Source organism: Pinus tabuliformis, chromosome 5_1, assembly GCF_031772625.1.
Source record: "Pinus tabuliformis cultivar Carrire ecotype Pingquan chromosome 5_1, CPIR1, whole genome shotgun sequence".
Taxonomy (NCBI): Eukaryota; Viridiplantae; Streptophyta; class Pinopsida; order Pinales; family Pinaceae; genus Pinus; species Pinus tabuliformis.
The window spans coordinates 291,815,497-291,937,392 of NC_142305.1; the positions used below are offsets into that span (position 1 = coordinate 291,815,497).

At 39.1% G+C, this 121,896-nt stretch overlaps 1 protein-coding gene and 1 pseudogene across 1 annotated transcript; both read left to right on the forward strand.

Annotated features, from left to right (window-relative positions):
* Positions 1-57,048: 57,048 nt before the first annotated feature.
* Positions 57,049-60,908, forward strand: LOC149164493 (kinesin-like protein KIN-14R; annotated as a pseudogene).
* A 443-nt stretch (positions 60,909-61,351) lies between these two features.
* LOC149164494 (pentatricopeptide repeat-containing protein At1g11290, chloroplastic-like) lies at positions 61,352-119,128 on the forward strand. Its single transcript, XM_089429496.1, has 2 exons — positions 61,352-61,594; positions 117,926-119,128. The coding sequence occupies exons 1-2, from the start codon at positions 61,352-61,354 to the stop codon at positions 119,126-119,128; spliced, it is 1,446 nt and encodes a 481-aa protein (XP_089285622.1).
* The last annotated feature ends 2,768 nt before the right edge of the window (positions 119,129-121,896 follow it).

The window sequence follows — 121,896 nt, forward strand, 5'->3', positions numbered from 1 at the left end:
CACGGGGTTTGACATTTTTGTCAAATTGCGCTTTGAATCGTTTCTTATGAGCTTCGTTAGCCAAAGCGGCGTCATGACAGGTTTCATCCAATTGGATTAGTTCTAAGAAACGAGCCTCTTCTTCCGAAGTTTCGGGAAGTAGATCGATTGCGAGCTTGAGAGATGAAATTTCACACTGAATCGGTAAGACCGCTTCCAGGCCATACACTAGCTGAAAGGGTGTAAACCCGGTCACATTACTCATTGATGTCATATATGCCCATAAAGCTGAGTACAGGATTAAGTGCCAATTCCGTTTGTGGACTCCAATCATCCTTTGCAGCATGCACTTCAAGACTTGTTGATGGCCTCAACTTTTCCGTTAGCTTGCGGATAATACGGAGTAGAACTATCGTGGGATAGTCCTAATTTGGCAGCCAATTCAACCATCATGTGATTGTGAAAATGCGATCCATGATCTGTGACTATAGCTTATGGAACACCAAATCTAGAGACTACATGATTGAAAAAGAAAAGAGCAGTTGTTTCACCACTGTTGTTTAATGTAGGCATCGCCTCGGCCCATTTTGTAAAATAGTCGACTGCGACTATGATATACCCATGCCCCCTGGCCGAGGTGGGGTTACATGTCATGAAATCTATGCCCCATCTAGTGAATGGCCCAACAGCAGCTACTGGATGTAGCAGTGCGGGCGGTAGTCTGGTTTTGCAGTCGAAGATCTGACAAGCATGGAAACTTCTGACCACGATTATGCAATCTTTGAATATAGTAGGCTAGAAGTAACCTGCTCGTAAGATCTTTTGTGCCGTAGCGTAACCAGATTGATGCCCCCCACACGCACCTGAATGACAATCATTTAGGACTTTTTCGGCCTCCTCATGCGTGAGGCACCTTTGCAAAACTGTATCGACACCACGACGGTAAAGGGTATCACCGATGATCATGTAGTCTTTGGCTTGGTATCGAGTATGTCGTTGTTCGGAGCGAGAGGTGTTAGGCCTAAAGGTTTGGGTTTGGAGATAGATCAGTATATCTCCATACCACGGATCACTTGACGATATCAGAAACAGAGATTCATCCACGATTGATGCTTTAGATGTTGAATCGTTGGATGACGATGGGAGGTCGCATAGTAACTCCGTGAAAACTAGAGATTTCTTTGATTTGGATTTTGTGAATTCCATATCAAACTCTTGCAAAATGGCTATCCATTTTGAATATTTTCCCCCTAGTAATTGACGCGACAAAATGTAGGTCATAGGGTTGCAATCTGACAGAATGGTAGTTTTGCAAAAGAGGATGTAGTGTTGAAATCTCTGTACTGCTTGAACAGCTGCTAAAGCCAGCTTTTCAACATAGGAGTACTTTCTTTCTGTATCATTTAAGTTTTGGCTTAAATAATACACTCGATGTTCAATTCTGTCGTCTTCTTGTACTAAAAGCATTGTGATGGTTATATCTGCTGTAACAAGATACACGTTAAAGTCCTTTTGATAGTCATGAGCGTACATTAATGATGCTTTTATTAGGGAATCCTTTAAAGTGTCAAAAGAAGCTTGCACAACCTGATCCCAGTTGAAGGGCACTTCTTTTTCCAAAAGATGTGTATAACCTTTAGCAAGTTCGGCGTAATTTGGAATGAACCTCCTTAGGAAGTTTGCTTTCACTTGGAGTTTCTGAATCTGAAGCAAATTTGAAGGTGGAGGCATGTCAATGATTTCTTGAACCTTAATGGGTCTAGTCGAATCCCGTCCTTAGGAACTACGAAACCAAGTAAACGACCAGAACCAACACAAAACACACACTTGTGTGGATTGAGTTGTATCTTGTAGTGTCGGCAACGTAGAAATATAGCTCTCAAATGCTGCGGATGATCATTTCGGTTTCGCGAATGAGCCAGTAGATCGTCGAGATATGTTTGAACGATGTGCTTAATGTCATGGAAGGCGTAGTTCATTTCCCTTTGAAAGGTTGCCCCTGCATTGTTTAAACTGAAAGTTAGTTTATGGTACGCGAATGTGCCCCACGGACATATAAATTCAGTCTTCGACTGGTCTTGTGGGTGGATGTTTATTTGATTGTGTCCGGAAAATCCATCCATGAATGAAAATATTTCGCATCTGGCGCATTCATCAATTATCTGGTCGATGAAGGGTGTAGGGTAGTTTTCCTTTGGACAAGCTTGATTTACATCCCTGTAATCGACGCACACTCTAATCGTTCCTTGATTTTTCATGACCGGAACAATATTCGATACCCAATCAGTTAGGGGAACAGGGTAAATGAAACCAACATGTAAAAGTTTTTCAACTTCCGCCTTGATGGTAGCGACTTTCTTCGGGTGAACCTGTCGAAGCCGTTGTCGTATTGGTTTGACATCTGGATACATCTTGATTTCGTGTTCAACGATGCTCGAGTCAATGCCTGGCATTTCTTCATATGACCATGCAAAGACATCTCTGAATTCGTGAAAGAGAGCGGAGTATATTTCCAGTTCTGAAGAAGAGCAAGATTTGTTGACATGAATATTCTCTACAACATTAGGTTTGGTCGAGATATTTATGGCGATAGTTTCTTCAATATTGGACAGATTTCGCTCGGAATCCACCATATTTACAGTATTTGATAGAAAATCAAAAACTAAAGGATGATCAAGGTCACTGGAATAATCTTCATCATTATATTGAAGATGGGAACGATGGTGGTAATCTTCCCATGGTGCCTCTCCTATCATCATTGACTGAATGATTCCTTCATCTGTATAATGTACACGTGACCAAGGATTTGAAGAGGTGTCATATTCTTGAGACCTATCTATCGAAACACTTGATGAGTGTTGATTTGGGTTTGCCACCCAGGCCAAGAAAATTGATTGCTACAAAATTTCTATGGGGCTTGGAGGCAATACTTGGCGATGATCCATGCTAACAAAATTTTCAAAAATCTTCTTAATCTTTGCTGATGTAGAAGATACCATATTACAGGTTTCCACCATGGCCACTTCCGCCAGATTACTCGAAGGCGGTAGGGAAAAAGTACCCATTAAGGCAGGGTCTTTTAGGAGGCCTACTCTGACATTTTGAAGCGATTGAGAGCTTCCATGGATCATTGGAATGCTTCCCGTAGCTTGTGAACCGTTGGGGAGAAAGGTTAGTTGGTCAACGATTGTAATTTCGCCTTGGAAGGGAAATGCAATCTTTCTAAAATATGTTGACACAACAGCAACCATAGCATAAATCCAGGGCCTTCCCAGTAGGATATTGTAATCAAGGTTTCCATCAATAACTTCGACTTCAATTTCTACTGTCTTTCCCCCCAGTTCAGCTTGAAAATTACTTAATATCCCATACGGCGCGTATGTTCTTCCATCGAACACTTTTAGTGTCGTTGATGATCACGACAAGGGTGGTGAGCCTAAATTTTTCCAGCAACTCATTGACATTATACAGGTGGATGCGCCCTCGTCAATGATTGTTCGATGAACAGTTTTGTTGAGGGCTTTTACCTGTATAAGGAAATAAAGTTGGGCCGGTAACTGAGGTTCATAACCTTTATGGTTAAAGGCCACAAGATTGGAATCTGTTGGGTCAATCCCACCTATTGTTGATAATAAAGCTTGCTTTTGTGAGGGGCAATTCTGTAGTACTTCAACTGTCGACATAGCAGATGGCGATTGAGCCAGATCTTCTACTATATTATAATTCTATGTTGCTCGAGCATGAGGATTAAATTTCGATTTATGTACTACTCCCTTTGGCGGCTTTGTTGTTAGTTCAAGAATGATGGGTCGAACAACTTCCGATGAAGTTGTTGTCGAACTACTGGGTTGATCTGTAGCCTTGTTGTTCGACATTTGTGGATTCTCGTAATCTTTATTCCTTGTCGATATCAAAGCATCATTTTGCTGCTTCAATATGGATAACATAAGCACTTGGGATGGGGAAGCATTATCAATAGCAACCAGATTAGTTTCTGGGTTTGGAAACGGATCAGTCAATACTGCTGAGGTGCTTGAAGTTTTTAAAAATTTCTTGACCTCAGCTCGATGTAGACAATCTCTTGTATAATGGTCCTCATTGCATATGAAACATGGCTGATTAGGTTTCTTTTGCCCAATAGGGTTTTTAGAAGATTTTTCAAGAGGTGAATCTTCCTATTTCTTCTTTTTGTTTTTCCCTTTCTTCTTGCCCCCTGGTTGCTTTAGTTCTTTGCGTTTGTTAGATGACATGGCATTGATCTCCGAGGCAGGAAGTTTGTCATTTTCTTTTTGACTGGAAACTGCAAGGGATTTACCAGATGGAGCCTTTGCAGTTTGCATACTTGTGGTACCAATCACGCCATCACCGACATCAGAGTCCCTATTTGATTTAGGAGGGGGAGGAATGGAAAATTCCAGTCTAGGAGTGTCAGGAATTTTGTCATATAGTGTGCCAGACTGAGTATAGATCATGTCTAAATATTATGCATGAGAAATGACTTGCTCTTCAGTAACAACTCCTCCTTTCGCCACATCTTCTGTAATATAAGGTAATAATGACTTAATAAACCACTCAGCTAGAAGCTGATCAGGAACATAGGTCTTTACCATTCGACGACGACGTCGCCACTCATGAATATGATCAGATATGTGAGTGGTTGTTGTCTGCTTAAAATTGGTAAGGAGTTCTGTTCCCATTTTGTACCTTATGGGTAATTGAAAGTGGGTTAAAAAGGTAGTGGCAAGGGCGAAGCTCTAGGCAATTCGATGTACCATTTCTCTGCCAAACCAGTTAGCGTTCGCTGAAAAAGGTGAAGCCTAATCAAATCATCATTAAGGGTGTTGGATGAACACCACAAATGAAAGGTCATTACGTGATTCGATGGATCTTCACCTAGATTTCCATTGAATTTAGGAATATCTGAGGGAAGTTTATGAGGAATCGCTGGCCACCAAGGGGCGTAAGCAATTGGATCATTCGTTAACCGGTTCAAATCTGGTAATTCTAGAGTTGCTACAAAGGGCAACTGTTGATTCAGGTTTGGTGAAGCATACCCAGGATAAGATGGGATTGCTTGAACAGTAGGTCTTTGCATACCGGCATAATGTATCTGATGCTGATAACTTTGATAAGGTTGATGGGCATAACCATTATAGTATGGTTGTTGATAACTGCTTTGAAAATGTGATTGTCCATTACCTAAAGCACCTTGCTGCTCAAGTCCTCGGTAAACTTGCTGGAATTAGGGTTGTTGATATTGCACCAGCCATGGTTGTTGAACCATTTGCTGTTTCCCAATACTGGATGATTGACCAAGATGTGGAGTGATAACCCTTGTTTGAGCCTGAGTCGTTCCGGTTAAGGAAGCACTAATCTAAGATTGTGGCGGAGTCGTAGAGAAAAGAGGCTATTGTACTGTAACCTGAGAAATTTGAGGTTGACATACATCAGGTTGTGCTTGTACTTGCGATACAGTCACAATAGTAGGCGTAGTGGTAATATTCAACATAGGGTGTGTTGGTTGCATTGAATATACAACCCTTGGTTGTTGAGGCAGTATTGGTATCCAACCACCGGATGTAATTCCAGTTTGACTTGAATTTTGTCGTGAGCTCTCATACAGTTGTTCTCCAGGAGGGAATAATGAAAAAGCATACTGCCCTCTGTATGGTGGCAATCCAATGCTCAAAGGATAGATGGGTCTTTGAAGACTGGGTTGCCCAAATTGAAACTAGTATGCAGGATCAATTTGCTGAGCTTCAACATAAGAAATGCCAGATAGGATCCTGGAGGAACCAATGGGAACAGACCATGTCGTCGAAACATTCCCTAGGTGGACTCCATCTATTGATTGACAATTAGCTGGGACAAATGGTATACCAGTAAACATCGTAGGAGTAGTAGCAGGAGGTTCTGCTGCGGCTGTATCAGATGACACAGTCCTAGATGTCGACGATTGTTTAGATATATTTAGTCTATCCAAAAGATTTCCTAGCAATTCGACAGGAACTTGCGATGAAGTATGATTGAAAGAACTAACTTCAGGAATAGAAGGATATAAGTGGATCCCAGCTCCAAAATGTAATGGAGTACTAGATGGAAGATCCTCTACAACTTCTTCTATAGAAATCAGTCAAGGTGGAAGAGGTAGACCATCAGGTCCGTAAAATATTTCTAGGGTCGAAGAAGGTATAGTTTCTGCAGTGACAGATACTGGAGGGGTGACACCTTCTGAATTCTGGAACTCAACTCCCAGATGTTCAGGTGAGTGAACTTCAGTTTCTAGATCAGCTCTAGATGGAGCTGTTTCAGGTATTGAGGCATCTATCATTACACTAGGATCAGTTCTAATGTCCTCTTGTAACTGCGGAACTTCTTCTGTAAAGGCAGATGTACCAGAAGTGATCGGAGTAACTGTAGTCTCTGATGATGTTGAAACACAAGCTTCAAATAAAGCAGGAGAGGTGGACTTAGTTAAACAACACCGTTTTGCTCGGAATGGTTTCGTTTCTAGAGTCAAAGATGGTTGACTCACTAGCCTCCGCAAACGACGGGGTTTTGATTGACTTTCTTCCACAATTGCGGAGTAGTTGATCAACTCAAAATTAAAAAGGGGAAAATGTTACTCCGAATTAAATGAATTTTATGACGCTTTGACACAACTTGCTTTTTCAATTTTTAAGAGTTGAGAAAAAGCTAAAGGTCACTCTAGTCGCCTTCGATTTTTAATGAGCCTGAAGTGACAAGTGCTCAGATGGACCTTTTCTTTTAAGGAGTCGAAATGAATGAAAGTGATTACTCTGGAAATCTAGACAGAGGGATTACCAAACCAATCGCAAAACTGCAATATACACCTTGGTGGTAAATTAAAAAGAAATTACCAAGGATTTTACGTACAACAATCAATCTTCTCGAATGTTGTGTTCAATGCATTGCGATCAGTAGGGCGGCAGGCACAACTTCCTAAGGATAAAGGATATCGGCCTCTTGTGGTCTCCCAATATATACTCGATGGTACGGGGAGCACAAGTCCGTACTGGCACTTGTTGTATCAAAGAGGAGGAATCACCCAACCTTCGATGAAAACGATAGTTACCAGGTTTTACGACGCCAGAATACGTTTCTAGCCTAGACTTCATGTTGTGCGTTAGATTCCAAAGTGTTTTTATGTTAATTGAGGTTTATTTTAGAGTTGATATTTTTTAAGAAGTTTTCCTTTCAAGGTTCACCACGTGATGTAGATGTAAAATTCCTAAATATGCAATCTAAATTGATAAACAGTCGTTTGTTTTCTTTTAGCAATGAAAATCCTAGCTACTAAGGAAAGAAAAGTACGATTCTTTCAACAGAGAGCAGAGAGCACACACTAAATGCACTTTTCCTAAATCATTTTTTGCATGCAATCTAAATGCAAATGCACATGCATGTATTTTATTTTCTGTTTCCTTAATGTGAAAATGCCAAAAAGAAAACTAAGCACAGATCTGAACTATTTTCTTCAAAGCGACACTTCAACAATTTCTTTTCAAAGCGAAAGGAAGACTAAGACAACACTTTCAATTTTGAATGGAAAACTGCTTTCGACACTTCAAATACTGACAAGTCAAATCAAATACAATGGAAAAAGTACAATCGACTATCTAGAAGAGGAAGACTTTACGACACTCTTCTTTTCGACTCACAATGACAGTTGCGACACTTTTGAATCAAAAGATGACAGTTCGATTAAGCTACTATTTGCAAAGGAGGACTGTAAATGATGAAAAATACATAAAAAAAAATTCACAATTCCTGATCAATGGAGGCTGAATAATGTAAAGGAAGAAGGCTTCAACAATGATATACTGATCATAAGCAGCAAAACTACTGAATAGAGCTGAAAACAATGAAGAAAAAACCAAATTCCAGAGAAGGAAACAGTCTCATTCAGTCATCGCACCTGTCCTTAAGGGAAACAGGGATGCATCTCACCTGCAACACACGGGAGGTGCGATGCATCTAGACTACTAGTTAGAGACAGTGCGATGGACCAGGGAACGAAACTGAGCTTGGTTTTTTCTCAAAATTTGTAACTAAGTTGAGTGATTTAGGCTGAGTTATGATGGACAATAGCAACAAAGTATAGGGGTATGATCTTATGAGGTTAATGAGCTACCACCAAGGCACTTAGGATGCTTGCAAGTCAGATGTTCAGTTCATAAACCAACCTGGAGATTGACTGAAGCAGCATTGATCTACTTTGCACTTGCGTAGCAAGTGCAGTTCGAAGGCTAGATGGCTTAACTTCAGGCTTCGTATGTAGTTTATAAAGCAAAAAATAGTAACGAACAAATAAACTATTCGATCCCTAGTGGAGACGCCATTTTGTTTCCGAGAAAACTAGTTTCTATTTGATCTGCTAATCCCACTAAGACGGGTAGCTATCTTAGAAACAAACAATTCAAAGTAACTTTTGTTTTCCTTTATGTATGATAGATAAGAGAGAAGCAGAGAGCACCAACCTTTATCTTTCGGTTGACTCCTTGCTTGTTTCCCCTCTCCTTTGATAGAGCTTGCCACTCCTTTCTCACTTGTCTTGCTTTAAAGAACACCTGTAGAGACAAAGCAACAAAACACCATCAAAGCATAGAGATCTATTATACCATAAACAATGCAGAATCAGAAGTACATTAACCATACAATTGCATTCACAAATACGAGATTCACAAGTACACAAGTATATGGAGTAAAACTCAAATAACTTTATTGATAATAGAAGTAGAAGAGAGGATTACAACCCAGCTGTCTGATCCAGCATCATCCTCCCAGCATGAAAGCCCTCTTCACCTCATGAAAAGCAAGATCACCCAACAATACAATGTCTCAAAGAGAACCAACAACACTTACTTACAAATTACAAAATTCCAGCCTTTGGATCTCTGAAATGAGGGATCCGTTTATAGATATTTGCAGAGGGGTGAGTCAGCTTCTGGGTTTTTGATTAGTGTCATTTCTCTGATAGTTCTTGGTTCCACTTGGAGATTTCATGATCTCTTACTCATCCCTGGGCGAATTCAGAGAGGCAAGTGTCATATGAGAAGTTTCTAGAAGATTCTCTGGGTTTCCACTTAGCAAATTGTCTCTGCCATTTGTCTACTCTCGCCCATCGCACCCTACAGAAGGCTCTTTCAGTATGCATCGCACCTGGCCAGTGTAACAACCAGTATGCATCGCACCCTTAGCATTGAGCAGTTTGTATGGTCTAGTTTTGACCAGTTCTGAGTGGTTTTTCAGGGAAAACTTATGGGAAATGATGTAATCAGTTGACCTTGATTTTTTAGGGTTTGAAACAACACTTTTAGGGGTTTAAGAGCCCTTTGTTTATCAACATATGTGATTGGGGTTGCAGTGCCCAAATATGTCTATAACAACTTTCCTTTCAGTATGGGTTTGCCATTTGGAGGTTTGAAACGTGGTTTCTTGGAATGATCATCTCTTTCATTTTTGCCCCTGTTCTCGAGATGAATAGCCTTTACACTGGCCGAGTCAATAGTAATTGGTTCAAACAATAATAATGAATGTCTAATGTAACTATGTAATGATCCAATATACTTAGTTACTACTTCAAGTGAGTCAAGTGCATGCCGAAATTAAGTGCTTATTTTCTAAACTCCTCCGTAAAGCTTTGAACATCCTAACCTCTGCCTTGCCTTAAGTATTGCCAATCCATTAAGGCTTTTTTCTTATAACCCAAGGGATAAAATTGTTCCTTTAATGCAAAAATAAAACTAGGCCATGAGGAAAGAAGATTACCCACACTCTTACTGCTTCACAATTTTCTCTCCCACTAGACGAGAGCGGTGCCACTCAGCCGAAGAGAGGCCAGCTGAATCTTTGCCTCGTCCTCTTTGATCTATTGAATCCTACAGTAGATTTCAATCTGCCTAATCCAGTTATTAAGCTTTTCTGCATTACTTTCACTGTTATACATGGGAAGATCAAATTTGACATCTAATTTAAAGAAAGGTTTCTTAGATGCATCCCTTGAATTTATATGATGATGGTGATGAGAGGAAGAAGAACTTTCACTCGTGGAAGGAGAAGGAGAGGGTTCTTCTCCACCATTTCAATACACTGAACCTTGTTCTTTTGGATTTCTCTCTTCTGCTTTCTTCAGCCTTGAAAGCAACTAATCGACCTTTTCTGCCATTGTATAGAAGGTTTTGCGGTAGTTGCGCTCCTCTTCATAATGAGCCTCTTCATCTGCCATGTTTCTCCTTCGATGTGCACGCCCCGCTTTGGGATCGAAAGACTTTAGTTTCCCTTTGCCTCTTCGAAGCCTATTTCTTGTTAGCATACAAACATGCAATTCACATCTACAAAGACCTGCTTTGATACCACTTGATCCAAGATCTTTTGCTTATAGATGTATTAAAGAATTACATGGATAAATTGCAGCTTAACCATAGAAATTTAATGTGCACATGAGAGAAGAGGAGAAACACATAAAAGCATGAAGGACGACAAGAGACTTGATAATAGAGTTCGTCTAATTTGGACTACGTCTCGGGGTCCTGCTCAATCAATGGGGAGGTCTTCATTCATTAAGTGGCATGAGAAAGAAGAGTACAATCAACATTTACAAAAAAGAGTCTTATACCTCCATTATGGAAAATGGCCGAAAAATGGAGAGATCTATTGTAGAAACTGACATCACCATTGAGTTCCTATTGCCGAGAGGTACAAAATCGATATAAAACTTGCCCAATTCCGACACTAGACCAAAACTGAACCCTGGAAAATGTGCTCAGGGGCAAGGTTCCACCCCCTATCATAGGCCTGCTCACGGTTCCGCCACCTGCAATTCATCCACCTCGAAATACGTGCGAGCTCTCTCTCCCCCGCCCAACAGTGCATAAGTGTTTAGATATAAATTGGTGGGTAGATAAACTAAAGGAGGACCATTGGGCGTAATGGAAAACATGGAAATTTGTTGAGGACGGGTCAGGGGATAAAATCCTGCCCCTCCAAATTAAACATAACACAATTTTATTGTTTTTTAATTTTGGGTGGTGGATCCGCTATTTTGGTGGCCCACGCCCCCATCTTCCACCGGCTGTTAGCACATATAGTAAGGTGGAGGCTTTGGAGGGGGCGGCGAGGTTGACTGCTTGCTCCCCAAAGTTATATGGTTATGATGGTTACAGGGCTGGCGAGGTCATGGTCGCCCACACTTATCATTGTTTTAAGGTGGTTCTGGGGGCGACGGGGTCATGGTCACCTGCCCATTTTCTTAAATATAATTTGTTGTGGCAGTTCCGGGGCGGCGGGGTCATGACCACCCCCCCATATTTTTATATATTTTTTTATAGCCACCGCCCACTTCGAAATTTTCCAGAACCTTAGGCGATATTAGACAAATTAACGGACCCACAATTTCACTCGGAAAACTAGACGGATTCTTGCCAAATTACGCCCTCCTTAAGCCTGCCACATGGCTAAGTCAATCATGAACTTTGACTGCTTCTATCTTCTTCATACGAACTCAGATTGGAGTGTCATTCACACCGTTGGAATCAGGGCGACGAGCACTTCGATTTGATGTCAAGTTAATCGACTTTCTGCCACTTTGAATTTTGAGCCTTTTTCATGCCACTAGTGTCTGGAGATCCACTTGGATCAAGGATGCATGGAGGTATGGTTCACATATTGATTAGATAAAATCAACATAATATGTCCTCATATGGAATATGAGGTGGTTGATAATAAAGGAGGAACTAAGGATGAAAGTTCCTGGGGGTTAATATGTGAAGAAAGGAAGAAGAGATCGTGAAAAATGCAACTATGGCCACATGGAAAAGGAAATCAACATTTGATGACTAGAAGAATTGACCATGACATCTCCATGGAAAATATATGAAGAGTCTTATGAAGTCTGGAAAATAAGGAGATCCTTGACATTTAATATATTTTTGGAGACGTGTCAATATGTATGCAGGATGTTGATGCAAACAAGTAGATGTCATGATGAAAATACCATCACAAAGGTAATGTTAATTTGATTTTCATTTTTGAAAAATATCTGGATAGGTTAATACAGGGCTACCAAAGGACGAGGTGTGGATGTTACCTACAACTAGTACTCACGTGATGGATGAAATATCTTGAAGGAAACATGATGTGAAGAAGGTAGCAAGGTATGAAGGAAGGCCATATATGAACTAGTGGATCACTTTCCGATGAAAGAAAGGATGGCATTACTGACATGGTTCATGAATGAAAGTGATGGATGGTTTATGCCCTATAAAGAAGTACTAAAAATGAAGGCTCCATATCAAGCAAGATGAAATTAATGACCATGACCTCCACCTAAAGAGTTGCTTTAAGAAAGTCCCTAGTTAAGAGGGATCTTGGGTACATTCCTTTATAGGAATGGGTACATTCCTTCATTGGAATGGGTATATCCTCAATGGTTGAGAGGGAGAGATAGACACATCATTCTTGTCCTCACTTGGGAAGAAAGAAAGGAGGATTGGGTAAGCATATGGCATCTAATACTCTTTGAGGATGTGGTAGGGAATCAAAGATAAGAGTAGTCATAAATGACTAATATTCTTTGAGGACTAGGAATCCAAGACAAGAATAGTCCTAGAGGAACATACTCTGAGAGAACCAAAGTGGGGTATGTTCTGAGAGAGACAATGATGATGGTGTCTATTAATCATTGGTCTCGCCAATATTGTGCTATGATCTTGTGGAAAGATAGAATTGTTAGTCAAGGCCTTGCTATGTGACAATGTTGGAGGATATGATTCTAAACAGATGGGTTACCAATTAGACTCTTCTTATGAGAATTCTTCAGATTAAGAATGTCCAAGTACCTTGTATGGATTATGAATACCTCCCTAGTTAAGAGGTAGTGTTGAAATATGTAACTAGGTTCGGTCTTCATAATGACATATGTAATAATGTTTTTATGTATTCGATGTAAAAAGAAAAATAAATTTGTTATTGTTTTCTTGAGGCATGGGTTTCATGCTGAAGAGGAATTTATTTTATAGGTCAACCTCCCATTGAGAGATTCTAGGGTTTATGAGTCATTGTCATGTATAAATGACCCATTTGGGCATGCTACATATTGTAAGAAAATTATTTGAGTCTAAAGATTGTCAAGGAAACCCCTCCAAGACCAAATATACAAGCGACAAGTCAAGTTGGCATATATTATCAAGTCATCCTTCCAGTGAATTCAACCTATTTTGGAGCCAAACAACACCTATATAAAGGAGGACTCAACCTCTCTAAAAAGGACTCACTCAAGCATCACAGAAGTTTGATCTAGAGACAAGGAGGAGCCTAATACCCAACAAAGGAGGAATAAGGAAGAGCAAAGAGTTTTTTTATCAGTTTTAGGGAAAAATTCCTTCACACGTGCGAAGATTAGGGCATCTCTCTACAACAAGAAGACCAAAAAATCACACACTCTAAGAGGACTGAATTTGGGTGACAAAGAGTTCATATTGTAGGTTGAATTGTTGAATAAGAAGTATCCCACCAAACGAAGAATAAAAGAGGACAATTTCTCCATATTCTCACTCACACGTGTGGCCTAGGGTTTTTGCAATAAGACTGAGGTGTAGTTAAGAAGTTGCAAGGCCAAGAAAGAGGTTGAAGGAGCAACTACTTCCATTATAAAGTGAGTTTGACTAAAGTTGACTTTGTGAAAGGGAAGCACATCAAGGAGAAGGCTTTGACTTTGTCTTGGAGGGGATATTGGTCAAGGATCTAGGTCTTGGAATTCATCAATTGAAGATTCTATAAGAAGAAGAATTCTTGTGGGTTTTTGTATCAAGTTGGAGAGGTGTTGCAATTAGAGGCCTGAAATATGGAGTTGCAACTAGAGGCCCCTCACTACACAATTTTTGGTATCAATGCCATATTAACAATTGTTATAATTACTTGTGAAAAAGGTGTTTCTTGTTGAGTTGAGGCTTAGGTGTGTGAGTCACTCAATATTCTCATTGAGTTGGAGCCCTTCACAAATAGCATTATTGGTTTCTTATTGTTTACATTGGTTGGGACAAAAATCATCCCTATAATGTGATACACTTGTGCTATGATTAAAGCTTAAGACTAATCTATACCAATTGGTTTGACATCATTAAAAAAAGAATTAATTTGACATCATTAAAAAATAGTTTTGTTTTTCTTTTGTTTAATGTAAATTGTTTACTTTAATAATATTTGTAAAAAAAATAGTTATTAAAATTGTATATTGAATTGAGAGTGAGAAATACTTTGAGTAACAATCTTGCTTTTAGGAACATATTTATATTAATGTTATTTTCATATTATATATATATATATATATATCTAAAATGACTACTAAAATTTTATAGAAATATTTTATATTTCTTTTCTCCTTTAGTTTAAAAATGAAACTAATGCTCACATTTACAAATTGTATAAATTTTTTAAGAGAAATGTGTTTTAATTATAATTTATTAGTCCCTGCCAGTAGGCGGCTGGGACTATAGTAATCGAAGATGTTCCGTTAATGTGCTGTTAGCATTAATCTAAGCTAATCCATATGGCAAATAACCTAAGTTTTTAGCTACTGAAATTTTTATGGTTTATGAAATTTGTTTTACAGTTTTATTTGGCTTCTTCCCGAGCCAGGGAGGCTCAAGCATATGTTATATTGATGTGTTCCCATCACATTTAGAGAAAATGTAAACTAATGCTAGCATTAGTCGAAGAAATTAAATGTTATGCCACTGATCTTGGAGGCGATATCACTTAGCTAGGCTGGTATTTGCATGTTGACCACTCGTCACTAGCTGCTTGATTATATCACATCATATCTGCATGTTGACCACTCGTTACCAGCTGTCTTTACCACCAAAGGTTATGGTAAAGCTTATATCATAGCATGCCCTGGGTTATCTTACCACCCAAGCATGCCATGGGTTAGATAAATAGACGATTTCACCCACCTATGGTTGGTATTTCTATAGTCACGTGTTGGTCAGGTAAATAGCTCGTTTGTTGCACGATATAGTTTCAACCATTGTATGATATAGTTTCAACCTGGATTAAGAGGAAGAGCTCGTATGGAGCAAACTCTGAGTTTCTATAGACCGTGCAGCTAGAGGCTCCAGACCGTGCATCTAGAGGCTCCACAATATCATATAGGGAGCATCTAACAAAGGCAGAACACCGATCAGAGGCATGTGAATCAAACACAACTTTGATCCAGGACCAGGTATGCATAGTGCTAACGGACGGAACGACCTCTAGAGAATCAGTTAGCCTATTCTACTAGAAAAATGAGTCTGTTAACTGGGTATTTATCATCTTTGCATGAAATGAGATATGTGAACCTGAAGCAGCAGCGAGCCTGGGAGTTTTAGCTGAACAGGAGCAGAGCCTCGTATTTCTCAGCCTCTACACCTTCTCAGCAACTATTGCTTTCAGAACCTCTTGTACGTACTTTGGTTCCATTCCTGAGATCATGCTTTGAGATGAAAACCCAACTCCGAATTGTGCTTCGAGTTTGGTGATCTGGAATTCGTGAAAAACCCCCAGTTAGAACTTTATAGCCATCGTGCTGTCGTTCCAAATGAGGTCACGAACCCAAGGATAATGCCCTATTACTTGAAATTAGAACTGTGAAACCGAGAGGATCTCCTCTTATCTAGGCTCTTTCATCTGTCTATAAATGGTTTTAAGCCCCATCCAATCCTCTACTTATCTACTTGCTCTTTTGTTTGCTATGCGCTATTAGATCTATAGCCAACCCATAGCTCATATTTTCCTTAGCGCTCCTCTCCTTTAGCGGAACCTTTGCTTATTCCTCTTGGACCTGTCAAAAAGTCGATATTGGTAAATGAAACCATTAAATGGGACCTTTTTCTGTGATAAATTCAAAGTGAAATTATAGCTTGCCGTGAACTTGGTCGACCATTGAAAAAAAGATATCTGAGAATGTGTCTAAGCTTGAGTATTATTATATACGTAATTAACCACTATTTGAGATTAGCTCCTATAAGCAACATTGACCAGAGCTTCTAAGAATGAGTATCCCGGCCCAGCTGCCTCCTCCCCATCAAACCTGGGCTGCTACACTCGCAAGAGCCAAAATAGGAGTAAAAAGGTTTCCTGGCCTGTTCATTCTGTTGGTTCAGTCGATGAAGCAGGAAGTTGGTGATTCAGTAGTTCCAGAAGGGGCAGAAGCAACAATTGCAGTCCCAGATGCAGATATATAAGATCGAGATGGAGATCCAATATTTTCAGCCTTGTTTAAGTAGCAGGTACAGTAGCATATCCTCTGGTCTATCTACGATCTATACACCTTAGTTCAGGGTCACGAATGATTGACCAGTCAATTCAACCTGGCTATGACATCAGTTGGTCTATTGTGATTGAAGTCTTGTATATAACTGCACGTAGGTGAGGCAGAGACCACTCAAACACAACCAGCAATCGACCAACTCGATCCCACAAACCAATCATCAAGTCAACGAGTAGTCGGTTATACCGAAGAATAAAAACAACTGGGCTCAACATCACATTTTGGGCTCACTCTCGCTGCTGCAATTTGTTTCAGTGCCGATAGTAACACCGCGGGCTATAACTACTACCATCAACCGGCTACCGGCGGGTACCATACAGTGTCTGTTGGTCGATATGTTTACTATGTGTACCAGTTGAAGGATCGGTAGAATCGTAAGGTTCAGGGTCAAAAAGTTCTCGAAGTCTGAAACGAACAAGACCAGCTGCTATAACTCTCGCTCTACTACCAACAAGCACATCCTAGGTCTCTAGGGAATCATGGGTCTATACCATCCACACCAGTACCTAGTCCGCTATGCAATGCCAAATTGAGACATTCATTCGCAATTACCCTTTGTAGTACCAACAAACGTACAAATCGGAAACCCTACCTTTATAAGCCTTTACATGTTCCTTTGTGGCCTTGTGAATCTTTATCTATTTCTTTTCTGGATAATAGTTTGTGTTCCAGGCTTTGAACCTATCTGCTTTGTTGCTGGGGTGGCGTTATAACAATGAGACGGTCCTCAAGGGAGGGGTGATTCCATTTAAGTTTTTCAAGGCCATCTATTTTACTAGGATAATGACATGTACATGTCTCATTTCATAATCTTATTGCAACGTGGGCTAGTTTCATAATCTTATTTGCAACGTGGGTTGCATGCAATCAAGGCATGAGCACCCACGAGTCTGAAGTTGGTACACATGTTTCTTTTTTTGGTTTTCTTGTAGCATTCATTCTGATATTTTATGATTAGGCAGAAAATATATTATGCATTCGCATTGATACCAATGTTATGCTCATATTTTGATCAAGGAGTTGCGTTTCTCTTTATTAATGTGTTTGGAAGTTTTCAGGACATAGGCTTATGGTTGTTGTTCTATATGTATTTTTAGTTGGTATTTTAATTTTGATAGCTTCATTTTTCGTTGTAAAGTGCTGACCCATCTAACATAATCTATCTTTTTCATTGTAAAGTTCTGACCCATCTAACATAATCTATCTGTTCTACTTTCGTTTAGTCTTTATTCTGTTGTTTATTCTGCAAATAAAGTTCACTTTTGCATTGGTACCAAGGTTAGTTTAATTTATTTATCTGGAGTTAAGCTTTTTTATGTTTGCTTGTAAGAAATATTTCATGAATTGGCATTATGGTTTATGTTTTGTGTGTGTGTTACTCATTTTATTCTTATTATTTTATATTTTTCCTCTTTCAATATATTTATTTCTCTCAATTTATTCTTAGTTGTAGATAAATTACAGGTTTGAATTGAATTGATATCACGGTTGGTTCATTTGTTAATCATGGAATTGGGTTTCTCCTTGTTCATAAAGTTTTCGGAAATTGGGCTTATGGTCTTTTTTCTGTAAAGTGTTCATCCAACTAATATTTGCATTGATGAAGGACCATCTTGTTATCGTGCAATGTATACAGAAATGTTCGCTTCAGGTGGAAGAAGAAACCACAAGAGGTGTGGCATATCTCAGAGCTCTATTAGTTGTGATTAGTATAATAATGGTTGTGATTCGCATAATAATGTTTGGCATATTCCCAAAGTTTCATACCAGGTAAGAAAACTTAACAATAACTGCTACAAAATTTTCTCTATAGTTGTTACTTCTGATTGTCTGTCAGAGTTGAATTATTCTGGATAATTTAAGGCTAGAAAACAATCTCATTGTTTTTTACCATAATCAATCCAAGAAGTCTGAGAAATGTAAATTCAAGAAAGATATCTCTCAGAAATGATGCCAAGATTCCACTGAGAACCAAAATGGAACTCAAGTCTATGGGCTCTCTTCTCATTCAATTTCAATTGTAGGCAAGCATTTTCAAACTTCAGATGAGGTTGTATAATAGATTTTCAAGCTTATGCTGTCTTCTCATTCAATTTCAGTCGTAGGCAAGCATCTTCAGACTTCAGCTGAGGTTGTATAATAGCTTTTCAAGCTTACGGTATTGTTTTCTTTTTCTTAGTATTTTTCCCACCAAATTTATCCATTGCATATTGTTTCTAATATATGAGTCCTGTGCCTGACACTATTTCAAAATCTGACTGATAAAACCAATCTTGAAGTTGTTTGGAAGGCCATTAAGGCTTCTTCTCATTCTAGTTTTGTAACAAGAACAATAGAGAGCGAGGTAGAGTTCGAGGTTCAAAGCTCTAGTCTATTTATTAGAAGTGGGGTTGATTTCAAGGGTAACTAATTAGTAGCAGGATCGGTAGTAAGGAGTTGGGTTGTTCAGTAGCACTTCTTAGTAGCAGGCTCGGTAGTAAGGAGATGGGTTGTCCCGTAGCACTTCTTTCTATATATCCCACCACTAACTAACATATCGCGAAGACTTATATGTTGCATTCCACAATGACTTATATATCGCTCAAGGCAGAGAGCTCTCCGTAATCGTTGAAGTAAATGTACTACTGCTCCTATATTTTGAGTTGAAGTAACTATACTGTTGCTCTTGAATTTCTTCAAAATGGGTGTCTTTAGGTATAATAAGCAAGTTGAAAGCACCAGTTCAAACTCATTATTTATAGCTTAGACTCTTCTATATTTCTACCTTCACTACTTTATTAAGTTCGGTGCCTGTAGCTACATTCCACTTAGCCACCCCTAGCTGACTTTGAACGATTTATTGGTGATGCAGATCCTAATCCAGTTGTTCACTTTTCAGTTGAATCGCAACCTATTTTTCACAAGTGCAAAGGGTCAGAGTAAATGAAATAAGTGAATGTGGTGCTAGTTGGAATCCAAACATTCGAGCCAGTTGTTGTAGCATCCTTACTTGTGTCCCTCCATGTTCTTATATTTCTAGGTTTTCCCCTCAGTGATGATGTTACAGGATTTTCTTATGTTCAAAGATAGAGTCCTAACATTAGGATCTTGACTATAGTGGTCTCTTATCTTGTTCCTACAAGTGGTGCAGTGAAGCCATTTGTACTAGTTCCTCGGACTTCTCAAAGTCTTATAAGGCTTTGTAGTGTTGTTCCTAGACTTTGTACCGGCAATTGCTAGTGTTCCCACTTGTGGTGCTCTATTATTCCCTGATGCCCGACTTGTGCTGTTATGGCATTCACTAGTGTTCCAAGATCTGGTGTTCTAATATAAGCATATGTTGCTGTAAGCATCTCTACTTGTTTCTACAAGTGTTGTTTAGCCATTAGCTAGTGTTCCTAGTAGGTGCATTGTTGTTCGTATAATCTATGATGTTCATCGAAGTCTTGTCGTGCTCTCTATGTGGATCTGGAACTGGATTCACTGATACTGAATCTTCTGTTTCAACAACGGGGTCTGCTACTGCGGTTCCAAAAGCCGTTGATGAATGGGAACCAGTAAATGATTCCGCAGAGGAAGGAGTTTCATCCTCAGTGTTGTTTGGAAGGCCATTAAGGCTCCTTCTCATTCTAGTTCTGTAACAAGGAGTTATAATTGCAGTAAGTGTAATTTCACCTAAGAAAGCAGGTACAACACAAAGAAACTTGGACAACGATTTGAAGGACGGTAAGGCAAATTTAGGTAAGGCATACTCAGCAGGTGAGATAGGTAAGGCAGGTAGACTCAGGGTAGGCACAAAGAAGCCTGCATTTGTGTTCTCGCCTGCATTTGTGTTCTCATTAGCACTAGGGAAGCCTGCACTGGCCTACATGTGTCAGAAAGCTTGTCAAACACTTTCATAGTCTATCGAACACTTTCATTAACCTTTGGATTTTTTGAACATAGCATTTTGGCAGGGACTTGCTGCTTAGCAGCCTCTCTTGTTAAATGGATCAAACACAATGAATTGAGGGTCAAGAGAAAACCCTGCAGGCTAAGGTAAATGTTAGAGACAGTTCAGAAGAAATAGGAGTGAGAGTAGATTAGTTGAGCTTTGAACAAAGTGTGGTTGTATGTTTTTCACTTACAGGGACAAGCCCAGCACTGCCACCATTTGCAGGTCATGGACGTTTTAGGGTCTCTGTCATGCCTCTAGATTTCTCTAGAAATTAAGGCACACGATCTAGAATTTACAACTGCATCTTCATCATCTCACGGATGCGCTGCTTCAGGAATGACATGGCTTCACAAAATTCTTAGCCTCCCACTTCCTCCATGTAATTATTTTTATAATTCTTATTTAAATTTTGGGAGGGGGATAAAGATTGGGTTTGGGTCTTTGAGCCTGAAGCTGAACAAGGAATTCATATATAACATGGATAAGTTCACCGGAGTTATGGCAGACGTTGGATGGAGTATGTTTAGTCCGAAATCCACCGATGAGATGTACTACATTTAAGGAAGGGTATATTTCAAGATTCGACTTCAGTGGGATGGTTTAAACCCTACACCTGCTCGTATGTTCAGATCCCAAAATCTACGGCTGCCAAGTTTGAATCTTCAATAGCATGTACTGAGGATTTCCTTCCTGTTTTACTCTGCTGTAGAGGTTATTTGAGCCTGACTTTGCTACCTTCTTCTGATCTACGCCTTTCATTTGTTGGAGATGATGGTGTTGTGGAGAGGTTCTCTGTTTTGAGTCCTGGTAATGAGAACTCAAGTGTTGTTATTGAAGGGATTTCATCAGATACTTCTGGAAGATCTTTTTTGTTAAGGTTACCTGGTGGCAAGCTCTGATATTTCTGGCAGTCAGAGAAGTCTAAGTTGGTTGGAGATGAGTTTCTCTCAAAGGTAGACTACTAACTGTAGTATACGAATATAATTAAACAATATTAGTAATTGAAATAAACTGCCATATAGGTAATTGAAATATGCTTAGAGTGTGATATTGATGATTTCGATGATATGTAGATATTTGTTGTAGCATATTTTTGTTGGGCCTTGGGACTTAACACTTGCTCAATTATTTATGAATTTGTATCTATATTCTAAATACTTTCAAATATATATATATATATATATATATATATATATATATATATATATATATATATATATATATATATATATATATCTATATATATATAGATATATATATTCCCCTGTTTCCTGATTTTTTAGGGGTCATGTTTCCAACAAGTTCTTGTTTCAGATGTATGCATTCCTATTTCACTATACCATGTAACTTAGACAACAAAACTTGTCCCAAAGTAAACTAGTGTTGTGCCTAACTCCATTGGCCATCAATGCTCCGCTCACATCTAATGGTAAGGATTTGTTTCTCCCAGGTATGTACATACTATCATTCTTATGCTATGAGGAAGGAGAATTAACTACTGAGAAAACAAGGTAAAAATGTGTAACACTACCTCTTTGTGAGAAGGTGTTCTCCACTAAGCCTAGTCTCTCCCTCAACATCTCAATCTTCCCCTCTGATAGGGGCTTAGTCAAAATGTGTAAAACCTGCAAATTCAAGGGAACATACTCAAGAACCACTACTCCCTTCTTGAAATTATCTTCCAGGAAATGGTACCAAATGTTGATATGCTCGGAGTGGTCGTGGAGTACTGGATTTGTAGAGAGTTGAGAAACTTTGATTGTCACAATACTTAAAACCATCGGCTCCAACACATGAATGCCACTGTTGCTTGCTTCCAACTGATCTAGGATATCATACTTGGGACCCCAAGTTGAAACAAAACCTTGAAGTGCTCTTCCTAGCCCTAGCATCACCTTGCTATTTTGAATCCACAAAGCTATGCAACATCAATTTTCCATCCTGAACATACCTTAACCGATAATGAAATGTGTCCTTCAAATAGTGAAGCAAATGCTTTGCGGTAGTTGAGTGAATTTGCCTTGAACTGGCTCAATGTATTTATACAAAGCAAAAAGCAAATATGAGGTTTGTTATTCACAAAATACTGCAGGTAACCTCTCTTTCTGAGAATCTTCAGCCAATGAATCTGGCATTGTACTTCTATCTGCTCTTTTTAGCCACATGCTTCATTTTATACAACCACCTGGGTTCAACCATTGTTTCCAAAGAAACCTCATGAGTATTTTTTTCTTAGGAGAACACCTCATGGAAAACCATTCAAGTACTTTTCCACGATCCATGGATGGTAAATTCGGTAAAGAAATGGCCCTAATTAGGGTACTTAACTGCTAGGGGATCAAGATAGTTGAATCTGTAACCTCCCTAACTTTGGGTGAGAGGTCTCACATTTGGCTCATGACAACTTTGCATACATGGCTTACATATCAGTGAGATAATTAAAACAAGAAAAAGTTGCTCCTTGAATTAAAAGGACATATATTAGACCTTCCAAAAGCAGGCTCTGAAAGCTGTCGACTATCACAGAACCTGTGAGTTATATCAACAAAAAAAATAGACTTCACATGGCTTTAAAAAACAAAAATACATCATTCTAGAAGTCGGAGTATTTCTTTGTAGAGAATTTTATAGCTAAGGTTCATTAATGCAATCATTTGTATGCCCATGTTGAGAAACTGAAATGGTCCAAACACCTTGCTCTAGTCCTGTTGTGGCCAGCAACAACCCCCCCCCCCCCCTTTTTTTTTCATTTAGTATCAAATCATGATACCGAATGAATGGGGACCCTTAGATAAATTTTTTAAGAAAAGCTAGACTTTCTTTTAGTTACAAATCATAATTTAGAAAAGGCATCTTAGATATTTTTCTATGGAAGGCGATAGGTCTTTTAAAGTCGCATATACAAAAAGATGGGAAACATCTTCGTTACTCTTCTAAAAATCAAAATACGCGCCACCCTCATGATTAATAACTACATCGCATCGCACCATACTGATGTCCATAACGAAAAGCCAAGAACTTCGCCGACCTGCGATATTGCGATCGCTAGATCGCATATCGCATAAACAAGCCAGACGAGATTTGGCAAGCACTAGGTTTTGCGATCTGCAATATTGCGATCGTGCGACATGTGAGGGTACATCAGAAAATCATAAAATCACCTTAGTACGAATCCTCCGGGCGTGCCTTTCAAAGGAAAAGCCACTTACCATTACCTGACCTGAAATCATGCGCTTTTAATATTAGTAAGTAAATTGGTCTTCAGTCATTAAGAGGATTAAAGATGCGTGCCTCGTTGGATATTTGCTTCACGTAAGGTGGCAAAATTGATTTATCTCTTGCATTTAAAACTCTCCCATCACCTTGCTGATCGGACATTCCATTTCACTTGTAATCTGCAGGAACAAAGTGCAAAGACAACTCAAAAAGAAACACAAAGTAAAAATGGGAAAGAAGAACAAGGCTCAGAGCTCCGAAGCAAGAGAGAAGACCAAGGAGATGCCACCCCTATACACAGATACAGCCTGCAACCGAGATGTAGGAATCTCCACATGGGAAGGCATGTACAGGCTATTGGAAGAGGAGAAACCGAGAATAATGAAAGTGACTGCCGTTGCAGGCACACCACGCTCCTCTAAAGCAACCCTAGAAGGCCTAGCATGTTCATTCCTTCATAGAATAGCGGCAAGGCCTAAGATTCTACCATACATAGATATGGTAAAGTGGATTCTGGATGATGCAGAATTAAGTAACAGACAATTCAATATTCAGGGACATGGGATCGTGGGATCTTTCGCCGCCCAAGATCTGAAGCTAATGTACCATCTGCCCGAACCGCAAGTGACCTATAATGCAGAATTTCTTAGGAAGTTCACAATGGAGAACCCAGATCTATCGGACACCACTAAAGAATGGTCTAGAAGAGACGAGCTGTTAAAGAAGGATAAGAAAGGTATGTACAACACTGGTTCCCTTACTTCTCCATATTGTTTTGCTGCAGCCATGCTGTGTAGATTGTTTGGTATGCTCGATATCAACAAGTTCTCATCTGAGTGGCTGCCATTAATCGATGCTGCCACAAATGCCGATTTAGTAGATTGGGCTAAAATTCTTTCCGATACTCTATATACGGCCGTGGTTAGTTACAGGTCCAAAAGATCCTTTTCTCAAAGGGTCTATCCTCCTTTCTATTTGGTTGCCTATGTTATGGATTCTATTTTCCTTGTATCTAATTTCCCCATCATGGGATGGAAATGGACTACCCAAGACCCGTTGCCTATTCACGTCTATCACAAAGTCTTGTGGGATTCCCAGTTTGCCCCTCATTTTTACCAGATTTGCCATGGGCTTATATTTCCCATGTATAGAATGATATATGGTAAGGACCCCCCAAGGTGCTCTCCCGAAGCCGTGACTGACATCATCTCCATCGCAAGATGGTTTGGGGAAGAATGGTTTACTTACATTCGAGTTTATGGAAGCACTGTTCCTCCACATTTCCTACCCTTGTATGTCCCAGACAAGCTTTTGGCTCGAGAAATCTCTTATCAAACCTGTTCTGAAGGCGGCTTAACCAAAGAATTAAAAGATAAGAAAAATGCCATTTGGCCTCAATTTCCCATCAATTGTGGGGCCTTCTCTTTATTCGACGCAGGACACGCTTTTGATGAGGTGGAAAACGTGACGTGCCTTCAATTATATAAGTTCCCAATGAGGCCATTCGACCCAAATAAAGTTGCCCAAGAGTTTACTATGAACGTCAAGATAAGAGTGTTCGTCGGACACAAAGATTTGTTTGACGATCTCTTTCAAGGCAAGAACTCACTCAAAGAGATTTTGTGAGAAGCTCAGTCAAGGTTATCTCCAGGTGAACTCCAGAAATTCACAACATATAGAGATAGAAGGCTGGCCAACATTCCACTAGAAAGGATACGAATACCTACTAGAGAGCCAACTCCGAGCATCAGCCTCAGCGAGAACTCCAGCACTTTCAAATCTAAGTCCAACGCCGCGCGAGAAGGTTCCGAACATCCTGAAGAGTCTGTGCATGACAAAAGAATTAACGAAGAAGCAGTCAAAGATACAACTCGGTCCAGTGTAATGTTTCAGCAACAAGTTATCACCTCGCCACCAAGAGATGTTCACCCTCCGGTTATCGAAGCTCCTCTTGTCACAGTAGATCAAGATAAAGAGTGGGAGTCCTTCAATGAATTAATCAACCTCGAAGGGCACGTCCCAAAGACACCCGCGAACGATACACAGGAGGTGCAAGAGGTTGTTCCAACCATAGTCAGCATTACCACAGAAGTAGAAGATCTCTCCATCACTCCATCCTCAGAAATTCTACTTAACGTAGAAGAAATTCCCCCGCTAGATGTGTTCTACAGTCCCCAGCACAAGGCAGTTGTGAGAAGACAAAGAAAGAAAAGAAAGCTCGAAAATGCACTGTCTCAAGACGCTGAACATTTAGACGTCTTGTGGAAAGACCCAAGTAATAATCCTACAGAAAATCTTACGAAGCTGTCTCAAATTGCAGGAGCGTATGCTTCTGCAACTATTGACAAGGCCTCTGAAGTTCAGCAGCTCTTAAAGGAACGAGAAAATCACATACAACTGCTACAACAACAGTTACAGCAAGCCAACGCAAACAATGAAGCCTCCAGACAGCTCGAAAAGCTCCAAGAAGACTTCCAACAGATGCAAATAGGCTACCAAAAGAGTCTTGAAGAAAAAGAAAAACAACTGCAGACGGAGCAAGAAATGCACAGAGATGAACCTAAGCTTGCAGAGTTTATTTCAGAGTCCATCGGCTTGAACGAGCAACTACTGCAGCAACAAGAAGAATTGGGGCGTAAAATATCACAGTGGAGGCACTTCTGTGAGCTAAGCGACAAAATCACCAGTCAGGTGGTGGAATTGCGAAGCGAATATGATCAGAACGACAAGAGAGTGACAGAGTATCTGACTTGGCAAGATGATGAGAAGGGAAAAAGAGCAGGAGCACCTAGAATTAATGAAAATCATAAAGAAATGCTTTTTAATAAATGGGACGAGCAGATCACGCAGGCAGAGCAAGCAGCAGAGGCAGCAGCGACACAGGCAAGTATTCTTATCGACTGTGTAAATGAAAATTTACACAGGGCCAATTTGATTTCAGAAACCACCCCGGGCTACCTACCAAACAAGTTGCAACTGGAGACAGAATGGAGGCAAAAGGCACAGGCAAAAGGGAAAGCTATCCAAGCACTGGCTGGACTGAATTGGGAAAGTTACTGGATGTACCTGGTTAAACCACATAGCCAATGGATGACGGTAAAGTGTATCATGAACGCAGCCGAGAAGGTAGCGCCAGCTCTTATAGATGTCGTTTTCGCAGCCCAGCTCAGAACGGAAATTAGCCAGCCGACTCTTCTCAAGCCTATGTTAGAAACATGCAACTTCAAAGACCAAGTCCACAAGTAGTTTTATTTAGAATGTTGTTTCTTTTTGTTTTAGTTATATTAGAAAAAGGACGGTCGTTTGAAAACCGAATCCTTAATTTTGTAATAATACTATTATTAGGATTAGGACATAGTATTTTAACCCTTCTCATTGCATTGGAGAAGGGTCCAGAAATTTGTCAAAAAACTTGTCCTCAGAACATGCACTTCTGCACCTCAGAGGGGGTTTTGATGAATGGAAGGATCGGATTTATTTATATTTGCATTTTAATGTCTGCTACTGATGTTGCATTTCTGTACTCTTAGTAGGTGTTAGAAGTAAGTAGAAGTAAATCATTATTGCTTGAAGTTTGTGAGTAAAAATCAGTCATAAATGGTACTTTTATCTCTTGATGAATTTCTACTTATTGCTTAGAGTGATATACAGCTGATGTTATTTATATGTTAATGTATAAATGTGTGGTTACCATTTGGCACTTTTGTACGATGGAGTCATTTGTTCATGCTTGACATATGAATGATTTATCATGCGATATGCAGTCCACAACTGTCCTGTTTAACTACTTATGCAGAATGGTTTATCTTAAATGGTTTATATTCTTATAGTAGCTGAATAATCTTCATTACCAGTTATTATATGAAATCTTTTTAGATCGCGTGATGGAAAAGATATATCCCGGGTTAGCGTAGATTGCATATGTTGTTTTCATTAGATTTCAGCAGCTTATAGTCAAATCATGAGTTAGATTTAAATTAGCTCTCAAAAGTTCTCAAAGAAACAGCATAATCAAACCCTACACACACACACACCCCTTAGATCGGGAAGCTGGTCCCGTTATCCCCAGTCGGACCCGCTACACCAAACGGGCAAGGAGCCGCCAACCAGGTTCCCGACCGGGTGGGTATCCCCCTTGTTGTTGACCCGATTTCAGGGCCCTCAACATATTTGGCGCTAGAAGGAGGGCCTGAGCATAATACCTGTTGGAATGTTTTGTTTTTGAATTATAAATCTTGAAACAGGATGACTACTCATGAAGTTCCTATTTGGAGTTGCATCTATGTTCATACCTCTTCCAACATTCCACCGAACGTGGTAAGGCTATTGTCTCAGGTAAAGTTCAATGGTAAGAAAAACTCTTCCGCATTCAATCACGCCCTTCAGTTCATACAAAAAGTTTCAACTTCTGATACTCAGAAGATTGATGAAGGCATTTTGTGCAGGATTTTTACTCTTACCTTCACAGCAGAAGCTACAAAATGGTGCAGAACCCTCCCAGTTGCATCAATTCACAGCTGGGACCAATTCGTTAAGATGTTCATCTTGGAATTTGATTGTTATGATTACGACCAGGTATATGATGAAATTGATTATCTTAGAGAACAAGATGAACCCGTAAGGGATTTCAATATGCGGTTTCATCTTAAATGCCTACAATATAATCTCGAGAATGAGCTCACAGACGAAGAATCTTCAGATTACGATGAGTATTTCCTACCTCCTGTGTCTGACCAATCAGAAATTAATTCTACCTTTGTTAGCTTTTCTTCTAATATGAATGATCATTCCAAGTTAAATACACAAAGCATCCATAATGAAGAAAATCTACAAAGCCTGGGAGTCATGCATGCTCTACTACCAGAAAAGAGAGATGAAGATGCTAAAAGCAAAATTACCTTGGAAACAGAAGATGACTCTGACAATATCATTTCAAGTCAACAAATGCAGATGCCAAGGTTAGATCAATCAAATGTTTCTCTTTCAAAAAGTATCAGCGCAAAAAGGTATGATCTAAAGCCCGACATTTGTGATGGATCTGATGAACAAAGTTTCTTTTATGATGTTTTTAAATGCATTGTTCCAGATTTACATTTTTCTCTTTATCCTGATGTTTTTAGTGATGACAACCTTTCCCCTCTTAATATTCAAGATATCTCAAAAACTACAGAGGGTTATTTAGATGACTCATCATTAGGTTTTCAAGTTAAAGAGATTGCATTAACACAGCTTTCGATCAAGGATAAAAAGGGATTGCCTGAACTCCCTTGTCAGAAAACATACAATGAAAAGGAGGAACCTAGGGAAATTTGTAGAGTCTTTTGTGATAATTACTTTGACGATGATAATGTTGTTGAGTTTTCTCAGATAACTCAACTAGGGTCAGAGGATAAAGGACATCTTAAAACAGAAATCATGTCAGTCCACCCTCATCTCGAAGTAGAAGATCACTTAAATGATTTTACTATCCCAGGTAATACCCCGATCTATGATTCGTATCATGAGGAAAGCTCCATCCCAGTTTGTAATCACGACCTAGTTCCCTATTCACAAAACCTGGCCAGTTTTTGTGAAAAACAAGATGTTACAAGTAAAGCCCAGTCGTGCTGTAACACTATTTGTATAAATTCCCAATCATTCCTTTCTCACTCAAACTCATTATGTACAAAATCGGATTTCTTTTCAAATCTTCAAACTTTGGATAGATTATGTTTTAGCGACTCACATATGAGAATTTTCTTCTCAAACAAAATCACAAAAAATTCGAAACTAACAGATAAAAGGTTACAAGTCATTGAAATCAAAAAATATTGTCCACAATTTGACTTGCTCTCTTTCCTATTGCGACATCATCAATTCACAACTGAGATTCATTCTGATTTTTATGATCCAATAGGTACCCAGTTGGAAACAACTTTGCATAAGAAAAGAAAATCAGCCAGAATTCCAATTGAGGTTCTGTGTTTTTATTTCTTAGCCAACAAGTACGATCCAAGAAAAATTCGATTCTTTTTATTAATGCTTGGAAGATTCATTCGGCTAGGGATAAAAATGAATAGATGGTTCCATTGGAAATATCATTTCACATAGTTATTTCCTGTATATGGTTAGAGTAGGAGTAGGAGTAGGAGTAGTTTAGTTAGGTTTTTGTTTTTAATAACTGATAGGCAAAGCTATACATATTCTCTTCATAACCTCAGAAAATATTTGCCTATCATTCCTTTTTAATTTCCTCCATAATAATGTTTGTTCTGGTTCAATGACATTTGACATTTACTGAAGATACCTTGTCTCTGTTTAAAATTTGGAACTTCTGCTACTATCAACAGCGAATCTTTTAAGAAAATTTGATCTTTATTATCATTAGAACTTCAACCCATATATGATGATAGTTTCAAACTCCAAAATTTTAAAGAAAGCTATCTCAGTATAGGATTTGTTTTAGGTCAGCACAATGAAAGGTATCAATCTTAAGATAAGTATTCTCTGTCAAAACAGCCTTTATCGCCCTATCATTGTCGTCCAGAACTTTCTTAAGGAAAAACAATGACTTCCTCCCTGCTAAAAGGAAATTACAACATTCAGAGAAACAACCCAAGAAAAACACTATATCTCAAAGAATAAGAGGTCTCATCACGAGCCGGCTTATCATGATCACAGATATTATAACTTGCTGACTTTGCCAATACTGTCTATCAAAACAGGGCAACGACTTAAGATTGTTGCAATCAAAAGACAAGAGGTCTCATCACGAGCCGGCTTGTTCAGCAAAAGTGTAAATCAAGTGAATGACTGTGTCATAATTTGGCCACCAAACCAAGACATTGTTCTTTAGAGAATTAAAAAAGGAAAAGTGTGTAAAAAGGATTTTTCTCTGGAATGTTGCGAATAACCTCAAGCAGGATAAAGGATCATTGCTGGTTAAAAGGTAACCCTGTCGAGGCTATGGACGCCTGCTGGCAGCAGAGGCTCTACCTGCGACTAAGGAGCATACTAAAGGACTGATAAACAGAGAAGACTTTATTTTATGTTTTACAAAGACCAAGTAACAGCTGATCTAGATGCAAAGACGAACTGGGTGTACAAATAATTGAAATGGAAAGAGTTTGAAACGAAACATCATAGGCAGTTTGAAGTCTCATTTGTCTTATCTTTTTATAATAAAGTTCAAAATTTTTAAATTTTTCAGAAGTTTTTAAAAAAAAGCGTCAATAGAAATAACAGAGATAACTGGTTCTCCCAGGTGAATCGCCAATTGTTGTGGCCAGCAACAACCCCCCCCCCCCCCTTTTTTTTCATTTAGTATCAAATCATGATACCAAATGAATGGGGACCCTTAGATAAATTTTTTAAGAAAAGCTAGACTTTCTTTTAGTTACAAATCATAATTTAGAAAAGGCATCTTAGATATTTTTCTATGGAAGACGATAGGTCTTTTAAAGTCGCATATACAAAAAGATGGGAAACATCTCCGTTACTCTTCTAAAAATCAAAATACGCGCCACCCTCATGATTAATAACTACATCGCATCGCACCATACTGATGTCCATAACGAAAAGCCAAGAACTTCGCCGACCTGCGATATTGCGATCGCTAGATCGCATATCGCATAAACAAGCCAGACGAGATTTGGCAAGCACTAGGTTTTGCGATCTGCGATATTGCGATCGTGCGACATGCGAGGGTACGTCAGCAAATCATAAAATCACCTTAGTACGAATCCTCCGGGCGCGCCTTTCAAAGGAAAAGCCACTTACCATTACCTGACCTGAAATCATGCGCTTTTAATATTAGTAAGTAAATTGGTTGTCAGTCATTAAGAGGATTAAAGACGCGTGCCTTGTTGGATATTTGCTTCACGTAAGGTGGCGTAATTGATTTATCTCTTGCATTTAAAACTCTCCCATCACCTTTCTGATCGGACATTCCATTTCACTTGTAATCTGCAGGAACAAAGTGCAAAGACGACTCAGAAAGAAACACAAAGTAAAAATGGGAAAGAAGAACAAGGCTCAGAGCTCCGAAGCAAGAGAGAAGACCAAGGAGATGTCGCCCCTATACACAGATACAGCCTGCAACCGAGATGCAGGAATCTCCACATGGGAAGGCATGTACAGGCTATTGGAAGAGGAGAAACCGAGAATAATGAAAGTGACTGTCGTTGCAGGCACACCACGCTCCTCTGAAGCAACCCTAGAAGACCTAGCATGTTCATTCCTTCACAGAATAGCGGCAAGGCCTAAGATTCTACCATACACAGATATGGTCAAGTGGATTCTGGATGATGCAGAATTAAGTAACATACAATTCAAGATTCAGGGACATGGGATTGTGGGATCTTTCGCCGCCCAAGATCTGAAGCTAATGTACCATCTGCCCAAACTGCAAGTGACCTATAATGCAGAATTTCTTAGGAAGTTCGCAATGGAGAACCCAGATCTATCGGACACCACTAAAGAATGGTCTAGAAGAGACGAGCCATTAAAGAAGGATAAGAAAGGTATGTACAACACTGGTTCCCTTACTTCTCCATATTGTTTTGCTGCAGCCATGTTGTGTAGATTGTTTGGTATGCCCGATATCAACAAGTTTTCATCTGAGTGGCTGCCATTAATCGACGCTGCCACAAATGCCGATTTAGTAGATTGGGCTAAAATTCTTTCTGATACTCTATATACGGCCGTGGTTAGTTACAGGTCCAAAAGATCCTTTTCTCAAAGGGTCTATCCTCCTTTCTATTTGGCTGCCTATGTTATGGATTCTGTTTGCCTTGTATCTAATTTCCCCATCATGGGATGGAAATGGACTACCCAAGACCCGTTTCCTATTCACGTCTATCACAAAGTCTTGTGGGATTCCCAGTTTGCCCCTAATTTTTACCAGATTTTCCATGGGCTTATATTGCCCATGTATAGAATGATATATGGTAAGGACCCCCCCAGGTGCTCTCCCGAAGCCGTGACCGACATCATCTCCATCGCAAGATGGTTTGGGGAAGAATGGTTTACTTACATTCGAGTTTATGGAAGCACTGTTCCTCCACATGTCCTACCCTTGTATGTCCCAGACAAGCTTTTGGCTCGAGAAATCGCTTATCAAACCTGTTCTGAAGGTGGCTTAACCAAAGAATTAAAAGATAAGAAAAAGGCCATTTGGCCTCAATTTCCCGTCAATTGTGGGGCCTTCTATTTATTCGATGTAGGACACGCTTTTGATGAGGTGGAAAACGTGACGTGCCTTCAATTATATAAGTTCCCAATGAGGCCATTCTACCCAAATAAAGTTTCCCAAGAGTTTACTACGAACGTCAAGATAAGAGTGTTTGTCGGACACAAAGATTTGTTTGACGATCTCTTTCAAGGCAAGAACTCACTCAAAGAGATTTTGCGAGAAGCTCAGTCAAGGTTATCTCCAGGTGAACTCCAGAAATTCACAACATATAGAGATAGAAGGCTGGCCAGCATTCCACTAGAAAGGCTACGAATACCTACTAGAGAGCCAACTCCGAGCATCAGCCTCAGTGAGAACTCCAGCACTTCCAAATCTAAGTCCAACGGCGCACGAGAAGGTTCCGAACATCCTAAAGAGTCTGTGCATGAAAAAGAATTAACGAAGAAGCAGTCAAAGATATAGCTCGGTCCAGTGTAATGTTTCAGCAACAAGTTATTACCTTGCCACCAAGAGATGTTCCCCCTCCGGTTATCGAAGCTCCTCTTGTCACAGTAGAGCTAGATAAAGAGTGGGAGTCCTCCAATGAATTAATCAACCTCGAAGGGAAAGTCCCAAAGACGCCCACGAATGATACACAGGAGGTGCAAGAGGTTGCTCCAACCATAGTCAGCATTACCACAGAAGCAGAAGATCTCTCCATCACTCCATCCTCAGAACTTCTACTTAACGTAGAAGAAATTCCCCCGCTAGATGTGTTCTACAGTCCCCAGCACAAGGCAGTTGTGAGAAGACAAAGAAAGAAAAGAAAGCTCGAAAATGCACTGTCTCAAGACGCTGAACATTTAGATGTCTTGTGGAAAGACCCAAGTAATAATCCTACAAAAAATCTTACGAAGCTGTCTCAAATTGCAGGAGCGTATGCTTCTGCAACTATTGACAAGGCCTCTGAGGTTCAGCAGCTCTTAAAGGAACGATAAAATCACATACAACTGCTACAACAACAGTTACAGCAAGCCAACGCAAACAATGAAGCCTCTAGACAGCTCGAAAAGCTCCAAGAAAACTTCCAACAGATGCAAATAGGCTACCAAAAGAGTCTTGAAGAAAAAGAAAAACAACTGCAGACGGAGCAAGAAATGCACAGAGATGAACCTAAGCTTGCAGAGTTTATCTCAGAGTCCATCGGCTTGAACGAGAAACTACTGCAGCAACAAGAAGAATTGGGGCGTAAAATATCACAATGGAGGCACTTCTGTGAGCTAAGCAACAAAGTCACCAGTCAGGTGGTGGAATTGCGAAGCGAATATGATCAGAACGACAAGAGAGTGACAGAGTATCTGACTTGGCAAGATTACGAGAAGGGAAAAAGAGCAGGAGCACCTAGAATTAATGAAAATCATAAAGAGATGCTTTTTAATAAATGGGACGAGTAGATCACGCAGGCAGAGCAAGCAGCAGAGGCAGAAGCGACACATGCAAGTATTCTTATCGACTGTGTAAATGAAAATTTACACAGGGCCAATTTGATTTCAGAAACCACCCCGGGCTACCTACCAAACAAGTTGCAACTGGAGACAGAATGGAGGCAAAAGGCACAGGCAAAAGGGAAAGCTATCCAAGCACTGGCTGGACTGAATTGGGAAAGTTACTGGATGTACCTGGTTAAACCACATAGCCAATGGATGACGGTAAAGTGTATCATGAACGCCGCCGAGAAGGTAGCACCAGCTCTTATAGATGCCGTTTTCACAGCCCAGCTCAGAACAGAAATTAGCCAGCCGACTCTTCTCATGCCTATGTTAGAAACATGCAACTTCAAAGACCAAGTCCACAAGTAGTTTTATTTAGAATGTTGTTTCTTTTTGTTTTAGTTATATTAGAAAAAGGACGGTCGTTTGAAAACCGAATCCTTAATTTTGTAATAATACTATTATTAGGATTAGGACATAGTATTTTAACCCTTCTCATTGCATTCGAGAAGGGTCCAGAAATTTGTCAAAAAACTTGTCCTCAGAACATGCACTTCTGCACCTCAGAGGGGGTTTTGATGAATGGAAGGATCGGATTTATTTATGTTTGCATTTTAATACCTGCTACTGATGTTGCACTTCTGTACTCTTAGTAGGCATTAGAAGTAAGTAGAAATAGATCATTATTGCTTCAGGTCTATGAGTATAAAGTCAGTCATAAATGGTACTTTTATCTCTTGACGAGTTTCTGCTTGCATTCTTAGAGTAATATACAACTGATGTTATTTATATGTTAATGTATAAATGTGTGGTTACCATTTGGCACTTTTGTACGATGGAGTCATTTGTTCATGCTTGACATATGAATGATTTATCATGCGATATGCAGTCCACAACTGTCCTGTTTAAATACTTATGCAGGATGGTTTATCTTAAATGGTTTATATTCTTATAGTAGCTGAATAATATTAATTACCAGTTATTATATGAAATCTTTTTAGATCGCGTGATGGAAAAGATATATCCCGGGTTAGCATAGATTGCATATGTTGTTTTAATTAGATTTCAGCAGCTTATAGTCAAATCATGAGCTAGATTTAAATTAACTCTCAAAAGTTCTCAAAGAAACAGCATAACCAAACCCTACACACACACACACCCCCTTAGATCGGGAAGCTGGTCCCGTTATCGCCAGTCGGACCCGCTACACCAAACGGGCAAGGAGCCGCCAACCAGATTCCCGACCGGGTGGGTATCCCCCTTGTTGTTGACCCGATTTTAGGGCCCTCAACAAGTCCCGATGCCTCTTTGAAAGGCCATCCGCTACCTTGTTCCTCTCCCTATATATGTGCGACAAAGAAGTGTGTGGGAAGGCTGTCATTTAGTGTTGAATATCATCATGGAGTGGCTATAAAGTGAAATTTTTGAGTGTTGATTCCATATATATATATATATATATATATATATATATATATATATATATATATATATATATACATATATTATTTTTTCCTTTTTTTTAAGGAAAAATTCATGAGGAAACCCACAGGATGCTTCACAACACTTACACATGACATCCATAGTAAACTTGTTGACAAACTAGTACAACTTACCTACGGGGAGTCGAATTAGGGACTTTATTGCGTAGCCAAATACTCAATAACATTGGTAGCAATTGGTTGAATGTTAAAATTGGAAACTAGGGCCAAACTCCATGTGGGTCATCTTATTTATGGCAACTGATATTTTTCATGGATCCCTCTCATCAAGAGGTGTAGGATTGATTTAAAGATCATCCGATTCCGATAAGTATTCAAGGAGTTATGAATTTATTTGTGTTATAAGACAATTCATCAAGGTCGGCCAACAACTAAATAACACCCACATGTGCTCAACGTTTTAGTATAAAAGAGGTGACTTGATAGTCATTTCTACACACACTTCACTCTTGATTTCTCTCCACTTGTTCTGAGTTTTAGTGGAAGATAAATCTAAGAGAGGAAGCCCTAAACGTAGAAGCTAAGGAGCCCTAGTATGAGACCTAGATGCAGTCAAGAAGGAGGGCTACACGCTGACCTACACGTTGACCTTAAGTAGATGTCCTTACCTTGAACACAGTAATGGAAGGAGTGTTAGTGCAGTTATGGAGGAGGCTAAACAAGCTGCCCTAGCCGTAGTCCTGAATCCTACCTAGCCACAGTCCTATGATGCCTTAGCCGCAGGCCACTTCAAGTGACCAAATTGATGGATGGAGGGCCAAGGATCTAGGGCTGAGAGGGCAGGCTACTAGGCCAAGTAGAGGGAAGCTAAACACTGAAATTTGAGTGGTTGTTTGGGCACATTGAGGAGGCTGAAAGCTACAGCAAGCTAGGCCGCAGGCCATAACAAGTTGTTGGAGTTATTCCATAGTTGCGTTGAGAGGATAACGCGGCATGGGAGGAGCCTCTTCAAGGCTGGCCGCAACACTAGAGGGCTAGTCTTGTTGTGTATTGAATTAAGGGTAGTGGCACATACCCTAACCAGAAGTTCAGTCACAACAATGGGACAACAATGAGAATGGGACAAAAACAACAATGGGACAACAACACAATTGGGACATCAACAATGATGGGTTAACAACAATGGTATGGTGCAATGATGGCACAACAGGACAACAACAACAGCAAGGTGCAGTAAATGCAATCATGCTGGAGCATGGTAGATGGGACAACAAGGACATGGTGCTTTCATGGAACAACAAGCAATCATGGTGCAACAGTATGAGCAGTGACAACATTGTGATAAGGGGCAACATGATGTGCAATGCTACAACAAAATGATGGGCATCATGACAATGTGAAGTGTAGCATGTTGTGTGTAGCACTTGCTAGTATAGTACAGTGATATTAAATGCTACAATGAGATGCAGCATGATGGGCACAGTAAGTTCAGGATGAGGCAACACTGGTAAGTGCAGCAAGATGATAAGGTACAAAAAGATGTTGCAATGCCGGAAAGTGCAACAATATGATGTGTGCAACATGGTAATGAGGTCCATCATAGTGATGATGGGTGCAGCATGATGCAACACAGTGAGGTGCAACATGATGACGAGGTGCAACACAATGATAGGTGATGGAGTCACCTTGGAGAATCAGTTGAAGCAACATGTCTTCAACTAAGTGTAGCTACCTCATGTATCATCTTCTTAGAGATGATCTATGATAAGTCAAAGTGTTGACTTTTGTTGTAAATGTACTATCTCTCTCTCTCTCTCTCTCTCTCTCTCTCTCTCTCTCTCTCTCTCTCTCTCCGTGCTGAACTATTGAAGAACATATAAGAAGAATTGATCAAGGGTTCCCCACATTGGGGTTTCTCCCTGGCTACAGCCACATCTTGTGTCCTTTTGTCTTGGCTTCTCTTCTGCGATCTATGTTTATGTTCTATCTACAATTTACTTTAACATTGATGTGATTGCTAACCTGGAAAAGATATTGAGCTAACTGTAAAATTGAAATAAATTTCTCTAAGCATAGAACATACCTAAAATTAACATTGATCTAACCCCTCATGTTCGTGTATTTAATAATAAAAAATAGTGCACCATAAATGCAGTGGCCTAAGAATAAACATATGGCAGGAAAAATCAGGAAGTGATGAGTAGAGGACAACATTGTATGGTGGATCATCATGGTTTCTATAAGTTGGCCCTAGCTAGATTTTTCCAGAAGAAAAGTCGTAATTTTATTCATATTGAGAAAAATTACATGTTGTAGATGCTACATTAGCATATGCTATATAAACTTGTCCTGATGCACAGGATCTAAAAAAAACAATAAATTATGAACTATCTATGCTTTCCTACCTTTCTTTTTTTCCACTTTCTGCCAACCTCCAGTGTTGGGAGTGGATGTTACAATGGACATTTCTGCCTCTTTGGTAGTAGTTGGGGTTTCTTTGTCGGAATCTGAACTTTCTATTGAGTGTATTTGCTTGTTGCCACCGATTTCCTTCCCTGGGATGAGTTGCTCATTTTTCTACTGTGGTTGGTTGTCATTGGAACTAAAGCGGAGCAGTTCTGGTTCTCATCATTTTGTGAGTTAAGTTGGGTGCCTTGTTCATTGAACGTTGAGATATTTCTTGGGTGTTTTGCTTCTTGGAATGTGGTGTTTGTGGTATTTTCTGCATTTCCTTCCTCTTCTATATCATCTACTGGAGAGGCTGAAAACTGCCATCCTTTAGGCTTTGGTGGTTGTCTTCTTTTCCTGTCTTTTTTATTTTGTGGGCAAGCACTTTGTAGATGACCAGTTTGATGACAAATGCGACATTTGAAGGCAGTGTTTTCATAATCAAGAGGCTGGGACCATTTCTTTTTGTTGTGGAATAAGAGGATGCGATCTGGTAATCCTTGACTGAGATCAACCTCCATGCAGATTCTGGCGAAAGTGTAGATATCCTTGGTAAGACGCTCGCTGTCTACTTTTAAAAATTTCCCAAGAGCATTGCCAATGCCTACTAATACTTTGATGTGCCAAAAATGCAGAGGTAGGTTATATAGTTTTACCCACACAGGCATTTTGGAGACCACCATGGTGTTTGGATCAAATTCTGGAAACCATGATGTCAAGAAAAGGCCAACATTACCCTAGAACCATGGTCCCTCATTCAATGCATATTCCTTGTCATTTACTGTGTAGAATTTGACAATGAAGAAACCTTTTGAGCATAGGTGTATATCACAGTTTTATGTCCATATGGAGTAAATCCATTGAATTAGGGCTTTTGGTTTGGGCCAAAACCTATTAAATCTGCATATTACTACTTTTGATAAATAATCATCATATATTTCATTTACCTCAGGTATAGTAATCGATAGAGCAGGATTCTGAGTTGTTTGCTCGATGATGTAGGCACCAGGAGTCATGGCTTGCTATTCTGATTGCATTTGAGGCCCCATTTTCCCTTTTACTACATCTTTGAAAGAAACAAGTCCTTTGGAGCTTGTACTAGAGCAGCCACCATGGAGTCTTGTATTGAGGTAGATAGTTGAGTCTCTGCCTATGTCGTATTCTTTTAGCTTGTATTCCTCCTACAATACTTTTCCTGCATGGGTCAAGAGTTGTTTGCAAGGTGGAATGCCCATCCTTTCTTGTATCCTCTGTTTGAGGGTTTTGATCTTCTCCCAGCTCCCTATTTTTAAGCATACTGTGTTTCCTTCTATGGATCTGATAAAAAGGGTAATTTGTTTACCTTCGAGCAGCTCTGCTACCAAAGCTTCAAGATCCAGTGGAGAGCTGATCGCCACTTCCTATCGTTCATGTTCAATCGCCAAAGCTTGTTGTGGATCTGGACCGATTTGTTTGCAGGCTCGCGGTACCCACCAGTATTCGCCATATGCATGCCAGAGGTAAGCCATATCCCGTGGCTTAATATGCCTTTCTGCCCTCAAACAATATTTTCGGCAAGCTTGTAGTTCGTGATCAGAGGCAACTCCCTCTTCCTGCCTGTTGTGGCGGCTATGAGATTCCTTCCTTCCGCATTTGGCCCTTCTACCCGATCCTTCTTGGGAAGAAGCAGCAACGACGGCCTTGTTCTTCGCCCGAGAATCAGAAGATCTAGCAACTGGTTTGTAACGATGCATACCAACTCCTCTTCCAAGCCCTGTTTGACAATAAACCCTGACACCCTTAAACCCTAAAACCCTCGTCCACTACAAACAACGGACCTGCGCTTCCGTTGAAGGGCTCCTTCCCAAATACAAAGGCGAAGCCAGAGACATTGAGGCATTTTGCACACCAACATCGCCTCTTGAAGTGCAAGAAAACGCCATGGCCATAATCTTGTCCTCCGCGCCTGTCATCTCTGCCTCTGAACTGACTATGAATCCCCAACTCCAAGATGACTTCATAGAAGATTAAAGTCTTAAGTTGGCCCTAGCTAGTAACATCAAGCTTTGTGTTAATAATGATTGACTCCTAGCCATCAATGTTGGAGCCAAATGGTTGCTTGTTAGGGAGCTAGTGGTTTCCCGCCCCTTTTCTTTTCTAGCTTTTCTAGCCTAGAGATGAGGTTAGCCTCCCAAACCCTGAGATTGTTGAGAGTAGTGTGGACATGTTGGAGATGATGTAGGTTGATCATTACTCATGGTACATGGGGTCCCTTTGTAGCTTAAGTCACCGTGTTTGCTATATTTCAAGGATCAAGTTTGAAAATTGACGTGTTTAATTAGTATCCACACCAATTCAATAAGGTTTCCCCGTTAATTTGTTTTTCAATGCAATTTACATTTATTAATTACTTTCAACTTTTTTTCTAAGAATTGTTTCATATGGTGATTCATATATATTTACCTATGCAATAGTTCATATGTATCCTTACAGGTTCTTTCTATTGAATATTGACATTACTAGAATGGTTGCCATTGCCACAATGCCTTGCTCATTAGTGCATGGATGGAATGTCTTGGAATGATTGGAAACATGCCTTGGCTCTCTTCCCACTAGCCAAGGGACACATTACCCAATGGACTGAGGTAATGAGGTTGTTGGTATATGAAAAATGTGATGATGTGATTAACTCATGAATTGATTTGCTAGTTTTAATTTGATATCACAGTTATAAAATTATATAAAATAAAAACATTGTATGCTCATTAGTGCATGAATGGAATGCCTTGGAATGATTGGAAAGATTCCCTTGGCTCTCTTCCCACTCTCCAAGGGACACATTACCCAATGTACTGAGGTAATGAGGTTGCTGGTATATGTAAAATGTTATGATGTGATTAACACATAGATTGATTTTCTAGTTTTAATTTGATATCATAGTTACAAAATTATCTAAAATAAAAACAATTTATGTATGATACAATCTGAAGACCTTTTCGTGCAGCAACATCATCTTGCACAAACAAGCTAGTCACATGAAATAATCCACCAGTGGTCCATAAGGGGACAGATTCCCACATTTTCCAAATGCCTTTGAGTTTTGGTTTGTTAATTTGTTTCCTTACATTTGAAAAAAAATAAGCTCCTAGCCAATCAGAGAAAGTTTTAGTTCATACTCCAAGACCAAAAGGCGGTTTCAACCAAGTTAATATTTGCAAGAAAGCTATTATATTCTACTATCATTATTGAGGCTACAACAATGGGATCATGAGCTTTCAAGTAGCATCTAGCCTTAGCCCCATACATGAGACTAGTTACTACCCTTGGTTACAGTTTAGCCTCATGTCTGGTAGGATTTTAGTATTTGTTATTATTATCGAGTTAAGTTCATCACAGCTAAAATTTCAATGCCCTTTCATATGTTCACTTGCTTGTACATTTTTATTTGTTTTCCTGTGTGGCATCTAAGATCACCATAGAGGTTGAGAACATTTCATGCCAACTGAATCTTTGGTTTAGAGATGCCAAGTCCACGTTTTCCATGTTGATTTTGCTACATTGAGCTATTCACATCCTATTCATTATGCTTATTGGTATATGTATTGCCTGTCATGCAGCTGAAAGGTATGTTAAGAAGAAATAACATGGAATAACCACTTGTATATTCAGGAAATCTAGCCTTGTATGAAAATCTTGATGGTTAAAGAGAGGATGATATTTATTAGGTTGTCAGTCTAGTTCATAGTTTGTAAGAGGCTCAATGCATAGAACTTTTGTTTTTGAGCATTTGAATTGTGATGTACAATAACTGATATCTTCAATAGCATGTACTAAGGTTTTCCTTCCTGTTTTACTCTTCTCCAGAGGTTATTTGAGCCTGACTTTTCTACCTTCTTCTCATCTATGCCTTTCATTTGTTGGAGATAATGGTGTTGTGGAGAGGTTGGTTGTTTTGAGTCCTGGTAATGAGAACTCAAGTTTTGTTATTGAAGGAATTTCATCAAATACTTCTAGAAGATATTTTTTGTTAAGTTTACCTGGTGGCAAGCTCTCATATGTCTCGCAGTTAGAGAAGTCTAAGTTGGTTGGAGATGAGTTGCTCTCAAAGGTAGACTACTAACTGTAGTATGTGAATATAATTAAATAGTATTAGTAATTGAAATAAACTATTATGTAGGTAATTGAAATATGCTTAGAGTGTGATATTGATGATTTTGATGATATGTAGGTATTTGTTGTAGAATGTTTTTGTTGGGCCTTGGGTCTTAGCACTTGCTTAATTATTTATGAATCTCTATCTGTATTCTAAATACTTTCAAAGTTACATATATATGTATATATATATATATATATATATATATATATATATATATATATATATATATATATATATATATATATATATATATAGATATATAGATATATATAAATATATATATATATTCACATGTTTCCTAATTTTTTGGGGGTCATGTTTCCAGGACGTTCTTGCTTTGGATGTATGCATTTCTGTTTCACTATACCATGCAACTTAGACAACAACACTTGTCCCAAAGTAAACTAGTCGTGTGCCTAAACCATCAACCATCAATGCTTCGCTTACATCTAATAGTAAGGATTTGCTGCTTTGCTGCTCCCTGGTATAGACATACTATCATTCCTATGCTATGAGGAAGGAGCATTAACTTCTGAACAAACAATGTAAAAATGTGTAACACTACCTCTTTTTGAGAAGTTGTTCTCCACTAAGCCTAGTCTCTCCCTCAACATCTCAATCTTCCCCTTTGATAGGGGCTTAGTCAAAATGTGTACAACTTGCAAATTCAAGGGAACATACTCAAGAACCACTTCTCCCTTCTTGAACTTATATTCCAGGAAATGGTACCAAATGTCGATATCCTCAGACTGATTGTGAAGTACTTACTGTATTTGTAAAGAGTTGAGAAACTTTGATTGCCATAATACTTAAAACCATCGGTGCCATCGCATGAATTCCATTTTTGCTTGCTTCCAATTGATCTAGGATATCATACTTGGGACACAAAGTTGAAACAAAACCTTGAAGTTCTCTTCCTAGCACTAGCATCACCTTGCTATTTGGAATCCACAAAGCTATGCAACATCAATTTTCCATCCTTAACATACCTTAACCGATAATGAAATGTTCCCTTCAAATAGTGAAGCAAATGCTTTGCAGTAGTTGAGTGAATTTGCCTTGAACTCGCTGAATGTATTTTGATATGTACTTGGTGCCATTTTGATATATTCAGCCTCACATAGTATATAGATGAGCAAGCTTTGCATATTTTGTCTCTAATGGTTTGGAATCTCAAATTTTTTTCATTAAAATTTAATTATTTTATGTATTTCTTCAAAAAACCGAGTCGAAACTCAAGTTGATAGGTGGCAGAGTCAAAGTATGAGTCTGAGCTTTAAACTATGGTTCTACAGGGAATATGACCCCCTCCCTATGAATCGCAAGGTGGTTTTCCTCTGGTTTAACTAGTGAATTCATGGGCTAGGTGGTAGTGGAAGCATAATGATAACAAGTCTCTTTGGTATCTAGTCCTTTTGGTCTTACTAACGCGACTACCTGACTAATGATATTCTCTTTTCCTTTTGATGTCTTGGTGTTGCTTGTTGTTCTTTGCCTATTGTTGTGTTTCCCTGTCCCATATTCATAGGATAGGTCAGGCGGTGCCTACAACATGGCTTTCATTAGTAATAAATCATGGGGTGGAACAAATAAATCTAGCACATAAGGGCGCATATTAGAGAGTAGGGTTCGTCGGCCGAAGTCATTAGAAGCATAGACAAGGAACAAACATTCCTATGATCTGCGTTACGCCCCTCATCAAGAGAGGATCAAGGTGGAAAGATAAGATTTCAATGGCGAAGCTCATTGAAATCACTAGGGTTATGAGGCTGAGGCCCATGGCGAAGGAATAGTCTGGGACGATGAAGGAGATTCTGGGCACATGCCTCTCCATTAGCTGCATGGTGGATGGAATTGATCCTAAGGATGTCCAGGTTGAGATCGATGAAGGAGAGGTTGAGATTTCCGAAGAATGAAGGAAGAATTCTCAATTGGTAATTGAAATGAAAGTCTTTCGTTATTTTTATTGTTACATATTTGTTTGTTTGTTTAGGGTTTTTAAGGTTTAATGAAGTTGAAAACTGGAAGAAGGTGGTCTGTGAATTTTCTTTCAGAACCATGGGGATTTTGAGACATTTAGGGGCTTGTGAATTTCATTTAGGGGCTAATGTTGCAATGATCCAACACCTCTCTTCAAGCCTCACTTTGTCTTAGATCTCCTAGTCACTGCCAATCAATTTTCGGGCCTTGCTCTTACACCATGTTGAAAATTGACCCGATTATTTGCACTTGGTTAGCATGCTTATCTCATGATGGGAATCCTTCCAACAAAAACCACTTTCCAAGTCATTTCTGTTGGGAGGAGAATGTTCCATCTCACTAGAACTAACAAAATATCACTGATAGGACTTTGCTAGCCAACGTGTACCACGTCAGGAACCAAAACATCTTTTTTTAGCTAGTATTGGAAGTAGAATCAATGTTTTATACAATATAACAAGTATAGTTGATCAAAATTACCAAGTAATCGAACCTATGAAACAAAGTTGTGTAATTACAAGTATGATATATATATAGAGCTAACCCCATAACAAACTCAGTGCTTCAAAGTTTTTTTATTTTTTATTTTTTATTTTTATCTTTTTTAATTCTAAATTTTCGTAGTTGTTGTAATTTTCCGACTATGCTGCTCCCCATAAGGAATTTGAAACAGGAGGTAAGCACACTCTCACATTATAGATTATTGTTGTTTTCTTTCAACCTGCACAACTACAAACCTTATCAATACAAAAATAAATATTGTAGTAGAAATGCAGTAAAAATTCTTTTATCAACACTAAAACCATTGGTAGACTGTTAAGTTTGGTTAACATGTTCTTTGCATGGGACAGTTACTTCAATTTTCCACATTAGCCCGATTATCAATTCATTTCTTATCATAATATCACATTAACAGTAACTGAAGAAAGAACATAAAAGATAGATGCAAAAGACAAGCCAAGACAAGGGTACACACGGATATGGCTCAAGCCAGGGAAAAACCCCAAGATGGGGAAAACCCTTAATCAATTCTTCCATTATTAATATCAAATGTTCAGTAGAGGGAGAGTACAATACTTTTAAGGTCAAAATGACCTGCCAATGAGAAGATCTCATGATACTTCACTTAGATGAATAGCTGTGCCGAAAGGTGCAATTTTGGAAAGACAAATATTGATGATGAAATTTTTGCGTTCTGGAGTCCTGGAGAGGGTTTGATGGAAAATGGTCACATCCTTCTTCCATTTCTCATGGATCCTTTGTTCAGTTGCAACCTTCCTTTCTCAGGAATATCTGCACATGTATAAACTTAAATGGCTGGTGTAAGAATGATAACTGATTAGGGTTCCTCCTTCACACAACAACCCTCCTACGAACATCTTTCCTCTGACTAGCCGCTGGAATGTTCAATGATACTGACCGTTGTCCAAGAAATTAAGTCCTGTGGCCTCCTATCAACCTTCCAAACCAGTTTAATATTGAAAAGGTCTGCGGCTCTCCTAGAGCACGCAACTAGGGCTGCAGCCTGTTGAATGATTGAGATACCCAAACATAATGAGCCCACTCACCCTATACATGTGTCATCTTACACATGTCATTTGTCACAGGGAAGGTGAACCATTGAACCTGTTCAATGTGCACCTATAGGGGAAGGTGAACCACTCACCTTATGGTTGCACATAGTTCAATAAGTACCCCAAGTCTTCAGGAGCCTCGAGAGCTCAATGTTCCATCTTATCCAAAGATCACTTCATATAGGGGATAGAGCCAGGCTGCTTTCTAAAAATTAAGACTAGATCTAGGTGATGATATTGATGACTTAATCATCAATGGAAGCCTCATAGCTTTACCCAACAACATATATCTTTTAATAAACATATTGATTACTCCTTGCTCAGGGAGATCACAAGCCTAAGCTTGTCTTTCCAAAGTGCAAAGTGTCCATCTGACAACCTGCTCATCATGAGATCCATCTACTTTGTAGATATAAAGGAGGACCTCAAGAGATACACCACTTAGATGTGCCCATATTATCAGCCCAACAACTTCCTGTGATGAATTACGAATCATCTTATTTTAATGAGCAGTTTTCCATGAAATGTCTTTGAATCAAGGCATATAATTTATAAATGAGAGGCAACATCAATAGCTGTATAGATCCTTTGAATATTGAGAATGTGACCAACTGATATTAATTCGGGGACTTTACGACTCCCTCTTAAGGTGATCTTCTAATGATCTTCTCAAATGAGAGATGAGACTTATCATGAGGTTATGATTTCAGGGGAGCTGTACCTCTTATTTAAGGTGCTGCAATATCTGTTTCTGGAAGATCACTAAAGCTTCTTCTTAATAGGAAACTTTCCAAAAGATAAGCGGTCTTGTTCACAACTTCAATTGTGAACAAAACCATAGCTACAAGATTGTAACAAAATTGTTCAAAATGCTGGACTGAAAGGAGAGCATAAATGATGCTGATATCATATACAAGATAGAGCCACACATAGTGAAGGTAACCAAGAATCTTTACACAGTTCTATCTTGGACTAACAGCTCTAGGTCTTCATACTTTCTGGAAGATTATTCCTCCTTAGGAGATTCAGGTTAAATTTTGACCTTGAATTATTATGCTCTCTTTCTATTGCAATTTTTACCAAGATGTTATGACAACCATGCTTCAGGTGTACTAAGTTGATGTCAGTAAGATCACAACCATATAACCCAAGATCAATCACAGTTCATACTTTACTCGGTCACTCGCTTCATGATTGAAATTGGCACTATTTCACTTGATCGCAGGATCCATTGTTAGTAAGATCTTTGTTTGACAATAGACCACACATAAGGGTATGCAGGCGTACTGTCTTACTATCCATAAGCATCCCTGAAATATAATCCCTTCATGAGTATAATTGATGGCCTTTACTATATTGGAGCTGAGTAGTTGCTAAATTGAAGAATTACTTTTTGCAAAGGATAGTGAGTAATTTCTCTGCCCCTTTTTTTTTCAAATTTTGATAAATCTTCCTCGCAGACCTGTAGCTGGTGAATAATCTAAAGAAGTACATTTGTGTCTGTGCACAAACTTATGGACAAGAACAAGAAAGTGAAAGAGAGTTGTACAATTGGTTAGAACATAGATTTGTTACTGATCACTAGATCCTTAACTAATGATCCCATAGTGTTAGTAGATAATAGTTCCTTCAAATAATGATCCTCATATGTCTTGGGTTGTTTTTATTTTATTCCACCTTTCATGGCACTGATTTGTAATGTGGAAGAAATTTTCTGATGAAGGCTGGCCACCAACTTCATAGGGCTTCAATTGACGTCCTTTTGTCCAGCTTCTAATTTCTAATCTTTAAGTTCTCTTGCAATGGTATATGTATATTGATGGGCTGGCCACCAACTTCAAAGGGCTCCAATTGACATCCTCTTGTCCAGATTCTAATTGCTAGTCTTTAATCTCTCTCGCAATAGTATATGTATATTGATGGGCCTTTCTAGACTATCTATATAAGCAGCTAATCTTTCACTAGATAGACAACGAAGTTAGCAGCCTGAAGTTTTCTATCACATTATTATTTTAAAAGACAGTCGCATACAAAACACAAACAAAGGCCATGATGAGGTCTGTTAACAAATGGGTCCTATCTATTCCAGGTATTCATTAATATTAAGCAAATACTGTCTCTGCCAAATGCCTTTCACATAGTTATGTGCATACTGGTCTCTTAGAATCAATACTGAACCATATTCATTCAATTCTTCAAAGGTTGACGATCTAAGAGCATGCTTGGACATTAAGTTCTCAGGTTGAAGTCTCTGATTAGATCTTCATTTAATAATGATTCTAAGTATGAAGGGGATCCTTTGAGTCTGAACAGATTTCTATCTTCACAAGATATCAATGGTCTAATGTTGCTACTGAATAACTCAGAGGATTAGGAGGGTCAAATTGATCTGGGTGCTTCCTCAACGAAATTCTTCAGATAATGACTGTGTTGTAAGCAAAATATAAGAGTGCCTTGAAGGGTTGATGTGACAGCGGATCTTAAGAGATGCCACAAATGATCAATGAGCCTCTATTTTTCTTTTTCAAGGGCTCAAATTATAATGCTCGAGAACTGATCAAAGAGGCTGAAATACTTCAAGTAAAGGTTATGAAGGTTGAAATGTTCTTAGAAAAGGTCTGACATAGGCTTGTCCCTTTTATTGCTTTAAACTTGCATATTCTTAGAATGTAAGCAGCCCTGGATATAACCCGGTCTTGCACAAGGTTTCTTAGAGGGATGAATAGATATCTTCGACCATCATCTTTATTCTTAAACCTAATCTTGACACATCCAAACTTAGGAAACTAAGAGTAGGTTTGAGGTCTGTCCTTTGGAGGCCAAAATACCTAGAGCAGAATAGCACATGCTGCCACAGGAAATTACTTCATGATCACAGGGAACTTGTCAAGTTGCAGAATTTTGCCTTAACAAAGAACTGAGCTTCCTCCTTGGGAACTTGGAAACGTCCTCCCAACAATACCCAAGTTTAGCGACAACTTCTTTTTTAGAGAGGTATGCAGACACCAGCCAGCAAGAATTAATGCCCAACGAAAATCCCTCAACAAAATAAAGTTAAAGGAACCCGAGCGTTGCCTTAACAAAAATTTAATTGGCTTTTCATCAATTTCTCCCACAGGTACATAAATTTCATCCTTCACTCTATTTCTAATTAATTTGAGAGATCTTCTTGAATCCTTACCTTCATATTTACAGGGAATGAATGCATGGAGACTTGTCAAAAACCTTATTTTAGTGATTGCTCCTTGCTTGGGCTTGTCCTTACCTGTGCTCTAATACCATGTTAAGCTTGTTTAACATGTTCTTTGCATGGGACAGTTCAATTTTCCGCATTAGCATGATTATCAATTCATTTCTTATAATAATATCATAATATCACATTGATAGTAACTGAAGAAATAATATAAAAGATAGATGCAGAGGACAAGCCAAGACAAGAGTACACATAGATATGGCTCAAGCCAGGGAAAAGCCCCAAGATTGTGAAAACCCTTAATCAATTCTTCCATTATTAATATCAAATGTTCAGCGGAGGGAGAGTACAATACTTTTAAGGTCAAAATGACTTGCCAATGAGAAGATCTCATGTTACTACACTTAGATGCATAGCTGTGCTGAAAGGTGCATTTCTAGAAAGACAAATATTGATGATGAAATATCTGTGTTTTGGAGTCCTGGAGAGGGTTTGATGGAAAATGGTCATAACTGATGACAGTTCCTCCTTCACACAACGGCCTTCCTTCTAACACCTTTCCTCTGACTAGCTGTTGGAATGGGCAATGATACTGTACCCTATCCAAGAAATTAAGTCTTGTGGTCTCCTATCAGCCTTCCAAATCCCTGTCTAAGATTGACAAGGCCTATGGCTCTCCTGGAGCACACAGTTAGGGCTACAGCCTATTGAAGGATAGAGATACCCAAACATAATGGGCCCAAAACGTTAAACAAAGCTCCTCTAAAGTGACCTTGATGGAGACACAAAGATACCCATACAAATAGTCCTAAAAACCCTGCGGCTGATTATCTGAGGGAAGTCGGCCCTTATGCAGAGAATAACTCAGAAACAAACCTTCCTCAGACCTGCGACTGTCCTACTTGGAGAAACTCGGCCCTAGAGCAGAAGATAACCCACAAATAATCCTTCCTCATACCTGCAGCTACCTCAGACATATTTTCCAGTGATTTGTTGTGTCCAAAATGAGGGAGAAGGCTCCTTTATATATACAATTCGATGTTGTTGAAGAGACACGACTCTTGGGGTTTATTGAGCCGACATATAGGAGGCCAACCTTGTTAATTTTACATAAATTCAAAATTACACTTCTCCTTAACCAAATTTGATGATCTTTAGGTTGATTTTGGTCCCCTTGAAAATAGGAATTCAATGACACAATTATCTTCCTCAAAGGAGCTATCCAAAGTGGGATTGGCCATAGTTTCCAATTTTAACATAGACGTCCTTGACAAGGAGTGCAAGAATGACATTTAGGGAACAACCTCCACTCCAAAATACAGGTAGATATTTTTAAGAGCAACAGAGAACTCAAATCATGAGTGTACATAGTTCAAATCATATTATCGTTTCCTTTGTTTATTTTCTTTGAAGGGGTAGTTCTGCGATTCTCTCTCTTTGAATTCTTGAAGTATGGCATCATAGCTTTAAGTTGTTCTTTTTTAGGATTCTTAATTCCCTTCCCATTCATTTCTTCAGCTAAACCATGTTGAGATGATTGAACAGAGTTGGGGTCCATTTGTTTCATATCAGTTTTGTTACCTTGGATCCGCCTCTTATGTGGATTAACATGGGAGTGTGATTCACTTTCCAGATGCAAGCCATCTATAACCTGCAAATTTTCAGCTAACACCCCTGTAACAAAGCCTGATGTGTTGTTGCCACCTTCAGAAGTTTCAATCAGAGAACCTGAATCCTCCAATATGTCACCCTGAACCTTTGTTTCTGGCATCTCATCCTTCCCTTGTAATATTTTAGCTTCAATCAGTTCTTCAATAGCTTCATACTTCTGCACAGTTAGGCTCACTTAAGTAGTCTTTGCAATCTAATTCTTCCTACTTACAGGTTCAGCCCCATTTGGTTCTTCAACAACTTCAGAATTCAACAAAGTTTCATTGTCTCTATCATTGGTGGTGTTTCCAATTCCAATCTTTCCATCTAAAGGTTTGGTTTCCTTTTGATCTTCAACATCTTCAAATTTCTGCAGAGTTAATCCATTCATAGCTTTTTTTTATATATATAATACTACCTAAGCACCCACGGGGGATTTGAACCGGTGACCTATCACAAGGAGTGCCTTAACAGTACACCCATTCACTGTCAATCCAAACCCCCGTGGGTAGTTAATCCATTCATATCACTTCTTCCAGAAGAATTTTTTGAATCAGTGCTTGTGATTTAATTACCATCCTTGGTAGATTCATCAACAGGTCAGTCTTTTGGATTGTTTGAAATTTCTTGTTTGAGGCTAAAAAGTCTTTCACTAGACTTTTACGGTAAATATTTTTCGGAAGATGCCTTTTTCAATGATCTCCCGGAAGTTCTCTTTCCAGCCATGTCCTTATCTGTAGTTGCCTTCATGTCCCCATGTACCCATTTCTCTTTTTCTGCTCCAAATTAAAGCGAGATGTTCTACAAACTTGTTTCGGATCACTTTCAGATTCTACACCAGCATAGCTCTTTCTCCACCCTAACTTGGGGTATTTTCGGTGGGTAAGAGGTATCTTCTTCAGCTCAACCTTTGGTGGAGCTGCTTCATGATATAATGATGTCATGGGAGATGCTTTAAACGTCAAACTTTTCCTAAGCATGTTTATCTCAGCTTCTTGCAGCTTCTTTGGTTTAACCTGCAATTGGTTTTTCTTCGGAAGATGCCTTTTTCAATGATCTCCCAGAAGTTCTCTTTCCAGCCATGACCTTATCTGCAGTTGCCTTCATGTCTGCACGTACCCATTGCTCTTTTTCTGGTCCAAATAAAAGAGAGATGTTCTACAAACTTGATTTGGATCACTTTCATATTCTACACCAGCATAACTCTTTCTCCACCCTAACTTACGGTATTTTGGGTGGGTAAGAGGTATCTTCTTCAGCTCAACCTTTGGTGGAGCTGCTTCATGATAGAATGATGGCATGGGAGATGCTTTAAATGTCAAACTTTTCCTAAGCATGTTTATCTCAGCTTCTTGCAGCTCCTTTGGTTTAACTTGCAATTGGTTTTTCTTCGCTTCCTTTGCATTCAATTTTTCCTCTAATTTTGTGAAAAACACTTTACACTTCTCAGCTCTCTCATTACATCTAAAGCTAAAAACAACTCCAGAAGGAGTACTGCCAGACTTGCCCTTAGAATCTTTGATTGATTTTGCACTTGCAGTTGAGGAAAAAGTGGAATGAGCATCTTCCTCTAGCTTTGTATTCACTTTCTTGGGAGGATTCACATTCTCGTCATGTAGATGCGTATTTTCAGAGAGCAAAGGATTGCAGGAAGCTTGTGTATCCAGTTCACTGACATCTTGTCCATTTTAGAAACTGAAGAAGATGGGGTATAGGAACCAAAACATCCTTATTGCAATTGTTCACGTTATATTCTCGATTTGCACTATTGAAATCAAAATCTATTTATAAGATATCACCAATTGGCTAGAATTTTTTAAAAGAACTTGATTTCTCAATTCTTGAAAAACTCAAACAACATTGCAATGATTTCCTTTGCTTGGGGAGATCCAACTGAACCTTACTACCATTATAGATTTTATCATTTGGGTAAATTGATCTGATATGCTTAGTTATTGTAATTTGATGATGTGGTCCAGAAATCAAATCACAGGTGGTAGGAAGTCTTGACTATCTCAAAAGTAGTCATCATATGGCTACAGGCAATGCAAATGGAGGATTTTTGAATGCTCAATTCTAGATAGCTAGGACTGATGAAAACTGGGAACACAACGTATTGAGAGATGTTGGCATAACAATCCTTGTACTTATTTTAAATACTCTTGAGATATATTAACATTATTTCCGTTGATCGGTTTGTAAATTAGAAGGAAAACTGCCAAATGTATAGCAGAGTATGAAAGGAAGATTGAAGAGCTTACTAGGGATTATGAATTGAAGAAAAATGAATGCCACGAGGCCTTGATGTCCCTTAATGACCCTAATTGTCAAAATGAAAGCTTGAGGGCTGAACTCGATAACATGTCATTTCATGTTGAATGTCTAGGTGGAACAAATTGATCTTTTTTTTCTTATTACTGATAAGCCAATGAATCGGAATTATCTGATGCAAAATTTTCCTTGTTACAGATCAAGCTATAGAATGCTAAACTTCTCAATTAAGGGAGCTTCAAGACACATATCGAAGCCATAATTTTTTTTGGGCTTCATCAGTTGAAGATGTGAAGGCTAAAATTCGTATAACTTTGGTATTGAATAATACTAGCATACAAATTTAATTTGAGTCTTCTTCCTGTACTGCACTTCATAAGATATTCTATGAATAATCTTATCGAATACTTGGTAGAAAATACTAAAGAGAGATTATGATAACCTTTCAGAAGAGGCACATAAATGTGCCAGTGCTATCCCTGACATTGCTGGGATGACATCTGTTGTGCAATCTCTGGGTAAGTGTGATAAATATTCTGTTTTTGAGATAACGTTTTATTAATTTTTATGAAGTTGTTAAGTTCTGCAGTGTGAAGATCTCAAGAAGAAGTTCAACAAAGAGACAATGTAAAGGAAAAACTTTAAAATAAAGTGTTGAATCTTATAGGCAACTTGCTGATTGCATTCTTTTTATGCATTACACAAGGATTAGCAGGTTAGATAACATGATTTTCTGGTCTTTTTCAGGAAACATCAGAGCATTGTGTAGATGTTGTCCATTGAGTGATGGAGAAATATCAGCAGGAGCTTCTGCAGTGGCAGAATTTGATACAAATAGAGACAATGAACTGAGCATCCTGTTAATGGTTCTTCAAAGAAAGTGTTCAAATTTGATCGTGTTTTTACTATTTAGTATTTACTAATCAAGAAAATCAAGGTAAGATGTACAGAATAATATCTTTTGGATCTGAAATTTATTATTAATAAGTTCACAAATTCATTGATTAGAGCTATTTCCATGGGCAGTGGTTATTTTTGCCGATACTGCACCAGTTGTCATGTCAGTTTTGGATGGGTATAATGTGTGTATCTTTGCGTATGGGAAAAATGGAACTAAGAAGACATTTACCATGGAGGGAACACATGACAATAGGTGAGTAAACTATCGAACATTGGAGGAGCTCTTACATGTAGATAATGAGACAAATGGATTATTTAAATATGATATCTCAATAAGCGTATTGGAAGTTAACAATGAGCAGATTCATGATCTACTTGCATCCCCAACTCAGCCAGGGCATACTGTTAAAAAGTAACTTCTGCCTTTCTTGGTGTTTAAGTTCATTTCTAGTTTCCTAAACAAAGATGAGATAGATTTGATACATATACTATTCTATTCTACGAAACAGTTTTAGTATATTTAATTGAGAATGACTTGGTGGTCTGTCGTTAGGCTTGAAGTAAAGCAAGGTAGCAGAAGGTGTCCATCATGTTGCAGGCCTTGTTGAAGAACAAGGCCTCTCCGTCAGCTACACGGTGTATGGAATTGTATGGAATTCTCAATTGGTAATTGAAATGAAAGGATTTAATTATTTTTATTGTTGGTTATTTGTTCATTTGTTTATGGTTTTTAAGGTTTAATGAAGTTGAAAACTGGAAGAAGGTGGTCTGTGAATTTTCTTTCAGAACCATGGGGATTTTGAGACATTTAGGGGCCTTTGACTGTCATTTAGGGGCTAATGTTGCAATGATTCAACACCTCTCTTCAAGCCTCACTTTGGCTTAGATCTGCTAGTCACTGCCAATCAATTTCTAGACCTTTCTCTTATACCATGTTGAAAATTGACCCCAGTATTTGCACTTGGTTAGCATGCTTATCTCATGATGGGAATCCTTCCAACAAAAACCACTTTCCAAGTCATTTCTGCTGGGAGAAAGTTTGGAGAATGTTCCATGTCGCTAGAACTAACAAAATCTCACTGGTAGGACTTTTCTAGCCAGCATGTACCACGCCAGGAACCAAAACATCTTTTTTTAGCTAATAATGGAAGTAGAATCAATGTTTTATACAGTTTAACAAGTATAGTAGATCAAATTTACCCAACAATTGAACCTATGAAACAAAGTTGTGTAATTATAAGTATGATATATATATAGAGCTAGCCCCTCAACAAACTCAGTGCTTCAAAGTTTTTTTTTTTCAACTATGCTGCTCCCCATAAGGAATTTGAAACAGGAGGTAAACACACTCTCACATTACAGATTATTGTTGTTTTCTTTCAACCTACACAACTACAAACCTTATCAAAACAAAAATAAATATTGTAGTAGAAATGCAGTAAAAAGTCTTTTATTATCAACACTGAAACCATTGGAAGATGTCCTTGACAAGGACTGCAAGAACGAAATTTAGGGAACAACCTCCACTCACTCAAAAATACAGGTAGATATTTTATAAGAGCAACCGAGAACTCAAATCACGATTGTACATAGTTCAAATCATATTATCGTTTCCTTTGTTTATTTTCTTTGAAGGGGTAGTTATGCCATTCTCTCTCTTTGAATTCTTGAAGTAGGGCATAATAGCTTTAAGTTGTTCTTTTTTTCCCATTCATTTCTTCAGCTGAACCATGTTGAGATGATCGAACAGAGTTGGGGTCCATTTGTTTCATATCAGTTTTGTTGCTTGGATCCACCCCTTACGTGGATTAACATGGGAGTGTGATTAACTTTTCATATGCAAGCCATTTGTAACCTGCAAATTTTTAGCTAACACCCATGTAACAAAGCCTGAATCCTCCAATATGTCACACCTTCAGAAGTTCAATAAGAGAACCTGAATACTCCAATATGTCACCCTGAACCTTAGTTTTTGGCATCTCATCCTTCCCTTGTAATATTTTATCTTCAATCAGTTCTTCAATAGCTTCATACTTCTGCACAGTTAGGCTCACTTCAGTAGTCTTTGCAATCTCATTCTTCCTACTTACAGGTTCAGTCCCATTTGGTTCTTCTTCAACAACTTCAGAATTCAGCAAAGTTTCACTGTCTCTATCATTGGTGGTGTTTCCAATTCCAATCTTTCCATCTAAAGGCTTGGCTTCCTTTTGATCTTCAACAACTTCAAATTTCTGCATAGTTAATCCATTTATGTCAAGAACTTTTTGAATCAGTGCTTGTGATTTAATTACCATCCTTGGTAGATTCATCAACAGGTCAGTCTTTTGGATTGTTTGAAATTTCTTGTTTGAGGCTAAAAGGTCTTTCACTGGACTTTTACAGTAAATATTTTTCAGAATATGCCTTTTTCAATGATCTCCCGACAGTTCTCTTTCCAGCCATGTCCTTATCTACAATTGTATTCATGTCTGCACATACCCATTGCTCTTTTTCTGGTCCAAATTAAAGCGATATGTTCTACAAAACTTGATTTGGATCACTTTCAGATTCTACACCAGCATAACTCTTTCTCCACCCTAACTTGGGGTATTTTGGGTGGGTAAGAGGTATCTTCTTCAGCTCAACCTTCGGTGGAGCTGCTTCACGATAGAATGATAGCATGGGAGTTGCTTTAAATGTCAAACTTTTCCTAATCATCTTTATCTCAGCTTCTTGCAGCTCCTTTGGTTTAACTTGCAATTGGTTTTTCTCCGCTTCCTTTGCATTAAATTTTTCCTCTAATTTTGTGAAAAACACTTCACGTTTCGCTCTCTCATTACATCTAAAGCTAAAAACAGCTGCAGAAGGAGCACTGCCAGACTTGCCCTTAGAATCATTGATTGATTTTGTGCTTGCAGTTGAGGAAAAAGTGGAATGAGCATCTTCCTCCTGGTTGGAATGAGAATCTTCCTCTAGCTTTGTATTCACTTGCTTGGGAGGATTCACATTCTGGTCATGTAGATGCGTATTTTCAGAGAGAAAAGGATTGCAGGCAGCTTGTGTATCTAGTTCACTGACATCTTGTCCATTTTAGGAACTGAAGAAGATGGGGTATAGGAACCAAAACATCCTTATTGCAACTGTTCACGTTATATTATGGATTTGCACTATTGAAATCAGAATCTGTTTATAAGATATCTCCAATTGGCTAGAATTTTTAAAAGAACTTGATTTCTCAGTTCTTGAAAAGCTCAAACAATAGTGCAATGATTTCCTTTGCTTGGGGAGATCCAGCTGAACCTTACTACCATTATATATTTTATCATTTGGTTAAATTGATCTGATATGCTCAGTTATTGTAATTTGATGATGCGGTCCAGAAATCAAATCGTAGATGGTAGGAAGTTTTGACTATCTCAAAAGTAGTCTTTCATGTGGCTACAGGCAATGCAAATGGAAGATTTTTGAATGCTCAATTCTAGCTAGGGCTGACGAAAATTGGGAACACAACGTATTGAGAGATGTTGGCAGAGTCATCCTTGTACTTCTTTTAAATACTCTTGAGATGGATTAACATTAGTTCTGTTGATTAGTTTGTAGATTAGAAGGAAAACTCCCAAATGTATAGCGGAGTATGAAAGGAAGATTGAAGAGCTTACTAGGGAGTATGAATTGAAGAAAAATGAATGCCACGAGGCCTGCATGTCCCTTAATGACCCTAATTGTCAAAATGAAAACCTGAGGACTGAACTTGATAACATGTCATTTCATGTTGAATGTCTAGGTGGAACAAATTGATCTTGTTTTTCTTATTACTGATAAGCCAACGAATTGGAATTATCTGATGCAATAATTTCCTTGTTACAGATCAAGCTATAGAAGGCCAAACTTCTCAATCAAGGGAGCTTCAAGACACATACCAAAGGCATAGTTTTTTTTGGGCTTCATCAGTTCAAGACTTGAAGGCTAAAATTCAGATAAATTTGGTATTGAATAATACTAGCGTACAAATTTAAGTTGAGTCTTCTTCCTGTACTGCACCTCGTCAGATATTCTATGAATAATCTTGTCAAATACTTGGTAGAAAATACTAAAGTGAGATTATGATAACCTTTCGGAAGAGGCACATAAATGTGCCAGTGTTATCCCTGACATTGCTGGGATGACATCTGCTATGCAATCTCTGGGTAAGTGATAAATATTCTGTTTCTGAGAAAATCATTGCTAACATTTTATTAATTTTTATGAAGCTGTTAAGTTATGCAGTTTGAAGACCTCAAGAATAATTTGAACAAAGAGACAATGTAAAGGAAAAAGCTTTAAAATAAAGTGTTGAATCTTGCAGGCAACTTGCTGATTGCATTCTTTTTATGCATTACACAAGGATTAGTAGGTTAGATAACGTGATTTTCTGGTCTTTTTTCAGGAAACATCAGGGCATTCTGTAGATGTTGCCCATTGAGTGATGGAGAAATATCAGCGGGAGATTCTGCAGTAGCAGAACTTGATACAAATAGAGACAATGAACAGAGCATCCTGTTAATGGTTCTTTAAGGAAAGTGTTCAAATTTGATCGTGTTTTTAGTATTTACTAATCAAGAAAATCAAGGTAAGATGTACAAAATAATATCTTTTGGATCTGAAATTTATTATTAGTAAGTACACAAATTCATTGATTAGAGCTATTTCCATGGGCAGTGGTTGTTTTTGTCGATACTGCACAAGTTGTTGTGTCAGTTTTGGATTGGTGCAATGTGTGTATCTTTGCGTATGGGAAAACTAGAACTGGGAAGACATTTACCATGGAGGGAACACATGACGATAGGGGAGTAAACTATTGAACATTGGAGGAGCTCTTTCATGTAGCTAATGAGAGAAATGGATTATTTAAATACGATATCTCAGTAAGCGTATTGGAATTTTACAATGAGAAGATTCATGATCTACTTGCATCCCCAACTTAGCCAGGGCATACTGTTAAAAAGTAACTTCTGTTTTTCTTGGTGTTTAAGTTCATTTCTAGTTTCCTGAACAAAGATGAGATAGATTTGATACATATACTGTTCTATTCTACGAAACAGTTTTAGTATATTTAATTGAGAATGACTCTGTGGTATGTCGTTAGGCTTGAAGTAAAGCAAGGTAGCAGAAGGTGTCCATCATGTTCTAGGCCTTGTTAAAGTACAAGTACACACTGTGAATGAGGTTTGGAATGTTTTCCAAACTGGAAGCAGTGCAAGGGCCATTGGCTCTACCAATTCTAATTAAATAGTAGTTGTTCTCAATGGTGGGTATTCTTTCATCATGGCTCACTTGATACTGTTACATAAAATGGATAAATCAGGATAAATTCAGCGAAGAACATATAATAACCTTGCCCCTATGCTACAACTTATTGGGCAGTTTTGTTGAATAAAAAATGTTGACTAAATTGAACCGAACAGTACCAATTTGCAAAATAGTTCATAACCTTCTTGAAGCAATTATCAAAATTTATCTTATAGTTTATGTGAGAGAAAGTACTTATTTGAATAGTTTAAGACCCAGTCAAAGAAAATTACAGTATTTTATTTTTGCATGTGAGAATTACTTGATTTATATGACAATATCAACCAGTGAGGCAGTTCTGATTTGTTTGTGTTGTTTGCTCTGGTAACGAGTTATTGAAAGTTTGTGATTTCAATGTTACCATGCACAATGTACTTTGTGTGATGGTAAAGGGAGAAAACTTAATCAGTGGGGAATGTACCAGGAGCAAGTTGTGGCTTGTTGATCTGGCAAAAAGTGAGAGAATAGCAAAAACAGATGTTCATTGGGAGTGCCTTATGGAAGCTCAATCTATCAACAAATCTCTTTTTGTTCTTGGTGATGTTATATCTGTGTTAGAAACCAAAAACAACCACATACCCTATAGGTTTGTTGCATTGCAACTATCTGAAGGGTTCAAAAGAGTTTCACTATTATTCATTTGTCACTTCCTTTTGCATATGCTGTCTCTTTTTGAAATCATATTTAATAATGACGTGACTGTTGTTTTTGGTGATTTTAGGAATTCTAAGCTTACAAATTTGCTCCACAATTCATTAGATGCCATTCCAATACCTTTTCTCTTCATGTGCTTTTTCCTTTAAGTTCATTGAACTTTTCCACTAGAGTGAGGGGCATAGAACTAGGTCCAGCATGGAAACAATTTGATTCCTGTGAGATTTTGAAGTATAAACAAATGGTACTTTCAAATAAATTGATTTTACATTGCTAGTTAGAATACAATTAGAATTATTTTCCGTGCATCTTTTCAATGAGTATTGTTATTGAATTCTAAACATTCCCTGTACGTTAGGCTAGTTAGGCTATTCCTGAAAGTGTGAATGCCTTTGTGTAGTTTGAGAAGGCCAAACGAGAAGGAAAGGTAAAGGATGACATGATGCAGAAGTTGGACGAGAAAATGCAGAACCTGGATGTGAAACTTGGCTATTCCTGAAAGTGTGAATGCCTTTGTGTAGTTTGAGAAGGCCAAACAAGAAGGAAAGGTAAAGGATGACATGATGCAGAAGATGGACGAGAAAATGCAGAACTTGGATGTGAAACTTAAGGGCTGAAATTATAATGATCGAGAACGGATCAAAGACGCTGAAATACTTCAAGTAAACGTTATGAAGGTTGAAATGTTCTAAGAAAAGGCCTGACACAGGCTTGTCCCTTTTATTGCTTTTAACTTGCATATTCTTAGAATGTAAGCAGCCTTGGATATAATCTTCAAGAGACGGTAATGCTTATTTTCATTTGTTTGGTTCAGTTTATTAAAGTAAGATTTTGCCTAATATTACTAGTCATGCAGGTAAAGGATCTTGAAGAACAACTTGAGGACAAAGTGAAAGGGCAACAGTCACAGACACAAAAAGAACTAGAAGAACAACTTGAAATCGGGCTCAAAGAGGAGAGACAACAAGCAGAGAAGGAGATATTGCAATATCTGGAAAAACTTGAAAGGAAAACAACTTATGTGTAGAAATCTTTTCGGATTAACTTTACGTTTTAGTTCAATGCACTACAGTCTCATCTGCTAGGGATATTTATTTTTTATGTTGTACAATCTTAAGGCTTTGGCTAATTTTACATGTCATTCAAGTAAAGGATCTTGAAGCACAGCTAGAGGCCAAAGTGAAAGAGCAACAATCACTACCAGACAAAGTGTTTGAGAAACCACCACCAGCCCATTAGTTAGGGGGCTTCATAACTTGTGACATATGAATTTAGAGAAGGTAAAATGTTGGATGACTACCTAGCTTAGCCAAATTGGATGACAATTCAAATGCTTCATCCCTCTTCATTCTTTTCATCCTCCTTGCACCAGAAGGAGAAGACTTAAGACTTTAAACAGAAGAAGATCTTATCATTCATTTTCCTAATCAATAGAAAATCTCATCAAACAGAGGAGGCCAAAAGACGATTTTCTATTTTTCCTGCAAATCAGGTAATCAAAACAATTCTCAATATCTCTCGGGAAATTTCAATCAGGTACACAATGCAGGGCTCAATAAAGCACTCGTTCATCGAGCTGCAAACGCAGGACATATCGCTAGACCACGAGGAAGAGATCAAGAAGTCTGTCAATGGGGTTACCTCAAAGGCATTGCCTTCGGAAGACAGTGATGATTTCCCCCTTATTGTCAATAGAAAAATCAGGGATAACGGAAATGGAGTTTGGATCTGGTATCCTTAGCGCAATTTTCAATCTGGCAACCACTGTGATTGGTGCAAGAATTATGGCACTGCCTGCAACAATGAATGTTCTGGGTCTGCGTTTATGCTTTGTAGTGATAATCCTGATGGGTATTCTCTCGGAAATAAGCATTGAGTTACTGGTTGAGTTTTCTGTTCACCTGAAGGCTTCTAATTATGGTGAAACTATTGAATCTGTTTGTGGGCACTCTGCCAAGGTTTTATCAGAGATTTTTATTATTGTAAACAGTGCATGGATTATGATTGTTTATTTAATTATCATGGGAGATGTGATGTCCGGATACTCACATCACCAGGAGCTACAAAATTAGATTTTTAGATCATTTCAATCCTGAAGTTTTCAAGATGTGGACTAGATTTGAGCTTCGGCTAATAGATATACATAGAACTCACAATTTTTTTCTGCACCCATCCCCATACTTCTGAATAATTCCAATGATAGCAATGCAAGATTTACGCACTACTACACAAGGGGTTGTTTAAGAAAATTAATTAAGATGAAATTAATATTTCGTCTGAAGCATTTAATTAAATTAATTTGGATCTAAGATCATGTATGAGACTTTTCATTGTTTTCATTTTTATATTAAAATCATTTGACAGATATGCAAAATCGAGGTTTTCATATAGACATGGTAGGGAGGAGCATAGGTTGGGCTAAAGGAGCTATTCAGTTTGCTAAATGAGGTTTTCATATAGACATGAGTGTTCAAATGGGTTAAAAGAACTATTCATTTTGCTGCAATCAATCAAACCAAGTGGTAATGGTGTCAATGAAGTGATTTGAAGCCTTTTTGGGACCTTTTTTGTATTTCTTTATTGACAAAATCTGATGCAGAAAACAATATGAAAGTTAATTGTTGTGGCAAGATATTAACAACTTCTGCTAATTCTAGTTACTTTTCTTTGTAGGACTAGATTAAATTGTTTGTAGATTATTGTGTATTATTAGCTTGTTGTGTGGGTCATGCTATAAGGGTGTGAAATTTAGGTAACTCGATTGAGTTATTTTTTATTAAGTTAAAAATAGGTGTTGCATGATTATAGATTTAATAAAGATTGTGTTGTGTTGAGAATTTAAAAAAAAATCATGCCTATATATGCAATTTCAAGGACTGCTATAACTCACATAATTTTTTAAAGGGTGCTAGCTTAATGGAAAAGCACTTGCCTTATAAGCAGGAAGTTGGTGGTTCGATTCCACTGTGCCCTAACATGAATTAATGAATGATATTGTGTTTTATTTTTAAATTAGATATTTTTTATATTGATTTATTTCAATGGTGAGATATTTTTCTAGATTCATTATTTTATATTCTCTAAAGAAACGAAAGTGATATTGTATTGTTTTTAAATATAATTTTTTTTATTGTCCCTTGAGAGACAATAGCTAGGATTAAAGACTTATTGTCTTTATAAAGACAATGTATTTAATCCCAACGATTGTCTTTGGAGAGACGAAAATGAAATTCTCTTAAGAGACAATAATGTTTGTGTTATATATTGTCTTTATAGAGACAACATTTTAAGACAATAATTTTGTAAGACAGTTAATTTGAGACACAACTTTTTAAAACAATTAAGTTGAGACACCCATTTAAAGACAATATTTAAGACAATACACAAGTTTATTTTTATTTTTATTTTGTATGTACCACAACACTGTGATTCTGTGGATCAACATATCATTAAATTGGAATGGGACCTCCCAGCCAAAAACACCCATCATGAACCAGCGCCAACAATTGACGCACACAAATGGTATTAATAATGCTGCAGGTAAAATGTGAGACATACAACATGTTGAGCAATCCCTGTGCGCCCAATCCCGGTATGTCCCACATTTTAACTTGGCCAAATGTTATTTTATTTTGGGTGAGAATCCTAAAGGTCAAGAGTGTGGTCCAGGCAAAATTGGGAGTGTTGGGAACATTTTCAGCTTCCCATTGTTGAGATATTTGTACCCTACAACACCCTAATAATGTAAAAATTAATATAAGTTTGCTACCACTGATGTATTTGAACTGAAAACAAGAGATTACAAATTTCCTCTACTATTTTGTGAAATGGAAATCACAATTTAGAAACACATGCGATAACACGCGACCATAAAAGAAAGCACAAGAACACAATTGTTTATAGGGAAATCCAACAGGGAAAAACCCTTTCACTGCTTTTCATTAATCATATGAGAATGCAAAACCATTACAATGTCTTTCTTCAATCCTGAAGCACACTCTTCACTGTAAACATGTTATCCTATTGATTGTCTTGCTATGGCCAACACTTAGTCAATTCAAGGCTTCATCTTCCTCCTATTTCCTTGCACGATTCCCGAGGAAATTAACTCCTAAATAATAGGGGAATTCACTATTCCCTTGTGAAAATCCCAAGTAATTGATCGTCTGCCTCAATGCCCAACATGTACACTCAACTAGTATACAATTAATAATTACAATGTGCCTTTTCCTCCACTTTAGTTTGGAAATTCAAATTCCATGCATGTCTGGGTTATTTTTAGTTGATTGACTAGTTTAACCGAGAGATCATTGAGTTAACAACAATTCTACTATTCAACTGACTCAACTAGTTGCTTGAGCTCAGTTAACTGAGTCAAACTGAAAATAACTGAATTAGATCGCTAAATTTTACCAACACTACACACACAACTCTACTTCTAGCATATAACTAGAATTTATTACGTAAACAAGTAGAGAAGGCCATGTCACACAAGTTAACTTCCATCCAAGTCATCTTGTTGATTTAGAAAACCGAATTACTAAATTTGACTAAAGGACAAGTCAAATTTAGCCTTTCTTGCTACATTTTCTAACACTCCCTCTTAGCTAGAAAGGGATTTTGAACCACCCATATCTTTTTTCTTTTTTTCTTTTTTTTTTTAACAGTGGAATCGGCAACATGGGCAACCTCGCTACTCATGTTACACGGGGTCAATTCTGACCGCTACCTCTATAACCACTGGGAGCTGTGTCCGCCCCTCTATACAGCTCTAGGGTTAGTCCGGGGGATTTGAACTCGTGACCTTCAGTACGGAGCCTGCCTTTCTAACAAACTTCACCGCATTGTGATTACCAACTCGCCTACCCCCGTGGGGCTGAACCACCCATATCTTACACCTGTGGAATTTGAATTTTCCTCTTGACAATGCCTTTTTGAATATATCTGCATCCCACTTCTCAGTTCGAATGCATTGTAACATCATAATTCTCCTCTGCACACAATTTCGCAAGTGATGGTACCTAATATCAATGTGCTTGGACCTGTTATGAAATACTAGATTCACAAAGAGTTTGATACTACTCTGATTATCACAATAAATCATTGTCAAATCCATCTGTTGACTGAAAAGACCCACAAGTATATCATTGTCAAATCCATTTGTTGATTGAAAATACCCACAAGTATTTTCCTCATTCATATTGCGTCACATGTTTCTTGACTCGTAGCCATGTATTAAGCCTCTGTTGATTTGAATGCAACATACCTTTATTTCCTACTATACCAGGAAATAGCTACAGACCCAACACTAAAGATAACACCCGAAGTACTTTTGTTGTCTGATGGACTCCCTGCCCAATCTGCATCAGTGAAGCCTTGGAGCTTCACTCCCTTTGTCCTCCTCTACCATACCCATTCTTAGTTGTGCCTCTGAGGTACCTCAACACATGATTTATCGCCTTCCAATAAATCTTGGTGGGCTTAACCATAGCTTGACTCAACTAATTAACTACATATCATATGTCAAGCCTTGTCTTCACCAGGTAAATCGAGGATCCCACAAGATATTTGTAGATGGTAGCATCTATGCCTCTCCTAAAAAAGCACTCTCCTTCCTCTAATTTTTAGCTAGAAGTGTGTCCATAGGCTTGCAGTTCTCCATGTAAAATCTCTAAAGTATTTGGAGGTGTACTTTCCCTGAGTCATAAACATCTCACCATCACCCTGCCACACTTCTAGCCCAAGGAAGTAATGTGTCAATCCCATGTCCTTCATCTCTGAATCACTACTAATCTCCTACAAGTATTAAGTCATCAACACACACTACCAAGATACGCAACTTGACATATACCACAATGTGATAGAGGTTGGCATCTGGTTCACTTTTGGTGAATCTCAATCAACTGATATATGTATAAATTTGAGTGTACCATGTTTAGGGTGCTTGTTTGACACCATACCGGGCTTTTTTGAGTCTACACATGTCTCCCAATCATATGTCTCAAATCCCTTTGACTGCTCTATGTGATTTTTTTCCTTAACAACACCATCGAGAAAGGTGGTGTTCACATCCATATGGTGGATCTTCCACCCCATCTGTGTAGCTAATGCTATAATTGTTATGATCGAGGAATATCTTTTACACTGGTGCAAATGTTTCCTCATAGTCCACTCCCTCTACCTAAGAGAAGCATTTGGGCACAAATCTATCCTTGTACTTCTCAATGCTCCCATCAGTTGCATGCTTCACTTTATAGATCCATTTGGAAACAACCAATGACTTGTTATCTGGCCTCGACACTACCTCCCATACATTGTTCTTCATGATGGATTCATACTCCTCCACCATGGCATCAACCCACACTGGTTGAGAAATTGCTTCCTCAAATGAAGAAGGCTTTGATTCAATGACCTCTATAATGAGAGCCATATACCCAATGTACCTATCTCGTGACCTCATCTTCCTGTGCTAAGATGAAGGAGCTCCCACATGCTCCCATGCATCTTGTACCAATCTGTCAGCTTCTCTAGTTCTCTTCCTCCCCTCTACGAAAGATTCTGGTTGAGTGGGTGCCTCCACTCGACCTCTTATTTACTCCTCTACATGTGGCTTCTCCAAAACCTCTTAAAGCTCTACATGGAGCTCCTCCTTAGGAACTATAAGCTCCTCCTATGATGAATACTGAACTCTGACTCTAGAGAGCATCTCATAGCCTTCTCCTCATCAAATTTGACATCTCTCCTCATTACTATCACCCTCGGTGACGACAAATACACCCTATAGTTATGTGGTGTCTCTATGCATCCTATAAAGACTCCCATCTCAATCGCAAGCTAAAGTTTCTTCTTGCTATCCTCAGAGATATGATAATACAAAGTAGCTCCAAAAATTTCAAAATGAGATACAGTGTGCTTCCTCCCATAGAAAGCTTTGGGTGTGATCATGCCATGTATTCTATGAGGACTCTGGTTCTACAAATAGATTGTGTTGTTGCATGCTTATGCCAATAGGTGTAATGGCAGCCCCTGATCATGCACCATGGCTCTTGCTACTCCCACTATTATTGTGTTCTTTCTTTCCACTACCCCATTTTGTTGTAGGTTATGGGGTGCTACCAATTCTCTTCTAATATCATTTTTGGCCCAAAATTACTTAAAGGTGTTGGATACATATTTTCCTCCATTATCACTTCTCAGGGATTTCAAATTCTGACCAGTATCCTTTTAAACCAATGCTTTGAATTCAACAAATTTTGAGAAAACTTCATCTTTCTTTTGCATGAAGAAGATGCAACATTTTCTTGAGTCATCAACAAAAATAACATAATGCTTGTGTTTTGTTGTAGAAAATGGTCCACATACATTAGAGTGGACTCACTCCAATACTACTCCAGCTACGTTATCTTGGACTTGGAAGGTGGATTTGACACATTTCCCCAATGTGCATCCCTTGCAAACATCATGTTGGTGAAGGGTGCATTTTGGGAGATCAGTGTTAATTTGTTGCATGATTTTTAAGGCCCCATGGTGTAAGTCTTGCATGTGTGTGCCAGGTTTCTCCAACATCCCAATTTTGCACTTCTCCTACCTTGCTAATTAGTGCAATGCAAGCTTCCACCTCAAGTTTGTATAGGTTATTCACACAAACTCCAATTTGTTTCACTTTCCCGGTAGCTACATGTCTCAAAAAGGATTTCCCCTTAATGGAAACAACATCATAGCCATGATCCTCCAATACAACTATAGATATCAAGATCTTTTTCATCCAAGTACATACATGACATCTTTCAAATGAATATGGGAGTCTGACTCCCTCTTAAAGGTTACAGTACCAATTCCTTTGGTATTGTACCACCCATCATCACCAATTCTTACATGCATATGGAGATCCTTCTCCTCTAGGCTACTAAAGAATGTTTTACATCATGTCATATGGAACCAGACACCTTAATATATATAACACACACTCCCCTATATAGTGTTTTCCATACATGCAATCAGGGTGAAGTTTAATTCGAATTTTGAGGCAAGTGCTTCACCTCCTGCTCCTCTTGAAGGCTTCTTGCTATACTTCTTGTGCAAACACTTTGTTGCATAGTGCTCGAATTCATGGCAATGAAAACAATTTATCTTGCTCAAGTCCTTCTTGCCATTGTTCTAGCTAGTCTATGGTTTGCTTTGGGCCTTCTTTCCCTTTCCCTTCCCAACCAAGGGAAAATTATCTTCCTCCTTAGATTTGGATGTTACTCCATCTCTAGTGTTCCGTTGAATTTCTTCCTGCACTAAATCAGATCGAAGTCTCTCCCAATTTGGTAATTTGTCCCTTCCATTTACAGAGTCCCAATAGTTGTGCCAAGATTTTAGAATGCCTAAGAGGGATAAAATCATTAGTTCTGGAGAGGGAATATTTTCTCCAACTCCTCCAAGCTCATCTCGACACTGAGTGAACCCGGAGAGTAATGTGGAATGGTTTCTCGTTTCTGCAATCAGATATTTCTGAGCTTTCCCCTTGATGCCAATCCTATTGGTGTGTTAGGATTCAAAGTAACTTTTCCTTCCCCTAATATTATTTTTTAACTTGAGGAGGTGGAGGATTTTGATGATGGCATATTATGTTCTTCTAAGCAATGTGAGTAGGCCTTTTACTTAGATGTTTTAGGTAAAACAATTTGTTCATATGTTGTTAGATATGATCCAAGAGGAAGGTCTGTAAAGTATAAATAATTGTGGTTGGATCAATATATTATTTTGCAGCCATATTTTAGACCGGAATATTTGGCGGAATCAAATTTATGTTTCATTTTTACTAATTCTCCTCCTTGAAAATTTCCAGAGAAAATCTTTAAGATCCATCTTGAGGCCTTAAATGACCACATTTTTTGGTCTCAACCTTATTATGGACCTCGATTCCATAATTCACATACCTGTTGATAGTGAAATTTTTCCCAACAATAGTTTGTGACTCTCTATGGTATGAGGTCCCAACTAGACCTCACAAAATTTGGTATGAGAGGACCATTCAAATTTTGGCTCAACTCCCATGCTTAGTTGTGTGTAAGTACTATGATATGTGTGTGATCATTACAATGATGGGTGCACCTATGGGGCTAGTAGCTATACTGAATGCAATAATTTAACCTATTTAAAGGGGGAAATTGATGAGAAAATTTGAGGTGATGAGTATAAAATTACATATATCCACATTTAAGGATTGTTTATTATAAACCTGGAAGGCATTTCACACTTAGCTTATCAAAACAAGACATAGAATAGTCATTGACCAAACCAATAAGTACCCAATGTAGAAGGCAACCAAATTGAAACCAAGTACAAGGGATGATACTTCCCAAGGATCAAATGTGCAATTCTTCTTCTCCAATAAGTCCTTATTAAGTACCTTTTGAATCTGAAATCCATTGCAGGCAGCTGTCAAATTCATTAGCTAGTAATTGAGGAGAACATTAAGAGTATCTAGCCTATCCATTGGTTCTCATAGTTTATTCTTTACCTCTTTAAACATGACAATTTCCTACTCAAGTATAAAGGATAACTCATATGTCTTTTGTTTCTTATTATTTTGTTATGACTGCTCTACCTATTCTCTCATTTGGACATTTTCAGTAACAAGTTGATGAACTAGTTGTTGCATTGAGTCCAATCGGTCCTCACTTTGGCTTAGGCAAGCTAGTTGTAGTTTATCCATAACTAAACTTATGCAATTAGTCTAGACAACTTCCCTTTCTTTCTTTTTTCATAGCATGATAATATCCTTCCTCATTCTCTTCCACCTCATAGAAGTTTCTCTAAAGACAACATGAAATAGTTGAAATACCTCACCCAATACATCTTTTGGATCATATGCTAGTTGAGTCAGTTTAAGTTATTGTGTTGAGGTAAAATTCCCCTTCGTTTTCATTATTTATAATTGTGTATCCTTTTATGTGTTCTTATGTTATCTTTTTAAAATATACATATTTCACATTTTGTTCAATTTATAAGTTTAAAAACATAACAAATACATATCATCATACAATTAAAAACATGGGAAGTATACTTTTTACTCAACTTGCATAGGATACAATGTATTGCCTTTGGGTAACAAATATCATATTGGGAAAAATATCCTTTGGATGTAGCACTTTATACGGGTAAGAAACACTCTCCTTTGAAGGGTATTGGTCATTGCATTAATTCAAGCACATAATTTTTCAATATACTTAAAACAAAATATGATCTCTAAAAAATGTTTCTTATATCCATTAGACATAGATTAAGTTCAAATAGAAAATGAAGTCATAAATGAAAGAAAATGGATAGTAATTAGAAATGGAAAGTTATTATTAGGAATAGACACCATAATGATACTAATGAGTGCAAATATTGCAACAAAGATGCTGCAACTCCTGGGCTACCAGCTGTACTTATCAACCTAAGGTTCGTACAAACTTGGATGTGACAGTGCTGTATGCAGAAGTAAAAGTGAAGGTCATGCCTGTTGTCACTATTCATCTGGCAAGAGACCCTAGGGGTTGCAAGCCAGACTTCTATAGAGTTAGAAGAAGCTTGATTCTTTGATGGAAGAAGAGCAAATCTACTCTAAGAGAGCTACTCTACTGCAGTAATGAAGAAAACAATATGTAATGCTAAATCACACCATATCCTAATTAACCATTTAAACAACTATGCTAAGAAGAATTGCTAAATCAACACTAAACAAATGCTACTATCTAAGCTGCAGAAGTAAAGAGCATCAAACCATACTAATGTGTAAGCAAAAAAAACTAAACTAAATCTGTTTTCACTTTTTTGGTTTTTTAGGCAAAATCAAGTATGCAAATTAATTGTTCTTGTGGATGTGACAGGTGGATGGAAGGTGATTGAGGATGGCTAGAAGGTTTATGGAGTGGTTGGATGGTGTGGAAGGGTCCTAGGAGGATTTTTGTGACTTCCTAGAGGTTCCCCATCAATTCAGCCTCAAAATAGGTCGTTTCAGAAAAACCTACATGATTTACTAGAAACCTATAGGACGATCCTGTAGGAATTACATGAAACCTACAGGATACAACTGAGAGCTAATTGTGAGCTGTTGGAGGTGTTGGGAAGCTTGGGAAAGGTGTATGATGAGTGGAATGGGGTGTTATAAGGTCCAGGAGCACTCAGGAGTCAACATCCAAGATAAGAGATGGATAGATTCACTCAATGTACCTAGGGGAATTTCAATGAAAAATGATTAAAAAAAAAACTAGTGAGGGTGATGGCAGAATAAGAGATGGATAAGGTGGATGAAGTGGAAGGTGGCTGCTGGTGATGAAATCTAGGTCTCCTCCTAAAGTACCTACTCTGCTTAAAACATGTGTGTGTTCCAAGAACTATGCAATAAGATACATTTTCATAAACTAGAAAAGCTTGAATCAATTGCCTATATTATGCATGAAGAAAGTTGTTGAAGGGAATGAAAGAATGAGTGAGATCTTATTGCAGAAATGGAGATGGAAAAATATGAAAATGAAATCTTCCTTGCAACATGAACCAAATACTGAATCAAAGACAACAAACTCCAAAGCTCATGCAATAACTAGAAATCTGTGTTTTTGGAGCTGCTAAAGGGCCCCTTCCTCAAGTCATGGTCCTAGAGGGAGGAAGTGAGGCCAAGAAACCTATTGACAACCTTATGGTGATCCTTTTTCTCATCGCTAACCTGCTACTTGAAAGAAGGCACAAATGGAAGCAAACTATCACACAACCAATCTAATATACACTGTTGTAATGGAAATGCATCTACTAAGCAAATGAACAATTAAACTATGAATCTATACTAGCATACATGTACAATAAATAGGAGCCTTGGATACTAGGGTTGGGCCCTAACCTAAGAGCTTCAGCCCTCTGATTTAACTCAGTGCCGGCTCAAAACAAAACTCATTCTTATTACCAAAACAATGGATCATATCAAAGACTGTCACAAGTCTTGCAGCTCGAAAATAGAGTAGAGTTTTACACTAAAAAATCTGAATCCTACTGAGGTCCTAGGCCTCTCTACCTATACATCTAAAGTCTCCAATGAATTCCTTAAAATTAGGGATGCTCATCTCCCAAACTTGAGATAAACTGGTGCTTGGTCTTTCACTTGCTCGACTGCCTTCTAGTCCTCATGATTTGGCTGTTTGCACTCCGAGCTGATGGAGGAATATTCGAATGGAGGGGTAGTAAATGAGGAGAATTTACCTCCTATAATACCTCTCCCTTGTCCCATTTGATTTTTTACCATGGTCTTTGCCAAAATTCCTTTCTTTTATCCTTTAATCCTTCATTAAATGCACATTAGACCACAAAGCAAAATTTCCAACTCTAACTCATCTCATAAACAAAATATAATCATAAGTATGCAATAAGTTATGAGAATAGTTGGTTTGACTAAGCTATGAGGTGAATTAAGGCCCATATAATTACCGAATGATGAGGCTCATCATCACCCCCCTAATAAAAGTGTTGCTCATCCTCTGAGCAACTTAGCCAATATCCATATCCTTCATCGCTCTGGTAACCTCTCTGACATCCCATGCCTCTGCGGTGGTCTCTTCTTCTTGTTCATAGAAGCCTTCTTTCTTTTCTACTTCTTCCCACTGTCTCTTTTATTCTTCTTCTTTTCTCCTTTCTAGCATTCCTAAGAGTAGTGGTGGACTGAGTTTTAGGCCTATCCAATTGACCTTCAACCTTTGCATAGATTTCTTATACATAGGTGTCCTATTTAGTTCCTCTATCAACCTTTGAGGGGAGTGGTATTCTCTTATCTTCAAGTTGTGTGGCAGTGTGTTCCATCTCCTTATGCAAGCATGTATAATATCATCTCCTAACAGTCTAAACATGTCCTCAAAATGTGAACTTTCTTGCTCTTGGGCAGCAAGATATCTAGGTGTTAGCTGAGGATCATTTGCAATCAAATTATGGGTACTAATGAGGGCCATTGGATTTGATTGTTCAACTCTGATTAAAAGAGGTTTAGTCTGCTCTCTGGCCAATATCCTTTTCATCTCTGCAAGTCTTGACTCCTCATGGTTCATCCATGAAGTCTGTTGTAACATGTATTTTTTTGTTGTCTTTAATATTCATGTTTAATTCAAAAATCACTTGAAAATATCTTTAAAAAGAGATAAAAGAAAGATGAAGAAGTGACATAGCGGAATCGCTAAAAGAATTGGCCCCGGAGTAGCCAAAGCTGTTATACAAACAAAACAAGTCATTATATAAATGGTTATATGGAGCTAGACCCGATATATATTTATAGGTGCATATCGAAACGAGAAAGAAATAAAGAAATATATCAGATTTACAAAGTAAACAAGTGTTAAAGTGTTAACAGGTGACCCAAAATATATATGTTGCGTTTAAAAGTTTGGCGGGTCCGCAATGATCATGGACGATAAGTTCCACTGACAAGCGCCGATTGTGATTTGTGATTGGGTTCCAGACCCGATATTATATATGCCACATTTATTAATGTTGGAGGGTCCGAAATAAAACAGAGCGCTTATTATATATGTATGTGATCCCGAATATATATATATATATATATATATATATATATATATATATATATATATAATGTGTTTAATAACTCTGGCGGGTCTGCAAAGCCTTTTATGCATGTATGTTGGTTCCTTTGCCAATTGCGATGAGCGATGGGGATTCCGGACCCAATAGTTTATATGCTATATTTTATAACTCAGCGCGTCCATCTTATCGTGGGTTGTAAAGGTTTTTATTGATATATCATTTGAAATGGGTCAATTGAAATTGCGATAAAGGTATGCCTCAATAGTTGTGTAGAGACCATGTTAAAAGAGGAAAAGGCATGTGCATGGCGTATTTCTATTATAAAAGATATATAATAGAAATAGCGCAAATATGGAGGATTTATGCGTAAGTCCAACATTACATTGGAAAGGGCCAATTGTGATTTGTGATGGGAAGTCAGAAGGCTGTTGAAAAGGGGGATCCGATATATTTATTAAACAAAGTTAATTCATTTCATTTCTACTTGGCGTGTTTTGTGTTGATTCCGCCATGTAAGCAGAAAAATCAGTGTTAAAGCTGAATTTGAAGAAAAGGCAATTGGTCGGGTTTCTTGGTGTTTTGGCCAATTAAAATGCATCCGATACATGCATAAGCCCAAGTTTATACAAGTCAAACATAGTTCATTATGGTAAAAGCGTATTAATTATTATTAAAGTGTTTATAGAGGAACTCGACAGCGGATTAATAGAGCAAGCCAACAATTATCATCCTCTTCCAAATTCAGTTATGTTCTTAGTATTTTATGCTCTTTGAAATGTATTTACCCTCTGTGTAATATTTTGTAATAATTCTTACTTCAAATAGTTAGAGAAATAGTTTTAGTAGTTTGACAGCTTCAGAGATCAGCAACTGTTTCACAATGTATAAAAAGGGGAAAATTTACAAAGAAAAGTGGGGTGGTTTGAATTTTGGAGAACCCGGGGACTAGGCCATTGTCTTCCTAATATCATCATTGATTAATGAATGAATCAGAAGTTTCCATGAGTTGTTGGGTATAATTTTGTAACCTTCTTTGGCATGTGTCATGTTATGTTTTCTTCTTTCAAGTATAGTAATGAAGCTGCAGGTCTTTATTTGCTTATGTAGTTAAAGTTAAAATTCCTTAAAAGAGCGCTCCTATACTTGAAATTTTCACCTTCCTTTCTAAGTTACAGATAATAGTTTCTGTGAAAGACCAACATATTATCTTTAACTTCTCCAAGAGTCACAGATAGTAGTTCCTGTGTTAAGCAGCATATTGTCTATGATTCAGTTCTCATTTTCATAATTCTTCTAAGTGACGATAATAGTTTCTGTGAAAGATTAACATATTATCTTTAACTTCTCCTTCAAGCATTCTTCATTCATCATTTAAATATAGCAACAAATGGCATTCTGAGATGTTCTGGTCATATATGTATTAAGGGTTAAAGACCAAGTTCTCCAGGTCTTTCATTTGAGAACACAACAAACAATAAAGTGACAAATAAGTGGCAGTAAATAATATTTATTAATTTCTTAAGCACAATTTCTCTATAGCCAAGAAATTGGTTTCTTAAGGTACAACATTAATTGGTGCCATTGTCGAGGAGAGAAGACAAGAACACTTTTCCCTAGGTTTTTCATGTTTTCCTCTGGTTGTTCAGTGAGGAGGAAATACTTGGTTGTTTTGAATAAAAGCAATAAAGGGCGACTCCATTGTAACAAAGACCACAGACTGCAAAGCAATAGAATAAGAATACTTTTCATGGGTTCATTAAGTTTGAAGCTGATTCTTGAGAGTGACAAGTTTCAGCAGTTGGTTGTACATTCACACCTATGATTTTCACTTACAACATTGATTGGCGACTCCACTGTACTTTGAAGTTTTCTTTTCTAGGTTTTAATGGCTCTCCCTGCATTCTTAGTCCATAGATTTGATCCATTTGATTTTATTGGGATCACCGACTATCCTCATGATATGCCTTGATTTTATGCCTGGAATGAGTATCTTCCAAAATTCAGTAGAAAGGAATATGAAGATCCATGTCAACATCTCCAAGGGTTTCATGAATGCATGGAGTAGCAGGGCATCATTCATGAAGATGTGAAGATGAAGTTGTTTATGTTTTCTTTGGACTTAGAAGCTAGGGATTGTTTCATGTCTCTGCCTCATTCAAGCATTTCATCTTTGAAAGATTTCCATTCAGTATTCAATTCTTCTTGTAGAATTTATTATCCACACAGGTTTCTTTTTGAAGGTTGTTGTGAATATTATGATTATAAAGAAACTTTAAAAGCCCATGATAATCTTGTTGAAGAAACTGATGATCTTATTGATGATATATCAAGCATTCAGAGAGATTATAGCCAGATTAACTATGAGCAAGCCTCTGAAAGCAAGGAACTATCATTTTCTGAAAATGATGCAAAGAAGTTTATAAAGCATTCTTCTTCAATAATCTCCCAAGCAAAGAATTGGTTGACTATGTTCCAAGTAGATCGAGCATCATTTTATCAAAATGATATGGAAAAGTTTATAAAACATTTTTCTCCAATGATATCCCAAGAAGAGAATTGGTTGACCCTGTTTCAAGCAAATCAAGAGAGTATTTAGATGGAGGAAAGTTCAAACATGCATCAAGAATCTATGTTCAGTAGTCGAGAAGAGGAAAAAATGATTGAGTTGCAAATAAATCCCTAGAGTTCCTATTTTGTTAAATTTGATGATCCTCATATATATAAAGAAAATGGTTTAAATGGGGAATAGGATGAAGCTCTTCAAGTTCATTAGTTGGGTGTTGAACATACATGAAGAAACTAGCAAGTGGAATATGTTGGACAACAATATATTGAGCCATCTATCATAGCAAAAGAGGTTATCTCATGTAAAAAGGAAACTAATAAAGAGGTTGTGTACCATTGCATTGAAGAAAACAAGGATGCCCATGGATCAAAGGTAAACGATCTCTTTGAAGTTGATCATATGTCACATAGTAATGTGAAAAAATCTCTTTTTCTTCCTAAAGTTAGAATTACAAATTATTTTCAATCAAAGCTTACAGATGCAAAATGGACATATGAAAGTGACATAGATCATTTTCTTAAAGATGTTGCTAATTGTTATGTTGAACATATTATCCCAACAGAAGGTTTAATCGAGTAGGAACCTTCATACATAGAGAATTTATTTTTTTGGAGTTGATCAAGAACATATTTTTTCTCATACTTTTGAAGATCTGGTGGCAGATTACATGGAAAAATTTATCAACAGTATACACATATCATTTTGTGGATATACTCTTAATTTTCATTGTGAGCTGCTTTTATGTATAATTTATTTTTTGTTTACGATGAATTGCATTTTCAAGATTCACTGGTAGAATGGTTCTAGGTTAAGCACCCAAATTCTAACCTGGTACCATTGGAAGATTGACTTCACCTGATGGAGATCAATCATGTACATATGCAGGAATTTGTACATAAATAAGCTCAGGTGTTGAGAATTTTGTTTCTAGTAGCAGTTCTTCAGTTTAATAATTTTTTGATGAATAAGGGTGACTTTCCCAGTTGGAAACTGGTTTGCAGAGGTTTCAGACTTCAAGATTGTCAGGTTCCAATTTGTCAAATTTAAGGGTTTTCACAGTTTTGGACTCCATGCCCAACTAAGGCTACTGATCTACGATTCTCAATATTTTGCTATCAAAGTGCAAGCATCTCATCACTGCAGATATCGGCATGGGTTCACTATACAAAATTTTCACACAGTTAAGTTTGGCGAAGCAATATATGACTCCATGCCCGATGAATAAGACACTAATCTACGGTTCTTAGTGCTTCTGTGGCAAAAGCACTATATCCAGGTGGAGACATATTTTGTAACATGTATATTTTGTTGCCTTTAATATTCATGTTTCATTCAAAAATCACTTGAAAATATCTTTAAAAAGAGATAAAATCAAGATGAAGAAGTGACATAGCGGAATCGCTAAAAGAATTGTAAAAGAATTGGCCCCGAAGTAGCCAAAGTTGCTATAAAAACAAAACAAGTCATTATATAAATGGTTATATGGAGCTAGACCCGATATATATTTATAAGTTCATATCGGAATGAGAAAGAAATAAAGAAATATATCGGATTTATAAAGGAAACAAGTGTTAAAGTGTTAACACCGGACCCAAAATATATATATTGCGTTTAAAAGTTCTGCGGGTCCGCAATGATTATGGACGATTTGTTTCACTGACAAGCGTCGATTTTGATTTGTGATTGGGTTCTAAACCCGATATTATATATGCCATGTTTTATAATGTCGGCGGGTTCGAAATAACACAGAGCGCTTGTTATATATGTATGTGATCCTGCCGATCGCGATCTGCGATGGACTCGAATAAATATATAATGTGTTTAATAACTCCAACAGGTCCGCAAAGCATTTTATGCATGTATGTTGGTTCCTTTGCCGATTTCGATGAGTGATGGTTTCTGGACTCGATAGTTTATATGCTATATTTTATAACTCAGCCCGTCCGTCTTATTGCGGGTTGTAAAGGTTTTTATTGATATATCATTTGAAATGGGCCGATTGTGATTGCGATAAAGGTATGCCTCAATAGTTGTGCAAAGCCCGCATTAAAACCGGAAAAGGCATGTTCATGGTATATTTCTATTATAAAAGATATATAATAGAAATAGCACAAATATGGAGGATTTATGTGTAAGTCCAACATTACATTGGAAAGGGCCAATTGCGATTTGCAATGGGAAGTCAGAAGGCTATTGAAAAGGCGGATCTGATAGATTTATTAAACAGAGTTAATTCCTTTCAGTTCCGCTTGGCGTGTTTTGTGTTGATTTCGTTGTGTAAGTGGAAAAATCAGTGTTAAAGCCAAATTTGAAGAAAAGGAAATTGGTCGGGTTTCTTGGTGTTTTGGCCAATTAAAATGCATCCGATACATGTGTAAGCCCAAGTTTATACAAGTCAAACACAGTTCATTATGGTAAAAGCGGATTAATTATTATTAAAGTGTTTACAAAGGAACTTGGCAGCAGATTAACAGAGCAAGCCAACAATTATCATCCTCTTCCAAATATAGTTATGTTCCTGTTATTTTATGCTCTTTGAAATGTCTTTACCCTCTGTGTAATATTTTGTAATAATTATTACTTCAGATAGTTAGAGAAACAATTTTAGTAGTTTGACAGTTTCAGAGATCAAGAACTGTTTCACAATGTATAAAAAGAGGAAAATTTACAGAGAAAAGGGGGGTGGTTCAAATTTGGAGAACCTAGGGACTAGGCCACTGTATTCCTGATATCATCATTGATTAATGAAAGAATCAGAAGTTTCCATGAGTTTTTGGGTATAATTTTGTAACCTTCTCTGTCATGTGTCATGTTATGTTTTCTTCTTTCAAGTATAGTAATGAAGTCGCAGGACTTTATTTGCTTATGTAGATAAAGTTAAAATTCCTTAAAAGAGCACTCCTATACTTGAAATTTTCACTTTCCTTTCTAAGTTATAGATAATAGTTTCTGTGAAAGACCAACATATTATCTTTAACTTCTCCAAGAGTCACATATAGTAGTTCCTGTGTTAAGCAGCATATTGTCTATGATTTAGTTCTCATTTTCATAATTCTTCTAACTAATGGATAATAGTTTCTGTGAAAGATCAACATATTATCTTTAACTTCTCCTTAAAGCATTCTTCATTCATCATTTATATCTAGCAACAAATGGAATTCTAAGATTGTCTGGTCATATATGTATTAAGGGTTAAAGACCAAGTTCTCCAGGTCTTTCATTTGACAACACAACAAACAATAAAGTGACAAATAAGTGAAAGTAAATAATATTTATTAATGTCTTAAACACAATTTATCTATAGCCAGGAAATTGGTTTCTTAAGGTACAACAAAGCCAAAGCCATTAATTGTAGATCTCCTAGCTTGGAATTAGGGTCCCAAACATTCATGTCTGTGAGGGCCATGTTGTGAAAATAAAACTTAGCCATTTTGTCCCTATCCTCTAGTGTATTTTGATCACAGAGATCAATAAACTGCCTGTAGTCCCGAAATGGCATGGTTCCCCTCTGTGTTATTGTCTTAATTTGAAACTGCAGCCATTGTTCTTTGAGGTAAAGAGCATAGGATTTAGCTGGCATCCTACACTGGATTTCTTCCAAGGAGAGGCTGGCCATACATGCTAGTTGGTTCTCTCTTTCCTGCAGCTGTCCCCTCAGCCATGCATTTTCTCTCTCAAGTTGACTTCTCATTATAGCTTCTCTATCCCTTAAGCCACTTAGATCTTTGCCCATTTATTTGAGTTTCTCTTCCATGTGCCCAATGTCTTCCACCCCCTTTGATTTGGTGATCTGCATCCATCGGTGGGTTCTGGCCCTCTCCTTCTCAAGCTTGAAGAACAATGGGATGGAAAATTTTTGAGGTATTACCCTGCCTCCTTCAATAAACCGGTAATAGGAGTCTAGGTTAGGTTGGGGGTTGGGTTCCTTTGTCTCTGGATCTTCCTCTTTAGCTTCTTTCTACTCCCCTACCTTGCTTTCCAATTTCTGTGCCTCCTACAGATTCAACAGAGTATTCTGTAGGACTGTTTTTGCTTCCTGTAGGTTCTGCTGTGGATCCTGTAGGATTGCCTTACTCTTTGAGGAAGTTGATCTAGTAGTAGGCCTCATTACGTAGGTGATAGGGGACTTATGGGAAGGAATTTTTTCCTTTTTGTTAGGGGAATCTTCAATCTCAATAGGAATGTTTGTTGATGTTTGTGCCTTCCCCTGTTTTATTCTTGTGCTCTTTCTTGTTCTGAAATATAGTGGGGTTTGCCTCCTCCCTTTTCCTTTTTGCTTGACTGAAGTATTGAGAGAAGTGAGGGCAGCTATTGCCTCTCTCTCAGTGGCCTCTGGAGACACCCTAGGTGACTCCTCCTTGTGCTCTTTTCCCTTTGTTTCATTTCCTTCTTCCTCTTGTAGATATTCATCATCTCTATCAGTTTCCTCCTTAATTTCCTCCTCTATTTCTTCATCATCCTCTTTCTCTTCTCCCTCTTCTTCTTCAACTTCATCATGTTCCTCTGTGTCATCTCCTTCATCCATCTCATCCTTATCTTGATCTGTATCTTCCTCTTTCTGTTTTACCTCCTCTTCACTGACAGTAGGACTAACATCATAGGTGAGGGCTTTGATGTCATCCTCTTCTTACAAGTCTCTAAAGATTGACCATGTTATAGGGATTCTGAGGTTTTGGAGGGCATCTTCAATGAGGATCCTAATCAACCCATGGTGAGCCAATTGTTGGGTATTCTCTTCCTTCACTTTGTTGCTAGAGTTTATGAGTGATTGCAACAAGAAATAAGGTATGCTAAGTATTTGGTGAGGTGGTGTTTCTACCCCAAATCTTAATTCCTCAAGGATCCTGAAATGATAGCCATAAAAAACACTATATCTACCCTCAAATGAGATGTATTTGAAGAGTTGGTAGCCTACCTCACTCCATGGGTATGGCAGTCTGCCCCTCCTTACTCCATTTTTGTCCTTAGTGGGTTCTTCACCTTCTAAAAAGAATTTCGTTTTTGCCACCTGGCTATCTCCTTTGTCTTCTTTTCTCCATGGAATTCCTAGGGGAAGTGTGGTGACCCTGCTGATGAACTCTAGGGTGAGATCTATAGTGAGGCACCTTACTACAACAGTGGTATGGATTTTGTTGTGTGGAGTGAGAGAGTGAGAAAATTCTTGAGCCACCTCATCATCACACCCTCTGAATTTTTCAGAAAACCTCATCCACTTGTGTCTTGTAAAGATTTCAAGCACCTGAGGGTGTTGTTGGATTCTCACAATGTTTTTGGGCTCTCTCGTATTAAACCCTCCTGTCATCTTGCTGGTGAAACTTGAGGAGAAAATGAGAGGGTTGACACAATTTTTTTAAATGCAGGAGAAAAATAGAGTTGACTGTGTATTTAATTCACTTCTCATAGTTGTTAAATTCACTAAATTTTAGAGTATCCTAGGTTCATTTGCTTGCAAAGGGGGATGAAATTTTAGAGCCTACCTCTTTAGAATGGTTGCAGTGGCCAATTCTCGTGATATCCCTTCTTGAACTCTTCTCTGCCTATCCTGTAGACTATCTATGTGCATCCTGCAGACAGTCTCTGTGTATCCTATAGAATGTATCATATAGGAATTCCTCTGCATGCTCCTATAGGAATTCCTGTGTAGAATGATGGATCTTTGATTTCGGTGGGTGTCCTGGGTTATGAGAGTGACTTGAGTGAGGGAGTTTTGAGGAGGTGAAATGCATGAATGCATGGGAACGATGTTTTATTTCCTCTTATGGTGATTTGGGGTGAGGTGGTGTGCTGGCAGCAAAGGTACGTTGCCATTTTTGGACCGTTGGTCCCCACTACCACCTCATCATTTCCCACTCCTCGTAATCAGCTCCCACCTCGTAGATCCATAGTTTAACCACTTTTTGTCCTACTCCTTCTTTGTCTTTGAGTTGACTATAGCCACGTGTGAGAGGACACCCGATTGTGCATGTGCTGACTGAACGAAGGTGGCCAAGTTAACTGGCCACCTTTTCACTTATAAACCAACTATCTCGTAACCCTTACAACTTTTGACTACATGATGCATATGAGTGAGCGAGCGGGATACTTACCTGTGGTTTCGATGCTATGTTGCAGTTGTCGAAGACCAGAGGTGCTGCTTTGTATATTTGTTGCATGCCATTCTTCTTCCTCCTCTTGCTATCTGCTAATGGTTTCTTTGCTTTTGTAGGTATATGTGGCTGAATATTTGATGTTGCTACTGCTGTGGAGCTCTTGGATCATCCTAGTGAAGACCTATTGCTGGTGTGATTGGCATTCTGTGGGATACGTTGCCATACGATTTCCTACAGTATGTCATGTAGCCGCTTCTCCCTCAAAATTCTTTAATCATGTTGCTGGCTAGGGTTGTGAGGATGGTGACCTGAATGGAAAGGAGTAGAAGTGTGTAGAGCAAAGGATACTCAAGTAATGCTCTTACTCCTCTCTGTTTTCCTCTTTTTTTTCTTTTAAGACTGGTAGAAACTGTTGAAACTGATTTTTTTTGTTTTGAATGGTGAGTGCAGGGATGATGATGGTGGACGAGGTGAGGTGCTAGATCATGCATAGGGTGAATTTTAGGGACCTAACAAACCTATCATGTGCCTTCGGATTACTTCCTGTAGGTTTTCTTGGTCACTGTAATTCCTAAAGGATCATCCTGTCAGTTTTCAGGGGATCCTGTAGGAATAATGGGGATACTGTAGAAAACACAGTCTTTGCATAAATCGAAGCAATGGAGTGGAAAAATGATAGAAATGATGGAGGGATGCATGGTAAGGAGTGGAGGAGATGAATATGTGCGAGGCAGGGTTCCCTTTGGATCCTCTTTTTCTCCTTGACTGTCTTTCTCGCCCACCTGCAAATGACAATTATATATTTTTCTCTTCTTTTTGTTTTATTTTGAAAAACAACTAGGCCACCTCAGAGAGGTTTTCACCCTAGCTGTTAGCCCTGGGCGTCTCAATGAAGGTTTTCACCCAGGGATCTTCTTATTCTTTTTGTTGTTGTTGTCTTTTTCTCCTTTTTTTTTTTGTCGTCATTGGGCTGCCTCACAAGGTTTCAACCCAAAGATGGGACTCAGGCGCCTCATGGAGGTTTTCACCTGAGTCCTTATTCTTTTTTCTCTTTTTTTCTTTTTTTTCAGTGATTTGATGAGGGAGGAGCTAGAACTTGCTCCACCATCATCACTGTTTTATTGATATTATCAATGAACTCTTGTTTTGATAAAGGTCTCTTGTACATTTTCAATTGGTGCCCATTAACAAGCAAAGGAATGGCTTCTTCATCTATAGTTCTGATTTGCACTAAACCATTATCATGGCATCTTTCCACAACATAAGGTCTGAGCCATCTTGTCCTTAACTTTCCCTTGAAGTCTTTATACCTAGAATCATATAACAATGCCCAATTGCCCTCCTGAAATTTCTTCTCCTTAATATGTTTATCATGCCAAATCTTCCTCTGAAGTTGAACTATCTTTGTATGTAGGAGGGCCTGCATTCTGAATTCATCCAAGCCATTCAATTGGAACAATATCTCTTTTTGTGCATTGTTGAGATCCAAATATAGTTGGGCTACGATCCTTAATGTGTTATATTCAAACTCAATGGAAAGCAAGTACTTCTTCCCATAAACCAGCTCATATGGTATCAATTCAGTGGTGTTCTTCCATGTGGTATTATAGCCCCAGGTGGCCTCAACTAGTCTTTTTGCCCAATCTTTCCTGCTGCTGCTCACTACCTTGGTTAAGATGCCCTCTAGTGCCCTGTTTATCACCTCCACTTGCCCATTATCTTATGGATGATAGGGAGTGGAGGTCCTATGCTTGATCTTGTGATGGTTGAGCAGGTCTTCAATCATGCTGGAGGTAAACTAGTTGCCTTGGTCTATGACTAGCTCTCTAGGGTACCCAAATTTGTAGAATACATTCTCCCTTAGGAACTCAATCACCTTTTATTCTGTTTCTGCCTTAATTGCCTTGGTTTTTAGCCCACTTAGTCAAATAATCAGTGCACACAATAATGTATTGTTTTTTCTTTGAAGGGGGGTTGATAGGCCTGATGAAGTCCATGCCCCACTTTTCAAATGGCTCAAAAGCCATTTGAGGCTGCAGGGGAATTTCATCTCTTGGAGTAGGCCTTCCCATCCTCTAGCACATATCACACTGACTAGTGTACTTTTTCACATCCTAATGAAGAGTGGGCCAATAATAGCCTGTTTGTAACACTTTGAATGCTGTCCTCTTTACTGTAAAGTGACCTCCACAAGGCCCATCATGACAGGTCAGAAGGATGTCAAACACTTCCTCTTCCCTGACACACCTTCTCAAGATTTGATTTGGGCCAAGTTTGAAAAGATTGCCCCCAATCCAAGTGAAGGGGGTGCTTTTCCTGACTATCTTGCTCTTTTCTTTGGAGGGAAAGTTTGGTGGGAACTGTGCTGATACCAAATAGTTTGCTATATCAGCAAACCATGGAGAGAGAATTGAAATAACAAACAAGTGCTCATCTGGTAACTGGTCATCCACCATTCCTTCTTCACCTGCAGGCACATTTACCCTAGATAAAAAGTCTGCAACAACATTTTCCTTACCAGGCTTATCAACAATGGTTAGATCAAACTGTTGTAATAAAAGAAACCACCTTATAATTCGAGCATTCACATCTGATTTGTTCATTAAATATTAGATTGCAGCATGGTTAGTATGCACAAATGTTTGATAGCTTGTAATGTAATGCCTAAATTTTTTCAATGAATGCACAACAACCAGGAGTTCCTTTTTGGTCACTGTATAATTTAACTCATCCTTTGAAAAGTTCTTACTGATAAAATGGATAGCATAAGTCAGTCTTTCCTCTACCTGACCTAGGGCTGCTCCTATGGCTTTGTGTGAGGAATTAGCATGAATATGAAAGGGGAAGGCCCAGTTGGGCCTCGGAGAATTGGTGCAGTCGTTAACTTACCCTTTAGAATGTCTAGGGCCTCTTGACAGTTTTTTGACCATATAAACTTAGAATCTTTTGCCAACAACCCAAAGAAAGGAGAGACAAACTTGCTGAAGTCCTTTATGAATCTTCGGTAGTATCCAGCTAACCCTAAGAAACTCCTAACATCTCTCTACTTTTGAGGAGGTGGGACCCTTTGGATGATGACTATTTTGTTCGGGTCCACCTGCAGTCCTTGCTGAGATATTGAATGACCTAGCACGGTCCCTTCAGTCATTAATAATTCACATTTTTCAGGACTGAGAGACAGGTTCATTTCAATGCATTTGTGCAGTACTTTTCCTAGGTTAGTCAGGCTTCTTGAAAATCATATCCATAAGGTGTAAAATCATCCATATAAATTTCCACCGCATCATGGACTAATTCGGCGAAAATACTCAAGACTGCTCTCTAGAAAGTGGCAGGAGCATTGCATAGGCCAAAAGGAAGGACCCTATAGGAAAAAGTACCCCAAGGACAGGTGAATGTGGTATTATCCTGGTCTTTTGGGCAGATTTGGATTTGGTTGTACCCACTGAATCCCTCTAGGAAAGAGAAAAACCTTTTTCCTGCTAGGCCGTCTAGCACTTGGTCGATGAAGGGTAGAGGAAAATGATCCTTCTTTGTGGCTTTGTTCAACTCCCTATAATCAACACAAATCCTCCACTTACCATTTTTCTTGGGAACTAACACTAAGGGGATACCCACTCACTGTCGGAGATAGGGTAAATAAATCTTGCATCCAGCAGTTTTTGCAGTTTTTCTTTGACTATATCTTTAGGAGCTAGATTCATCCTCCTTTGTGGTTACCAGACCAGCTTGCAACCTTATTTGATGTATATGTGGTGAGTACACACTGAGCGGTGTACTCCATTCATTTCCTTGTAACTCCAAGTGAAGGCTTCTAGGTTTTCCTTTAACATGTTGCATAGCTTCTCCTCTTCAAGAGCAGAAAGAGATGGATTAATTTTGAAGGTTTTCTCTGGGCCAAATTCTATGGTTTTGACATGGAGTGGGTTGGAATCGGCCAAGAATAAGTCAATTGGATGTTTTGTAGCTTATATTGTGCTTGAGGTTTATTTATCAGTTATATCACTCTTGGGAGTTCAGACTCAATAAAACTTCTTTATGTTCTTTACCCTTCTCGAAAAGTCTAAAAGAAATGAAATATTGTGTTTATTATATATCGACATCGCTAAAGGAAGAAATGTAAAAGAATTGGATATAAAAGGTTATATGGAGCTAGACTGATATGTATGTATGTATATGTATATATATATATATATATATATATATATATATATATATATATATATATATATATATATATATATATATATATATATATATATATATATATATATATATATAAGTGCATTTCGAAATGAGAAGCAAATAAGGAAATATATCAGATTTACAAAAGAAACAAGTGTTAAAGTTAAAGGCCCGGACCTGAAATATATATACTATGCTTTATAAAGTGCGTCGGGTCCGCTGCACCGCAGAACTATGAACGTTGGACACCGCCGATTGCGATTTGCGATCGCGGGCCGGACCCGAAATATATATATTATGATTTATAAGTTCGGCGGGTCTGCGATATCGCATAACTCTTAATATATATATATATATATATATATATATATATATATATATATATATATATATATATATATATATATATATATATATATGGCTATGTCGATTGCGATATGGGTGGCCGGACCCAAAATGATATATAATGTGTTTAATAACTCTGACAGGTCTGCAATATCGCAAGGTTTGAGTTCAAGTACTAGTTGAAAGCACCGATTGCGATTGCGATGACGGACCCAAAAAACTCTACATTTCTTTTTATAATTCTTGCGGGTCTGCTATATCATAACCCCTTCATATATACTTTGTTTATGCAACTTTATGTGTATTTCTATTATAAACATTATAATAGAAAGGCTGGACCCAAAGCATATATATATATATATATATATATATATATATATATATATATATATATATATATATATATATATATATATATATATATATATATATATATATATATATATATATATATATATATATATAATATATATATATATATATATATATATATATATATATATATATATATATATATATATATATATATCTATATATATATATATATTATAATTAAAAGCCCCAACGGTCCGCAAAGCGTATTAAAAGGCAAATTTCAAGTTATAAGGCAGGTTTTCTGGTGGAACAAAAACGGTAAATGGTTTTTATTGGAACTCACCCAATCCCACTCAACATTCAACACGTAGCAGTCAGGTGGAGAGAGGAAACGGCCCATTTTGGGTAGGTATTCTCCGGGCTTATGTCCCACCCAAAACCTTTACAAATCGTCTGATCTGAAAAATGCAGATCTACGGTAGGGATATATTGGCAAAAGGGTATGCCTCAATAGTTGTGCAAAGCCCGCATTAGAAGCGGAAAAAGCGTGATTTATGGTATATTTCCATTATTAATAGAAAAGCACAGATATGAAGGAATTATGCCTAAGTCCAACATTACATTAATGCGACATTGAAAATGGCTGATTGCGATTTGCGATGGGAAGTCAAAGAAGCATTGAAAAGGTGGATCCGATGGATTTATGAAGCAGAGTTAATACTTTTTCAGTTCCTCTTTGCGTTAATTTCGCTTGGTAAAGGGGAAAAATGAATGTTAAAGCCGAGTCCGAAGACAAGGTAGATGGGCATGTTTTATTTATGTTTTGGCCAATATAAGCACACTTGATATATATGCAAAGCCCAGTCTTCGCACAAGTCAAAGTTTAATGTAGTTAATTATGGTTTAAGTGGATTAAGCATTATTAAAGCATCTACAGAAGAAACTCAAGAGTTGATTAACAGAGCAAGCCAAAAATTATCATCCTCTTCCAAATTCAGTTATGTTCCTGTTATTTCATGTTCTTTGAGGTGTCTTTTACCCTCTGTAAAATACTGTAATAGTTTTTAATTCAGATAGTTAGAGAAACAATTTTAGTAGTTTGACAATTTCAGGGATCATAAACTATTTCATAATGTATAAGAAGAGGAAAATTTACAGAGAAAGGGTTGGTGGTTCGAATTTTGGAGAACTCGGAGACTAGGCCACTGTATTCCTGATATCATCGTTCATTAATGAAAGAATCAGAAGTTTCCATGAGTTGTTGCATATAATTTTGTAAGCTTATCTGTCATGTGTCATGCTATGTTTTCTTATTTTCAAGTATAGTAATGAAGCTGCAGGTCTTTATTTGCTTATGTAGATAAGGTTAAAATTCCTTAAAAGAGTGCTCATATACTTGAAGTCCTCACTTCCTTTATAAATTATAGATAATAGTTTATGTGAAAGATCAACATATTGTCTATGATTCAGTTCTCGTTATCATAATTCCTCTAAGTTACAGATAGTAGTTTCTGTGAAAATCTTTAACTTTCCCCTTCAAACTTTCTTCATTCATCATTTATATCTAGCAACAAATGGCATTCTAAGATGTTCTGGTCATACATGTATTAAGAGTTAAAGACTAAGTGTTCTAGGTCCTTTATTTGAGAACACAACAAACAATAAGTGACAATAAGTAATATTTATTAATGTCTTAAGCACTATTTCCCCACAGCCAAAAATTGGTTTCTTAAGGAACAACATTAATTGGCGCCGTTGCCGGGGAGAGAAGACAAGAACACTTTTCCCTGGGTTTTTCATGTTTTCCTCTGGCTATTTAGTGAGAAGGAAATACTTGGCTGTTTTGAATAAAAGCAATAAAAGGCTACTCCATTGTAACAAAGATCACAGATTACAAAGCAATAGAATAAGAACACTTTTTCTTGAATTCATTAAGTTTGAAGTTGATTCTTGAGAGTGACAAGTTTCAACAGCTGGTTGTTCATTCACCTGTGATTTTCACTTACCACATTGATTGGCGACTCCACTGTACTTTGAAGTTTTATTTTTTGGGTTTTAATGGCTCTCCTTGCATTTTTAGCCCATAAATTTGATCCATTTGATTTTACTGGGATCACTGGCTATCCTCATGATATGCCTGCATATTATGTCCGAGATGAGTATCTTCCAAAATTCAGTAGAAAGGAATATGAAGATCCAGCTCAGCATCTCCAAGAGTTTCATGAATGCATGGAGCAGCAGGGCATCATTCATGAAGATGTTAAGATGAAGTTGTTTATGTTTTCTTTGGACCTAGAAGCTAGGGATTGGTTCAGGTCTCTACCTCGTTCAAGCATTTCATCTTTGAAAGATTTCCATTTAGCATTCAATTCTTCTTGTAGAGTTTATTATCCACACAAGTTTCTTTTTGAAAATTGTTGTGAATATTATGATTTTATAGAAACTTTAAAATCTCAAGATAATCCTGTTGAGGAAACTGATGATCTTGTTGATAATGTATCAAGCATTTAGAGAGATTATAGCCAAATTAACTATGAACAAGTCTCTGAAAGCGAGGAACTATCATTCTCTCAAAATGATGCAGAGAAGTTTATAAAGCATTCTTCTTCAATAATCTCCAAAGCAAAGAATTGGTTGACCCTGTTTCAAGCAAATCAAGAGAGTATTCAGATGGAGGAAATTCAAACATGCATCAAGAGTCTCTGCTTAATAGTCAAGAGGAGAAAGAAATAATTAAGTTGCAAATAAATCCCCAGAGTTCCTATTTTGTTAAATTTGATGATCCGCCTATCTATAATGAAAGTGGTTTAAATGGGGAACAAGATGAATCTCTTCAAGTTCATCAGTTGGGTGTTGAACCTATAGGAAGAAACCATCAGGTGGAATATGTTGGACAACAATATATTGAACCATCTATCATAGAAAAAGAGGCTATCTCATGTAAAAAGGACGCTGATAAATAGATTGTATATCAGTGCATTGAAGAAAACAATGATGCTCATGGATCAGAGGTAAAAAATCTATTTGAAGTTGATCATATGTCATATAATAATTTGAAAAAATTTCTTTCTCTTCCTGAAGTTAGAATTACAAATTGTTTTCAATCAAAGCTTAAAGATGAAAAGTGGAGACATGAAAGTGACATAGATCATTTTCTTAAAGATGTTGCTAATTGTTCTATTGAATATATTATCCCAACAGAAGGTTCAATTGAGCAGGAACCTTCATACATAGATAATTTCTTTTTTTGGCGCTGATCAAGAACATATTTCCTCTTACACTCTTGAAGATCCTGTGGCAGATTACATGGAGGAGTTTATCAGCAGTCTACACATATCATTTTGTGGATATACTTCTAATTTTTGTTGTGAGTTGCCTTTATGCATAGTTTATTTTTCATTTAGGATGAATTGTATTTTAAAAATTCACTGGCAGAATAGTTCAAGATTATGCACTCAAATGCTAATCTGGTATCATTGGAAGATTGACTTCACTTGATGGAGATCAATCGTGTACATATGTAGGAACTTGTACATAAATTAGCTCAGGTGTTGAGGATTTGGCTTCCAGTTACAGTTATTCAGTTTAATCATTAGTTGATGAATAAGGGTGACTTTCCCAGTTGGAAACAAATTTGCGGAGGTGTCAAACTTCAAGACTATTAGGTTTCAGTTGTAAGATTTCAGGGTTTTCACAGTTTTGGACTCCATTCCCAACTAAGGCTACTGATCTAAAATTCTCAATATTTTATCAAAGTGCAGGCATATTATCATTGCAGATATCGACGTGGGATCACAGTACAAAATTTTCACACAATTAAGTTTGGAGAAGCAATATATGACTCCATGCCCAAGGGATAAGGTACTGATATGCGGTTCTTAGTGCATCTGTGGCAAAAGCACTATTCCCAGTTGGAGCCAGATGTTGTAGTTTATATTGTGCTTGAGGTTTATTTATCAATTATATCACTCTTGGGAGTTCAAACTCAATAAAACTCCTTTATATTCTTTACCCTTCTCAAAAGGTATAAAAGAAATGAAATACTGTGTTTATTACATATTGGCATCGTTAAAGGAAGAAATGTAAACGAATCGGATATAAAAGGTTATATGGAGCTAGACCAATATGTATACATATATAAGTGCATTTCGAAATGAGAAGAAAATAAGGAAATATATCATATTTACAAAAGAAACAAGTGTTAAAGTTAAAGGCCCGGACCTGAAATATATATACTATGCTTTATAAAGTGCGTCGGGTCCGCGATATCACAAGCCCTTCATATATACTTTGTTTATGCAACTTTATGTGTATTTCTATTATAAACATTATAATAGAAAGGTCAGACCCAAAGCATATATACACACACACACACACACATATATATATATATATATATATATATATATATATATATATATTATAATTAAAAGCCTCGGCAGGTCCGAAAAGCATATTAAAAGGTAGATTTCAAGTTATAAGGCAGGTTTTCGGGTGGAACAAAAATGGTAAATGGTTTTTATTGGAACTCACCCGATCCCACTCAGCATTCAACACGTAGCAGTCGGGTGGAGAGAGGAAACTGCCCATTTTGGGCAAGTATTCTTCGAGCTTATGTCCCACCCAAAACCTTTACAGACCGTTTGATCTGAAAAGTGTAGATCTACGGTAGGGATATATTGGCGGAAGGGTATGCCTCGATAGTTGTGCAAAGCCCACGTTAGAAGTGGAAAAAGCATGATTTATGGTATATTTCCATTATTAATAGAAAAGCACAGATATGAAGGAATTATGCGTAAGTCCAACATTACGTTAATGCAACGTTGAAAAGGGCTGATTGCGATTTGCGATGGGAAGTCAACGGAGCATTGAAAAGGCAGATCCAATGGATTTATGAAGCAGAGTTAATACTTTTTCAGTTCCGCTTTGCGTTAATTTCACTTGGTAAAGGGGAAAAATCAATGTTAAATCCGAGTCTGAAGACAAGGCAGATGGGCATGTTTTCTTTATGTTTTGGCCAATATAAGCGCACCTGATATATATGCAAACCCCAGTCTTCGCACAAGTCAAAGTTTAATGCAGTTAATTATGGTTTAAGTAGATTAAGAATTATTAAAGCATCTACAGAAGAAACTCAAGAGCTAATTAATAGAGCAAGCCAACAATTATCATCCTTTGCCAAATTCAGTTATGTTCCTATTATTTCATGTTCTTTGAGGTGTCTTTTACCCTCTGTAAAATCCTATAATAGTTTTTAATTCAGATATTTAGAGAAACAATTTTAGTAGTTTGACAGTTTCAGGGATCAACAACTGTTTCACAATGTATAAGAAGATGAAAATTTACAGAGAAAGGGTTGGTGGTTTGAATTTTGGAGAACCCAGAGACTAGGCCACTGTATTCCTGATATCATCGTTGATTAATGAAAGAATCAGAAGTTTCCATGAGTTGTTGCATATAATTTTGTAAGATTCTCTGTCATGTGTCATGCTATGTTTTCTTCTTTTCAAGTATAGTAATGACGCTGCATGTCTTTATTTTCTTATGTAGATAAGGTTAAAATTCCTTAAAAGAGCGATTATGTACTTGAAGTCCTCACTTCCTTTATAAATTATAGATAATAGTGTCTGTGAAAGATCAACATATTGTCTATGATTCAATTCTCTTTATCATAATCCCTCTAAGTTATAGATAGTAGGGTCTGTGAAAGATCGGCATATTATCTTTAACTTTCCCCTTCAAACTTTCTTCATTCATCATTTATATCTAGCAACAAATGGCATTCTGAGATGTTCTGGTCATACATGTATTAAGAGTTAAATACTAAGTTTTCTAGGTCCTTCATTTGAGAACACAACAAAAAATAAGTGACAGTAAGTAATATTTATTAACGTCTTAAGCACAATTTCCCCACAGCCAGGAAATTGGTTTCTTAAGGAACAACAGGATGATTGTTCTAGGTTTCCCTTACTTCTTCTTCTAATGGTAATGAACTAGGAGTTGGACTTTGGAGCAGGTATTCAATCAAGTCATCCTCATCTTGTTGTATTCCTCCCATGGTTGCTTCCAAAGCATAATGTTGGGTGGAATAAACCTCATCTTCTTCCTCCCCCTCCAACCATAAAGGTAAATCATGCTTTAGGGAAGGTTGAGTAGGAGGGTATAAGACTAACTACTTGGACATATGCCCATTCTTGATGGTCATATTCCCAGCTCTGCAACTAACGCAAGCATTGTTTGTGGCCAACCATGGCCTCCCAAAGATGAGAGGATAACCAGTAATCTTAGCCTTAGGCTGGAGAACTAGGAATTCTAAAGGGTACTCCCAGGAGTCAATGGAGACCATCACATCCTCCACAGTTCCATCAGGGGTTATTGTGGAACGGTCTGCAAGTTGCAGAACTGTTGTGGTCTTCCTCAATGACCCTTAGAGGTTGAGGTTGAGCATGGTGTCCTTGGTCATCACATTAATGGCAGCCCCAAGATCGATCAGAGTGTGTGGTACAATGGTGCCATTAATGTGCACATCTACTACAGGGCTTCCAGGGTCCAAATATTTTGGACATATTACCTGCCCCAGCATTAAGTTGGACAACTGCCCAATGAATTTAATGGTAGGGGCATCCATTTTTTGCCTCCATGAATGCTTGAATAATTTCTCCTTAATCAACTTATTTTAAATGGGAACATCTTTTATTTCCTGGAGAAGGGGGATATTTACACATAGATTTTTCAATTCTCCCAGGAGTTCAGTTTCTTCTGGGGTAGGCTGGAGTGGTTGGGGTAATATCTTAGGAAAGGGTGGATTTACTTTAAAGTTTCTTTCCTCTCTTTCTTCCTCAACCTCCCTAGGTGGAGGGGGAGGTTGGTGATCTGGGAGAACTCTCCCATATCTCAGGTTAATCTCCTAGATTTCCACAGCATAAGCTGGATATGATGTCTCTCCACTGTATAATTGCTGAGCCTGCCTATTGTTCGGGTTCGGATTTGGCTGAGTAGGCATCTGGGGTTGCTTGGGTGGAAAAAAGTGTATTAGTTGTGGTTGGGTAGGTGGTGGAGGCAATAGAGCTGGAGCATTGTTGTATTGGGGCCTCCACCCCTAGAGTGGTGTATTCCACTGAGGTTGTGGTGAAGCGTAAGGTTGAAATGACTGGTTGGCTAGCTAGGAATGATACTGAGATGCATAGGACCAAGGAGGGGGTGTAGACCAGGAAGGATGAGCAAGGGGTCCCCAAGAAGGTATAACTGTGGTTTGGTTGGGGTTGTAATATGCATGGGATGACCCTTGCATGCCCTACTGGTATGGTCTAGGCCCAGGAGGTCTCCTTTGGTTGATGTAGCAAAGCTGCTCAGTGACCCCTTCAGCTCCTTGATATACAACTTTGAGTCCGAGTAAAGAAGGGCACTTGTCTGTGGAGTGGTTTTCTTCATAGACCGAGAAAATTTCAATACAGTTCAATGGACATTCATTCCTAGGATGCCTCCTGGTGCATCTAGGACAAAATATGGCCAAGGCTCTCTCTGCTTCCTCTTGCTTCCTTTTAATGTTCATGGTGTCCATTTGCAAGGCAAGGGTTTGCAACATCTCACTTTTGAAATCTTCCAGCATGTTTCCAATTTCACCCTTGATGGATGAGTTGGAAGATGATGTACTAGCCATAGGTTGACTACCCCTACCCTTTTTCCTGGCCGCCCTAGAATGGTTTCTAAAGACAATCTTGATATCCTCATAGGGTAATTGGTAGATATCTCCTCCTGCTAACAAATGTAAGGTATCCAGAAGATCTTCTCTTACTCCCCTGAGCAGGACCAACTTTAGTGACTCAGGGTCAAGTGTGCACCTGGCCCTTTTGTAACTGAGCTGGAATCTTTCTTCGTAGTCTTCTAAGGATTCATCCTGGCCTATGGTCATCCTGAAAATTTCTTCTTTAGTATCCTTTGACCTACAATAGTCCTGATATTTGTTGTTAAAGGCCTGCTGCATCTAAGCCCAAGTTGTGATGCTATCTCTAGGTAAGCCCATGAACCAATGCAATGCTGCATCCTTGAGGGTAGATGGAAATAGTTTTAACTTTTTCTCATCATCTGTATAGTCATAGGATCGACATATAACAACAAAATCAAATAGGAAAGTTTCGAGGTCCCCTGTGGTTAGGCCATGGAAATGAGGTAGGGTAGAGGAGCTTATATTTTTCATCTCAGTGTCTCTGTTGGTTTCTCTGATGGGGAAGGCACCCTCAACTCTCTCTCTATTCCCTCTGTCATTTTGGTTTTCAGCCACTGGTTCAGTAGGAATGGGTTCCTCCTCTTCTTCTTCCCCTGTAGGTTCTTCAAATATGTTAGGTTGCTCACCTAAAGGTTCCTCTAGTTCACAGCCATCAAAGAAGAGAGAAGGTTGGCTATTGGATGCAGTGGGGGTATTTGGAAAAAATTTCCCTAAGTTTCCCCTATGCCTACGAGGCACGAAAGGAAATGTTTTTGGGTTGGGTTTGTATTTTTCTTTTCAAATTGGAAAGTACTTTGCAGAAATGAAATTGCTGATTAAATGAAAATCACTAACATAATGGAAAAACTACTTGCTGAATTGAAATCCTACTTGAAAAATGGAGAGCAAAGTAGATAATGAAAAATGAAAGAAAGGAAGAAACTAGATTACTTTTGCATAAATAAACTAACAACAGAATATTGAAGACAAGAAATAAAAGAAAAGAAAGCAGTAATCACATTCTACTCAGACACCTCCCCGGCAACGGCGCCAAAAAGTGATGAGCGCTAGTATTACAACAAGGATGCTGCAACTCCTGGGCTACCAGCTTTACTTCTCAACCCCGGGTTCATACAAACTTGGAGGTGACAATGTTGTATGCACAAGTAAAAGTGAAGGTCATGGCTGTTGTCATTGTTCATCCAGTGACAGACCCCAGGTGTTCTAAGCTAGACTTACATAGAGTCAGAAGAAGATTGATTCTTTGATGGAAAAAGAGAAAATCTACTCTAAGAGAGCTACTCTACTACAATAATGAAGAAAACAATATGTAATGCTAAATCACATCATATCCTAATTAACCAATTAAATGGCTATGCTAAGCAGAATTTCTAAATCAACACTAAAACAATGCTACTATCTAAGCTACAGAAGTAAAGAGCATCAAACCATACTAATGCGTAAGCAAAAAAAATAAACTAAATTGGTTTTCACTTTTTTGGTTTTTTAGGCAAAATCAAGCATACAAATTAATTGTTCTTGTGTATGTGACAAGTGGATGGAAGGTGATTGAGGATGGCTAGAAGGTTTATGGAGTGGTTGAATGGTGTGGAAGGGTCCTAGGAGGCTGTTTTTGACTTCCTATAGGTTCCCCATCATTTCGGCCTCAAAACAGGCCGTTTCAAGAAAACCTATAGGATGTACTAGAAACCTACAGGATGATCCTGTAGTAATTACAGGAACCTACAGGATACAATTGAGAGCTAATTGTGAGGTGTTGGGAAGATTTAGAAAGGTGTACGATGAGTGGAATGGGGTGTTAGAAGGTCTAGGAGCACTCAGGAGTCAATATCCAAGATAAGATATGGCTAGATTCACTCAATGTACCTAGGGGAATTTCAATGAAAAATGATAAAAAAAAACTAGTGAGGGTGATGGTGGAATAAGAGATGGCTAAGGTGGATGAAGTGGAAGGTGGATGCTGGCGATCAAGTCTGGGTCTCCTCTTGAAGTACCTGCTCTTCTTAAAACATGTGTGTGTTCCAAGAACTATGCAACACAATACATTTTCATGAACTAGAAAAGCTTGAATCAATTGTCTATATCATGCATGAAGAAAGTTGTTGAAGGGAATGAAAGCATGAGTGATATTTTATTGCAAAAATGGAGATGGAAAAATATGACAATGAAATCTGCCTTGCAACATGAACCAAATACTAAATCAAAGACAACAAACTCCAAATCTCATGCAAGAACTAGAAATCTGTGTTTTTAGGGCTGTTGAAGGGTCCCTTCCTCAAGTCATTGTCCCAGAGGGAGGAAGTGAGGCCGAGACACCTGCTGACAACCTTATGGTGATCCTTTTTCTCCTAGATAACCTGCTACTTGAAAGAAGACACAAATGGAAGCAAACTATCACACAACCAATCTAATCTACACTGTTGTAATGGAAATGCATCTACTAAGAAAATGAACAATTAAACTATGAATATATACTAGCATACATGTACAATAAAGAGGAACCTTGGCTTCTAGGGTTGGGCCCTAACCCAAGAGCTTCAACCCTCTAATTTAACTCTGTGCTGGCTCAAAACAAAACTCATTCTTATTACCAAAATAATGGATCACATCAAAAACTGTCACAAGTCTTGCAGCTCGAAAATAGAGTAGAGTTTTACAATTAAAAATCTAAATCCTACAGAAGTCCTAGGCCTCTCTACTTATACATATGAAGTCTCCAATGAATTCCTTAAAATTAGGGAGGCTCGGCTCCCAAAATCAAGATAAACTGGTGCTTTGTCTTTCACTTGCTTGACTCCCTTCTAGTCTTTATGATTTCGTTGTTTGCACTCTGAGCTGATGGAGGAATATTTGAATGGACGGTAGTAAATGAGGAGGATTTACCTCCTATAATCCCTATCGCTTGTCCCATTCGAGTTTTGACCATGTTCTTTTCCAAAATTCCTTGCTTTTATCCTTTAATCCTACATTAAATGCAAATTAGACCACAAAGAAAAATATGCAACTCTAACTCATCTCATAAAAACAATATAATCAAATGTATGCAATAAGTTATAAGAATAGTTGGTTTGACTAAGCTAGGAGGTGAATTAAGACCCATATAATTACCCAATGATGAGGCTCATCACTTATATGTCATTGGGAAAGGTAGATCTAACCTGGAATGTCAACCTTTTTAGAAGAAAAGAGGACATGTTTCCTCTTGTTGATATAAAAACCAAAACCTAAAAATTGGGCTACGTAGGCCAATGAAAAACTAAGAATTACAATCAAATATTATGAAGGAATAAGATAAAAGGAGATTGGTAAGGGAAATTTTTATTTTTTAGATATAGTCCAACATTATTATTTGAGGGGAGAGTCTTCAAAGGGCTTCTGTGAGGATAAGATTTGCAAATATGATGATACACTTACATGAGAAACTAATTTATCCGTAATTTTATTTCCAGTTCTTCTTATGTGGGTTGGGATGATCATTAAAATGAAAGGAAGGAGAAATACTACTCATATGAGTAGGATTTCATGTATCAAAATACAAGAAATTATTCTAGTTTAGGTGCATTCTAGGATTCATTTGATTATGTTTATAACAAGTTGAGAATCTCCCACACCATAAGTTTGGTCTAGCCTTGAGTCTAGGAAATCATTAGTACATCTTGAAAGGCTTTCAATTTTAATACATTATTGCCAAATTATCTGTGAAGATACACCCATATCCCACCTTAGTACATAGATATGGGATCCCAAATTATCTGTGAAGATACACCCATATCCCACCTTGCCTGGGTTACCTTTTCAAGTGCCGTAAGAAAATGAGCTTTAGAAAATTAAGGGGAGGAGGGAATCGAAATTGTAGAAGAGAAGAGTATGGGGAAATATTAATTGCTAGAATAGATAAATAACTAGCATTTGCCCCTGATGTTGCAAAGGAAATGCCGTAAGGCATAGAGTGTGGAAGAATAGGGACATGTGAATGGGCATTGTTGAAAGCAAGGGTGGATGATAAAGAGTTGCAATTGAAATTGTTAGTTATGTGTATGTTGAATATAGATATTTTATAAATAATAGTGTGTAGAAGAATAGTGACATGCGAATGGACATTGTTGAACGCAAGGTTGGATTATATTGAGTTACACTTGAAACTATTAGTTATGTGTGTTTTGAATATGGATAAGTAATAGTAGTGTGTGGAAGAATAGCGACATGTGAATGGACATTCTTGAAAGCAAGGGTGGATGATAATGAGTTATAGTTAATGTCATATAGAGGTTGTCCATTATTCATTTAGCAGTTGTTGTTTATGTGAACATATTTTTGTACATTATTTTAAGTTTTTTTTTTGTATTTGGAGATTTTGTTTTTCCATATGTTACATATTTAAGAATGAATTGTCACTTTTAAAGAGGGCACACAAGGTTGCTAGCTGTCACAAACCATCGTGAGAGTAAAAATTAAATGTCCTTTTCCTACTACATGGTTTTTCCAGCTAGGTGTTTCGAAAAATACAAGTGAAAGCCATCAAACTCCTTGCTGAAATCAAACTCTCGGTGAAATTTTCATAAATATAGGGATGCACAAATTCCTTAACTTGCCAGAACTCTATTAAAATGACATTTTTCACTACTAACTTCATATGAGATGTCAATTAAACTGTTTTATTATTATTATTTTAATTTAATGTTTCATTATGCATACTAAATCTTTTTTTCATATAAAACTAAATTTAAATGTTTACTCATTTACAAATACTACAACACATACCCCTTTTTCGGATTGATGTTTATGAGTAGTAGGCCAAAACTTGCCAAATGCTTCAATTTATTTTCCAAAATTTCAGAGATGCCCATATGAAAACCCTGGATATATTAGTGTCTGATACGAACAAGTTTCGAACATACTGGTTGTTGGGGTACAGAGTTTTCTGTAAATTGCTACCAAGCAAGGAAGAAGTCAAAAGTGGATTGATATTAAAACCATGGCCGCAGCTCAAGGACCTGTGTTCTTGTCCCCAAATAAGACACTGCAACTGACATATGAGGGTGAGTTTTATGAGGTACTCATAGCAAGAGCCCAGCTCTCCGCCATAGCAGACAAAGGGGGCATACCCTCATCTACAGATACTATAAAGCAACTGTAGCCACATTTTGAATATTGCTACAGGAGCTTAGAGCATACTATATTGCAAGTTGTAAAGACTCCACATTCAAAACAAAATGGAAAGATAAGATGAGAAACATATTGGATCATAAAGCAATAGAGAGTATAGTGGAAGCATGGGATCCTTATAATTATCATTGGTCCTCCTTAAGCCTTGCTAGGATTGGTGGCTTAGGCAAGAAGAGTGATTTTCTAGGTATCATTTTCATTTTGTTGCTCCTATGGGGCTTCTTAGATTCAGAATTTGAAGGGACCCAACATGGGAAAAGTGTTGTTTGGTGGCTTGGGCCTGTAACACATAGACTGGTACTCATATTGGGCTATGCATTTATATACACCCTTTGGCTCTAGTTTTCCAACCATAAATCTCTATGACAAAAGCACTGTCTTGACTGGAACCCTTCTTATGGTGACAATGACAAGAACTTCATGCAGAGACCCCACATTCTTTACATAATTCTCAATAATCAGTGGTAAGCCGGAAATAAGGTCACTGCAAAAGAAACAAATTGCTGGTACACGTGAATTCACCTTGGGAAGCAATCCATTCAAACCTTCTATGCTGAGTTTTCTCCGTGCTAAATATTTATACTTTTCTGCCTTCCATAGTTCCAAGAGAACATTATGGTCAGAAAAATTGTTGCAATTAAGGAAGGGACACCAACCTCCCTGTGGTACCTTATTCAATACAAATGATAGATAAGCGCCTTCAGAGATAGCAAAAAACAGAGTGAAGGGTAGTTTAAGCAAAATATTTTGTGTAAACGATGTCCCATGCACTATTTGTCATAGAGTATCCTTCTAATATTCTCACCAGTGAAGGAAACAAGTTTTTCCAAGCCCCAAAAGTCAATAAAAACAACATATTATCAATACAACAATGCAAAGATTTCTATCTTCCTATATTTTACATCACAACTGAGCATCAAGGGCTGGCACTTCCAAAGGAGCGTGATCAATTCTTCTTAAAATTCGCCACAACCAAAACAACACCATCAAGACCAGTAACAATATAAGTGTTGGAGAGGTAAATCCCCTCTACGGATAGAGGCGATCCCTACTAGCCCAGCAAGGGTCTAGCAACAATCACACAATGCTGCCACGCATGTTCCTAATTGCAATTAAACAAGAGGTAAAGAGCACCTACTTGGATTCCCGCGCTGTCGTTTGACGAAGGGATGTTGTCTTCACTCCTTCGCTTCAGCTGGTCACAATCCTCCGCGATCCCCGCGAATAGATACCTGCACACACGAAGAGGAAACAAACGCAAGCGTGAAATCTAATAAAAAGCAACCATACATCAGTCAGAAAAGACGTAATTCACGTTTAACCATTGCATAACCAAGTGAGAATGGAACAATAATAGCAGTCATCTATTATTAATCAGAATAGAGAAGAGTACAACCAAATGTTTTGACGTCGGTAACCTTCTCAGGAGGGGCCAGTCAGCATGTATCTCAAGCATTCACCTTTGAGGATGATTCTCCCAAGACAAACAACTCTCTCTCTCTCACAAAAATCACAAACAACCTTCCCTAAGCAATCAATCACTTCCACATCTAGCACACCACACCTATAGCAGCAATCTGAGCACTACAAGCTCTATACAATCCAAGCTATTCCAAGCTAAGTCTAACTAGCTGCTCATGGTAATGGTGAGAGTTTATATAGGAGAAGGAGTCTCCTAAAAGGGTGGAAGGATGAGCTTATCTTCAAGGGAAGTTGTTGGAAAGGGTCGAACAGACATGCCATAGAAGGGAGTCGACAGTCACAAAGCTAACAACCAAGCCTGGAGGGATCTGGAAGGCAGGTTGTTAGAATAAATTCGCCTAAACTGGATCAGCGCGGATTATAAGGAAACTGTCGCGCTGCCGGCGCATCTCAATAACTGAGGAAGTCATGTCAGCGCGGAAGCACACGGCAAAGGCCCGCTGTGGACCATCACGGAAAAGTGATGTTCTTCCACGCTGGCAGCGCACAGCATACACTGGAAGGCGCCTGTCATCGCGGTTATTTTAGGAACAGACGCGATGATGAACAAAACTTTGGAAAAATGGGTTTTTAAGCCAGTTCAGGGAGCAAGCACTTAGTGATTGTGAATTCTGGGCACAGCAAGGTGACTGACAGGAAGGCAGTGATAAATTACTGTGTAACAGATGCCCCCTAAAGCATGAAGACCGAGAGAGTGGGAGGGGTGAAATGCTTTACAACACACGCCGAACTGGAACACCACCAAGAAGGACCGAAAATCTCTGACAATCAAGTACATGCAGTCTAGGCATGGGCACAGCCATCCAAAAGACATGCGAGAATGGTCTGTGGAATGGACGCAACCACCCAATCAAAGAGACCAAAAACTGATAAGGTATGGTCGCAGCCATCCATGAAGACTCAGGTATGGGCGCAGCCATCCATCAATGAGTCACGTAATGATTATCCACAAAATCGCAGCCTGGACCATAACAAGCAAGGATCCAGGGTCTTGCGCTCCATCTCGACCCCAACAAAGTACAAGTCCAAGCATGTGAATACAGGAGTTGAAGTCGAACATGCGTGAACATCGTCTGATTACCAGTCAATGATGAAAACTGTTAACAGACGCGAGAGGTACCACCAATAATGACAATGGTCCCCAAGGTACTATAGGTACAATCCGTGGTGTGTGAATCAATGAGTTGGTGTCGAACACCCACGGAATCATTCGATCGAAGGCCAATGATGTAAGCCTTGCGTCGAACACGAAGAACCTGCCATTAGGGCATGCAGGCTCTAAGGCACCTGAAGGGAGTCTCTAAGTCACCTTCCCGGATAATGAGTTGGAGTCGACGAGAAAGGACCTTGATCGAAGGTGGGCCATGATGTTTCCCACATCATCGACACGAGACAAAAGGCACAATAGTTTGTGTGAGATAGCGAACGAGGTTGCATTGTGGCAGAGGACAACTTCTCTTGAACATATAACGGCACTGTAACGGGTTTGGCAGTACTTGACATCAAATGAGCAGAGGATAAGATGATGATGGCAATGAGCAGATGAGAGGTCAAATAGGATATCCCAAACCCATGGAGGCTAGTGAAAACAAGATGAGATGACCCCACCCAGACACGATACAGCGGAGTGCCATGTTCAAGAGTGACGTACTGCCGAGACGACTGTAATCATAGTTCCATTTTCCCCACCATTGCTGGCAGGTACCCCGATTATTTTTGGATGACAAGCTTGACGGGGATAACATATGCTTGATGTGTGTCATTTCGACAATATCCGATGTCATTGAGTGTTTAACGAGCCTAACAAAGGAAAAACTCGGCCTCTTTTCTTGTTTCGAGAGTCTGAAAAGAATGCAGAAAAGGAGACTCCAGGGGGGTCCTTTTTCGTACAGTTGTGTCTCTCGAGCCCGAAAAAGTATAAAACTATGCTCGAAAGAACCGCCCGGCCATTACAACCGAGGAGTACTTTTCATGAATAGTGCCTTCGACCTGAAAAAGTAAAAAAGCGGTCGAAAACACGTCGTTTTAGAGCCGATATTGAGCGCGAAATGACAAACAACCGGCAATCTTTTTAGTTCAATCGGTCGAAAAAGAGCTTAAAACGACCGCTTTTCCTTCCTTTTAACGAGTTGAAAAGAGGCTCGGCTATCTTCTCTTGTTTACCGTCGGAAAAGAGCTTAGAGACGACATATTTGGGGATCATGCGAACAGAGGGCCATCACGACCAAGTTACTTCATCTGGACCTGCACAAGAGCACTACCCGCATAAATCCATTCGATATGTATAAAAACATATTAAAACATGCATTTAACAAATTCAGGGCTAAAGTTATGGTTAAAAATGGCAAAAACCCAAAAATATGGCAATCTATGAGTTTTTTACTATAAATAGGAGGGAGTAATAAGTCATTTTTACCATTTTACTATTTTGGAACGTGAAGGACGTGGAGGAGCCAGAAAGTTGACGAAGCAATTTCCAGCCCATACAGACACCGTTTTCCGATCTGCTTCTTCCAGGTAAGTTCTCGTTCCCTTGCCTTGCATTTTGATTGTTTTCAGTAGGATTTTAACGGTTCATTTTGCCCAATTGGGTGATTTTTTAATGCATGGGTGCGCGCTTGGTCAGCGCGGATATCCCCCACGGGTCCGCGCTAACCGAATTTGAACAAAACGTGGCCAACTTCGGGTCAGCGCGGAAAACCCATGTTCTTCCGCGCTGACCTCGAAATTTAACGAAGGGCTGCCATGGCCAGCGCGGTTGTTTCTAAAACAGCCGCGCTGGCACGGAAACATTTTTTGTTTTAAAAATGAACGTGAATTTTTTAATGCCAGCACTTCTAACTTGTTTTCATGGCTTGTGCAGGACATCATGGCTTTCCAATGGCAGGAAAGAGTTCACGATGTGGAAGATATAGCCGCTTGGGGGGATGTGAATTGCTGTAATGCCATGCGGGCTTGCGGTTTTATGAAATTCTTCCTCATGCCGTGCCTGAGAGCTCAGCATGATCTTCTTGAGCTACTGATTAGAGCATGGAACCCGGTGGATATGAAATTCACCATCCGCGGTCACGATATTGAGTTTGACCATATGGATATCTTTTTCCTGACTGGGCTGTCGCGCCGAGGTGCGAGGCCCATCTTGGAGGGGCAGCGACCTAGCGGCGGCACTTTAGATGACCTGATGGCTCGGGTCTGCCCGGAGGCAGTGAAGACGCGAAGTGGGAAAGTAGCAATCCCCACAGTGAGAAACATAGTGCTTCACACCATTCTGTTCATGGTGACCCAGGCAGCGGGTAGTATGGCCAACCATGAGGCTTCAAAGACTCATCTCCTACTAGCTCTTGATTGCCTTGAGCCTACAGTGTTTGATTGGTGCACGGCAGTGACCAACAACATGAAGAGGCAACTGAGTAACTGCCGTCGCGGGGAGACAAAGCAGTTTGGCTATGGATCGATCCTGGTCCCGCTCATTCTGGAGCGAGTGCCAGCCATGCGGCTGCAGACGATGGCCGTGGATGCCCCCAGGGATCCTCGGGAGACGAGGGCCTCACGATGGGCTCGTATCATGCCACGTGGGGGTGGCGGCCGGCCACATAGCTGGGGAGCATTCTTCCGAGACTGGCTGGATCAGCAGGAGATCTTTGTGCAGGATTGGCCATATGCGGGTATGGATTTCCGCAATGACCCTGATTTGGCACTGCCCCCAGGTGAACAGTGGGATGATGCAGGTATGACACTTTGGCTTTGAGTTTTGCAATGTTTTTTAATTTTTTATGTACATGTCCTAATAAATGTCTTGTTATGCAGATGTGGGGCCTACTAGACCGATTGGCCTGGCTGCCACGGCACGGAGAGAAGGACAGGGAGCCGAGGCTTTGGCCTTAGCCCCTCCAGGGGTTAACGCGTCGGAGACTGTGGCTCGCAACCTTGAGGGGTTGCTGGAGGGGGTGCCTGACTACCAGGGGGTCGAAGAGGTCCCCTTAGAGCATCAGATCAATACAGTGGGGGTGGAACCCAGGGTGCACCGTCTTCTGAGGCGGGTAGCACGAGCAGCTGTGTACTACAGAGAGCATCATCCAGCTGACTAGTTGTCTAGGTTTTATTTCCACTGCTATTTTGAGACATATGACTCAGATGTATTGAGATTTTTGGACATGCACATCTATTTTTGAGCGCCTTAGTGCGCCACACGATATATATATATATACATACCGATTTTTGGATGGGTCATTGTTACATATGATGATGTGTTCTTTATGTTATGCGTTTATTCAGTACAATTGTGATCTTATGTATGAATTTGCACGACACATGACCCACGGATTTTATATTTTTTAATGCAAGCTTAAAAGCACACACATGCAAACTATGCTTGAAATGATTTATTTACACATGCTTATGGTCTTACTATGCTACCTATCCTTTCCTGTATGATGTTTATCTATTACGCAAATGTCTATCTAATACATGATTTGCCAATGCATCAGTCAACGTATTTAATCGTCTCGGAATGTGTTGATAAGTAATGTAATCAAAATTCCGTTCCAACAATCTTACACGTAGGTACAACCTTAATATGCGCTGGTCTCTGACGGAATATCGTCCGTTGAGTTGATGGACAACTAGCTGGGAGTCCAGGTTCACCACTAGCTCTCGGATGCCGAGATCAACTGCTTCGGCAAATAATTCGATTACAGGGCTGTACTCGGCAACATTGTTAGTGGTACGACCTAGGCAGACACCCTGAAGATCTAACAACTCTCCGTGAGGATCGTAGATCACCCACGCTGCCGAAGACAAATTACAAGTGCTACGACAGGCACCATCAGCGAAACCAACATAAGTAGTACTGGACATCTGAGCAGGAAAGACAAAGCATAATAAGGGGCAAGACACGTCTTTATACCAAAGCAAAATGAAACTCATGCACTAAAAACTCAAAAACACACGTATATACAAAGTGAATGTGAGAAGCTATGCATAGTATTTCTTCAGATACAGCCCATTACGGGGCTTGTCAAGAGGATTTCCTTCATAGTCAATCAACTCATATGCGCCCTTTTGTAAAACTCGTTTCACAATGTAGGGACCTAACCACATGGATTCGAGTTTTCATGCCCCCAGCTTATCCTTAGCTTGATCGTAGAGCAGTAATAAGTCTCCCTCAACAAAGGAACGAGGATGAATATTGTGATCGAAGTGAGCTTTGATTCTCTTCTTCTGTGCTTCGATAGCCAGAGAAGCCAAACGACGAGTCTCGTCTAACCGTTCTAGGTAAAGAAGCCGTTCCTCCCCCGGAGTGGTGTTGGGAAGCAACTCGATAGCTAATTTTAGTGAAGGAATCTCACATTCGACGGGAAGGGTAGCCTCCAGTCCATAGACCAGTTGAAACGGGGTGAAACCGGTGGCATCCTTCACCGAAGTCCGGTAGGCCCACAAGACCGGGAAAAGCATTCGATGCCAGTTTGACTTGTGTGTATTGACGGTGCGTTGAAGCATGGTGATCAAAACTTTGTTCACGGCTTCGACTTGACCGTTAGATTGAGGATAGTATGGTGACGAACTATCTTGACGCAAGCCTAGCTGGGTTGTTAACTCTATCATCATATGGTTTCGGAAATGCTTTCCGTGGTCTGTAACAATAGCCTGAGGGACTCCGAAACGAGTGATGATATGATTGAATAAAAACTGCGTCGCTGTGTGACCGTCTTCGTTTAATGTAGGCATCGCTTCGGCCCACTTGGTGAAATAATCCACAGCAACGATAATGTACCCATGCCCCCCGGCCGAACGAGGGTTACAAGACGTATAATCGATGCCCCATTTTGCAAATGGACCTACGGTTACGACAGGGTGCAGTGGTGCAACAGGTGCACGCATCTTTCAGTGGTAAACCTGGCACTCGTGGCATGCGCGTACAGCAAGGATGCAATCCTTGAAGATAGAAGGCCAGAAATAACCACCGCGGAGGATCTTCTGAGCGGTAGCGTATCCGGACATATGGCCGCCACAAGTGCCGGAGTGGCAATCATTCAAGACTCGCTCAGCTTCCTCGAGGGTTAAGCATCGGCGAAGAATAGAATTGACGCCGAGGCGGTATAGGGTGTCGCCCAAAATGCGATATGGTTGAGCTTGGTGACGAATTCGTCGTCGAGCATCTTTCGATGTGTTGGGACGAAACGAAGACATTTGTAAATATACGATAATGTCCCCGTACCACAGGTCGATAGTGCTGATGAGAAATAGCGTTTCATCCGGAATATGCTCCTCTGAACGAGATGGTGCAGACTGAGATGGTAAGGAACAGAGCAGTTCAGTGAAGACCAGTGATTTATTAGACTTGGCGGCAGTAAATTCCAAGTCGAACTCTTGGAGGATTACGATCCACTTCGAGTATTTGCCCCCCAGCAACTGACGTGACAGAATATAGGTCATGGGGTTGCAATCAGAGACCACGGTCGTCGTGCGCAATAGGATGTAATGACAGAAACGTTGGACGGCACAGACAGCGGCCAATGCCAACTTCTCGACATATGCATAGCGAGTCTCCGTATCCAGAAGGTTGCGGCTAAGATAGTATACAACATGCTCAGTGCCATCGTCGTCGTCTTGCACTAAAACCATGCCGATGGTGGTATCGGCAGCAACCAAATAAAGGGTGTAGTCACGGTGTTAATTTGGAGGTCTTAGGAGCGGAGCTGAAACCAGGAGGTCTTTAAGACGCTCAAAAGATTGTTGACCGATAGCGTCCCAACGAAAGGGCCTGTCTCGCTTTAATAATCGTGTGAAACCCTTAGCCACTTCGGCATAATTTGGGATGAATCGTCTGAGAAAATTGGCTTTCCCCTGCAAGCTCTGTAACTGCTGTAGAGAGGTAGGGGGAGGAAGATTCAAGATGGCCTCGACCTTAAGGGGATCCAGACGGATGCCCTCCTGGGAGACGATAAACCCGAGTAGTCGGCCGGACTCCACGCAGAAGACACACTTATGCGGATTGAGTCGAATACGGTAGTGTCGACAGCGGAGAAAGATTTCGCGTAAATGAGATGGATGGTCTTGGCGTTTAGCTGAATGAGCTGGTAGGTCATCCAGGTAAGGCTGTACAATGTGTTTAATATCATGAAAAGCATACGACATCGCATGCTGGAAAGTGGCGCCGGAATTTTTAAGACCGAAAGGTAGCTTCTTGTAAGCGAAGGTGCCCCAAGGACAAATGAAAGCAGTCTTGTGCTGGTCTGCGGGGGCTATGTTGATCTGGTTGTAACCAGAAAAGCCGTCCATAAACGAATAAATTTCGCTTCCTGCGCAATCGTCGATAAGCTGATCAATAAAAGGCATAGGAAAGTTATCTTTTGGACAGGCGCGATTGATATCGCGATAGTCAACACAAACCCGAATAGTGCCCTGTTTTTTATTCACAGGGACTATATTAGATACCCACTCCGTGAGAGGAATGGCATAAATGAAACCAGCTCGAAAGAGTTTTTCAACTTCGGCCTTGATGGCTGCAGCCTTTCGAGGGTGCACTGGCCGTAAATGCTGACGAACAGGCTTAGCGCCGGGATAGGTAGGGATTTCATGCTCCAGGATACTGGGGTCAATGCCGGGCATTTCCTCATAAGACCATGCGAAAACATCATGGAATTCACGAAATAAATCTGTATAAAGTTGAATTTCCTCAGGAGTGCATGTGACTCCAATGTAAATATTCTCGACGACACCTGTTTTGACAGAGATGTCGATAGCCAAAGTCTGCGTAATGTTACCCATGTTTCCTTCCGAAGACACTTGATATAACTGAATAGGCGTTTGGAGAGGGATAAATGGGACACATGAAGCAAACCGTCCGAGACATGTGGCCATTTCCGAATGAGGAGGGAGAAACGAAGAGCGATGGTGGTGATCTGACCAAGGGAGCTCTTCGGGAGACATAGTCTCGATGATAGCCTTGTCAGAGGGAAATGATTCCTTCAGGGGATCCGAAGTGGCCTTTTCTCCCAACCAAGGGAAGTGGTCATATGAATCGGGAACGCTGCTTGGAAGAGCAGGTTCAGGGGGTGAAGCCGATGCAGCGACTATCTCGATGTAGTTGAGCTCGGCAGGGCTCAACGGCATCATCTCGCCCCAAGAGTCTTCCTGACTCAAGGGAGGGAGAACCCATGGATCAGAACGTACTGTGATCATGTTAACGGAGGCGAGATTTGGAGGCGGGAGGGGAAAGACTCCCATTAAGGAGGGATCTTTAAATAATCCGGCACCCACACTCACTAGCGATTTGGAGGTATGCTCTACGAATGGTACATTCCCTTCAGAAGAGGAAGCAAAAAAGGACAGCTGGTCCACTGTGACGATTTTCCCTTGATGGGGGAAGCGAACGACATGGAATAAGGAGGAAGCCACGGCTTGCATGGCATAAGTCCAGCTTCGTCCAAGAAGGAGGTTGTAAGTGAGATTAGCGTCAACGACTTCAACCTCGACTTCTACCGTTTTCCCTTCTAAAGAGATAGGTAAACGTGGGAGGATACCATATGGACGAGATTCTCTTCCATCGAAAGCCTCAAGGGTGGTGGGAGACTGGCTCATAGCAGGCGAACCAATAGCCTTCCAACAAGCAACCGACATGATGCAGGTTGAGGCTCCTTCGTCAATGACGGTACGATGGATCGTTTTGCCATTGATGAGAACTTGTATAAGGAAAGCCACCTGGTGAGGCAATCTCTGTGTGAAACCTTTGAGATCAAAAGAGATTAAATCCGAATCTTCCGGGTCTATGCCACCAATCGCTGATAGCAGGGACTTCCTCTAGGAGGGGAAGCTCTGGAGGACTTCTAATGCGGACATAGCAGACGGAGCCTGAGCTAAGTCCTCGACAATGCTATAATACTGGGCAGCACGAGCATTGGGGTTATAAGATGACTTCCTGAGTACACCTTTGGGAGGGGGTCGGGGGATCGTCTCGGTGCTGGGCCGTTCAATGTGAAGAGGGCCAGAACTGGACGTAGGAGCGCTGGAGGGGACCTCCGGCTCTTTCCCGGCTGAAGATGGATAATCTTTCGCTCGAGTCGTGACATGGATGGGGATGGTTCCAGCCATGAACACTTGAGAACCGAACGAGGAAGAGGATTGAGAGGGGTCTGCCACCTGATGCGTCTGCTGGGATGGGAAAGGCTCTTTAAGCACGGCAGGGGACCCTGAAGCACCTTTCAAAAGCCGACTGACCTCGGACCACCTGGGGCAATCCTTGGTGTAGTGATCCTCCTCGCAAATGAGACAAGGATACTTAGGCTTCCGTTTGGCCCCTTCCTCAGAGGGAGGTTTAGGAGGGTTCTGCTTGGGCTGTCCGGATTTTTCTTTGGCCTTTCCTTTCTTTTTGCCTTTTGAGGATTTGTCTGCCGCGGTGGACTGAACGGCATTTACCTCGGAGGTATTCCCAGGAATAGATTGGCTCTGAGAAGCATTCTCGTTAGAGGCGTTTTGTTTCTGCTTCCCAAGGTTCGCGGTTGATTTCTTACTTGATGAATTCATGGAGCCAATAACCCCATCAACGGAAGGCTTTGGTGGAGCTTTGGTTTGTCCGTGCCTCGGGGCATCTGGCAAATACTCATACAAAGTACCTGACTGAGAATACACTAAGTCAAGGTATTGAGCTTGCGCGATTGCTTGTTCCTCAGTTACACACGCCCCCATTGCAATATCTTTGGCAATTTTAGGGACAAAGGACGTGGTAAACCAGTCGGTCAGGAGTTGATCGGGAATCCAAAATTTAATCAAACGACAGCACCTTCTCCATTCATGTATATGATCGGAGATGTGCGTCGCCGTATCCTGTTTCAGAGACGTGAGCAAATGGGTCCCAGTCTCGTACCGAATGGGCAACTGAAAATGAGTTAAAAAGGCCATAGCCAATGAGTTAAAGTCTGAAAACATGCCGCGGTTGAGTTCGATGTACCATTTTGCAGCTGAACCAGTGAGAGTCCTCTGGAAGAGGCGAAGTCGGATAGAATCATCAAGCCATGAGTTAGATGAACACCAAAGGTGATAAGTCATTACATGGGCCTGAGGATCCTCTCCGGCTTTTCCGTCGAACTTTGGACAGTCACCTGGTATCTTGGTCGGAACCGGTGGCCAATATGAGTTATGCAAAATAGGATCGTTTGTTAACTTGGACACATCGGGTAATTCCAACGTAGCCAAAAATGGCAGCTGCGGGTTGAAGGACATTTGTGGCTGAGGATTCGAGGCGATATTAGGGTTCCACCCAGATTGGGGTTGCCCCCACGAACTTTGTCTGGACGGGCCGGACCCAAAAGGACTTGGTGCGTAGGAATTTTGTCCCGATGGACCTGGTCCAAAAGGACCTGGCGCATAGGGAGTTTGTCCGTGGGAGTTTTGTCCATATGCAGACGACTGTCCCTGTGTCTGCCCCCCAGCTCCCCATGGATTAGTAGTTGGCCCGACAGGTTGACCGTATTGATAATTTTGATAAGGAGTGACCTGTGGTTGCTGATAATTTTGATAAGGAGCGTACTGATTTTGCCCCTGGGGTTGCTGGTAGCCATATGACTGCTGGGTCCCATACGGGGCCTGGTAGGCAGGCTGCGTTTGGTACGAGGGTTGATAACCTGTTTGAGTTTGAGGCCCAGAGTAGTGTCTTTGAACCGGCTGGGGTTGAACCATGCGTCCCGAAGGTTGACTTGGTCGGATTCGAGATGGACCTGGTTGGCCGGCAGGATAGCCTTGCTGGGCGCCAGGTTGTCCATGTGCCACCAAGGGTTGTCTTTGCGGAACGGGTGGTCGAATTGGCTGGATGGCTGGTTGACGCCGAGGTTGGCCAACTTGTCCAGGTTGACGATGAGGGTGGACAACGGGTTGATTTGGCTGTATAGACGGTTGGCCCGTTTGTCCCGCAGCGTGACCAAATTGGGAAGAGGGTTGGGCTTGCTGTATGGCAGGCTGCCCTCCTTGGTGTATGGGCTGAGCAGAGGGTTGGCCTTGATGTATAGCAGGTTGCCACCCTCGCCCAGAAGGATTCGTGATTTGAGGGGTAGGTTGGCCCTGTTGAACATAGGGTTGTCCACCCTGCCCAAGAGGATACCCTTGCTGGACGACTGGTTGATTTGGAGGATTGTAAACTGAGCCAGTTTGTCTAGAGGGGTACCCTTGCTGGAAACCGAGTTGGTCTTGTTGAAAATATGGTTGCTCTGTTTTCCCAGTAGGTTGATTTTGATATGGATATGGCAGACCTCCAATGCCCATGGGTTGTTCCTGGTAAGGTTGACCTTGTGGGTGTCCAGATTGTCCCGGGTCGGGCGGGCCATACAGTGGTTGCCCCTGGGGGGTTTGCACGTGGAATGGCGGGCCTTGATTGGTTGGTCCAATGGGCTGCCTGGGAGGATCTCGGTTTCCATAGAACACAGTAGTGTTATCGTACATGACATTCAAGGGTTCCTCGTTTTCTTCAAAAGGGCGATGAGGGAGGCCTGAGATGCTCTCAAGAAACTCACCATTTTCATCATAGTAGAAGAAAGGACCTTCGTAATCCGGGTCCGTTATAGGTTCCCCATAAGCATCATACGGTCCTGATCCTGGAATTCCACCAACAAAAGAACCAGCTTGAGGATTTTCAGACGAGGAGACCGGTACAGCACTGACGACCGGAGTCGAATGCACTATACAGACAGTAGGTTGAGTGGGAACTGAGGTGACGGGCGTGTTAAGCCCTGTCGTAAGGGGTGTAAAAAGGGGCTACGAAACAAAAGGTCCGATGGAGGCAGCGAGATTAGGATCCCATATAGTTGTAGAAGTCGTTCTAGCGGCATACCTATCCCTCACTGATTGATATCATGAAGGGAGGGGAGAGGAAGCCGGGATCGGGGTCTCGATGTCTGTGACCACGGGTGTCTCACCGGTACTGGAAGCTGTCTCATCCATTGGAGATGACATACTGAGAGGGGTACGAGGGGTACGGGGGGTATGATCCGGCTCCCAGATGGGATTCCAATCCTCTATGTAATCTGGGTTGCCTGGGGCACGTACGTTGATGGGCTGGATACTCGGAACAATGGGAAGAGTACCGCTTACAACTGGTACCTCTGGAGCAACAGAGGACGAAGAACCTTGATCACTTAGACCTGGGGTTGATGGGTCAGCCAGGATGACCAGACCCCTTAGAAAACCTAAAGAAAAACTACCGATAAAACTCTACTCAAAACTATCGCACACAAGATCTAAAAAGGGTAATGTTATCGTGGCCAAATTAATTTTAAGACGCAAGAACCAAACTTGACCTTTTCATATTTCAGGAGTCGAGAAAAGGACAAAAAGATGACTCCAGTCTCCTTCGAATGTTTAATGAGCATGAAGTGACAAGACGCTCACAGGCACCTTTTCGTTTAGGGAGTCCGAAAAGGATCAAAAGCGACTGCTCTGGAACTCTAGGTAGAGGGTGTGCCAAACTTTTCGCAAAACCACAGAATACTTTTTAGGGTACGGGTGGTCAATCTTCATGAATGCTGTGTTCACTGCATTGCGAATCGTAGGGCGGCCGACTCGGCTTCCTATGGATAAAGGATAAAAGCCTAGTGGGGTCTCCCTATATAATCGACGGTACGTGGGAGCGCAGTCCGTGTTAGACCACTATCGAGTCACAGAAGGAGGAATCACCCAACCTAATGTGAAACAATAGTGACTATGTTTTAAGACGCCGGAACACGTCTCTAACCTAGACCTCTAGATATTTGCGTTTAGTTCCAATGCGTTTTTAGATTCATTTGGTTCATTTTACAGTTGATCTTGAGATTAAGTTTCGATTTCAAGCTCTATCGTATGTTCGCTCACAATTACTTAGATGCAATCTATATGCCAAAGAATTCCATTTTGTTCGATGAATTCTAGCTATGAGAGAGCAAAGAATTTTAAATCAAACCAAACGAATACAAACAAACAAGCAGCTAAATGCAACTAAAGCGAGGAAAGGAAACTTTTCTTTTGAAGATGCAAGCCAACGAAATGTTCTTTTCCTTTTCAACGACATAAAGCACCTAAAGGAATTTGGAGGAACCTAAACACCAAGTAAACTACTTAATGAGAGCACACAAAGTTCCCGAAACACTCAAACAAAGTTTCCAAATCAAAAGAAACAAAGTAATGCTCGAGCTATGTAATCTAAGCTCCGCAAGACAAGCAAGGATTGCAAGCAAGGAGGAAGCGAAAAGAGACCACTTGGAAACACAATCCAAAACACTCTAACAATCACTGAACAAATGCGAAAACAAGTCTAGAACCAGTTGGTCAAGCAAACAAACAGAAATCCTACGGTAGGCTTGACACACACATGGCCTCTAGATGTCCTAGGTCTAGAGTGTGAAATCAATAGAGAAAAGCAAACACCCGACGGACGAGAGTCACGACCAGTCAATTAGAGACTCAACACAATCCAGCAATTGCAAAAGTAAGGATGGAAGCACGAACCAAGCAGCGAAAGCAAAAGAAGGGAAGGTATTTGCAAACTCAAGAACTGAGCAAAAACAAAACCCTATGAAGCCAAGCTCCGTTAATCAAGCAGTTCAAAGTTCAGACAGTGAAAAACAAGTCATTAGACAGGTGGAGAGAAGAAGGGAAAGTCATAGCAAGAGGTTTAGGAGGCCAATTTGGTCAAAAATGAATTTTTCAGGCTCAGCGCGGGTAGCCTTCAACAACTCGGCGCTGACAGGGGGAGGCCAGTAGCAACTTTGCGACGTCAGCGCGGAAGGACATGGATAAAGCGCGCTGTCTCAGAAAAACGAGGTCAGCGCGACTGTTAGACGTACAGGCGCGATGAAGAGAAAACCAAAGAACAGGGTCGCGATGTCAGCGCAACTGTTCGGAATTAAAACGCACTGAGAGAAAAAAACAAGGAAAGCCAAAATAAAAACTTCCAAAACCAAAGGCAGGAGGTTTTCAACAATAAAAATGTTTCCCAGAAACACCCAGAAAGTTCATAAGCGATAGAGACAATCCCAAAAACTCGGAAAGAGGTCGATCAAAGCCAAACACAAAAGTGGACTCAAGAGACAAAAAGGCTGATCCCCAGCGGAGTCGCCAAATTGTTGGAGAGGTAAATCCCCTCTACGGATAGAGGCGATCCCTACTAGCCCAGCAAGGGTCTAGCAACAATCACACAATGCTGCCACGCATGTTCCTAATTGCAATTAAACAAGAGGTAAAGAGAACCTACTTGGATTCCCGCGCTGTCGTTTGACGAAGGGATGTTGTCTTCGCTCCTTCGCTTCAGCTGGTCACAATCCTCCGCGATCCCCGCGAATAGATACCTGCACACACGAAGAGGAAACAAACGCAAGCGTGAAATCTAATAAAAGCAACCATACATCAGTCAGAAAAGACGTAATTCACGTTTAACCATTGCATAACCAAGTGAGAATGGAACAATAATAGCAGTCATCTATTATTAATCAGAATAGAGAAGAGTACAACCAAATGTTCTGACGTCGGTAACCTTCTCAGGAGGGGCCAGTCAGCATGTATCTCAAGCAGTCACCTTTGAGGATGATTCTCCCAAGACAAACAACTCTCTCTCTCTCACAAAAATCACAAACAGCCTTCCCTAAGCAATCAATCACTTCCACATCTAGCACACCACACCTATAGCAGCAATCTAAGCACTACAAGCTGTATACAATCCAAGCTATTCCAAGCTAAGTCTAACTAGCTGCTCATGGTAATGGTGATAGTTTATATAGGAGAAGGAGTCTCCTAAAAGGGTGGAAGGATGAGCTTATCTTCAAGGGAAGTTGTTGGAAAGGGTCGAACAGACATGCCATAGAAGGGAGTCGACAGTCACAAAGCTAACAACCAAGCCTGGAGGGATCTGGAAGGTAGGTTGTTTGAACAAATTCGCCTAAACTGGATCAGCGCGGATTATAAGGAAACTGTCGCGCTGTCGGCGCATCTCAATAACTGAGGAAGTCATGTCAGCGCGGAAGCACACGGCAAAGGCGCGCTGTGGACCATCGCGGAAAAGTGATGTTCTTCCGCGCTGGCAGCGCACAGCATACACTGGAAGGCGCCTGTCATCGCGGTTATTTTAGGAACAGACGCGCTGATGAACAAAACTTTGGAAAAATGGGTTTTTAAGCTAGTTCAGGGAGCAAGCACTTAGTGATTGTGAATTCTGGGCACAGCAAGGTGACTGACAGGAAGGCAGTGATAAATTACTGTGTAACAATAAGTAAGAAAAATAAAATATCTAACCATATATATGTTATTATTCTCCGCTGGTAATCCATAAGTGGTGACATTTCAAGAGCTGATGCGGATTCAAGCAGCAAGCTAACCAATGTTGTCAATTTGTTGTAAAACATTTGGTAGACAAACTTTGAATCTCAAATTCGGCAAACAATGAGCAAGATTAAATAGCTCTAATTATCTCCATATAGCCCAGCTCACATATCCACTATCAAAACTGAAGTAAATTGAAAACGCTATCAAAACTTTTACCTCTTCCAAAACATAATTTAAAAACACATTGTGACATCTTGTCCATCTTTTACCTATCTAATGATAACCTAAAAATAAAAAAACTTTGGTATTCTTCTTCAACGATGCCAAGATTTCAAATCATGATTCATACGTAGATAATCTACCATAAATTTAAAAATGAATGCATATTTAAAACATGGTAAATGCTTAGAATTTTCATTATATACTGAATATCAGTACATTATGATATGAAATAAGGCAACATTTTTCATCCCTGTGGTGGAAAATAAGCTTGAGGGAAGCAGCTAAGAGCCATGGACTGTTTTATGATTGAGAATGTTGCTATAATCAATGCTTGACTGGCTACAATGGCTGCTAAAGTGGCAACAATGAACATTGACCAATACACAGGTTGTAGTATTGCTTTGTAAAATGTAGAGCTTATGTCCCCTGGGTTTTTTATCAAATAAGTCGCTTGTCTCATATATGTGATAAGCAAAGATGGGTAAACCAACACACAGAAAGCAAGCTACAACAAACAACCCAAATTTCTCATTATGGTACTAAAACTTGAGGATGAAGCACACAGGTATGATGAAATACTAATAATTTTGTCCTTGACATATAGCTTCGACCTGGATTGATTTCCTATTGAAATGGCCCAAGTCTGCAAACATGGCCTCGGCACCTGGATCCAGTCAGAACAAAGCTCTGATGTTAGTGTTTCTATTTGTATAGCTTTAGCATAAATAATTGGGATGAAGTTATGAATTTTGTTTGAGAAAAACATTGGTATGGATTTATCAATTGAGTTAGAAAACAGTTCCAAGTATACTATATGATAAAATGAGACACATATCATCATGCGAATAATCAATACCTATTATACATAAGACTACACCTCCAAGAATCACCCATCCTTATTAGTGATATTCATGAAAGTAATAGTATATATAATGTGGGTTGAATGCCTTGAATGCTCCAGGATAATATTTCACAATATTATACTGTCCTATCGTGATGTTGGTCACGAACTAGGAAATCATTATGGGTGAGAACTTGAAGCTAACTTTACTTGTACCGAGTACTTACACTCTATATGAAACACCAATGTATTCAAAATGCTTCTCTGAGTACTCTAGGTGAAATTCATAGCACTCAGTGCCATTCATCTTATCAAAATTTCACCTGTTTAAAACAGCTCGGACACCATCATCATACTCAGAGAAGAATTTTGAATACATTGGTGTTTCATCTAGAGTGTAGGTATTGGGTGAATAAGCGGAGAGAGTTTGGTTATGCTCTCAAAGATTATCCCAAAGAAGAACAAGGAAGTAGCCATGATATAGGTGTTCTGAATTCTACATATTGCAGGTTTGTTCAGGTGGATCCTAATATTTATGTTCGTCGCTTGCTGGAGTGCGGAAATAGCAGAGCCCTAGCAGAGGGCAAGAGGGTTCATGGCCATATAGTTAAAACCGGCTTTAAGCCAAGCATCTATTTGTGGAATTGTATGATTGACATGTATGTGAAGTGTGGGAGAATTAAGGATGCATGCCAAGTGTTTGACACAATGCCTGAACGAGATGTATGTTCATGGACTATGGTTCTTACAGGTTATGTAAAATGTGGGTATGTGGAAAATGCACGGTGTCTGTTTGAAAAAATGCATGAACGTAGCATAGTTTCCTTGAATGCAATGATTGCGGCATATGCCCAATGTGGTGATCAGGTTGAAGCCATGGATTTATATGGCCAGATGCAATGGATGGGCACGAAACCTGATGAGTTCACCTTAGCCGGCGTTGTAAGTGCATGTGCAAGCATGGTGGATTTAGGATATGGGAGGAAAATTCATGGACAGGTTGTTAAGCTTGGATTTGAGTCAAATGTATTTGTTGGGATTGCTCTTGTTGATATGTATGCCAAATGTGGGAGAGTAGATGGTGCACGCCAAATGTTTGATTTAATGCCGATTCGAAATATTGTTTCTTGGACTGCCATGGTTGCAGGATATGCCCAAAATGGGCAAGCGGACGAGTCCACAAGGTTTTTTAATCAAATTCACCAGACCGGTATGAAGCCAAATGAGTTGACATTTGTCAGTGTCGTCAATGCGTGTGCTATTCTCATTGATTTGAGGTTTGGCAGACAGGTCCATGCGTACATTATCAGAAGTGGATTCCAGTCCCAAGTTTCTGTGTGCAATGCTATTGTTACAATGTATGCCAAAACTCAAACCATAGAAGATGCACTATGTGTGTTTGATAAAATGCAGGAACGAGACTTAATCTCATGGAATGCAATTATTGCAGGATATGCACATAATGGCCATTATCAGGAGGCCTTAAAGCTTAGTTTCCAAATGAAACAGATAGGTGTGAAACTAAATCAATTCACTTATGGAAGCATTCTCAGTGTAAGTTCCCACTTACCTGCTTTTGAAGAAGGTAAACAACTTCACGGCCACATTATCCATACTGGTTTTGACTCAAATATGTTCGTTGGAAGTGCTCTTGTAGACATGTATGCTAAATCTGGCAGCCTACAATATGCCCGTCAAGTGTTAGACAAAATGCCTGAATAAGATGTGATCTCCTGCAGCATGGGTATAGTGAAGAGGCTCTAAAACTCTTTTGTCAAATGCAACACACTGGTTTGAAGCCAGATGAGGCAACTTTTGCTAGCATTGTTAGTGCGTGTGCCAACCTAGCAGTTCTGGAGCATGGAAGACACATCCATGCCCATATTTTTTGTATGGGGTTTGAGTCACCCATGTCTGTGGTCAACGCCCTGGTTACTATGTATGCCAAATGTGGAGGCATAAAAGATGCACGGAAAGTTTTCGAGAAGATGATTGAGCGTGATGTTGTCTCATGGAATGCAATGATTGTTGGTCATGCTCAGCATGGGGATGGGGTGGAAACCTTGAGACTTTTTGAGCAAATGGTCGATTCCAACCACTACTACTATAACCTCCCACTACTATAACCTCTTGGCTAGGTGCTTAGATATGACCATTCTGCATATATATGTGAATTGGGGTGATGTGAACCAAAAACCTCTTCACATATAATACTTCATTTACTTACACAACCATCATTAGTTGAGTTGTCCCAGGGCTACAAATCTACTCCATCATTAACAACATAAGATTAAATTATATATATATGAATATGAATGAATGAAAAAATTTAAAGAAGATATTTACTAATTAAAATATTTGATTCCTCTCATGCAATCACCCCTTTAAACATTTGCATGCTCTTCTCTCCTATCACCTAGGTCTACTCCAAGAAAGGATAGGCCAAGTCCTACTTTTGGGTGCCATATACATGTAATTTACAATTTTCATCTGCAAAGTAATATTTCTTTTTGTTATTTCTATTCAATAATTTACAAATTTCCGTTTCCAAAGTAATCTTTTTTTGTTATTATTATTCAGGACTTATGTGGCTATTCTCTCATTTTAACACACAGTTTCTCTCCTCACTAGATATCACTTTTTTAGTTGCATATCACCGTACTAGACCTTTTTATTTCCTCTCATACAATATTCATGTATGTAGGTAAAATCCCAATCAGGCTTCTCTATGTTAGTTTTAGCTTCAACATATAATGCTTTGACATTTGCAAACATGTTACATTTGGGTGCCATATACATGTAATTTAAAATTTTCATCTCCAAAGTAATATTTCTTTTTGTTATTTCTATTCAATAATTTACAAATTCCATTTCCAAAGTAATCTTTTTTTGTTATTATTATTATTATTCAATACTTATATTCTCTCATTTTAACACATAGTTGATCCCCTCACTAGATCTCACTTTTCTAGTTCCATATCACCCTACTAGGCCTCTATTTCCTCTCATACAATATTCATGTATGTAGGTAAAATCCCAATCAGGCTTCTCTATGTTAGTTTTAGCCTCAACATATAATTCTTTGACATTTGCAACCATCTTACATTTGGGTGCCATATACATGTAATTTAAAATTTTCATCTCCAAAGTAATATTTCTTTTTGTTATTTCTATTCAATAATTTACAAATTCCATTTCCAAAGTAATCTTTTTTTGTTATTATTATTATTATTCAATACTTATATTCTCTCATTTTAACACATAGTTGATCCCCTCACTAGATCTCACTTTTCTAGTTGCATATCACCCTACTAGGCCTCTATTTCCTCTCATACAATATTCATGTATGTAGGTAAAATCCCAATCACTGTTAGGATATTCCGACACATAGGATATAGTTAAGTTCAACTTGGTCTAGTGTAGAGTTAGGTATAGAGTTAGGTAAAGTGTGTTTCTTTACCGTTGTACATTTTTTAACTTACAATCCGACGGTTCACTCTCTCCTCGGTATTACCGACACTTGATCCGTGGCTTGACACCCGATTGGTCCATGAGTTCTATTTAAAGTGCATGGAGGGTCATTGTTCGGGTAATTCGTGCATGAGAGAAGCTTATGTAAATTTTCATTCTTTGATTAATAAATTGCCTGTAGTAGCCACGTTGGCGCAGGCCGTGGACTGTTTCCCTCTTTGAGGGTTTTAACCACGTCAAAAATACTGGTGTATTGATCTGTGATCTGGTTGTGAGCGGTGTCCTTCTGGTGTTCTTTCTGAGGAACTTACCCCGTTGGTGATCCAAATCTGAAGCCGGTAGAACTGCATCCGACTGCCGTTTCCTAGATCTACTGTTTCTGACTACTTTCGGGCTAAGAGGACTACTCTGTTGTGTTCGGAGCATCTGTTCCAGTGAGGAACCCCTTTTGTTTCACGCGAAAAGGTAGCTGCGTCATTTTTAAGATCTGGAGGTATACAGTCTTTATTTGCAGTTTACTGTTATTTTCTCTCTGCTTATTTCGGTTTCGATTTATTTAGCTTTTTTTTAACCGGATCTATACCTTTCATTTCTGCGTATGCTCTTTGCCCTGCGACTCTGTGTGATCTGGGCAAATCAGAAACAGAAAGGAAGGATTTTTCTCATGCGTATGCTCTTTTCCCTGCACCTTAGTGTGATCTCGGAAAATCAGAAACATTGAGAAAAATATTTAGTTTTTCGGCTAAAGCTAACTTTGAGCCGCAAGGTTAATTTTTGAAAATATCTAGTTTTTTCGCTAAATCTAACTTCGAGCCATAAGGTTCGTTTTCTTTGCATGTCCGTGTTGGGTTTTGTGTTTTGTGTTTTGTAGGGAAAAATAGCTTTCTCAAGGCAAGCACGCAAACCAAGCCCCCCCCCCCCCCTCTCTCTCTCTCTCTCTCTTAATTTTTTTGTATAGATCAATTGGTTCAAAGCTATTTTAAGAGAGTAGAGGTCTTGGGTTCAAGTCTCCATTTTGT

Coding starts and splice junctions, on each gene's coding strand:
- LOC149164494 (XM_089429496.1), top strand. CDS start 61,352: ATGGAGTTTGGATCTGGTATCCTTAGCGCAATTTTCAATCTGGCAACC. Junction 61,595..117,925: donor TTTGTGGGCACTCTGCCAAG/GTTTTATCAGAG, acceptor AGGTTTGTTCAG/GTGGATCCTAATATTTATGT.